This window comes from Chiroxiphia lanceolata, chromosome Z (assembly GCF_009829145.1).
Source record: "Chiroxiphia lanceolata isolate bChiLan1 chromosome Z, bChiLan1.pri, whole genome shotgun sequence".
Lineage (NCBI taxonomy): Eukaryota > Metazoa > Chordata > Aves > Passeriformes > Pipridae > Chiroxiphia > Chiroxiphia lanceolata.
Window position 1 is genome coordinate 45,877,773 of NC_045671.1, and position 144,179 is coordinate 46,021,951.

At 36.4% G+C, this 144,179-nt stretch overlaps 1 protein-coding gene across 2 annotated transcripts; it reads right to left on the bottom strand.

Moving 5' to 3' along the window:
* Positions 1-6,581: 6,581 nt before the first annotated feature.
* On the bottom strand, positions 6,582-116,777 carry MAN2A1 (mannosidase alpha class 2A member 1). 2 transcript variants are annotated; one of them, XM_032675788.1, is made up of 22 exons: positions 116,643-116,777; positions 104,369-104,629; positions 93,806-93,950; positions 84,602-84,773; positions 82,752-82,879; positions 81,077-81,250; positions 80,108-80,294; positions 74,784-74,961; positions 70,533-70,735; positions 66,821-67,006; positions 65,339-65,453; positions 62,607-62,674; positions 45,378-45,543; positions 43,321-43,551; positions 43,081-43,203; positions 35,753-35,867; positions 32,796-32,929; positions 31,571-31,712; positions 28,740-28,873; positions 14,785-14,979; positions 10,435-10,545; positions 6,582-9,562 (listed from the first exon to the last, which is right to left on the bottom strand). In XM_032675788.1, the coding sequence occupies exons 1-22, from the start codon at positions 116,775-116,777 to the stop codon at positions 9,410-9,412; spliced, it is 3,456 nt and encodes a 1,151-aa protein (XP_032531679.1). In that variant the 3' UTR covers positions 6,582-9,409. The 2 variants fall into 2 exon arrangements, with proteins under 2 accessions (XP_032531679.1, XP_032531680.1); XM_032675789.1 differs by lacking the exon at positions 116,643-116,777 and adding an exon at positions 116,249-116,267 and having other exon boundaries at positions 9,410-9,562.
* Between the last annotated feature and the right edge of the window lie 27,402 nt (positions 116,778-144,179).

The window sequence follows — 144,179 nt, forward strand, 5'->3', positions numbered from 1 at the left end:
GTCTGTAGCAGATGCAAAAATATGCATTCACTATAAACTTTTCTTTATATTTGCTGTTTCAATCCTCTTGTACAATTCAAAGTCATAGGTACATTAACAGCAGTGCACTTTGTTGCTCTCCCAGTTAGTTGCTCTTGGCTAAATGCTCAACTGGACACATTATCTGCACGTTTTCCACTGCCAAATTTCCCTTTTCCCCAGTTTAATTCAGTCCGACCTTGACTGAAGTTTTTAGAAGTGCAGAATGTCTAACAATTTAAAACACTGACATAATCTTACAACCTTCCTCTTCCTTTCATGAGCAGTGGAGCCATGCTCTGATCATCTGGTGTTCCTCTCTCCAGTCAAATACGTTACCTTTGACATTCAAGCATTCTCTCAGTGATCAGGAACAATTTATCATGGATTTGATGGTGAAACGCATTTCTAGGATAGATTTCTACCTGTTGATTTTCCAGTTTCATAAATCTACTTAATTGACTCTTTATCTGAAAAAAATCAGCTGCCTTTGAGTGCAAAACACCCTACACCTTTTTTCCATCAGTAGAAATTCAAATATTTATATTTCTTCTAATCATTAGAGCATAGACATAAATCTCATCTTCCAGAGCAAAGCAAATCTTTTTCACAGGAAATATACTGGTTTTTTCCAGAGGGGAAGTTACTCAACAAAGACTGAATTCAAAACAAATACAGCAAAATTTCAGATTTGCTGATTAGCAAGTGTTTACTTGTTCATTAACCAGGGACCCCTGGTGGTCTAGTGGTTAGGATGCAGCACTCTCACCTGCAGCCCAGGTTCGATTCCCGGTCAGGGAAACTCCCCTGGGCAGATGGAGCTCGTCAGCCCTGTAAAGCCATCCATCTAAGAGAAGGTCACTCTAAACAAGCCTACGTCACTCTAAACAAACAAACCTCACTGCCACTGTCCAAGTTTGCTCGGCCCCGGCAGATGAACCTTAGGATTAAAGGGTGGGCTCAGCTCAGCGCACACTGTGTCTAACCTAAAAAAATCCACTGCACAGGCTCGAAGGGTAAAGACCTTTCCCAAATCTTCGTTTGCGAAGACTGGCCATACATACATACATACTTGTTCATTAGATTAGACCAAAGATCTCTGAAGTAACTGCAGACTTTCTCCCATAGTAACAGCAACACAAACAGTAAGGAAAATATCTATGTACTTGATTCTCTCAATAAATTCTTAAAGTAGATTTTAGCTTATTATTATTATTATTTTGTAACATTGACATCAGCTTTGAAAAATTTCCGTGTTCCCAAACCTATGTCCAGTGTGAAAGACAAAATAGGTAGATGACTGTATGAACAGCCACCATAATTTCCTAGCTTTGACCACTGAAATATACATTGCATTTTCTTCTCTAATCCATAAAAGCTTTCTGAAAAACTGGCAAATCCACAAGCAGATGATGTCATAGGAGCAAGGTCCAATAAAACTCCTTTTATCTATGGCTGTCTGGCAAATTATCCAGCTTTGAACCTTCTCACTTCTCTTTCTGCCCATGGAAATTTTTCTTTATCAATTGCATGGTTAAAAGAATTTAATTTTTTTTTTAAATCATTCACATTTCCTCACATTTGTTCATATTGACAACCTGGTGTATTCACAAGTCAGTTGAAACTTTGTTCTTGTTCAGAGACTGCAACACGTACCAAGATACCATCTTTTAGCAAACAAGCAATAGCCTTCAGACATTGTTTGAAGCATTATTTAATACAAGAGAAATCACTTTGTATTATCACAGCTCTGGCATTACCACAAAAAGGTTTTCCCTCTGCTCTTTGGATTACCTTCCATTTGCCAGTACCTACTTTTAAAGCCAAGAGTAGAATATAAAATTAAACCTAACACTGGCACGAAACTACTACGCATCAATTCCAATTGATAAAAATTCTTTTAATCTCAGTCTCCAACTTAGTCCAAATGCAAGGTAGCACTGAACTAGTGAATGCTTTCATTTTTAGAGGAGCTGTAAAGTCCTACTCTGACTACTCACAGTTCCACACCTCCCATCACAACATAACCAGCACCTTTTCAACCCCATTACTCTGTGACCTGCATATCCAAATTGCAGCCTGTCGCCATAGTCACAAGGCTTTGGGCACCTAACGACTTAGGCACTGTCATAGTGAAAACAGTGTGACTAGAAAGCTAAATAAAACCCATGTTTTGATCACAGTTTGCAACATAAAAGAGAACTGGAATTCTATAGACCATTAGACATTTAAAATCAGACAATTATATTGTCTAATTTTAAAAACCATGACATTCTTGGAGTCTGGATGAAATATATGTGTGTTGGGGGTGGAGAGGGAGGCATTTGCTTGGTGTTTTTAATTGAAACACACGAAGATGACAAGGACTTCTATAATATTTCATACAGACTTTGACAAAGCCCTGAGGAGTGAGATGTCAATGCTGCTTCTTTTCTTTGGCTATTGATGTTTACTTAGGCGGTGCCTGCTTCACACTTACACCTCTACTACACTCTTATTAGGTCAGTGAACCATAAACATATATTTTTTTCTTGGATTTAGAAGAATGATCTTGAACCCTAGCTTGGAAGAGTTCTTTTGTTCTCCCTACTTAAATGTATGCCATTACCAATAAATGTTTTTAAGCATCAAGGAGGGAATGCTTTTTGCCTCTTGACTAGCACTTAACTTGATTCACTGTTTCACATTTCATATATAAAAAATAAAATACCCCATGTTTTTGTTGTCAAAAACATTCAGAAAATTAATAGATCCATTGAATAGATCCATTTCTGATCCATGTCTGCATGGCTTTAATGGCTAAAATCTTCCAAACTACAGGTTTTACATTTCAGCTATGCTTCACATATTCTCTCTGGAAAGCTGTGAACCGCTTGCAAATCGTGAGTTTCCCATAGACCATATCTTTAAAAATTAACTTCCACAAACTCAAATTCTAAAGTACCTTTCCTAGCAGCAATTACACATTTATTAGCTATATTAAAACACAGTTCAATGTAATTATTAGCATCTTGGCTTATCTATCAAAAGCCCAATATTTGATAAATGGAAATTCAAAATTCATTTTGTCTATCTGGAGACCAATTAGGTGAATAGGCTGTGGATTCTTGCATTAAAATCATTTGAGTAAGTTTGCCTTACAGTTACATCTGAGCTTTCACAGTTTCTTTCCCATGTCTACTAGCCAAGAAAGTAGATTTCACTTACTAAGATACAAGGAAAAGCAGCAGGACTGATTTTGTCACTGTCAAAACACACAAATCCCTTTTGGTGTGCAAACTTTAATCCTTTATCTGGGTGAAGGACTTCTACTAGCATGCTCCATTAAGAATGTTTGCAGCAGCTGTGTTCAAACTTTTTACACGATCACTGTCTGGCTGAATTGCTTCCATTAAACTCATTTTGTTTAATTTATTTTAGCTTGGAATGGGTTACTCTTTTAAATAATTCAAAACATAGAGAACACAGATAATACTTCCTTTCACTGTCACTATTAAAGTGTTTTGTGAACAAAGGTCATCTGTTTACAGAGCTGTGTGTCTACATTGCTGGCTGCAAGTGATTCAGAGAGCATCTGAATCTATTTTGGGTCTATTTTGTCTCCATCAGGCATTTGAAACTGCAAGAGCAAACTAATCTTTAAACTTGCCAATGTCTGCATTTTTTCCCCCTGGAAATCTTCAGTGCTGCACAGACATCCAGGAACAACACTTCTGGTAAAAAGTTGTACCTTCTCTCAGTTGCCAGCTATCATCATTGGCCTCCCATCTTTAACCATACATGTGAATCTAGTACAAGTTCTTGTTATCTAATGAAACCTTCCTTCCTCTTCACCAGAACAGGCCATGCAGAACCACAGAATGTGGCTGGGGTTGGGAGGACCTCCTAGAGCCAGTTGCCCAGGACCATGTCCAGACAGCTTTTGAGTACTGCAAAGGATGGAGACTGAACAATGACTACGTGCAACCTGTGCCAGTGCTCGGTGACCCTCACAGTGAAAATGTGTTTCCTGAGGTTCAGGAGGAACCTCCTGTGCTTTGGAATGTGCCTGTCACCTCTGCCACTGGACACCACTGAAATGAGCTTGGCCCTGTCTTCTGTACCTCCTCCCTTTGTATATTTACATGCACTAATGAGATCCCCCTGAACCTTCTTTTCTCCAGGCTAAACAGCCCCAGCTTTTCGTTGGCCACTGATGTGAACAGGTTGACCTGAGAGGGACTGCAGTAGCCAAAGCCACAGTAGTGGGCATTCTCAAAAAGCCTTTGATTTCTTATTACCCAATCAAGACAGATAATTATTAACTTCTGGAAGATAGGTTACAGATAAACTTGTGAACTGAAAGGTCCTGAAATGGAGATTGTGTTATATCATGAAACTGAGGAAGAGAAAAACAGAGAATACCATTGAAGCCTGTTCAAGTGGATTTTCAGAGGAACAAATATGTATATTTCTGAAGAGCAAGCTAGTGATGTGAGACAGTTGTGACAAGCAAGCAGGGCATGCGCACCATAAATGCTCATTGATGTGGACTTAAAACATGTAACTCTTAAGAATCCAGCACAACTCAGGCTTTGGCTGGCACTGTAGGTAGCCTGACCCAGAAAGCTCTGTAGAATGCACTGGGCAGGGCTGGAAGGCTGCGTTGTACATATTGGAGCTACAAATGCCTACACAGTTAGCTGGTATGCCAAGAAAGGAGAAAGCGGGACAAAAGAAGTAAGAAAAATAGAAATAAAAATTGACTAGCTATTGACTGGGGAGACCACAAGTTATGCTGCAGGTCATGATTTGAGAGGAACAAAGGCATGTGCTTTTCCTATGTGGTGGATGTGTATGACACATGGGGAGTGGGGGTGGTGGAGATAAAGCTGGGATTAAAGTCTCCGATTTAGTGATACCCAAAACAAGAACGATTTTTATATTGTCAGTCAAAGGTCATCACATTAACAGACACTGCATATCAGGAAAAAAACCTGAAGCTCTGAAATGTACAATCAAAAAATATTCTTGCCTTTACAGTCCAAAGAACACAAGTTTACATACATGGTGGAAATCTTTTTTTTATTTAACTATTTTATTACTCTTACTGCTGTTAAATAATTGACTTAAAGGAAGAGTAATGGAAATAATGCATTACTGAAGCTCCGTAGAAATTCTAGCATACAAAGGTTAGGTGATGCAATATGAATTTTTAATATCTATTAGTTCATAAAATCTGTATATTGAAAGACCAACAGGCCCAAAACTTAATATTATAACTTACAGAGAAATTGCAGACAGAGAAACTTTGTGTCAGTAAGAGCACTGTCTGAAAATCCCAATAGTTCTCCATTGACCATGAGCTTATTCTAGACAGTATATTATTTTGATTTGTTCTCTCTTTTAGAAGACAAAATTAATACCTTTCGCTGATTTTTGAAATTCATAGTATTATGACAGAGTAGTTAACCTAAAACAAAAAGTACAACAAACTGATCTCTGTTTTATATTTTATCACACATATATATATAACTCATCACAAATCAGATAACCCACTAAATCTGAGCAATAGTGTCACTATCAGTAAAGATGTGTACAGAGATCTAGCACCTGTTTTTTCAAAGGCATACATCAGATATAGTTAACATAATTTCAAAAAGTAAAAGAATACATTATTGGTTGCTGAAATTAGCGGAATATGTTCTGTCTCCATGGTCGTGTTGATATCAATCAATTCCAAAGTAGGATGAGCATGAAATGGTGAAGGGATGCTTTAAACTGGACTCATACTCTTTTTTTTTGCCTGTTACAGTTACACGTAACAAGTTACATGTGCAAGTTACACTTGCATCTTGAAACATCAGCTTTAAAATTATAGGGATTTACACAGTCTGTGTACATGTATACTTTCATGTTTATAGTTAAGACTGTCCAGTCCAACATCAAATAGCTTCAGGCACTGACTAAAAGTTATACTTTATTGTCTTTGCAAGTCATCATGCTCAAGCTCCATCGGCACTTTGGGAAGCAAACCTGTGAAGCATCTATGCCTGTTCAACTTGCCATATGTAATTACAGTATATTATATTAGCATTATGTTATTTATTTTAAAGTGTTCAGTCTCATTACAGTTGAACTGTTATTTTGACTTGTTATCCTCTAATGGTGTGTTTGTTAATTTACAAGAATAGCTTCCATTCCATTACTGTCAACTGTTTCAAATATAAATACTAATTCAAGTAAAAAAAGGAAAATTCTAGAATTTTACAGCTTCTACTATTTTCTGGCAAGTCAGTGCAAGATTTCTTTTGCAAAAGAGCTACCCATTTCCTTTACACACTGTGCAGTGTCCCTTGTTTATATCCCTGAAGTTAGCATCTATCTTCTTTTCTTTGGCAGTGGAATAGATCACATCTTTCATCAGGAGTTCATCTCACTATAGATAACTGTAATTCCCAAAAGCTACTGATACATGCGCCTTCTCAAATAAGGTGTTTTCGTTGTTTCTCTCTCTTTTTCTTTTTTTATTTTTTTAAATTTAAATTTGCTACAGCCAAGGCATTAATGACACTGGCCACATCTCACAATAACATTACCTTTTATTAGAGATCTTATTTTACATATCCCCATAAGATATAAAACCTTCCAAGAGAAAACAGCAAAAACCTTCGGCTGAAATCAGTTTGTTTCAGACAATATGAGCAAGTAAACCAAAGACAATTACGATAATGGAATGTAAAAAAAAAAAAAAAAAACGAATACAGGTACAACTCTGGTAGGAAAGTAATTACAAGGTTTTAAACCATTTCTTAAACAGCATTGTCTTTAAAACCATATTGAAAGGTAAGGATGCTTGGCTCTCTTAACCAGTAGTTACAAACCCAGCAGAGATAAAAACCAAAAGAACCCCCAAGATAATAGAATTGAATTAGATGTCCAATTCACAAAAATACACTATAAGAATTCATTAAGACTTGTTGGGGGAAAAAACCCAACCAACCAAAAAAACCTGCAAACCAACAACCCAAACCCCATCCTCAATGACAGACACAATCCGAGCAAACTGAAGCAAAATTTATCATGAGACTTTGACTGGAGTTTTGACTTACTTTAGGATTTCAGGAAAGGATCCTGAATTGAAAGCAGTTGTTACACAAAAAATGCAAAACAAAGGAACAAAGATTAAATCTGCTGGTTAAGGAAGATTCAGGCATCATGATTGCACAGCTAATGAGGAAAAAAAAAGATCGAATTCTATACAAAGGATCTTTTGAAGGAATTCCAAGAGGCAAGATACTTTAAAACTTTATTGCATCAAAATTTTACTTTTCCGCCTAACAAAACTGAAATAGCATTTTGAATATTTTCTTGCACAGAACACATAAAAGTCCCTTTAACATTTTAATTCTGAAGATGCAACAAAATAAATGTTATGAGAAATTCCTGCTGGAAAGTCTACCAAGCTTTGAGTTCCAACAAAAAATAGTATTTTCAAATACTATATCTAAGAAAAGTTACAGTACATGTTTATTGCATGAAAACATCCATTTATTGGATCCATCTGATTCTTCTATTTGTGGTTAGTGTTCTTATATTCTTGATGTAACTTGCACCAGATCCTACTAAGTATTCACATTATTACAAAGCACACAGCAGATTGAATTAAGTAGGAAAATCTATACAATCTCAGAGATCCAACCTGGGACAATGCATGAAATATGACTTTCATTTTCTTTTAAAATAGCCTGTAGCTACATGATATAATTTGATGGACTTTGATATAATTGTGGAACAACAGTGATGAAATGAAATACAGGAGGCAATATTAGAGCTAGCACATCTTTTTACCAATTATGATGACTTTTCATGCATTAGTACTGAAGGTAAGCAACAATGTATGGAAAAGTAAAGCATAACAGAGATACAGAAGAATGAGCTATGAAAATAAATGAAGACTAGAAAATGGGATCATACTCAAGTGACTGTTTATACATATTAACTGTAAACAGCAGCTCTACTTATGGAAATGTTTTTCATACTTGGATGGCTTAAGCACTAAATGTGAATTAATATGAAACAAAGTAAAATTAAGTCTCCATTCTTCAGTAACATGAACACTGGCAATGTAACTGAGGTTGCAAGTTTGCAAGTTTGAAAAATGTTGTTTAAAATATAGGCACATGATTCTGAATTAACAGGTCACCACAGTCTGTGACATGCAAGCACATGTTTTGATAGGTTTGCAAACCATGTCTTGCTTACTATCAACTCTCTGCATCAAGTTGCAATTTCCTTGAAAGTAGCTGAATTTAGCCTCTACAGTAATTCTTTTTTGTCTGTGTTTCAGGTTATGATATAATATTAATACATTCAAATAGTCAAAATGTTCAGAATAAGATAGCACAAACTTGGTGCAGGAGTACATAGATCAGAGTGTGGCCAGCATTGTCAAACAGGAGATGCACAGCTTAAGTATTATATAAACTACTTTTTCCCCAAAAACACTAACACAGACACCAAAATTGTAACAAGACATATCAAAAAATAAGGCACATTTATTTTGATATGGTAATCTTGAAATAGAAAACTCATTTCAGAGAATATCAGTATCTAAATGAGTTTTATAAAAAATTTTGTATTCATGATAACTATGGACATTTCTCATCATGGTAATGGAATAATTGCACATATCCCAGTGTGTCAAGTAACAAAATGGGAGTTTTATTAAACATTTCCATTGCAAAATTACTTCATAGGTTCATGTTTTCCTATTTACATAACTCAGGTGGAATGGTAGAAGTATTAAAATCTACCATCACTTATCACAGGTACTGCAGGCTTTCATTTTACCACAATTAATAATCCCCTTTGTGTTGAATAAATTGAAATTAATTGTGGAATAAATTGAGATTATTGTCATTTATATAAATGATTGCAAATATTTGGACATTAGCTACTACACAAGAACATTTTATCGTATTTTATTTCCAAGCTGCATCAAGACTTTCTAGATTGAGTTATTCATACATAAATTCATCAAGAATCAGCAAAAGAAGGCTGTTTAAAATCCAATCCCCTCTTTATGAAACTTAAAACACCAAAAGCATCATTAGTTAGCATTTAACCTGAGATTTAATCTGTTGAGAGGTTAACATCCTTAGAAATTTCTTCACTTGCTGTATTAACTTATACTGATGTTCCTATTTTATGGGGGGGGAAACCTGAATAAACAAAAAAGTTGCTTGCAACATGGCTTTTCACTGTGTGGTCAAAAAAAATTATAGAATGCATCTTTTTCTCACAGTATCCAGAAGCTGGAGCAATATTAATCTGCTTCTTATTGCACGTGAAACTAAGAGGAGATGTAATTGCAGATCCTTCTTCTCTATCTGAGTATTAAAGCAAGATTTCATTTTAGCCGAATCCGGAATGTATTTATCTCCATAGAACTCATATTTATTTCACTTATATTTCTGCCATCTGGAAGTGAATGCATCAAAGATAAAGATGTGGGTGTAAGACTTTCCACTCTGAATTTGTTAAAGAGCTTATGCACCTTTATCTGGAGGCAAAAGAAAATAAAAAACAAAAAGCAAACAAAGAACTGTATTTAGAAAAGGCAGTATATATCTTAAAATTACACATCTCCTTACAGGTACCAGCACAGCAATTCTCTCACTAAAGACTATGAATATTTTTAAGTACCATAAATCAAATACTATATACTAATTCAGAACTTTTTAAGTAGTATTCACTTGCTACATTTCAAAGGAAGTTAAATGAATACATTAAAAACTACCAGAAATATTAAAAATCTTCTTGTTTCTTATTAAAACAATATTTACTCTTCTCCCTAAAGAAAATCCCAAATATATTTTAACATTTTATTACAAAATTGCTACAGATTAATTACCTTCCATTCCATCTATAACCTTCAGAAAAAAATTATTTATATTTCATAGTTTTACACATCACATCAATTCTATAAAAATCTTAAAATACTTAGATATTTGTATTGGTGTAGGTCATTTAAGAGAGAATGGGCAGAGAAAGAACATGCTATAATAAGCAACAGTCACATAACTTGTGGGTATATTAGTAATATTCAAAAGATACACTTTAGAATATGTAACTTGATTTCTTTTACTTCATAAAGTTCTAAAAGACTATTAAAAATTATCTGAGAAATACTCATTCACAGGAAGTTAATGAGATTAAAACTAGTTTACTTCTTGATGGTTACAGGGTTATTCCCACAAACCAGAAGATTCACAACTTTATCAAATGGAAAGCAGTTTTCAAGGTAAATTCTACCATTATCCTGAAAGTATAACTCTTGAGAAATAAATACCTAGTCTTCACCTACAATATGACTAAAGTATCAGTGTTTCTGCAATACTCGTAAGGTAAGCTGCCCATAAAATATCAGCATACCTTTCCCTGAGTAGTGGAACAGAGCAGACCCATGTCTCTGTTTGAAAATCTACAGTCAAATCCCTTCCTGTGAAGAATCAGAGCAGCTTCATCAGATGGCTCAGTATCTACCTACAAATAAACAAGATAAAATATTACTCACAAAGTAGAAGTAAGAAAGACATTTTAGACCTCATAAAATTTTCATTACCATACAGTGATACAGCCACTTATACCTTAAAAAATGTTCAGCCTAGATTCAACCCTCATGGGTTTTTTTGAAATGTATAAGACTAAACACAGAAAGAACTGAACTGCAAAGAGTTGAGACATTCAATGTACTACAGAATATAAATGTATGTTGTTGAGGTTAAAAGCTCAGTACTTGCACTTATACAGACTTAGAACTGAAGTGTAGTTATCACAGTTGTATTAATTGGCTTTCCACAAAAATTATACGGTAAAACTGAAAACAAAATGGAAATAATGTGAACTACAATAGTCATATTTAAATACTCAATGTGACTTTGTTGAACAAACTTTCATGTTGCAAAGCTGCTCTCTAACACAGCTTAAGGTGTACAGAAAACTGTACACTGAAATACAAATATGAAATAAATGTTATGGTTATCTATAAGATATTCAGTGTTCTTGAGCTTCAACATACGTCAAAGAGTAACTCAATCTCAACGTCCTAGTTTGGATCAAATCACTAAAACCACCACTTAGGGCAAATCACAGAATAGAATGCCTCAAATCAGAATATTGTTTTCATATGTCAAAACAGAGTCACAGCCTAGAATTGGATAGAACTTTTTTCATTTACACTAAAATGTAGAAAACCACTCTTGTACAGCAGGAGTAACAGCAAAAAAGTCTTCACATTTTAGATGAACTTGCATGTAAACCAACTTCACACCATATGAGTGGCACATCACAAGATACCCTTCACAGAATCATAGAAATGATCAGCATGGAAAAGATCCTTAAGAATTCTAAGTCTTAACATTAATGTAGCCACTATCCAAAGCCATGCTAGTTCTTCAGGCTATTATCCTCTTACTTATTTCTGGTTTACTTGCTTTTGCACCGGTGCTTTTTCACTAAAGCTTCTGCCATGAGTTTGGTTCATTTCTGGTACTTCAGAAACTTACACCAGTGAGCACTAGACACTTTGTCAGGCTTTAGTTCTTGAAGGTGTACCAAATGAGAGGTCTTACCCTAATAGACTTTCCATATAGTTTTCTTCTCGTAAAGGAGTTCTTGGATCAGCCTGAACCAGCTTCTTTGAAACCCAGTATGACACAGATTCAAAGTGCGACAAATTTGTAGTATTAAGTACTCATTCAAATAATAAAAAAATGGTAAAAACTGATAAACTTAGTGGTTTTAATTTTCCCATTTAAAATGGTAAAAATTTATTCAGCAGTATTTGGAATTGAAATGAGCTCCTTTTTAGTAAAATACTGATGGTTAAAAACTTGGCATAGTTTACAAATCATGACTAAAACTCAGTTTGGGAAGATTTCATGAACACAAAATAATACTGTCTGCCTAAACATCAGATTAGTGAAACATTAAAATTTAGACTGAAAAAGCCTGACTTCCTATGGGGTAAATTAACGTTAAAAATGACAAGCCAGTAATGGGTATCAACAGTTCCTCTATTATCTTTTACTAATCTGCATAACAAATGCATGTATGAATTTCAAATTATGGCATGAATATTTAATCTCTCAAATTTTTAAAATTAAATATTATCTTAAGATTCAAAAGATTTAAAACATAAAAGTAACACACAATTAATGACAACTTGAGAAAAAGGGTTTACTATATCTATGATATAGTATTCAACCTTTTATCATGCATATAGCAACCATGTGCAAAAAAATAAAGCTATTCTAACTCATTTTCAAAGCAGGTGTAAAACTAAGTCACAGCACTTTAACTTACCTGTTCTTATGTCATCTCTAGGTAGATCAGACTAATTGCATGCAAGCCTAAGGAATGTCTGAGCAAGGGTGAACTTAATTTACATCAAATACACCTTCTAAACACAACCATGCTCATTGCACAAAACTCTGTAACCGATTCCTCAATTTCCAATAAATAACAACATCCTTAACCTTGTAAAACTTCACAGTACTGTTACATGGCAAAAAATCCTCACCACTGCACTATCAAATCTCTGACTAGCTTTCTTGGAAGAAATGCCAAAGTTTGATTTGATTTTGATCTCTGAGAATTGAAATGTAGCCTCTCATTAGCCTTTAGATAGAAAAAACATAAAATTTCTAGGTTTTCTAATAAGCAGTATGCCAGGGCAATGCTGCTAAAATTTTGAATGGAAAGAAAAAAAATTAAACTCTTTTTAAATCCAAAAATTTAAGGCAACATGACAAAATTATGTATTTATGTTTAGTATAAAGTGACAAATGTTCTCAGTTTTAAATCTTGAGGCCCAGTTTATTACACCAGGTAAAATCTGTGTCAAACTTCTTAACTGGAGAGCTCTTAAAAAAATTCTTTAAATTCATAAGAGATTGGACTCTTCCACAACAAGATCAGATATCTTACATAAATAGCAATATTCTTTCTGATTTCTAACTTAAATATTAATAATATTTTAATTTGGTACCCTTTTATGTGAAATTGTAATGGATTATGGAAAATCAACAGCTAAAGCAATGGAGAAGTTCATATTTCTGGAAAAAAAAATTCATTGTGTCAATTAGCCAGAATTATGATACTTATCATTTAAATTCTTGGAAGATAAAGAAAGGAAGCAGAAAGTGAGGAAAGATTTACAAAATTATTTGCAAAGCATTTTCTGCTGTGGGGAAGGACTGTTCTGTGCCTATAATGATGTGCTCCCCTCCTATGACTACTGCAAATGTTCACTTTGCGGTGGACAAAGTGAAGCTGCAGGCTCAAGAGCTGTCAATCAGTAATCAATGAAATACACAGTTGTAGACAAGGAAGAGATCATAGTCTTAAATACCCTTATACCAATTGGGATAGTGGGGCCACTATAGCTCAGATAAAATCATGGAATTCATCTGCAAGTAGCAACACTGAACTAAAAAGCAGACACAGAGCCACCCTTTATTTTCACAGGTTTCACAGCCAGATGATACAAACAAGGGGGGGGAAGTTTAGGCCTCAAAGAGGGAGAGGGAACATGTTCATGAAGGTCTACACCTGAACTTGATACGTTGAAGCAAATCCTCACATGAAAATCCTCACAGTGAAGTGTGAAACATCACTTCATGTGAAGACTTAATTCAATATAAGGTTTTCTCCAAACTTTTCAAAGGTATAAGACCCACAAAGTATAAGTTATTCCACTTTGAAATTCAAAATAAGAATCAGTCACAGCTGAAGGAGTGTATGTGAGATTGAACTACTAACAGACAAAGCATGAGAAAGTAAACAAATTCTTTAAGTTTTAAAATGAGGATTAGGATTTACAACAAAGAACAGATAAAGGGAATATAATCTGACATTAATATAGATGAGTAGTTTTACCTCAGCCACCATGGAGACTCTAAAGGAGAAGGGACAAGTAGTTTGTAACTATCTAAGTATGGTAGAATAAAAAAAGAGATTTCATTGTGGTAACAGCACTTGTGAGTGACAATGCAATGCAGCATAAAGTTAACAGATTCACATTTTAAAAGGTGTTGAAAAACTGAAAAGAATTTATAGAACAGTTGCCAGAAGAAGGATGCAAAACCAGTTCCTTTAGTTTAGGAAACAGATAATTAAATTATGGTAGTTACACGCCTTTCCTGCCTTTGCAAGGAAAAAAATATTGAGTACAGAAAAGGCTTTTTTTATTTGAGGTTTTTTTTATTTTTTCATTTGGTTGGTTTTTTTTTGTATACCTACCAGAGAATAGTTTCACAGGATCCAAGCATTACAAGATGATATTAGAGTAATTAAACAAGGTCTTGTAAATAAGCTTAGAAGTGCTTTAACAATACAAGTTGAGTTTAAAACTATAACCTTTATTAAAAACACACTTAGAACAAAGTCTAATGATCTTAAATTTAATTCTTCTAATACAGAAAAGGCTGAAGTATATGAACTGTTCTCTCTTAAACTTTGGGAACACGTTGAAATGTGTCCCCTCCGGAGACAGAATACTGCACTATGCATATTCATATGTTGTGAAAAAACAACCCCAGCATTTCATATTACTCCGACACAAGCCTTTAGTTCTTGCAGAATTAATAAAGATAGTTATCACATAGCAGTTTACCATATCACATAAAACCTCTCATAAATTACTTCCAAAGAATAAATTATTTGTCTATATTAATAAGCTATATCATATTTTTGCTCACAAAAGCAGTGGTTTGACCTTACCTTTGATTGGATTGTCCTCAGATTGACTATATGCATGTCACAAGGCATGGACAACATGAGTGGAGAAAACGTATTTATCATCTCTGGGACACCTGACTCTGCATTTGTTGTCATTGGAATTACAGGATGATTTAAGAAAAGAGAGGTCATATGGCTAAGAAGTGATGGAAAACTGACTGATGCCTTATCTTCACTCTGCAAAATACAAAAGAATGAATCCAGTTAAGATATCTGAATTTTTAAACTCACTTACTTTATAAATTGTTCCATTCATTGCCTAGAAAATTTTAATTTTTAGACTGCCCATTTAATTACCTTTGGAAACTTTTGATTGTCCATTAGTTTTCTTCTATTACTAGATATACTTTCCTGTACACCATTAGTACATCTTCCAAAATTATGATTACATGACACCTCATTTTACACCATTCCTTACCTTTCTGTGTTAGACTCTGATGTACAAACAAGGTAGTTTAGAGAAAGAAATTAGCAACTACTTTAGCAAGTTGCTCCTATTTATTCAGTAGCTATTTGAATATGGAGAAAAAAAAGCTAGTCTTTTGTAGGCTTCCTTTTCCATATTAATTTTCTGACCTGTATTTCTTACTTTCTTTAACTTGTATCCTAAATCCTTCATTCTATTCTAAATCTTTCTTCTTCAAACTATTTGCTGGAAGAAATAACAACTGGCATCTTTGTCTTGGTCCACATTGCAAAAGATTTCTTTTCAAATTTTTATATCAGTGTCATGCCAGCAGGAAGTGAAGGGACTCTCTTCCAACATTTCACAAATTTTGTACTTTCCCAAGTTTTGTATTTGCAGTGCTTTTACACAGCTGCAGAAGCTGCTTTAAAAATCTGAAATTGCTTAATCCTACATATTCACAACAACTAGCTAAACTCCACAGAAGCCAAGGAAAAAACAAAGGAACTTTAAAAAGGCAATTTCTGTTTTGGAATGTCAGTGAAGAAAAGAGTAGAAATGGGTGAAAACTTCTTTTGCTCTTATTTTTTCTTTTTTCCTTGCGTACTTAGTCAGATAAATCCTTGCTTGTTTAAAGAGGTGACATTTAATGAAAACTTTGCAGAAAGGTTACTGAAAACATAGTATCTTATTAAACGTACATTTTATGACAGGCTGAAAAATTAGAAATAAAAAACAAATGTGTGATACTTTAAGCAAAGGGGAGGATTATTTTCCATCTTATAACAGACAACCATAACAGTAATTTCTGTTTTGGGGTGTGTATACATGTATGCATATTTATTTATACCTCTGGAGCAGCACTAAGTACAGCTGACAGTGTAGCAACTGAACACATGCCAGAGCTGAATCAATGCAAGATGGTAATTTCTGTTTTATTCTTGGTGCTTTTCTTAGTAATGTCTAAGACTGTGCCTCTCTGGTAGCTACTAAGCATTAAGGCTACTACTTTTAAACACCTATTATGACACACAAATTACTTTATAGAACTAATAACAGTTGATCGTTGCAGAGGATTGCTCCTCTGTGTGTCTCACTACATTTATTTACATTGAATTCCATCTGCCATTTTACAGCATCTTTAATCAGTCATGAGTTTTCTATTCCTCAGTTAGCCTTGGGTTTTTTTTTTCATTATCTTAAAAAGTTCAGCATCACTGGTCAACTTCATTGCCATGATTTTCTTATTTTCCAATTACAGTATGAGCAAGCTTGCTCTACATACAACTAAATCTGAAAGCCTGCAGTTCAAATGACTGCATGCATGCTCTACCCACAGGGAAAATCTTTCAAAGCAGAATTCACTTTTTGGCCCCAAGAGGAACACTGTTCACTCTGTTGCCAAGATGTGCTAAAGTCAGTCAAAATATTTTATTGTCATTTCTCTTTTTTATTATTATTATTATTATTATTCCATCTTTTTTCCCCCTGTAAAATGAGTTGATTGCTTATATCTGAGAACATGAAAACAGGTCTCCTAAAATATCTCACAAATCACACATGAATCAGAAAAATAATTTATCCATTCTGTTTAAAACAAAATATGCAGGAAAAGTCCTTGCAAATGGTTCCTCGTTCTAGGCATGTTACCTGAGAATAAGCAGAAGAGACAACTACCATCCAGGAACAAAAGTTATTCAAGATAAGCTTTCCATTTTAAACAATGGGTATCCATACTCATTTGAGATCAGTAAATTTGCCTAAACAGAATTCACGTTCAACCATTTCCTCCTCTACTTTCAACCTCTGCCTAACATACACTGCTAACACGTTCAAGGAAGAAATGCCTGTCCCATACTCAACACAGTTGCCCTCAACTCCAGATTTCTCAGATTTAAGGGATTCCAAGGAGACAGAAAGAGAAAGAAGGGTGAGCCTTCACAGAAATAACATTTCATTTTGTCTTGTCTTTCTTTAAAATGTTTTATTTATGTGCAAATCCTCACAATAAGGCATCCCAAATACTTGGAGAAGGGCCACAATTTGTTATGTGAAGAGTGATTGAAAAATCATTCTATTAAGTGCAACTTTATGCCTGAAAGAAGGTGCTTGCTGAAAACAAACTGAACTCATTTAGATGTCCTCATAATTTCAGTAACAGATGTTCCTCAGAAAACGCCACCAAGGTAATTTTAGATGAAGAGACGTGACATCTTTCTGAAAGCTTCTGCTATATGTACAGAAAACCACTGTGTATGGAAACACAAGTATGCCATCCATGAGTCAAAACTTTGCCCAAATCCCAGAGACCCAAGTGTAAATAAAAATGGGAGGCAAGTTTGCATATTGTCTGACACAAAAGTAAAAGACTGCCTATGGTAAAAGTATCAGATGAATCCTCAGCCTTGTCAAGGAAAGGATAGCACAGGAAAGGTCAATCTTCTAGGCCTGAATCCTTAGCCTTCTCTAAGACTAACAGAAGCAATGAGAATAAAAAAGGTGGATTTAATATAAAGATATACTGCAGTTGAGAATCCAGGAAAGATGGAAGGAATGTCACAGGAAACTTAGAAAAAGAATGTGGTTGAGAGAGAATATGGGCAGTGGGACAAAATTGTCAGATAACCCATAGCAGAACCAGAAAACCCACTCCTCAGTTCCTAGATTCTTGAAATAACTGAGGATTGCTGAGAAACACAGCCTTGAAAGACTCTAGCAAATGCTAGAACCAGAGATGATTCAGCTTGGCTGATTTTTGTTCCCAATACGTCTCCCCATAATAAAACATTATGGGCATTATCCCTCATGCATTATCCCCTTTGAAACTAAGACTTAGGTGGAGATTTTTTCTTGAGTCCTGTATTGCTACATGTGGAACAACAGTCCATTTTGGATGATTGCACTAACAGAAGTGCAGTCATTCACTCAATCTATGCAATAGCAATGAGAATGGAAAGTACAGAAGGTGTCAAAAGCTGCCAGAAAACCGAGGGAAAACCGGATTTGCAAACACTGTGAAGACAATGCTATCACAGAAGACTGAGAAGGGACACTTCGAATCACACTACCCCCTAGGTACATCACAGTCATGAAAGGATTGGAGTACATCTTTCCCCTCTCAATCTACTGAGCCAAAATTTAAACAGGACTCTCGGGAAAGAGAGATGAGAAGGGTTTGTGCATGCAAACAATATATTTGGAAGAATAATTACTCTATACACACCTTCACCATGTGGATGGCTTTCAGTAGTACCCTGCTGATGCTAAGTAGAAGCTATAGTCCCACAGTCTCCATCTAATTAAAGTACTGCTCTCTCAAAAGTGACGTTATTTCCTCAACTTAAATGACAGCATTTATCATTCAAAGCGTGAAATGGAGCTCCTCTGGCACCCTTACAAACATTAAGTACTGGTAACAATCTGATGAATGCCAGATCATGATGTGTCAGCTTAATGAGCTCTAATCGAAGCAAATACTACCTTTTTAACCACCTTACAGTACATTCATATACACTTGGAACGTATACACATATCCAATTGGAAACAGTCTGTGTTGAAATACAATCACTTGAGTGACTTTGCAATACATGTACACAAATAATTTAGGATTTTTCCTCGGCATCAAAAGTAAGGTGAATAATTTTAAACTTTCTGTTTTGAGGAAAAACAAACCATACTACACTATAAAACTATCTTACAATTTGCAACAAGTTCTAAGAATAGCCTCATCTATAAAAAGTGCCTTTATATCAGAAATGAGCTATTTTACTGATAATCACAGAAATAATAGAAAGGATTGGGTTGGAAAGGATGTTCAAGTTCTGACCCCTCTGCCTTTGGCAGGGATGCCACCTACTAGATCAGGTTACTCAGGGCCCTGTCCAAACTTGCCTTGAAGATTTCCAGGTTTGGTGCATCCCTGCCCTGGGCAAAGCATTTCAGTGCCTCCTTATCCTCTGAGTAAAGAGTTTCTTCCTAATATTCAACCTAAATCTCCCTTCTTTTAATTTAAAACCATTCCCCCTTTTCCTATCATCATCTGCCTCTGTAAAAAAGTCACTCTCCCTTCAAGAAAATACTCAGAGTGTTTTCTGGAAAGAGTCTAAATTGAGGAACTAATGCCCTTAATTTTGGGACAAAACCCCTAATCACTCTTGAAAAATCACTTATTAAGTGAATATAAGAAATAAATGGAAAATAATGTAGAGAAGAAAGTAAAGCTGACACAGTTGATAACTGGACATGAACTGAGCTAACAGAAAACCAATGAACTTTTCAACACAGACAAGTAGTCTAAAAATTCCCACATAAAAGGAGAGAAACTGAGGCAGACAGTATATCAAATGCATATCTTGAATATTTGCTCCTCCTCTAGACTTTTCTCTGCTATAAAAAAAGTCACAAAACAAATTTAATTATAACAGTAAATCCCCACTGGCACCTGAACTACCTGATCAAACATGCTGAAATGTGTAAGCTCATTCAAATAAAATCTGGAAACAGAGAGAATTCTGGGCCTGCAAGATCAAGGGATGCAGACTAAAACAGTTTGATATCTAACCACTTAGATTATTCCTGGAAAGAAAAAGTCTCTCATTCTCTCTCATGCTGTGTGAGGAAACAATTTATACCAACTTTCCTCTCACCAACACGCAGCACTCTTCAAAGAAGAATGTTTCCAGACTGGAAAATCTAATCTGTGGAGTGAAAGACTTTTCAGAGCATCTTTAGTCCCAAAACATATGGAGACAATATTTTTAAATATCTCTTAATCATAAACTAGCAACTGAAAACAACCAAGAAGGTAAGTCAAAGAATCCCAAAGACAAGTATGGAAAGAAAAATTTGTTTCTTTCTGTACAATTCAAAGATTGTATGAATCAGGATGTTTGATGAAATGCTGCTTCTGCATGAGAAACTGATCCTGTAATACTGTGCTAGGCTGCTTATAGGTGAGAAACAAACAGCTGACAACATTACTGATGATGTGAACTTCAGTTTTACAGCATGACAAAAGTAAGTGACAAGTAAGGGCAGATACCTGAGCTTTAAAATTGCATACACTTTACCCCAAATGCAAACATCTTGAATCCTTAGCTACAGTGCTCTCCACTTGAGGAAGAAGGAGTATCTAAACAGGAAGAGAGTGAGAGAATTGCACAACATTCTATACACACATTGTCCTAAAACTCCCAATTTAGAAGAGAAATTCAGATTTTATTTTGGACTGACACTAGTCAAGTTCATGCAATTGACATGAAGCAGTAAATGGTTTCAAGGTAGCTACAGGTTTTACATGCAAGACTGCCTGGCTGTTATCTCACCAAGTGAAAATCAGATGCAATTGCTTTAAATTCATTCAAAGTTGCACACTGTAATACAAAAAGAATAATCAAAGTCTGACAAGTTCTCAAAGTCCTCCTGATATGGATGAATCATTCCCTTTCTTCTGAGGTCAATATCTGGAGCTAGATTTTTGTGTAAAAACTCCTTGTGAGTTTGAGAAGGAAAGGAGAAAGATGTTGGACAAAGGACCTTACACCCATGACACAACAAACAGCAATTAGTCACTGATGAAAATTGGATTAATTCTTCTGAGCTGAGTAATTCCTTTTCAGTGTCGCAGAGTGTGATGTTCATGTAAGCATCTGTCAAAGAAAGCACTGATCATCACTTCAGGCAGGTTTGAAAATGGCTAGTGGTTGCAGAGGGAATTTTGTATGGAAATCAAATAAGGTGATAAGATCTTCTCTGAGCAGTGGGATTTAGAACATTTAAGATGTCAAAGCTCTGCAAGATTCTTCAGCAGAGCAATCTTAAGGTAATCTCTAAAAAAAAAAAAAAAGCATGTCCTCTGCAAAAAAATCAGACTTTTAGGAAAGGCTGGATAAGTTGCAACTAGACATAACAGCCACAAACGTGAGTACTGAATAGGCAGCTATCCTGAAATCTTAAAAAGACTATAAACGAGTACTGATGCCAGATTATCTTCTGCTATACCAGAGTATCAGGCTTTCCCAAAATACTGGGGGCAAAACCCCAGATAAATATAAGGTTAGAATTGTTAATCTGTACATTTTCGTCAATAGTGACATATCCATCAGTTTTGGTACATTTTTGCACATCAAAGTATTTTTATTTTTTTTTTGGCCATATGTTTCAAGTACTTTATTGAGAATGATGATCTGGAATGCTGAGGGTCTTTTGATAGCTATTGAAGTGACCAGCAAAGGAGGACTCATCTAAGCAGAGTATCTGATATTATCTCTTTACTTCAGGGAATGTAAAATTTTCTATCAATTCACTTGGAGGGTGTTACACTGGAAATGCATGTCTGCCACACTAGGTGAAAGGAGTTTTTAAAGAAAAAGTGGAAATTCTGAGGCACCATAAAATATCCACAAGATTGCATGTTCATTTGGTGACTAAAATCACAACAGATTTTCTGTACTGCCTGTGCATTCTCAGTTGGCACTAAAACTGCAGATGAGGAAACCTGGGACTCAGATAACCAAATCCAGGGAAATTTGGATCCACAGGAGGAACTCTTCCCAGTCTGTCAGCCAAATATGGTAGTCTTCAACACCAGGGGATTCCTCTCATTCCAGGCTGATAGATGGGACCCTGCTGTGGTTCTGTGCCTCCAACATCAATCAGGAGAAAGGCAGAGCATTATTCCCATTAAGGTATATATGTAAAAACATGGCCAGACATACACATCAGCAGAGAGCAACACCTTTGCCAGAACCCACATAAGCAGAGTACTTGGGTAACACAAGTAGAACAGACAATCCAAATCTGACTGTACCCTCCAGCTGATCAGGTCTGGAGTTCACTGGTTAAAGACCCTCACTTTCTTGATTTGTAAGTTAACTCATCAATCACTGATCCCTCAAAAACCAGGACTTTAAGCCTATTTGAAATGCAGCTCTGGACCTTAGGCCTCCAGATTCATCAGCTCAGACTTCACACTCTTCCAGGTGCCAGCCCCTTACCTGTCAGCTTGCATTTTGCTAGCTATTTACATGCACGCATGGAAAATATAGGTCTGACCAGCAACTGGAAGCCAGTCCAATGGCCTCTCTCCCTCCAAAAACTGTCACACAGACCTCTTAGTCTAGCTGTTTCCTAGTCTACCTGATGTTGGCTAATGGTTCACACAGATTCAGAAAAGGTTGGGCACTTGCAAAGAAAGTAGATTTAATAATACAGAATGAGCTGTGGTGATTAAGCACTGGTCCTAATCAGACCCTTTTATGCTTTTTTACCCCTTATTTTTCACACTCATTACTCCTCAATCCTTTTCTTTCCTCTCCTGTGTCACTGTCACTGAACATTCCATAACAAACCTCTTATTTGAAAAAAAAAAAAAAGTCCCAAAATTCTCTTAGACTAGGGTAATTTCTGCTGATCCATCTTGTTCGGTTTCACACCAGGAACAGTCTCATTTTCTCCCTTTCATGGTCTCAGGAGCAGTTAGTGCTCCACTGCTCCACCTATCACTGTTCCTTTGGTGACTGTCAGTTCCTTGCATTTAATACAGTTAGTCTTTAATCAGATGCCATAACAGAAATCATGTTCTATAAAGAGATCATTTGAAGAACAGGTGCTTGCTGGTCTATGGAAGAGTGCAGATGGTAAAGAAAGTATCTAGTCACTATGACCATAAGTACATCACCATAATTACTGAGTTCAGTTAATATGCAGCCATCAATATAGTTAGATGAAAGCAAAAATACAGCATAACATGCTTTCTTTGATAATAAAAGTAATAATAATAATAATAATAGTAATTTGTACTTCAGTTAGAGACTCTCCAGTTTTATTTCTTCTCCTCTAATTCTTTTTACAGTGCTTATATTGTTAATAATGGCACAGGAGAAGGGACTTAATGCCTAAATAAATAACCCATGCTAGCTCTGTGAAAGGGACATGGTGCTAGATTTTCCCTGATGACTGGGAAGAGCTTATCCTGTTCCCAATGATGGCAGAAAACATGATCAGAAATTTTCTGGAGTTTTGATGAGGAAGTAGTCAATGTGCTTGCAACAAACGTGGGTAGAGCCCTCCCCAAATCTTTGTTCGCGAAGCCTAGCCATGAGTTAAGCAAACTGATGATAAAGATAAAAACTACACAATAATATCTACTAACTTTTGCCCTGCAGAGGGCATTGAAAGTCTGTTCCTCATGTAAAGTTCTTGCTGCTGATGGAAACTGCTTGTTCTGTGTGCAAGAGTTTGTTCCTGGGGAGTTATTTCATTAGAGAATTTAAGAAGAAGGAGTTGCAGACTTTCTCTCTCCTTTAGGGAGGATCAGAATCCTACCACCAGAGCTTGCAGTAGGCATGAGTAGGCCCTCCTCGAAGTGGTGACATACAAAAGTTTTTCAGACCTCAAACTGCACCAGCTTAGATAAACTCACAAAAGACTACAAAGAGGTCTACCCTCTGGCTTTTAGAATTATATGAGCTGAAAGTGGAGGGAACAAGCTTGAACACTATGCATACTACTGAGGTTAAATTCTTTCTAACCAGAACTAGCAGGCAGATACACACAAATGAAGACAGATAAAAACAAACCAAGGAAAGTGATTCACTGTTGAGACGTACATAATTCATGAAAAACAACACAAAAGAGACATAGCTGAAAGCCCACAAAGGAAGGGAAGGCAGTCCTATGTACTACCTACTTGAGCCATGAGCCAGTTACAAATGGCTGGTGCCTTTTTACAGGATGAGAATGTTTATCCCCTACAGCTTTGCACAGTAACACATGAATGGAGCTTGAAGACAAATCAGTCTTTATTTAAAATCTTTCTGCAACACATCTTTGTCACTGTTTCATTAAAAAAAAAAAAAGATTGTTGAAGGGAATTATGCTATAAAGTGCCCTGACATAAAAAAAGGACAGTGCTTGCCTGAAAGCAGATAGTATTTGTAGATAAATAAGAGATGGAAACATTATTCTTGACTAGCAGACACAAAGTTCCTGCATAAGAAATACAGTACAACCTATATAGTAGTAGCAGTAATAATAATTTAGTGTTTTAAGCAAAGCTGTAAAGAAGTAGCACATACCTGAATATGTCTCCAAATGAAGTAAGAAACTAGTGTTCCCTCTTTACTATATATATGTAGTAAGGCTCTAAAGAAGATGCATTGGGTTCTGTGTGACAGCAAGAGGGAAATGCCTTTTTTTTTAATTTCATTCTATATTTTATTTCATTCACCATAAAACCCTAAAACCTTAACATTCAGGATTTTCTATACACTTGATGAGTTCACTGTGGTAATTACAACTAAAAATGATATTGGAATATCTGAGTTTGTCACACATGGGCTTGAAAAAGCTTTTAAATTGTAATAATTAGGCCAATGTCAAGTTTCTGCTTTTTTGAAACATCAAGTAATTATGTTTGTTAAGGTGTAGTTACATATAGCATAGCAATGCACAGTATGTAGTATATAGCTACCATGTGAGGCACGCACATGCATTATAAATATGCACACCAAGGAAGTGGCAAATGCAACAGAATAATCAGGCAGAAGTTGCTGTATCACCAACCACACATTCGCAGAGAAAGTGGATACTGACAGATATTTAATAAGAAAAAGAGAGTAGTTGTATTTAGTGGAAGAAAGGGGGTTTGACTATCTTCCCACATATTTGTGATTTTATTTACGGCCTGTATCACTGTTTTGTTAAACAACCTCCCCCAAACCACAGCAACTATTTAAGCCACTGAATTTTGGCTATGAATCCAGGTAAATCAGTTGAGCAACTGAAGGCAAGGTATGAAATAGGAACCTGAAGAAGAAAGTATATGCCTGGTGTGGCATCTTTTCTCCAGCTACGCCACTGATGAAATAAATGTATACTTATACTCCCTATAAATCCAATTTCTTTCATATTCTTATACTAATACAACATGCTAGAGTTCAGAAAGTAAAAAGGTATTAATGTTTATTTTTCCAAAACTTAAAATAAATATAGAACAGTCTATATTTTCAAAAATAAGCATTTACTATTTTGACAGGCAAGTATTGATAACAGTACTCAGTTTCATTCTCAGCTAAATATTAATCCCTCCAATTTAAAACTGAAATGCATTCAGTTCTTGCTTAACAATCTGAGGAAAAAGAAGGTTTAATATTAGAAGAGAATTCAAAGAGATATTCAGAGCCAAAAAATGCTTGTAAGGGCAAAATGAACATATAAGCAGAATTGGTTACAACTACTAGGATTAAAAGACCTATGTAGAAATTGCATCAAAACACAGCAAAAATATCTGAGCCCTGAGGGTCACAATTATCAATAAATTATGTGAGTATAATGTAAAGTGAAATGAGATTTGTCCAGCTCTTACTACGTACATAGCTTACTTAATGAACAATACTGTCATTCTGAACAAATCTTTAGTAGTATCCAGTTTAGGGGAAAAAGTAACAACATCCAAACACACAGAGAACGAAACCCAAACACCTCCCCCAAACCCTCCCCCCCAAAAATAAACCCAAAAAGACAATTGTCTTCAACCTGAAGACGATATCAGGCAATATCAGAATGAGTATTTATGACTGATTCGATGGGCTAGAATTCGATAGCCAAAACCCAGGTAGCATTAGGATTAGAAGCCTATTAGAATACAGACTGAGTATGGTAGCAATTATTACGAATTATTAAGAATTCTCCTCTATCTACCTGCCAGACAGGTGCGTCTTACACTTGAGGACATTCACGTGGTTTCACTCTGCCATTAAAATTTACTGTTCAGGGTGGGAAAGTATTTGAGAGATATAAATGAAAAGAAACTTTTGGTTGATACTGTCATAAACAAAAACATCCACAGTAATTTCACCAGTGATGTACATTTATTTTAATTAATCTTAAAGAACTGCATATCTTACACTTCATATACTCTCCTTTTATGGGGAAGTTTCTCAAAGAGTAGAAAACGTCCTATTCTTCAGAATTGTTTTTGAGAAAAGATAAAATGAAATATTTTGGAATATACATTAGGAAAAGCTTGTACTGGCAAAGATGTTAAGTGATCAAAAGTTTCTCCTCCAATGGCTTTCATGATTCCTCCAGTCAATAACAAAATAGGGCTTGACAACAAAATCAGGGTCAGTGTATGAGTCACGCTGTAGCCGAATGCATACATAAACTGCATATAATTTCATCATCATTTCTTCTGACATGGCTATTTTTAAGTTATTATAACAACTACCTTCTGAGTAACACTGCACTAAAAAAACATGTTTGCACATTTAACAATAAAAAAAGGAGGCTACTACCCTTCCTTACTTTAACATATCTGAAACAGTAACATGAATCAGAAAATGTTACGGATGTTCAGATAAATTTCAAAAAACAAAATTCTAGAACACTCAATATAGGAAACAGGAATTCCAGATATAACACCAGAAAGAAAATGTTTCCTTGAAACATCTTTCTTGGCTCCTGGGTGTTGTGCACACTGTACCAACTGGGACAACAGCACCTCTTTGGCTGTGCCTCCTCCCTCATAGCTCTGATTCCACTTCTCTTCAAGTCTCCGGAAGAGTGTACAAGAACCAACTGTCCTTAAAGTCCTCAACAGTTCTTTAAAATCACACATGGCATAAAGAGTTATGGGGAAAGGTAGATGCAGAAGCACAGGTATCCAAAACATCCCAGAAATTTTTTATTGTAGCAGGTAATTACAAGCCCTTTCTCCTTTCAAAGATTCTCAATAATTTGCACAGAATCTTTCAAAACTGTAAGAAAGAAACGATTTTAACAAAAAAAGGGAAATATGTTGTTACTCTACTGAGATGATGCCTGCCTGGTACCCCAAACAAACAGGCAAATATATCCAAAGACAAATGTAAATGTTTCGCTAACTCAAAAATACCAGAGTTGTTTAGGCTGCCTTTATTCTAAATTGAGGTAACCTAAAAATATTTTCTGATACAGTGTTTTAGTTTGAAGTAGCAGTGCTTTTCTGAAATTAAACTTACGGCCAACCCCACTTCACCAGGCACTGTTGCAGTTTGCAGAGGAGTGTGTAAGGAACAGCTCTCTATTAGAAGGAAGTAACTAAGAAGGTTCCTTGGAGGTATGGCACCAAACATGCTCTAACCCATCACATCTCCTTTATGGCCTGAAAGGATAACTAATCTTTTATGTCTGTTCTGACACAAAAATAGACCTGCTTTGAGCAGGAACTGAACTGGAAGACTTCCAGAGGTACCTTTTAGTGAGTTATTTTATGGTTCTATGGAAAACACTAAAACTGCACACGGTGTCAACGCACGCACCATTGCACTAACTGATTTGATCGACTTCTGTTGTTTCAAATTATTTGATAATGTAAACATAGATTTCCATGTCCAGTAATTCTTACTTACCAGCTTCACATTCTAATTTAATACAACACGAATTACCCTGGGTACTAAAGAATTTTTTGGTGGCAGTACAGATCTCTCTGCAGGTTTCTTCTTGTAAGGACAGATTAACCTGTGCACTGCTCATTGTTGTCAAAGCTAGACTGCTGCTGAACTCAGGTTAGCATAGATAGTTGCACAGCCCACTGGTAAATGTAGTTAATATGCAGCCTGTGTTATACATGATGAGGAACTAGAAAATCAAAATGACATGTACAACTGTCAATCATTAAGTGGTGAAAATTAGCTTTAAGCTTGATATTATCATCCTCTCATAGTGGTTAATGACATCCATTATAAACCAGAATTAATTCCAATTTATCTGCATATTCATTAGCAGCTCAGTATACAACCTCTCATCTTTAGCTATGCAACGATTTTAAAATATACTCAGTGCTGTCATCACAATTCTACTGCCTCAGCATGAAGATGTACTTCTTGTTTTGTCCTTCTCAAAAATGATAGGAAAAAAACCAAAGTGAGAAAACACAAAGAACTGAAAAAACCCTGAAGTTATTCAAAAGACTAAGACACAAAAAGACAAAGTGAGATGATCTGTGCAAGTATAAAAAACCCCTTAAAACAAAATGGTCTCAATTTTCCTAGAATCGTAATGAACTGATAAGGTTCCTATGTCTGGTATCTAAATATTTCCACTTAATTCTTATTTCCTAAGAATATTAAATTCATAAGAGGTTTTCTCTTTCTACCCATTTAACTGAATTAATTTGTCAACCTTTGTTCAGACACAGTTAACACTGTTAAGAAGCAGAACTCACGCTCATTAGCAAATTTTTAAAGGCATGATAAATAAAAAAGAATTAAAAAAAAAAAAAGCGAGACTTCCACAACCAAAATTCATACATTGAAGTGTGAGTGAGAAAGTAGATGCTGCAGGATTTGAGTGAGGAATAGAAAAGACGAAGTCTTTACGAAGAGCATATGCAAGCAAGAGGACAAAACTTGGACTTGGAAGATATGTTTCCTTAGTTCTACAGCTCAGGGAATAATTTCTTTACTGAGTTCATTGCTGCTGCAACAGAAATAAATATTGACATGTTAATTAGCAAAAAAACCAAAAAAATCCAGACAGTGAATCCTACCACATCTGTCCCATGTCTTCTTTCCAACAGAAGTCGGAAGACATTAGCTGTAATCTTGTTATCTTGAACACCTTGTCCAAGGCCGCGGTTGTCATCCTGCATAAGTCGGCGATCCATGATCACTTCCAGCTGACCTAAAAGAGCAATACAAAGATTATACTAGTAACAAGAATATGTAAAGTTCCATTAAACATAAAAAAACTTCTCTGAAACATCACTTATTAAAAAAATCATAGTATTTCTTAAGTATGGAAGAGGAAGAACGGATCAGTATTGTTAGAACTGATTATCAGAACAGTTAATACCATTAGACCTCCCAAATACATTTTTTCCTTTCTTTGCTTTTGTTTCACAGTTGAAGGCAGAAGGTAAAACAGATATTCAATAGGACTATATAAACACACACAATCCCTTCTTGTAAGGTTAATTTCACTTGTGGGAATAGGAAAGAACTTTGCACTAGATAAGCACTGAGTATAAAGTTCAGCATTTATATGAACTGCAGCATTGCCATACAGAATAGCTCTTTAAGCATGATGTTAAATCATGAATAGTCTTATGGACAATGAAGTTCACCTCTTTTCAAGTATGTATCTCCAAAAGGAAACCAGCTCAGGGCATGTAATTAGACTGTTAAGGTTTTTGTACACTGAATCTTCAAACAAGCATACTGGTTTCCTAAATAAAAGTGGACTACTGAAATACTTGTATCATGAATAAGAAACGCAAAATGTAACCTTCTAGAAAAGGCTCTGCTTAGTAAGGTAGGTTTTTTTATACTTCAATGTTCTACAAACATTTATCTGATTTTCTTAAATACTTGTTCTTCCCTTCCCTCAAGTAAAATCAGATTTTGTTTACCCAGGACAGAGGTCAGCTGGCAATGAGTAAGAAAAAAACTGCTATTTTGAATTAAGGTACTGTTCATATCAATCTGAGATGGTGGGTTATGCACACTGTGTCAGTCACAGATACAGAGCTACTGAGGGTGCTTGCCTAAATTGTAATGTTTTTGAATTTTCTTCCATGATCCCTTTGAGTTCCTGAAGGGCCTTCAGAAGAAAATATATAAAGCATATGATATTCAGCAACCACTGAAGCTTCAGCTGCATTTTTTTTCTTTTTTAAAGAATCCAACATGTCCTTAGGGCAACGGTAGTAAACTCAGTAATTTAGTGAAATATTATTTAATGATAACAAGTTAGATGAACACTTTTTTTTTTGGTAGGGAGAGAGTAAATATTTGATGCTGGTATATCTTATCCTCGAGTGACATAACAGAGTTTGTCAAAGAGTGACATGGTTAGGAAATAAATGCCATAACCAGGTATGGGACACATCTGCTGCTCTTTTATTTAACTGGAGTGGGCAAAAAGCCTCTAATGTCCTCTGACAGATTTGAAACAAGTGCTCACAGAAAGTCAGTTTCTTCCTGATGCTTAACTGCAAAATGTCAAGCAGTGGTAGCCTTCCTTAATTTTATGACAGAAAGAGGGAGTCTGCGAATTTAGATGGTGCGTTATTCTGTGATGCAGAGACTAAGACTGTTAAAGAGCAAATACAGACACTATTACAAGATAACAGAGCCTCTGCACACTAATTTAGTCCCCAATACCTATGTAACGAGTGCATACCAACATTTGGTAGTGTCAAGTTTATTGGCAAGATCAGGCCAATAGGAATTTGGTTTCCAACAAGGGGAGGCAGGAAAAAATGTGGTTTGGGCCTTCTATCCAGTGGTCTTGGTACAAAAGGCTGGTATTTTCCACGGTGGTTTTATTAAAGCATTAGTCAGTGTTAAGTCCTTGCCCTAAAATACATTAGGTTTGCTAATACCGCCACCAATACAGCATAGTATTCACCTTTTGTCAGAACAGAGTATCTATGATATTTTTCTTAAAAGGAAGTGGGAAGTAGGTTTTTTGCACAGTTTCTGACAGACTTTTTTCTCATGAGTATTCATTGCATTGTTTTTCAAAACTATATAAATTTAAACTGGCAATATCTATTGCAGTAAGGAATTAAATATCTTAAGTTATGAATTATATACCTTATTTTACCCACTACTTCTAGCTTTATTTGAATACCTCCCAATTCTGACAGCACTATAGACTCAATAACTGGTCTCTGCTTCCAACTCTTCCAGCCATTCATCGTACCCTTCTCTGCTCTGAGGGACAAGACTGTGTCGCTTTTGGAATTCCTAATATGAATTGATTTTTCTTGTCAACATATTCATCAGCTCTTTCAAAGTGCGCCATTAAATTTGTGAGGTATGCTTGTTGACTCTTACCCAGGGTCATATTTATGCTTTATTTCACTAACACTAATCTTTAAAAAAAAGCTGCTCTTGTTTTTCCCAGAAAGAGAGTTAGGCTATACTGTATATAACTTAAGACTAGTGCTGTTTATTCTAAAGCAAAAAAACTGAACAAAAAATATGATCAGCATCATTCGTAAGTCCTCTGTACTGTACCAGGGCAGTACAAAAAGGAACAAACCCTTTAGTTTTGCTGTTTCATCCTTGAGTTCCATCAGAGTTCTTGGGTGAAAAATACCTGGTTTTGAGAATTTATTGCTCCTTTTGTCTTTTTCACAATCTTTTTCCTCTGCCCCTAGTTTCAGAGAGGTCTTTCATTGAAGTTGACAGGATCTCATTTAGGAACAAGCTCTTCCTCCTCTTTTACAGACATATTCTAAAACCTGTCAGAGTCGGAGAAACTTATTTCCTTTCTTCCAATGCTTGTAGGTAGGTTTGGTAATCTCTGAATTAACTATTTCAGAAAAACATGAAGGATAAGGCTTTATCATATCTATCATTTTATATTTACCATTTTTCAAGCTTGCAACACCTAGAGACTGAGCTGAATGGAGTGTCAAACGAACACCAACATCTTGAATATAAGCCATTGTAGTCATAGGATAGATATTTGCTTGAAGAGGCAACTTGCTCATCATCAGTCTAGGCTGGATCTGCAATATGGACACAAACTTCAATAAAGTACATTCTTTTTGTGCATGTAAACGTCAAAGACATTTTTGAACATTTATTCCATGTGCCTTGGAAGAACAATCACCATGAAAGCACTCATTCAACTGTATTATTTAGCTTTTTGGAAATTTGTGGCTAAAATTACCACTTTGGAAATGTAACTTTGGTGTACTTTTAGATCAAAGAATATTTTAAAAAATGTGAAAGATCCATCAAGGGAATCTATGAAAAGGATTATCACAGTTATAGAATGAGAGAAAATTTCTTCTCCTCTAGAGAGCAAGCAGTGAATAGATTCAAGCAGAAAAGGAATTGTTGATTTATAATGTGAACTTATTAAAGTGCTAGTCAAATTCTTAAATGGTACATGACAAATGAGTAGTAGTATTAAAATTACATTTAAATATTCACTGTCTCCAGCAAAATGCAGTACTACACCATAACTGGAAAAACAGTAGTCTCTTATTCAGCAGGCAAGGCTTTCAATGTATTTGGAAAACTATTCTTAGCAAGGAAGGAAGGTAAGGCAAAACAACATTTTTTTTCCTTTCTTTTGTATGTGCTGCAGGGTTGAAATTAAGACAATAGCCACACTATATTTCGTTAGATGCATTACCAATAAAACATAACACATCTGAAAATACTTTGCTTATTTACAACTCAGCTGCAAGGAGCTGTTCTCTAAGTCTGAGTCGCTGGTCCTTATACACATCTGTTATTGTGCTATCCAAAGGGCTCTAATTAAATAGAACAAGTAGAGGAAAAGAAGGCATGGAGATATACAAACAACTACATGGTGGCTTGTCATAACTTGCCTTTCTATAATTCTTAAGTTAAAAAGGATATAAAGGAATATTCAACAAACTCCTTAAAAGCAGTTACTTCTTCATCTGGTCTACATCAAATTTTATACAGATGCATATTAAAAAGCACTTCTCCTCTTAAATGATTAGTGCAGTTTAACATGAGAGTTTGATTAATCTAACTCGAGCTTTACATTCAGAAGGATTTAACTAGTCAAAACCTGACACCCTAGGCTTTTATAATTAATAGATGACAATTACCTGATATCCATTAAGATCAGTATAGAATCTATTTCGACTATTAATGTCGGATGAAATTCTCATTGCAAGTTCACGATTATATTCTCCTCTAATGTCCACAATATTGGAAACTTCAAGAGACTGTCCTTCCAAACCTACATGAAAAAAGATGCATTTAAAATCTCTCAATTTTTAAAAGTGATTGCCACGTACGAAAGAATGACTGTGTTCCCAGAAGACAATGACCTAGTTTTGCACTGCTAGTTTTTGTTTTTCTGTTGTACCTAACCAGATATTGGAGGCCAGTTCAGTGCTGTTTTTAAAAGCAGCTAATATCCTGGAGCAAGACCTGGTCATTCACAGACAAGAATGAAGTTACCTGCTTCTTGATAGAACTGTTTGTCTGAGCATGAAACTGTGAGCAACTGTTTTAACCATGAGAGGGAGAATCTTTCTTTAGGACAGTGAATTAAGAAACTGTGCTGATATGACCACAACCAGGACACAAAACTTTGTTGACAGGGAAAAGATTCCTATTCATTAAAAGAAGGATTAGGTATCTGAAAATGCCAAAAAATTGTTCAGTGGGATTACTTTTTTCTACAGTGCCTAGTACTGAAAATTAAACACCTTTAATAATAGCCTGACCTTTTCAAACAGTTCAAGACAAAGTTTGGAGCGGAATCGTACCATCATTCAGCGTGATCACTTCCATCTTTTCTGTAATCTAATGGGACTAACAACTGTGAAAAGAATTCCACCAAGCAGAACAGAGATATGTATTTTTTATCTCATCTGCTTTAAAATCTGAATGCCACCTGCAGCAGTACCAGTAACTGTTAAATTGTTAACATTTACCAATGGCTATTATAATATAGTGCTAAATGAAAAACATTCAGTTCAGGTAATTACTTCTATTTTCCCAAACCTAGTCTGGAAGAAGTATATTTATAGGCTCCACTTCTATGTTCTTAGTCATAGATTTTCCAACTATTTAAAGCAGGACTATAAAAGTATGAGGACACTGCACAAGCATAAAGTAGTTTAGCTTAGAATTTTTAAATTACCAGATTCTAAATTACTTTCAGTCATTTACTACTACATAATTTGAATTAATACAAAACTACAACTATGAAGATAATAAAACATAAACTTCTGATTAAAAGAAACAACAAAATCATGCTGATATCAAAACTAGATGCCAATGGCAGCAGAAATTAAAAATCACTCAATTGTCAATTACTGAACAGAGTTGTCATTGCAGAGTATTTTCTGCTCAAAATAACAGATTTCTAAAGCCAAAAGTGGTAAAAGCAGTGTTTTACCAAAATTGCTGAAGAAGCTGTAGGACTCAGAAGCATTGCCTAACAGTTGGATTAGCCACACAATCAGGCTTGCTCCCCCATGGCAAGCAGGATAGGTTACAACAGGACATCAGGTCTTTATTTAAAAATAAAATGTATGTTTATGCATATACAGCTATTGATTTCTTTCCACATATTTTGTTATTGTACCTACTTAGTGAGGCTTCAAAATATCTCATTTTAATTGAAATAATGCTATATAAATAACTTTCCTTACAAAGCCCAGGAAACAGACTCCAGCAAAACAATGATGCAAAGTTATCATATTTTAAATTTTGCAAAAGAAAACTTCGCATGAAGAAATTAATGAAAACATGCCAAAAAGTGAACAGAAAATACATAAAATACATTTTGCATCATTTTTCCTTTTAAAAGCTGTACGCATGGTACAGGACTTCACCGTGATGACTGAATATCTAATTGTGTAAGTATTAAAACATTGTGATGAATTAGAATTTGTCAGGGAAAAAAAAACCAAGAAAAAACTAGAGAGTACACTCACAAAGAAAGATAAAGAGATCATCATCAACAGATGATGTCAATACCATTTTTGAAATCTAAAAGAAAGAAGGAAAAGAGCAAGGAAGGCTTTCAAAGTACTTATAGCATCATTATTTGGTCTTGAAGGTGTTTAGGAAAAATAATTAAATACTATAAATAAGATTTTAAAAACCACAAAGACAGTTTTGACACCTATGGTAAAAGTAATGCTAATACAAAACATTTGTAAGTTCCTTCCAGTGTTGAAAACATTCACCAGTGCTTCCTTATTCCAGTAAATACAAATAGATGAACAATGGAAAATGCATGTTTCTTAATTACAGAAAGATACACTTAAGCATGTTAACTTAACATTCTACAGGAAAATAAATGTATTCAATTGCACTATGATTTCCTCCCTCTTTTATATTTTTAACTGGCCAATTTAATCAAGTTTGGAAGGGTACAGACTTTCCAAAATTACTCTTTACCTAGAATGTTCTTGGAAATCAGCACCTGAACAGTAGAGAAACAAAAAACCAAAAGCCTTACTGAAGAAAAAGCAAGTAAAACTGATACAATGTTATGTCCTAAGAGCAAATAAGTTGATATTTGGTGCTGGTGCCTCTCAGCAGACACAGTCAACTCTGTCATAAGTTCCTCCAGACAGATGAAGGACATAACAGAGGAAGCTCACAGATAACTAAAGCCTACAGTTGTGAAATAAACTAGACTTCTCTACTAATGCCAGTAATATTCACCCTTATAGTCTTTGCAGCTTTAGAGAAGATACTGTTGTACCTCAGTCAGGAAGCTTGAAACTATGAAAGAAACCACATCATCTCCAAGATATTTCCATTTTTTTTCCTCATTGTCAAAATTTACAGTTACAGCATTCAGATGACTCAGTAAAGTTTGGAGAGGTACCTCCAACAAATCTGTTGAGTTTAAGTATACCATGACTTAATGACTACCATGATACTCAGAGAGGAATCATGATGCACTTGACCCATAAAGAGTTCAGTTTGATGAATTTTACACTAGTTCAGAAGTGCACTTAAAGATTAAAAAGGTATCCGAGACTGCAGTGATGAAAAATAACTGCCAAGAGAGACAGAATTTCACAACTCTTACCCTGGACTTTATACAGGCGCATGGTATGCGTCACATGGTGAAAAAAGCAAACAACTTCTGAGAAAATCCTTCCATGAGCAACTCTTATGATAGGTGGATCTGTAAAAATGTAAGGCTACAAAAAGAAAAGTCAGAGTAAGTATTTTGGAAGTTTTGCATAAATGTAGTGTCAATAAATCAAAGTATTTAATAAATATTAAATAGTATTTTATTTTTTACACATTTTTTTATTTTTTACTGTTCTATGTCTAAGTCTAGTCTAAAAGATTAAAATCAAAGGATTACTCCCAATTTCAAATTCAGCATTTTCTCCTTAGAGTCTCACTTTTTCTTTAGCTGAAATTAGGCTGTCTCATTACATATTTCACAGGTATTTTATGAGGATTAATGGATAAAAGGTCTACAGACAAACACACTAAGGTATTAATATTGCATACATCTGGGTTGAGCTTTTTGGCTATCAAAATCTTAATTGCTAACCAGTAATCAATTACTATACTTCCATAATGGCTAACAGTTTACTCTATGAGTGGTACACCCTGCACAAGGAAAGCTGCCTCTACCTTGTCTTATGGATCAATTTGCATATCCTTTTGAAAGAGAAAGCTTTTTCTTTGTCAGAAGCAGCTACAGGTGCCAGTGGAGCTCCTTGGAATGCAGGGTAGGGCTGGGAATCATTAAGAAATGTCAATGAGGACTGTGGCTTATTACTAATGCCTCTCAAAGAATAGGACAAATTTTGCATATAGTCAAATCAAAGAGATGAAGAAAATTGTTTTTCCATGTAATCAGGATATTCTGGGTCTTGACTAGGCAAATGATGATGTTTTTTAAAAACAGTTGATTCCAACTAAACCGTATATACCAGTGAGAAACAGATGGGTGGCTGCAAAGGTAAAAAAAGAGTTAAATATTGAGTGTATATAATGCCAAAACTGAAAACACAACACATGCAACTACTACTATAAGGAAACAGCTATAAATAAAGACTTCACTCAAAAAAACCCCATCCCAAATACTCGAAAAGCATGTTATGCAGAGAGATCTAAGCAGAAAGCTCTCAGAGGGTGACTGCCTCCCTTCTGTATGTACCAATGTCATAAGGACAGATCACAGTCTTTCTTCAAGCAACAAAATCAAAGATCAAATGTATCTTGAGGAAAGGTGGAAATCAAGCTTACATATATACAGACACATGTTAGAGAAGAACAAGTACAGGTAAATATCATCCAATATTCTTTGAGCATATAACTGTATGTATATTTACAGAGAAGATTTCAGGATGTATTGTATAAAAGAAGAAATGAAAGAGACTTTCAGAGACTAAAAGCTTGCCTTTTCTATTCACGTACATACTCTTAGATCTTCAGACAGACTACTGTTTAATAAAAGCTTTGCCAGTGCTCCAAGAAACAACTCTGCAACTATGAACTACAGGAATACTTTGTTCAGGAGTTTGAAAGAGGAATTATAGTTGCTTACAGTTTGACAAGATGGTTTGGTTTAGGGAGAGATGCTTTTTTTCTACTGACCACCTTACCCAGTTCATCAATACAAACCCCAAAAGAGTGTTTTGGAGTTCTTGACAGTCTACATGAAAAAATTATTAAATACTTCCATGGGGTCTCATCTTGTTAACAAGACAGACAAATGTTATCTATTATGAAAAATCAATTTGCTAGCTGAGAAACACAGGAGGAGTATGGTATTCAGAGGGCACATAAGCCAGATGAACTAATATGTTGAGATAAAGGGAATTTGAAGACCAGATCTTAGGTTAGAATTTGAGCTGGCTTTTGGGTTCTCTTATTTCCATGACAAACTGTCAAGATCCGTAACTGTAGACTGAATTTTCCCCTTTTGGCAGAAGAGGTGCTACCTCCTTTTCTATCACACATAGGTAGAGAAGACAAACTCATTTAATCTGTGACTACATGCTCCTGGAAGTTAAAAATCCCACAGAGGAATGGGATTACTGACCAGAAGTTGGAATAATCAAACCCTTCAAAATCCTACCTGCAACACGAAGATACTCAAGTTAGCAATGACGGACTGAAACATCAACTAAAGGAACTCCCAGACAATGAACTGAGAAAGCTGAGGTCTTCAGGACAAGCAAATACTCTCAGCAATTTACCTAGGAGAATGTTACTTACTCAAACATCTTATGGTATTATTTCTGTTGTTTGCACGAACATTTCTCACTAGGACTCTCACTGGAGCCAACCAGCAAAATGGAGAGGTGCTAGACGAGTAACAAAGGAATATAAAAGGCTGTGCACTTAGTAGAAAAAATTACCTGAAGTAATTTCCAAAAGCAAACATTGAAAAAACCAAACCAAACAAACCAAAAACCAAACGAAAATAAACAAAAAAACCCCACTCCACAAAACAAAATGCAAACATCACTTAAAGGAACTCTTTTCCACTGAGTCTTTTAGTACAAAACATGATGGTGAAATTGACAACAGCTATCAAAATACAAAGAAAGCTGAAATTAGATGGATTTAACAGCTCTTGGATTCTGGGCTATTGCCACAAACACTAAGTTCACACAAAAGAGTCTCAAGACTGCACAGGTAGCCAAATCAGTTTCTCTTCTGAAGATAACGTAACCACTCACACCATTCTGAACTATACAGAAAGATGAGTTGATAGAAGAGGAATTGAAATTTTGCAGATACTGCCTGAAACTAATGATTTTTTAAAAATAATAATTCATAACTTCACTAGCACATGCATTGAGAGAAATGTATCAAAACCAGTTTGCAAGCCCCTACTTCAGACACAGTGCTAGGAAAAGGCACAAAGGAGGAAGATGATTTACAGATAAGTTCTTACTGAAACAGAGAGTGGCAATATGATGTATGCTCAAGTTCTGAAGGATGACTGATGTTTCCTGATTGTTGGGCGAACAGGAAAAATGAAGGAAAAATATGGTACTGACAGAACAGGAAACTCTCCTAATTCATATTTAGTGGTTAGAAAAGCACTAATCCTGGAAAGTGATTTGTTGATAGTCACTAGGAGACATACTATAAAGAGATAACTGCCCAGGTTTGCCTCACCAAAAACACTTCAATGAATCAGGCTTTTAAGCAGGAAAACATCTTTATGCATTGAATGTGCAATTATTCTCATATCATTGTAAAGATCCTTGGAGAGATGCACAGGCCTGTGAAATGATCCTCGTCCTAGACCTGAACCACAAAGGTACTTTTGACATGAAAATGTGACTGAGAGGCCATGTGGAAAGAACAAACAACAACACTTATTTGCAAAACCAACTTGACAAAGCCCCAGTCTGAATTCAGTTTTAAGTCTGCTTTGAAAATGATCTTGGACTAACAGACCTTCCAGTATGAAGGAATCGCAATTAGTCACACTTTAAATTAGGAATAAAAATATTTTGGTCTCATATCCAGTGGCTGGTCTCAAGACTTCACATTCTACAGAGTTAAAATAAATAATTGTTACAAAATCTGTTCCACTCAGCTCCACTGGAATGAAATTCATTGTACAAGATTCAGCAACCTGCTGAAGTAGGTTTTGTTGTGTCTGGAAAGCAGTATTTTTCAGAAACAGGATAACAGAAATATGGGTCAAAGGGTCCAGAAACCATTTTTCTGTACTCATATTCAAGAAAAATACAACCACCTTCCTTTGAAAGAAAGTGGGCAGGAGGGCTGGGGAGTAGGAAGCTAGAAATTTTAACACACAATACTTAGAGTAAAATAATACCCCATGGTCTCCTAGGATGTCTTAAAATAATCAAAGCGGGTTCTAGAGGGTGGAGATAACTGGAGAGATACCTTCATCTAAAGATTTACTGACTTGTACAGAAGATAGCATGGGCAGTAAGTCTTTCTCCTTGTAGTCAAGTAAAGCACTACTAACCTCTTAGTGTGGCCAGGAAATTTCTGTTCATGTGGATGTCAAATTATGCCCAGGGGAAAGTTTTCCAACACAGGTGAATTGCTCTCGATAGGTCTGAGATTTTAAAAAAGAACTCAAGACAAAGCCTTCCAGAACAGTTGTTTCTCAATAGCAGATTACCTTTCATTTGGCAGGATTTGAGATTAGATTGGGCTAATCACATGTATTTTAACTCTAGCACACTAGAAATCCTGCAGGGAAAAAAAAGATCTCTTTTCATATATAATCTGTTAGTGTACATAAGTACCTATGGGAGCTAGCACATATGCAGAATCATACACCTAGCTGCCTGAGGGATAATCAAAATTTCCTGTGTCTACAAAAAAACCATCACTTTGATACTGAAAAAATTATTTGTGAAACAAAAAAAATCAACTACTCACATGGATCCCACAAGCATTTAGCATCTGACTATTTGGAAAAAAATCTGCTTTTCTCTATTCCCTACGGATATTAAAAGGGCTTGTAAAAAGTCATCACATATTGTCTTGACTACATAGAAGAAAATCTAGACATTTAACTGTTTCAAAGTTTATTGAATACTGTTTTCTTTTCCCCCCCAGATCTAAAGATATACAAAATCACAAGAAATAAAAACATGTTTTTCCTTCATAGACGGGATGCTTTTGTTTGTATTTGTTGTGAGGTCCAAGCAAATCCATTTCTTCCAAACCTCGATAACACTGTTAATGAGTAAAGCAGCACTGACAGTTAAAAAAACTAAGATGCTGCCTTTTCCCCTGGTGTTTTCCTTTTGCTCTATTTTGCAGAAAATACAAAGGCACAGTAGGAGGACTGTCCTACCTCTAGAGCTGCAGCATGGAGTCCCTGCTCTGTATCAGTGTTCCGGACTTTGCACTGGTGTCTTGGTCTGAGAGTGCTACTGAACTGGTTTCACAGTTTCACTCTTTGGAGACAGTAGGGTCAGAATATCCCATTACAAGACCCTGTGCCACAATCCCAATGGCAATGTTTTCCATGGTGTCATATACCCTGAAGTCCAGCAATTCTTTCAAGAGCAGCGACAAAAACATACCACTGCTCTGTGTAGCTTCTATTTAATACTCTGCAAATCACTGTCACTAACCCAGGTCTCTGCTGACGTCCAGGACAGCGCTTATACCAGAGGCCTAACCACTTCTTAGCCAGAATGCACTCGTTACAGCACACCAGGCCAGTTTTAGGTCAGCCACGAGGATGATAAATCCAATGAAACTCATGAAAGGTTTAGATCCATGGACATTACACTACACAGACCATCATCTGCAGAAAACATCTACTTATAACAGCCTACTGATGACCAGAAATGCATTGTATCTGTCTGTTGTTCTAAACTGCAAACCTAGCATATTACAACTCCGAGCTTCCAAAATTAAACCGGCGGAAGAACCCAACAGCACAATGTCACTATAAGTACTATGGTTAGACAGATGATTAAACTAAATGAAGAAAAAAAATTCCTGATCATTGCAGAACTAAAAGTAAAGTAAACCAAAAGACTTATCAGATGACAAATTAACCAATTAACAAAGGCAAAGACAGGATATAACTGTACTCATATGAAAGGAAAATAATCCAACATAAATAACAATAATTCTTTGCAAATTTTGCAGTAATACATAGCGTAAGTGGGATAGGAAAAAAAGAAAAACAAAACACCTAGCCAAAAATCAAGAAAGCTGCCTGTAATCTACCCTATTGCCAATTCAAAGAAGGATTGAGAAAATGTTAGTCAATCTATATCACACTGAGAACCCTGAACAGATGGTGTTTCTTTTCAGACAGAAAGTGTTAGTTTAAACTGTTTTAGAAACTACTATAGAATTATGTTGTTACTCCCAGTGGGACAACTTAATTAGTGTTATTAAAATGCAAGCCAAATGAGCCTTATGGTGAGGCATAATATTAATGAAGCAGAATTTTCAGGAGCATCATGATTTCATTTTTATTGCATAAAATGTTACAAAAGCTGAACACTACCCTTTTTAATGTTAACTAAAAATGCACTTTAATTTTTCTTTTTTAACTCTGCTTGCAGACATGTGACAGACCTTTTCTGTTTAAACCACAGCATTTTGCTACCTAGATTTTGTCAGACTATTTTTATAAAGCAAATAGCTTAATAGTGTAGTTAAAACTATATAACTGCTAGATTTAATGATTATTGCTTTTACAAGAAAAAAGATGAATTATCATATATAATGAAAGTAGTTAGTGTGACCATGCAGCAGGTGAAAGGTAAAAATTAAAAACCATAACCAATATTTTTCAGGTATTCACAGATCAAAAACACTGACATATAAAATTAAGAATAAGTAAACCCTGTTTAACATATCTGAAGTAAACAATTATGAAACTGAAGAAACAATTATGAAATAGTTTAAAACTCTCAACTCACAGACCTCAAAATGTGTGCTTCTAGGAGAGACTGCTAAAAGAAAAGGAAACTGTTCTGTCCTTTGCAGACTGCTTTACAGATATAACAGGAAAAAAAAAAAAGGAAGCCTAACACCTTTCCCTGCTCAAAAAACCCTAGAATGATTACTCTTGCCTATTTCCTGAAGCAGTAAACACAGAACTCCCAGTTTGCCTTATGCATGCAACTTAGGTTTTCACAGAAGAAACTTAGCAGAAGAAATATGCCACAAACTAGCTAGTTTCATAAATGTTCATTATTTTATCATTTGCTTTCTGAAATATCACCTTTCTAGTTCCAAAAGGGGTATAGTAGATTCCATATGGTAATTAAGCTAGTGTAAAAACACTGCCATTTCTGAATTTCCAGTTTCAAAAGTAAGAGGACTAGCTGTTACTCTTCAGTAATTATACAGCTAAAAATACAGATAATCCCAGGCAACTAAATCAGAACAGTTGCTTCCTACTCTGTCTTTACATTCACCAATTGGCACTCAGTTTCTTAATTACTGTACTAAACTAAATATGCTAATATCAGCTTGAAAAGTACTGTGCTCTGAACCAGAAGCTCCTCATTCATAATAAAAAATATTAAAAATCAGAAAAATAAAGAAGCAGGAATTACTCAGTATGAATTTCACCATGAAAAGTGACTTCTTTTATGGTTGATGACTTCTTTTATGGTATGAATAACGGTCACATCTCACTGGATTACTTGCAAGGGTAACATCTTAACTTTTTTGGTATATCAGAAATATTCTCCATATTTTTGCATTTCCAGATTTCTACTGTATTTTTACTCTGATCTAGGGTTATAAAGTATGGACTCTTGCCAATCATTTCAATAACTGATGTCATTATGTCTATCCACACAATTTTTATTTCAGTTTTGAGAAAAAACAGCTCTTCCAATCTGTATTTGCAGAATGCTTCAAGTTACTTCAAGATTACAATCTCTTTGCAAACAGAAGGTTTACCTTGGCATCTCCATCTGGTAAGAAGAGATAAGCTCCACTTTTATCTCGGTTACTTGTAGTTCCATACCAAGCAAACTCCACCTTCATTTGATGGTTTTTACCATCTTCTTTGGTATTTATTTTCTAAAAGGACAGAGATTCATGTTTGAAATAGTTGACACACATTTAATTTCCCACAAATAAGCACGGAAATTCTCAAAAAAAGTAAAACATAGGGTTTTGAAACAAAATGCAACACACCTCCAGTAATCCAGACATTCCTGAAAACCACAGTTTCATGTATGCATTTTCTAAGATTATATTATCTGCAGAATTCTCCATCTCTTTTATCTTGAAAATTCTGTCTGCCTTCTCCTGCCTACTATTCCTTATGTATATATTATAGTCAGCTAAGATTGCTTCTGAACTCTCATCCGCTGAAAGCTGGTAAACTCCAATCCCAAGAGGTGGTAGATGTGCCACAAAAGAGATCTGTTGGGAGCAAATAAGAAGCCATTACTAAAAATAGCAAAATAACAACTGTTTACACTGAATTTATGCTCAGGGTAATTCTTTTTTTTCCTGAATAATTTTAGGATGGCTGCATTTTTCCCATAGTACACAAATGACTATGAAATTACACATGACATTCCAAAATTAATAGCTGAATGCTAAGAAGAATTAACAAACAAAAATATCTGCATCACTAATTTGCCCAGCATCAAGATCACCATTATATTAATGTAATAATAATTTTGAATCTTGTTAAGAAAAAATGTTAGCTCTAATGTGCGGTTCTGAGCATCTTTGCTGTTTATTGGAGATGCATGTGTACTGGATCAAGTGCACACAGGTCTTACTTACATTTAAAAATACAAAAAATTTAAATAACTAAATACAAGGCAAGTGCCTCATTTTCAGTCTCTGGTTATTTAAGAGCTATAATCTGCAGAGAAGAGTAATATGCCAGGTACATCTCCAAAGCAATTTGCTTAGAATTTGAAGTCCAGATAAGTAATTTTATTTCTTCTTCCTCAAACAATGACTGTTAATTATTGTGCTGGTTTTGACTGGGATAGACTTAAATTTCTTCATAGTAGGATATATAGTGCCTGGTTTTAGTATTAACCACACTGATAATACAGGGATGTTTTAGCTACTGCTGAGCAGTGCTTATGCAGCATCAGCCCTTTCTGCTTCTCATGCTGCTCAGGCTGAGGGTGCACAAGGAGCTTGGAGGGGACACAAACAGGATAGCTGACCCTATCTGACCAAAGGGATACCCCAGGCCATGTGGTACCACACTCAGCAATAAAAACTGTGGGAAGAAAGAGGAAAAGAGGGATGTTCAGAATGATGACCCTTCCCAAATCACCACTACGTGTGATGGAGCCCTGGTTTTCTGGGGATGGCTGCCCACAGGACACAGTGAATGAATTCCCTGCTTTACTTTCTTGTGTGCACAGCTTTTGCTTTACCAGTTGAATCATCTTCACCTCAGTCCACGAGTTTTCTCACCATTACCCATCCAATTCTCTCCCTCATCCCACTGGACCAGTGAGCAAGTGGCTGTGTGGGGTCAAGTTACTTAATTGGGTTTACCTCCAATAATTATTCCTTTGGGACACAACTGAGAGACACTTATGGAATTATCTCTGCAGGAATGTTATCCTGAAAGAAGTTCTTATGTCAAAAGGAACCAGAATGTAAGTCTGAAAGTAATAAAGTACTATTACAATAATACACCACTACTGTATCACTAGGAATTTAATGAAATAAATTTCTGATGTGGACAATCTTCTATAATGACATATAATTCAAAAATTCTCAGAATCTTTGCTTCAAAAAAAATCCAAGAGGTGGACTCAAAGACATATGTCTAGGTCAAGTATCTGGAAGAGAGAAAAAAAATCTGAATCTAAATGCTTAAGTCACTGCCCTTACAAGACCTTCCAGCTGGAGTGCTTGAGAACATACAGATTGTGTGACTGTGTGTATAGACCATCACTTGAAGAAAGAATCAGCTTTAGAGAGTTAAGGGAAAAGACATACATTAAGTACTTTCTGTTCATGCAGCTGAAACTCATTCTTTAAATGTAATACATCATATCACAAAAGTTTACTAACTTATCATTTTAAGAAACATTAATGCTAAATCCTTGTATGTTTTCTAATTTATTTTTTTTTGCTTAAAACAACTGAATGGTCTACAGAAGATAGAATTGCCAATACATAAAGTATGGTTTTCATTTTCTTCAACTATGAAGTTACAATATCTGTCAAAAATACTTTAATGTTTTTTACTTGAAGTACTGTACCTGATATGCTTCATGTGATACTGTAGTTGCTCCATCCCACACAGCACTAATCTGGACAGTAACAGGTTTTCCCAGTGGAGACAATAATTTAACTTTGGGTGAATTCACATGGACTGAAACCACTGAAAATCGCTCTTGTTCCGTGGGATTATATATCAAAAGGTATCTGAAAAAACATATTTACTAAATTATCTCTTGGCAATCAAGTTTCATCCTTCAGGTTTAGTATTACTGCACATATATTTTACATACAGAGCATTAAAACAACATTAGAACAACAGGTACATACCACAACAAATAAATATACAAAACATAGCCAGGAAACAATGGATATTCAACATCAATTCTCTGCAGGTCTTCTTTTCTTAATGCTAGTACTTCCACAAGAAATTTTGAATATACCTTACTAAAAAATACATTAATTTATCCTGTTAATTACTAAAGAATTTCTATTACAGTTGCAAGCACAATCGAGATATTTAAGGGCATTTTAAATTTATTTTTCAGGCTGAACTATTCAATTCTCATCCACAACTGCCTCCCCTTTAACACAGTTTAGAAAAGATGAAGTAATGAACAAAACCTGCTGTATATAATGTACAAAACCTGCTGTGACATATATTCATTAAAGGAGGTAGTTTGTCTCTGCTCTAAAGGAAAGTACAAAACTATTTAAATTATAATTTCCCAGCATTCATTATGGCAACTGTTTGCATATCTTCACAGGTGTATATGGAATAACTATTTTTTAATGTAATCTTATGCATTTTCTTCCATTTGAATGCAGATTTTATTATTAACTAAAAGAATCAGTCCTGAGCTGAACAGAGTGACTTTATTTGCCTATATTTTTTTTAATCATTATTACAGGTTCATAAATTGTAAGTATAGAAAAATGAAATTATACCAGAACATTTGTGCCTGCCGCACATGTAGGACTATCATTGTACTTCATGTCTTTTCATTGACAAGCTCAAAGGATGCACTATTTACAACCGTTCCCTGAAGTTTCCCTCTATTCATGTCATCCTTTAAACAAAGAACAAAAATTCTATCTTCTATCTTCTTGATCCTCCCCACTGTAAAGCACAATTTACTCCTCCATGAGTATCTTTCAACAGTTTCCATGCTACCCATTTCTTATTTATCAAATCACTCCTTTAACATTTCTTCTGAGTAGATTCTCCTCAGCACTCTCTGCTCCATTTCCTACGCAGACACCTCAGAGTTCAGTCTGTGGTTTTCTTTCCCTTCAAATTCAATTACCTCCTTCCCAGATCAAACCACTTCACCTAGCATTGTCTCTTTCCACCCAAACTACAAATTTGTCACTCAGGTCTTTGACCTAAAGATCACCTGTACCTTGAACTTCTTCCCATTATCTCACATTCTGACTGTAACTCTTCCAGGTTCCTTACCTGAATATTTAGTTGCTCTGTGCTCCATTATTCACTGGCACTACAGCACAACTAAAGTCCTGTGAACAAGTTACTTAAATAGCTTTTCTCTTTTCCAACATTAGCTCTGTAGAGATTGAGGGTAGCGCTCTTTCTACACACATGCCAGAGGACAGTAAGTTCTTCCTGGCACCATAAACTTTGGCAAGCAGTGGACAAAACTGCCGAGATGACACTTTGGAACTAAGGAAATAATAAAACTTCAGGGCTGAGAGACAGCAGCAAACTGCTTCGAGGTAATAAGGAAACACACATCTAACTCCTCCTTTACTCTGAGACTGAGGACTTCTACACAGTTCTGCTGTAACATCAGACTTAAGTTAATCTGCCACTATACCAAGAATCTAATACAGACAAACAAGGAAAATCCTTCCTTTTTCTCCGTAGTGCTGAAAATTCTCAACTACTCTTTTTTCATCCTGTTCTTTGATTTTTTTTTTTGCAACACTACTCTAATTTTAACACATGCAGTTTTGCTCTACAGATATGCAGAATCCTAAGCAGGCTATTGTTTTCCCCTTATCTTTTCACTGGCTTCCTCTTTTTTTCCACTGTCAGACTTTGGCTGGTAAATTCCACAGCACTTCACTGCTACCCTATTACCTCATAATCAGCAGGAAATGAAAGGTCAACTCCAATTTCTCATTAGCTGAATCAACAAAAATCAGAGGCTATATTACCTTTCTGTATCAAGAACCTTTGGATTACCTGCCACACACAGAATGAGTTTCCCCACAAAAATTATTTTCCTTTCAACTCTTTAGATACCTGTGCTGAAGTATTGTTAAATCATGACTTCTATGCATAACAACAAATTTCCATGTATATTTGTGGTCACAACAAAGAAATGCTTTGCGGTGCCCTCTTTTACCCTGTTTCATGTTGAAGACTCCTACATTACCAGACAATGTAACAGTTAACCATATTCTTGGTCAGCTTTTGGAGTCTTTAAGAACTTGTCCAAGACTTTCTGAAAGCCTCTCCAAGACTTGGTTAGGTCATTTTACACTTCTCCTTAACTGGGGTTAACATTCTTTTGGGATAAGATTTCAAATTAAATGTTTTGGTTAATGATTTTTTTGTTTGGTTTGTTTTGTTTTTTAAACAACATTTGTTGAATCAAAACCTAACTAAACCAACACTGGTCTCAGTCTCACCCATTAGAAAGTAGTAACAGAAAAAAATAGAATTAATAAAATACTTCTTAAGAATTTTTCATATTCCTTCAAAGAATAAGGTAAGAACTCTGTCAGGAACAATACAGATTAAGAGATTATCCAATCCCGAGGTTCAAAACAAATCCTAATTCTCACCTATCAGCAGAACATTACAAAAATATTTTATTTATTCAATTTGTTTATACAATGGAATTCCTCAATTCTTATGCCTCCAAGTAAAATGTGAGCCTATGCATATAATAAATTTTCAGTAATGCTACATATCCTCATTAAATTTAAATTATCTGCCAAGCAAAAACATATTAGTGCAAAAATATTTCCAGGAACTTTGTTCACCTTCCCACAGATATAAACATGTTTCACAACTTTAATTAGTCGCATGACAAATTTACTCATGACAAAAGACCTTAGGAACTGCCATATTATTATTATATTTCACCAGACTATTTTTTTTTTTTAATTTGGATAAAACAAAGCTCTTGTTATATCAAGATACATACATTTTATACCTTCTTGAATCAATGCATTATGTGTGTAGAGAATAATAAGGCAGTGAGATGAAGCTACTAATGACAGGGCAGATTTTCATCAGTTGAAATGCAAACATTTTGCCTAGATGCTAGTATTTTGTTTTGAGATATTATTCCAGCATAACTGAAGTATTTACACTAAGTAAGATGTAATTACTGTGCATATACAAAAGCACTGTCTAATGTAATTAAAACACTTTTCTTCCGAAGCACCATTCAACTCTCACCCTTAAATAACATTCCATTATAAAATTTTAAATTTTATATGAAACAAAAGAGCTACACTTCACGCAAACTGTATCACTGCAAACAATGTCATACAAAAATGTTGAGCAAAACTGCTTAATGCATTACAGTTACATTACACACAGAAGTATTACTGATAATAATTAAAGATTTTCTATCCCATATTTTAAGGCAAAACCATTAATATTACTGTCTTTCAGAAGCAGCAAGCAAATATTTTCCTTTCATTACTCAGATCACTGGTCTTTGGCAATAGCACTAAGAAAACTATTAAAGTTCACATCTTTCATCCAGTTAAAGAGTGACAGGGTTTTAATGCTTATTGGTAGAGTTCATATAAAAAAATTTCATCTGAAATACTTTACTTTAGAAGCACCACTATGGCCGAGTGTCAGCCATAATTTCTTTCACTAATTCAAGTTATCTAAGAATTCTGAAACTATTTTAATATAAAAAGTACTGAAACAAAAGGAACTCATATAACTTTCCACAGATAACACCATGACCAATTCACTCACAAAGACCACATATTTCATCTGTGCACAGGGAGCACAAGTTAACTGCTCTCAGCCCATCAAAAAATGAGAAATGGGTGCAGATTTCAGCTCTTAATCCTAAATCGGATTCATTGTAAATATTTGCAATTTCAGAGAAGCAAATCCTAACACCTGTTTTTCAGACACTTTTAGAAAGATATGTTTTGAATTTTTTTACCCCATACTTTTTTGGGTGTCTCAAACGCAGAAGAGGTGTCTCTTAGTCATACAAGCATGACCACTTTCCCTAGATAAAACCTACCATATACCATTAATAAACCCTATTAAATGCACACATTCAAGCATCAAAGAATATTTTTGACTATTCTTTCCTGCAATACAAGATTTAACTTGCTGTGGAACATTTTCAGCCAGAGCAAGAAACAGTCACTCCCCATTCTTATTTCAAATACTTTCATTATTAAAATATCAAGAAAACATGTAAACCGGTGTACCTTTATTTACAGGTAAAAATACTAATAAAGATGATTCAGATCTCTAACAACTTTAATCTTTGTCTCCTAAAAGAATATTTTTTCTTAAACTGAAAAGTTCACTATTTTAAAAGATTGTTGTTTTCTGTTTCACTGATGTGCATCAATATATGGACACATATATTGACATAAACATTTACCAGTAACACTACAATTACCATTTTTTTTTAAGTTCATTCAATGCTGCCTTCACAGGGGAGGCATTCAACTAATGCAAGAAAATACAACTCACTATTAGTAAAAGTCAGAGGGTCACCAGTGACAAAGGCTTATTCAGACCACCTCTTCCATACACTTGGATTCACTACAGCTTAAGACAACAGCTTTCATTGCTCAGCAGAGGATCTTTATTCAAATAAGCTTTGAAAACCAATTCAAAGCTCAGACTGACCAGGTTTACTAAAATTTCTCTGACAAACCCTCTAAGACAGATTGGAACATTTCACATTATAGTTTCATTAGAATCAGTTCCCTACACCCACATGCACAATTTTAATGCAAAAAGTTACAAGAACAAGATCTACAAAGCTAGTTTCTTACACTCTTCTCCTATAGAGGCTAAGTTAAAACACATTAAGTGGTGAAAAAAAAAAAATGCAACAAGTACACCCAAAACTGAGAAAAGGTACAAGCCATGAAGCCAAATGATATAGTATATCAAAGGCCTTCTACTGAAGAATGAAAGAAAACTAACAAATGCACATAAATTCTGAAATATCAAGAGGAGCAGTAATGAAAACACATTAAAATGCTTTAAGCTATAGAGAAAAGGAATTAAGTAACTACATATGTTAAAGGTCACCAGAATAACTGGTGGGTTAGAAATCAGAATTCAGCTAAAAATGTATTCTGAGATCTTGGCAGTAGATGGACTTTGATAGACTAAGACTTTAGAACTCTAAGTAAAACTGAGATTCTCTAAAAAAAATCATCTCACTAGAATGATAAAGAGAAAATCAAAACTGTTTCATATCTTAAAATTGCAAGAAAAATTACTTTGAAAGATGTGAGAAGAGTTAATAAGTAGTAACATTTAATCACCAAACAATGATGTGTATAAGGTAGAAAGAAACTAGGGCTTAGTATTTAAACTGCATAAAGCACTGCTTGCCATGATAGCTTCCAAAAATACCATTAAAAAATTTGAATTATGTGACTTCTGATGTATGTTTTGAAGCTTAAAAAAAAAAAACAACAAAAAAGTCCAAGAAATACAGAATTCTAAAAAAATGCTATGAATTGACACACACAAGCCCTGGGTGGTCCATGTCTTTGGGGATGGAGGCATATGGAACGAAAAGAACAATCACCCACTTAAACCAGATATTTACCTATGCATTGCAAATATGTACAACTTCCCCTGAAGACTTTCATGATTCTTGCACTGAAGCCCAAGACAACATGTACATACTTATTTTCCTCATTTATTTAATACAGAATAAAACTAAAAATAACTTGACCACAAAAATTCCTCTCCTATTATTTAAAAAGTTCTTTCCTTGCTTTAGAGGTCCATGGGGAAAAACTTTGAATCAAACCTAACCATAACAATTCTGGAAAACTGAATATTTTCCCAATATACTCAAAATACTAGGTAAAAAAAAAGTTATGTCAAGCTACCTATCTCTGTTAAAAGCACTTACGGTTCTTCACATAAGACTCAAGGCTTCCTCAGTCAAAAGCATGATTAACATGACTTTTTAAGTACAAGTCCACTCATTCATTTTGTGTACCTTTCTGCTACGAACTACTAAAGATTGACAAAGCCTATAAAACAATTTTTCTGAAAATAAATGCCATATATACAACTTTAATGATTTTTTTTTCTTTTTAATAAGGGGTTCAGGATATTATCTGTTCATACTGACTTTCTGGTTTAACAAAAATCAGATATTTTCCAACATCTCAATCCATATTCTGTTCTTAATACTCTTTTAGGAACAAGACTCATCAAAAGCCAACTGTGCAGGCTCGTGATTGTGACACTCTTCTGGACAGCAGATTAATGCTTTTTTCCTAAAACTCTTCTGTCAGTTACTAAATTGAGCTTCAGAAACTGTATGTTTTACAGCATTTCAAGACACTTCTGATTCCTATTCCAAATCCAATTAGTAAGAAAGTTACGTAACAGAGAAAGTTTTGGACAAAGTCATTCAAAACCTCATGCATGCAAATCATGTGACCAATCCACTTTCCAAACATACTGAAGTCTGATTATTGCTTGTTTTAAAGAAAATTTGGCTCTGACAGTATTTAAACTATTTCCCTCTCTGTTAACATGAATATTTATTTCTGAAATGCAAACAAGTTCTCATGATTTCATCCAAATTATACTTTTCTTATAATGTATTTTTTATTATATTTTATTATGCTATTCAAAACACTGAACTCTATTTCTCTGTGTACCTTGCACTATTATCAGTGACATCAGGCCCACAACCTTCTTTTAATAGAGGTAAACCCTACGAAAAAGAAGGAAACAAAAAGCATCTAAATCAATGTGTCAGTTAATTTTGCCATAAAAAGTCCACAATACCCTGAGGAATGATTTAATGTATTTTTGAAGAGATACGCATGGATACTTTTCCAATAGCAGAGAAATTATTTTCTTCCTAGTTCTTACTCTGAAAGGGAACAAAATCGGTAATACCCATTAGATGGAATCATTCTGCATCAGAGGTTTTTGTGGGGTTTTTTTCCAAAAAGGGAAATACACTTCCATGTCAAGCCATACCAACTAATTTACAGAAAAAGAACTACTGGGAGACAGGGAGATGGAGGAGTGTGGAGAGGTAGAGGGAAACTTATGGATTTTCCAGTATTATGAAATTTCTTGACCCTTTGCATTCCTATAGAGAATTGATCTGTTTCTGTTATCTACATAGTTATTACACTACTCCATAATCCTCACATCATCAGAAATCTACCTTCCCACAGTAGTGAAAATAAAACCTACAAACAAGAAACCCCTCCACAAAACCCCACAAGCATTACTATATAATAGTAGGTGTGCCAAGTGACAAAATAACATTTGTCACTTGGAAAAATGGAAAAAAACAAGAGGGAAAAAACCTTTTTAACCTAAACAGGAAATTCCATTGGCCTGTATGACAAACAGAGTATAAGTTGTTGTGCTTGTGCATTAGGGACAGCAACTTGAAGCAGAGATGTTCTCTTATTAGAGCAATGAGTTTTCATATAAACATCAGGCAACACTTCAGATCACAGGAAGGTCTTGCCTGCCTTAAACCAATCCACTTTTCTCTTTTATTCCACTTGGTCAAACAGAAGTCTGTGTACCAAACAGAACTAGTCTATAATCTTAGGTCATGCTAGGTACAACAAAGTATCCTATTTGGCTATCACTCTCAAGACTAAATTGAAGAAAGGAGTTAAAATCTGGATATTAACAAAAAACCCACTGGACCAAAAGGTTGCTGTAGCTTGACCTCAACCAAAATGAGAATTCAGTAGGATAAACTTTGACAAATGCTGCAATCACTCTTCTTGAAAATATCCAAAAGTGATTATAATGTTTTGCAGCTCAAGAACCAGTTTTCCTAATATACAATTATATTTTTAGTTACTTTAAACAACATTTTCTCCAAGTATGTCTTCATTTTTTCCATTGCAAGTATAATACAACTCTTTGTAACAAACCTGTATGTATTTATCTTCTTCATTATCAGTCTTTTCAAACTGAACAGATTATGCTTTTTCAACATCTCTTTGGTTGCTTTCTTTGAATTAGTACTCATTTCCTGTTCACCTTTCAAGTCTCATCTCTCAAAGTATGTTTTCAAAAGCTAGATACTATATTTTTTTCACTCTTCATCACTCTTGAGTATAGCACACTATTTCAGCTGTATTTTACACAGAATATTTCCATTTCAATCACCCCAAAGCAAAATTGCTTTTGATACCATACAAGTAACACTCTCAATCTGAACTTCTGTAATGCCTAGTCTTCTTCTGCATCACTACTGTCTATCTGATTAGGCAACACATTATTCTTCCACTTGCCTGCTTCATTTCATCCTCTGACTACAAAATAATGTCTCCAGTTTACTAAGATAGTTTTAAATACTAATCCTATATAGAGTGTTCCCAGTATGACTTCAAATTTATAATCTATTTATGATCTACTCTATTAGCATGACTGACAGAAAAGGAAACAACTTGTGACTTTATTATCTGACCTAAAGAATTCCTTGCTTGTATTTGGTCTCACTTTGCACAAAAAAAATTCCTCCCTACTCAGATACCAAAATATATAATTTGAATAATATGTGATATCCAACATTTATCAATGAAAATTTGAAAAACAGCTAGGCAACCAGTTGTTGAGATACAGTGGATACTGAAAACATTACAATTCATAACTATACAATCCAAGACATTTTATCAAATAAAGAAGTCTTTTATGGGGGAAAACTTATGAGTCAAGAGCTACACTCTCAGATATAGTGTCAGATGTAAACACGAAATTTGGGGGAATAGGAGTATGTGTGGTTTAATAAAAATCAAATTAAGCTAAGAGTTCTCTATTTAGTCTCTATCTAGAGTAAAGCAGGCTATCCCCAAAAGAAGATTCCAATAGCTTCCCAAGAGGTTTTTCATTAACCGGATAAAGTTTAAAGAGATTTATCAGCTTACCTAACCGGATAAAATAAATAATGCTAATATGTTCCTCTGCATCACATTCAGATAAGTTCTTTCATTCACTAATACTGTCACAGTTGTAGCAAGAAAAAAAAGTCAATTTACATCTAAGGAGCAAATTGTAATCCAATTTAAATGTTCATTATAGAGTAGAATATTAATCTTGAATACATATAATCAAATATTATCAAATATGAAGAATACTAAAATCTTTTTCATCTTCCTAATAAGACATCTTTTGCAGTTTATGAAAAATATCATGCAGAAGAATTAGTAGGAAGGTAATCTCAACCTGAAACTACAGGCAGACAATATAAATTTGTGCTGCTTTCATAAGGTAGAAAACAGTGGAAACAGAATCTATTATCCACAGATCAGCTCTTCATTTCAATATCCAACTGGTGACATCAAGAAATAAAAAAGAGATACTATTAATAAATAAGTAAATTCACAAGAATTCAGTAGCGACTAACACAATGTAAAATAATGCTATGATTATAACAGTATTTGAAGAGCAAGTGTGTAGTTTAGAAATAGAGTTATGGTAAAATTAAATATTCTTTCTAAGAACAGTTGTGGCTGACAGTTTGGATTAAGATACAAATAAATAAAAGCATGATCCTATGCTTAAAAAAAGTTCCATTATCTTAGTTTGACATTTCAGAATCACTCCAGGATTACTCTTCTTAGTGACAAACCCAAAGCTGAATTTTAGGCTCATTAATGAAGGGGAGAGAACTCACACACATGCATTCCTATGAATTCTCTTTTTTATAACTCTACAGATAAATCTTTATAATATCCATTGCTCATGCAAAAGGCACAGAATTAGGCAGACAACAGACACATAATCCAACCCTCCACTCTCACAGGAAACAGGAACTTTGTGTGTCATTCTCAAGAACAAACCATGGAACACCCTCAAGAAGACAGCATTCACAATAAACAGACAACAGCACAGCAAGAACTACAAATTTTGAGAACACAAAAATATCAACATCAACCTAAGACAAGACTTTTAAACATTATGTACCTATTACATATGCCAGATACATATACTTCCTATATGATTTAGATGGATTGTAGTGGCACACATATCCTAATGTGGAGCACATAACTACTCTCCAGTTAAGGATAAAAGGATTAAGCCCAAAGGCACTATTTTAAATTTGTCTTTTACCACAAAGTTGTGAGGTGTTCTGAGGTCCAAGATGGGCTTGAAGCCCCCTGACTTTTTCAGGATCAGGAAGTACCTTCACTAAAATCCTTTCCTTGTTCCTCTTGTAGTGCAGGCTTTATAAATCTGCATTTAGAAGGGAAAAAAAATCTGGTTCAGAAGAGCAGAAGACTTTTAAGTATTCCATATCACTTCAGTCTGTGCCTTGAGAGTCTTGGACTAACTACAATATTGCCTCAAAGTAACTCCAGTAAAAAGGCTGAAGGGGTCAGTGTCTGGAAAAAAAAAATACACAAATGTACTAATATACGGAAAATGTGTATATTCTACTTCCAAAACTGCTTCAACAAGTACATGCATATAATGCAGATCTTTCAGTTCTATTCAATCATTCACTAGTATATTCCCTCATAATGATCGCTTTGTTTTCTGAAAACAGGGGTTTTTTCCTTCCCCTAAAGTATGTATAGTTTATCTATTTCTTCTGTGTTTCATATGACACTTTCATTACAGTGTTCTCAGAGAAAACCAGAAATTTCTTTTAAGACCTAATTGTTGTATTTCATTTTACTGTTATAATTTTTATAGAAACTGAAACATCAAACACCTTCACAATCTGACTGCACGGGTACTGCAAACTCCAACAAAAAAATGCTGATATTCTGTGCACTGAAATGAAAATCAAAAAGTTGTGCAGTTTTGAAGAACTTAAAAGATTCTACAAATCCTACAAACTATGAACTTATTTAGTGGTTTAATTTTGCAATGGCAAAGATAGTTCGTAAACAAAAATATTTAGAACAGACTGTCATTGGTTCATCAACAATAAGACAGACCAAAAACTGAAAAAAGCTTGATTTATAAGAATTTTTATCCACTGAAGAAGTAAAGATTAAAAGTTTGAAATGTAACAACTTTCGGAATAACTTGAATTTAGAAGCATAACATTCAAAAATTCATTCCACAAAAAACTCTGGAGTACAATTAATTGCAAATTAAAGCTACTTTTTTCTTTTTCTTAATTAAAATTTATATAACTCAAAAAATGTACCACAGTTCAGTTTTAAAGAGTTATCCCTCACATCAAAACAGGCGTTCATCTCCTAGCTTATTTGTTGTTTCGTTTTTAGGGTTCACAGATAAGCTTTCAGAGAGACGTCAAATACCAGTGCCTGGAGTCAGTTCTGAGATAAGCCTGCAGGTAGTATAGTTAACACAAAAAGTAGAAAACTCGCCCAGTACATAAGGAAACCTCTGAAAAAACTGTTGTGACCTTACAGAAAAAAGAGTGGGAATAAAGAGATCAGCGTGCTGTGAACTCTTCCATACCCCTCACTTCCTGTCCAATTAGACACTGTCAATGGAGAGTGCGCCAGTTTTGGTCATAAAGACAGTTGCACAGCTAACTTCCACCTATAAAACAGAATGAATGTATCATGTATCATGGTTTTGGTTTTGTTCATTTTGAAGTCACCCCTTTTACCAGAATGGTTTTTACTGAAATATTTATTTCAAGTTCACATTAACTGATGTTTCTAGAGTCAGACACAGTCTGGATTATCCTGTGTTAGCCAAGCATTTAACTGCCTTTGCAACAGCTCTTCCTTAACAAAAATCAAGGAGAATGCTTTTTAAATACTCATCCGATTCAGTTAAAATGACCTTGAGTTCACCACAAACAGAACATGTTCATGGCAGTAACAGGTCACCTGAAATCTAGAAAATTGATCAGGCAGTTGAACATCAAGAGTAACACTTCAAAGTAATTTAAAAAAAAATCATTACGCTGTATTTAATCTAAGCAGCCAGAATACTGGAAACTAAAAGTGAAGGTTCTTCACATATAATTTTCAAAGTGTTTTCTAATTTTTTAACTTCTTGCACATTTGTATTAAATGTGTGTTTAATACAAGTGCTTAATTAAGCACAACAGAAGCAGAGAGTGTTAAGGCTTGACTGAATGAATATTCATCCTGTCCATCTTCCTTAAAAATATGAATACAGACATTTCACTTTAACGAAAACATAATAAGGTTGTGCATATTGCCATGCCTATTTCACCCAATAAAAACTAGAAATATTTGTTAGGTTAGGGTTCATTTGCTGGCTTATTTTTTTTCCTTCTAGGGAACAAGTGTGCATATTAAAAATGTACAAGTTGCCACAAATATTTCTGAATTCAAATGTTACTGTATTCTTCCCTGTTTTCTCTAAACTTTTTTTTTCCCTCACTGACAATTCAACTCTTTTTTTTTTCCAGCTGTTTCAGAATATAGCTGGGAATACATATGCTACAGAAATCATGCAAGCATAAAAGGTAATTAAAATGTACCTTATTAAACTGCCAAATGCTGTTGGAGGGTCCTTTCCTTGTAACTTAAGTTTAGACTGATTATACTAACAAGGGCAACGCAGGTCAAAAAACCAGAAAACCAAAAAAAAACCCCACCACCAAACTTAAAGTTGCCAAATGAGAGTATTACCCCAGTCCAGTCACTTTCTAAGCTCAGAAAGACACAGTTATGGTATATCACACCAACAAAGCTTCCTTCTCAGAAAAGTTATTCTTGCTGTCATTATCCAACCAAATACAGCAACATACACAGTGCTCTGTCAAGAATTTTTGTGCATTATTCTTTATCACACATTAAGCTTAATAACATAGCTTTAATTTCTATATTATAGTGCTGTGTTGAGAAAGCAGTGGGTACCCCACTTCTTCCAAGTGAATTTTTGAAAAGATAAGCAACTTGAAAAATCTTGGAGGTAAATCAGGATTTTCTTTCTCAAAAAAAGATCACAAATTTTGGACCTAAGAGGTTAGAAACAACTTGTGCCAAAACTTTATTAACTACAATCTTATGCCAAAACCTGCTCACAGATACTGAAGTAAGGATAATAGCCTAGCTGATTTTGTATCCTCTATCTGAAAACAAGAAACTTTCTTTTGTAAGGTGAATATCAATAAACTGCTTGGTGCTTTAATAGATCTTTGAAGAAATAATTGATTACAGCGCATCCTCCTCATAAATAACCCCCTAGGTAACCTAAATATTTCAACTAGTGGAAATTGTGTCTGCTAAGCTATTAAAGTAGCTTGAATAGAAAGATATATCATAATGTTTCTCTAAGATTAGCTGATAGAAGTTATTTGTGGGAAAATTATTAGAATTGTTGGTTTAGTGCTAAAAATAATCCTGGATCAATGATTTTTAGAAATCTTTCAATATCACAGTATCTTCAGTTTGGTTAGGATGCCTTAAACCATGCCTGTAGAGCACAGTGGAGCTCAGTACTGAAACTTCCCGGCCAGGTACACAAAGGTTCAGAAGTTAAAAGAAAACGAGGAGGAAAAAAAAATAAAAAGCATGATTGTTCTTGTTAGGTTTTCTCACTCCCAGGTTCACCATGTTGTGCCAAATGATACTACTAGAAAATCCAAGCTGGTCCAAACAGTCAGTTCAGTAATTTGGGTGTGTATCACACTCCCTTGCAATGTTGCCTCCAGGAAACAATGTAGACAGAACTAAAAAGAAAAGCTAAAAAATCCTCCCATTCACACTGTCAACACATCCTTCATCTGCTACTAACAGCCCAAATGTGACAACAAGACATTCAAACACACCCCACCCTGCCAAGTCCAGTGAGTGCAAGTCTTTTGCCATTTGGGAAGTATGACCTCTGGCAGACTACTTCTAGAAAACCATAATTATATTAAAGGACTGGGCACTCACAGAAGGATGAACCAGCAACCAATTTATCAGCTCACTCGTGGGCTTTTTCTCCAAGACGTGCAGTAATTTCAGATTTCAAAACAAGACAGAAGTAGTTCCACATCTAGTTAGACGTGGAAAGCTTCGTTTTTCAGATGGAAGTAACAATTTTTTAAAAAGCATGCAACTTCATTTAGCAGTTGAAAGGGATGTAGTGTAATTGAAGACTCCATAATTTCAGTATTCAAAAGCCATATCAGAAGACCACTTAGTTGTTCTAAGGTGATAGAGTCACAGTAAGATTTAAAATACTCTGCATACCTATTTAATTGAAATTAACACATTACTTTTTAAATAAAACTATGGATTCATAAAAATAAGGCAACAAAGCACTACAGAGAAGAGATGCCCAGGTGAGGGCAGAAACAATAGCAAATATATTACAAATGGCACCTACTTAGAAATAGTTTCAAAGAAACTTCTCAGCTTCACAACAATATGGAGATACCTAACACTAGAACAATAAATACTGAAAGATAGGTCTTTTCCTGTTTTCTTTTTTTCCATGTAATCAAGTTTTACTAGGTCTCCTGTACAGCCTGTCAGATCGGTTTTCACTACTGACTACAACTTTCATGAGCGGTGAAGAGAACACTTAAATAAAAAACACCAAAAAGGAAGGTTTGATGAAAGACACAAAAACGTACTACCAACTACTTTCTCAGAGAAAAGCAGGTTATATTTGCAACTAGTAAAATAATAAGAAAAAAAAAACGATAGAGTAATTAATCAGATTTTAAAATTATAGGCGATATGAACCAAACTCTTATAAGAATAACCAATTTACAATACAGCTATTTTCAAAAGTCTTGAGATAGAAATGCAAAAGTACCAAAAGCTAAATAGCCAACTAAAGAAAAGTAACATCTTGACAGTTACATTGACTTGATTTCTATCCCATATAATGATATATTAGAATACACTAACAGACAGAAATCTAGAGATTTGATTATAGAGACATGAACAATAAAGACTACTACGAACAGAAGATAAGCAAATAATAAAGTCTTGATGAAAATCAGTATTTTCAATCTGCTAATGCTTCAAAACTTTAAATGAAAAATCGGTTTCTCTCTTACAAGCCTCAGACTTTGAAGTTTAAGTGTCGTAATCCTTAATTATAGATTTATTGAGTTGATTTTATGTTTCTACTGAAATTAACATTTCACACAAAATTCTACTAAAAATCTCAGATGCACTGTCATAATAATCACACACTAGATTTAACCAAATGGTACTGTGCCAGCTTACATACAACTTTTCGCAATGGTAACAATGTCAGTGGAGATTCAGACTACAACCAGAGATAAAGTTAGAAGCCTAAAAAGACTAAGTTCATTTTTATAAACGAAAACAGTTTAACAAACAACATATTCAAATGAAAATTTCAACAACAAAGAAAGCATGAAGTAGTGTACACTTAAGCATTATTTTTGAAGTGTTTCCAAAATGGAAATCACAACAAAAAGAAACAGGGTTTTAGTCGGCAATATCAATATTCTCTTACAATATTTCTCTGCCCCTTCTCCCTCACTTATTTACTCTCTTTATTCTATCTCCCATATTTCTGACTGCACAGTCCTTGGAACATCAACCACATCTTATAAGACTATATGGTACCTTCACATTACCAGACAAGGTAAAATTAGCAATTTTCTATCATTGTTATCTTCTCAGTAAGTTAGGACCAGTTTATAGAACAATAGCAAAAGGTTGCTACAGTAATATTAATTTTAATGTCATGAATATCTATTTAATGCACAACTAAGAGTTTAAAAAAAAAGAAAAAAAAGAAAAAGCAAATGCTTGAAATGAATAAACACCAAAAAGGGAAAAACTTACTCAGCATATTATGCAGAGAAGTAAGTGGAACAGTGGATGCCAACAAAAGGCATATCAGGGGGTGAAAGGGGCACATGGAATATTTCAACAGCTAACCTAGGCAAGGAGAGCAAAAGCAATAAAGCTATCCTCAAACGGCAAAGAAAGTCTAAATTATAACATCCCTCCAGACAAGTGTTTATATACTATATATACAATCCTCTTACAGTGAAGAAACATGAGGGGATAATTTTGAAAATGTTGAAATATTTTAGTTAAATAAACATCTAAGCACCTGAGTCCTTGGTCGTTTTGGATAACATTAAGACAATTTATTAGCATCTATCTAGCACTCCAATAAGAGAGTAAAAGTTCCTACTTAAATAATAGTATGCTCTAGAGAAAAGCTTATATTAAAACACATTATGTACATTTAGTGTCGGAGGACTGAAGACAGCTTTGCCCAAAAGCTCATAAGGACTAAACTTCACTCACTTTTCAATGACTTGATTAGAACTTTTTAACAGTAGTAGTTATTCTGCTGAATAGTCAGATACCTTCATGAATTAGGCAAGTTTTATTAGCTTGCCACTTGCTAGAATTAGAGAAATTAAATACCAACATCAGCAAAAATAGCATTCACTGCTTTTTAAATGAATCTTAAATCTTCCATTCAATGAGCAAAACCCATGTATTACTTGATTTACACACAGTAGCTCTCATACCCATAGGTCTTATTCACTTCATTAGGATTAGTCAACTTTTAATGGATGTGTAAGTTATTTCAGGTAGGATACTGAGTGTTCATGGGAACAGCTGAATGTCAGTTTCAACCGAACACTCTACAACTACATATAAATTAAAAAGAAAGCCTTCTTAATACAGTGGAAAGTTGGAGTTAAGAGAAGACATTGTCCTAGTTTACCTTTTACTTGAATTCTTAAGACAATACAGTATTTAGAAATTGTGTTTTTGAGGCCTTATATAAAAAAGGTTTTGCTCACAATGCTAATTGCAGCACCTGAAATTCTGTTTAATTAGAATTCTCTACTGCTTCTCTCTAGCATAATTTATTTAGTATTACAATGTTCTAAAATCACACAGAAGCAGAATATTTGCTTCAGATGTGGTATGTGAGAAATGCCTATATTTTAACATGCTGTGTCCTCTTTCAATTAGAAATAACAGTATTAGCATAATATCCCAGACTATTTTTTTTTAACTTCTAGCTCTACTTTGAGTGAAAATTGAAAGAAAAAAAAAAAGAAATGGTATAAAAAGCTACTTACTAGGTAATGAAATCACATACATTGCTAAAAGAACCTCAGACACTAAGTAATATGTAAATTATTTACCTTGGTTGCAATGTCAGCTTCATAACTGTCTTGTGTGGCAAAGAATCTTGGGAGGCCTGAACATCATCCTACAAGAGAACATCTTTGAATTTGCTTTTGAATACACTTAAATGGATAATATAGGAACTTTCTCTACTTCATGAATTTTGTGAAGTAGAAAACCATGTTAACAATACCATTAACCAAAGCCTATTTTAGCACGTTACTCAGGATGACAGACCCCTACACTTCATAAAATAAGTATTTCAGATTGACAAAAGAAAGAGGTTCAATTTGGCCCATTCATTGAGAAACACCTGTTTTCATTAAATGCCTTATTAGATGCCAGTATCAAATTTTTACCCATGGTTTTCATTTTTGCATACAAGACTTCATAATCACCAACTTCTTTCAAATTTTGCAAATAATTATCATATATTTTTATTAACTTTCTCTTGCTATAAATTGACCCTGAAACACCACACTGCTGTGTATTTATCACCAGGATTCACTGTCTAGTCTTCTATCAGCTCTTGTTGTTGCCTTATATTGTACCCAGAGAAAAATTTCAAAAAAACCCATAACTTGAGGTGTGGTAAGATTTTATGTGATATAAATTATGTGAAGAATTATTTCACAATACTGAGATCTTACTTTTCACTGGCTTCTCTCTTTTCTTAAATGCAACATGACCCAGGGCTCATTTCCACCAAGAAAAGGTAGAGACAAGACATTGCTGACACTGTTGCATTAGTCTAAGAGAACAGCCAAGCTGTTGATGAACAAAGCATTCCTTTTAGTTCATACAACGCTGACCACTACAGACTTTGAAACTGAAGTGCAAAGTTCGCAGTTTCTCAAAACATCCTCAAAATCATGTTTTTCAAATCCAACTATTGTCACTTACATGAAAATTTTCTTCCTGTACTTAAAGAAATAAGACTAATGTACAGGAATGGTGCAATAGTTGCACAGCTTTACTTGTACAGTTTAGATCTCATCCTATTGGTTGGGTAGTTCTGGAATCTCTTTTTCAGTGTATTGCCTTCCAAACCATCTAGTTTTCATTTTTTTACTAATGTAGAGTCTGTAAAACTTAACACATGAAGTAAAAAGTACTAAGTCATCAACTAAGAAAACTGTGACATGCTTTTGCATGTAACTAACAATTAAGAATAGTAGGAAAAGTGCTAGTTCATTCCAGAGTCCTTTCATCATATCTTATTTACAGCTTCCTTTTTTCTGGGCTTCAAGAAGGGAAACTTTCTTCTGGTTGTACCTACTACCTGCTGGAATGCTGCTGCTACAGTCCTGCGCTCTGTTCCTCTATGTTTTTTTTCCTTCTTCACCCCTCAAAAACAACATCCATTTTCAATCTCGAAGTCTTCATCATTTGTCTTTCTCAGTTCTCTTCACATTCATTCTGAATGCACATCTGTGAGCAATTCTTGATGTCAGCTTCCATCGGCCACCAAATACCATGATTCTGTACTCTAAAACAAGTGCCTTTGAACTTTCTACTTGCTCAAGGTTTGCAAAGGCTCTTGTAAATATACCGAAGTTAGAAGTCTACAAATCCCACATTAAAAAGCTTTAGTTGTGATATCTGATGTCCTGCAGAGATATTAGATTTATGATATGTTGCAGATACTGTTTGTCATACAGTTAAATCATAATCTACTTCTGTAATCTCCTTATTTTTTATATTTTATATATATATATAAAAAATTCATTGAAATAAGAAGTTTTATTTTAATTTCTGCTTTCACAGTGGTAATGATAGGTTTGACTTAGTATGCTCCTAGGCAATACACAATTGAAACAGCAATTAGTACTTCTACAATGCAGTGGTATTAATCCAGACTCATAAAGAACAGGAACAAAGAAAGTTTAGTAAAATGTAACATCAAGACATCATCCAATATAATTCAGAGCAGAAGTAAAAACTTCATTCCATGAATGACTTCAAAATATTTTTACTTTCTGAAGGTCCACATTCAATTTTGTAGCCTTTCCAAACAGGAGAAAAATGATGTATTTCTGGCACACACATGCAGCATGCATATATATATACATATATATTTGTATAAAACTCATAAAAAGTATAAAGAATTATATTAGCAATTTTTTAACATATACATATGACTGGAAGAGTAATTGAAGAACATGTTTTGTCAAGGTGCTCTTCACTGTAAAACAGGTCTCAAAATGAGAAATGGGGTAACGTTGCTGACTTTATCATTCATTTCATTGAACATTCCTGTTTCCCTGTTTCAAATAATTTCAGCTAAGGCAAAAAAAAAAAAAAAAAAAAGGTTTTGTCTCGCAAATTCAGCTTAGACTTCTGTTTGGGATGGAAATTTTCTTCTTCCCATATTTTTTAAGTTACAAGTCAAATTACAGGACTGTCTACCATTGTATATTAAACTGAAATATGCATATCACCTAAGTCATCAACAAATTTATGCCCATAAGAAAATTAGAACACCTAGTTTTACTATCTAATTCACAAAGTGGAACAAACTAAGACCCTTTGCTTTAGATGTGTGGGCTTTTTTTCAGCAGTAACTGCTGAAATGTTTGCTTTTTACTTTCTAATACCTTCAATTAATACGAACAGTGATAAGAAGATTTTTGAGAAGGGATTAGCCGCAAATTTAGTTCTGACTTTTCCAGGTCACTCAAACTGACTGTATTGAAAAGACAGAGATCACTTTTAATTTTGAGAAAAAAAATCAAGAAAGACAGCTCACCATCTTCAGGAATGGGGTTGATGCATCATAAGTATAAGCACTTTTATCCTTTAGGACAAGAATATGAGCAGAGTCAATTATCACTTTCTTCAGGTTCATTATTGAATGAAAAAGCCTGTTAAAACATTTAAAGTTTTAATTAGTTTTGAGTTGCTTTTATTCAATGTGGTAACATCAAAATTTAAAAATATTAAAGAACTCAACAATATGAGTTGTAGAAAAGCAAATGTAATTTTTAGTATCAATATAGCATGAAATAAGAATAGCTAGTTGCAATGAGTGACCAGACTAAAAAAAGTAGAAACATTCTGAATTTCAGTACATTCCTGCCTTGCATAGTGAAAGTGAAGTAGATCTAACGGTTGTTATACTATAAAAGGTATACCCTTAGAATACTTTTTCAAGTACGTTTTCAAAATGCTAATCTTATGAAAGTTTGTGATTATGTTTGATTTCCAGTTTCTGTAGTGGAGACAAGCCTGAGATGCTGGTCACAAAGTCAAAATTGCATTTATGTAGGATTTAAAAAACAATCAGAAACACAAAATTTAAATTTTTACTATGTTTTCCATTGCTTCAATTCACGCAATGCTTACTAATTCTTAAATACAGAGGGCTGGGCAGTTTTATTTGTAAAGTGAAAAAAGCCTTTATTTTACTGTCTCATAACCAAGTTCATTGCACATGCTGGCCCTTTGATTACACCTATGCTTCAATAGATTAAAAATTTATGAAATTTAAAAACACTTGTCACGAAATAGATTAAAATAAGAAGGAGTATTTTAGATGTATTTAAAACAATGATTTAATTAATGAACATGCTGTACTATCAACTGTCTGTCCTCATCTACCTCAATCAATCAAATTTCCTAGTTATTAACATTCCAATACGTAACAATTTTCTGAACAAACCCATAAATAAAGCATGTACATACACACAAACCCATATATAATACAATCTTCTTCAAAAAATTCTATGAAGCAGTTAACAGAATAATTTGTCAGTCCTGAGAAAGCAACTACCCACTAGCTACAACAACAGTAAACAAAAACAGATACGTTAAGTAGAAAATTGTCAACATCAAAAAGATTTCCCATATTGAAGGAAGGTAAATTAGAGGGTGTGGGATTTTCCAAGGAATATATGCTTAAATTAGCTTATCTCTTGATCATTGTTTAAGAAAGACAAAAATAATCTCCTATATAACAGTTACTGCAAAAAATAACAGTTGTTATTAAAGAAATCTCAGTATCGCATCTACCTAGCTTCTTGTGAAACCTCTAAAAATTTGGATATCGAATTCCTACTTAGAGAATTAAAATAAATGAAGAGCATGGGGAATCAGATCCACTTCTCATGCAGAGCACCACTACACTCTCAGTACTGAGTATGTTACTATATCAAATCTGTATCTCTGACATAAACACTTCTGTTCCAAAAAAGTAAACGGAAATTAAGTTTATATATTTATAATAAATTACCTAGTGCCATAATCCACAACTACCCAATCTTTGGCTGTTCCTGTAATAGCGTCATGATGTTGAAAGAGTCCAAGGTTCCTCCTGGCTTCTGCCAGTAATTTATAGTTATTCACTGAAGGAAACACACTCATCTTCTCAGATTTACTGGACTGTACCAAAGCCAAGGAGTAGAGAATTTCAGCTGCCCTGGAATTGTAGAGAATAATCAAGTATTTATATAGCATTAAAAAGTAAAAAGCAACACACATTTTACCCAAAGAATAAACTGATGTTTCACATCTTTCTTCATGCATAGTTCCAAGAGCTCTTTAAATCTTGATCTTGCACATTTTAGCCTGTTTCTAGCTTCATACAGTAGCTTCCTGCAAGGCTTCTGTGATGGAAAACAGAGCTTTAAAATAAAAATCTGACAGTACAAACTAACATACCATTTTCACAAATGTGTGAGGTATAAAGATTTGGCCTTAAAATATCACAGTATGGATAGTCTGCCTTAGAGAAAACATACAATTTCCATTTTAAAAGCAACTTATTAATCAAATAAAATTGTCTTAAATAAATATATTAATCTGTACAGTAGCTAATATCTATTCTGCCATTTGCACTTTAAGCAAACTAAATTATTCTAAGGACTTAAGCACTTCAGGTACCTGCTCACTATACATTCACCCGAATGGTGATAACACTGGATTCAAAAACCCTTAGACTGCATAGAATTCAGAGCCCTTCTCTTCTACATCTGATGCAAAAGTCTAGCATTAAAATAATACCACAGAATTCTCACTTGCTTTATGAGAATCTAAATTTATTTTACAAAAAATATCCCCATAATTTCCAGTCATTATGAAAATTTCACTAACAAAAATGGCTGCAGAAATTCTAGGAAAAGTCTGTTAACTTTTTTCCTATCTTCTTTTCCTCAAATGTTGCAGTTCTATTTTTGTACATCTGATATGTGTCAGATTCCTTTTCAAAATTTATTTAAGATTAATTAAGGTTTCTCAAGCATTTGAAGAAACAAATACGATACAAGTTGATATTATAAAAAGCAAATAAAGAAAAATAACATATGTTTTTGAAATGCTAACTTCTAAGCATGTTAATAAAATAAAAAATAAAAAAGGAAAATACATTAACTTTTACATTTACCCAAGCTGCCAGCAAGTACATGTGTTCAGTTTTAAACTACGTACAACAACAAATTTAACAAACATACTCAACTGTTTTTCAGACTATGTATTGATATGAATAGTTAACATGAAAAATACCTTTGGATTCAGTTTAGTCTCTTTGTCTTTATGCAACACATAGGTGACAATTATGTAAAAACTGCAACTAGCACATACCCAACTAAACTGTAAATGTAACACCCTAATCCATTTCCATATTGTCAATATTTGAGGAATAGGATGAGATTTTGCTCTTACAGGTTAGGTAATTGCTCAGACACTACACACAAAATCAAGGTGATAGAAAGCTATAATTCCTTTTTTTAAATTACTAGCACACTTGAGTTTAATCATGGTAATTTAACTGTTGCTTAGTGTAAATTCCTACATCTATGCATCCCTCCTACTTTGTTCTACTGCAGCTTAACTTGAAAGGAAAATGAAAATATTTTAGTTGAAAAAAAAAAAAAAAGGCATCAGATGCACACTTATCCAGCGAATAGATCCTGTCTGAAAGCATTTTACCTTTTTTTAAAAAAATCTGAGTTAGCCCCTAAACCTGACCTAACTGTAGCTGTAAAGAGGAGAACACAAATCAAAATGCAGGTTAGATTTCCCTCTCCACCACCCACATGGATTCAATTTTACTTTCTATTAATGAGAAGACTCTCAGATGCAGAGTTTTCCTTTCAGATCTTAATATTATTCTAAACATTACAATGGTCAAAGATGGCAGACAGTTAGAAATATGACACTGTATAAGCAAACACTTCAACTTAAAGGTAAGCATCTCTGGAATACCTTTCCATAAAAGCTGTATTAGGCCTAGGTTTTCTCACCTCTATTTCAAACTACTGCAGACCACCTAAAATAGTTTCCACAAGTTTTCCACTTTGCTGTAATTTTTCACTATCTCTTTCTGACAGGACACTGCAAATAAACCAAAATCTGCATCACTAGTTGCTCAAAGCCTACACTAGATTACCTTTAGGCCCAGTTTACATCTAACCTAAATAAATAATTTTTCCAAGAATTCCTGAACTTTAAGATGTAGCATTTTCTATCCATCTGTACAGTTAGAAGTATCACGGCAGCATTTGTTCTGCTTCTGAATTACTTTAACAATCGTTTTTTCTGCAGAATTACTGTAATTTTCCCCTGCTTACATCAGTAAAGAATAAAAACACAGAATGTGTTCCTAACTTGTCCCCAGCTATGCTGTTGTTCTTCCTATCTCTCCATTACTTTAAACAAACGTTTGGTCATCGACTTTATCACCCTTTAAAATACTTCATCCATCTCTTATTTAAGATTAAAAAATCAATTATATCTCACATCAGCAATGATGTCAATCTCCATTACAAATTACTTAAGCTTACATGTACTTCTTTAATACATAAACCTGAAACTTTTTTATAAACAGGAAAAACCTAAAAAACCAACTCTTTTGTTGCTTAAATGGGTAGTTATCATATTAGGCTCTGAGTCTGAACACTATTTTTTGGCTATTAAGTAGCAGTGAAATACTACTTAATTCTGACATTGCTGGAACTCAAAAGCATTTTTTCTTGGTAAAGAATACACACACGTGAACCTGTTCATGGTTCATTCCCCCACAAATATATACATATACTCAAAATAGCCAAGAAATACCATGGAAAAATTAATCACAAGGTTGGAATCAGGACTTGCTGATCACTTCAGTAGTATTTGAGAACAACTTATTTGTTTGGAAGGAAAAAATACCATTCCATTTCTGTGAATTTACTAATAAAACAGATATACCAACAAATCTTTGTACCAAGACCTGCATTTGGGGCCCATTTAGGCTATCCTTACTGTAAGTAAACTTAAACAGTGCATTTCAAAATCACTTCTCCATCTGCCCAACAGATTTAGAGTATGGTGCTGGTTTTGCCTGGGGCAGAGTTAATTTTCTTCCCAATGCCTGGTGTGGGGGTTGTGTTTTGCATTTGTGCTGAACACAGGGTTGATAATACAGAGATATTTTTGTTATTGTTGAGCAGGACTTACACAGAGCCAAGGCCTTATCTGCTTCTCATACTGCCACACTGGCATGAGAATTTGGGAAGAGACACAGCTGGGACAGGTGATCCCAAAAGACCAGAGGGATATTCCAGACCATATGGCACCATGCTCAGTATATAAAGTGGGGAGGAGGAAGTGGAGGACATTTGGAGTGATGGTGTTTGTCTTCTCAAGTCACTTTTACACATGATGGGGCCCTGCTCTCCTGCCCTGCTGAACACCTGCCCTAACAGAGGAAGCAGCGAATTAATTCCTTGTTTTGCTTTGCTTCTCTGCGTGGCTTTTGCTTTACCTACTAAACTGTCTGTATCTCAACCTAGGAGTTTTCCAGCTTTTACCCTTCCAATTCTCTCTCCAGTCCCGCTGGTGGGAGAGTGAGAGTGGTTGCTGGGGTTTGGTTGCTGGCTGGGGTTAAACCACGACAAGTAGTCACAAATTCATCTCTCCTGTGTGTCAAGAAGTATGTTACAAATGTACTGGACAGCAGCATTTACCGTATGTAGGATTCCATAACTCTATCCAGGCGTTTATAGAAGGGTCGTGATGTAAAGTATCCACTCCAGTAATGATGATCTCTGTCTGCATAGGTGAAGAAGTCTCCACTTAAAACAGGAAAAAATGAACTGCTGCTCTTTTCATCCAAATTGCTTTCTTTACGCAGAGCTTCGAAGTAATCTGATAAAGTTCCAAACTGGGCCTGAATGAAAATTAAAATTACTGTAACAAGGTTCCATTTTCTTTATTTAGAAATACAAAGAGAATGCATATGCTTGGTTTTATATACATTTCAGAAATATGCCACTCTTCCAGCAGAATTATAGCAGAAATCCTATCCTAAAGATCTTTAAAGTTCCCCTGCACACTCTGCAGACAAGCTGGATAGCTCTTCCAAAAGCATTTCAACGCAGTACATGAAAGAGATGGACTCATTGAAGCAGGTCCAGAAAGAGTCACAAAAATAATTCCCTATGAGGAAAAGCTGAGAGAGTTCGGGTTGTTCAGCCTGGAGAGGACAAGGCTCTGGGGAGACCTTACTGCAGCCTTTCAGTACAGAAAGAGGGCTTTTAAGAAAGATAGGGGCAGGCCTATCTTTTAAGAAAGATAGTAGGGCCTTTTGTGCTAAGACAAGAGGTACTGGTTTTAAATTAGAAGAGGATAGATTCAGACTAGATATAAAGACACTCAAGGTGCCCAGAGAGGTTACGGATGCTCCACCTTGGAAACATTAAAGGTTGGATGGGATGCGACTCTCAGAAATCTGGCATAATTGAAGATATCCCTACTCATTGCAGGGCAGTTGAACTAGACAGCCTTTAAAGGTCACCACGAACCAAAACTATTCTGTGATTCACGAAACAGGAATTTTTTTTTTTTTTTTAAGGATAAAGAGGTATCTAAAATACCAGCTAACTGTCAAGAAATAAGTAAAGCATTCTTTCTTGTCTTTGACGTAAGTATCTTTGCAAGTATCTAATACTCAATATTACCTAAGTAGCTGTCTGGACTAAGAAACTTAAGGTAATGCAATAAGAGTATAGTTGTTCTAATCCTGTGTTTTTGAAATTAACTCTCTTATGCTCCAGACCTTGCTTAACCCAAAATGAGTGTTGATCAAAAAAAATTAGCATTTGCTTTCAGAAGCTTGTTTGTTTTGTTTTGTTTTTTTTTTAACTATGTAAAAAGAAATTGTGTTTAGAGATGTAACATGTGAGAATACAAAAAAAATTCACTGTCTTCGGCTCATTTTTTAAAATACTCAGACAATGTAATAGCAGATCTTTGCAGGGCAGGTCAAAAGATGGTACCCTCAAGTTTGAGGAGAACAAAAGAAAAAAAAAAAAAGGGAAAGGGATTGATGTCAGTGTTGCTAGTATTGAAAGATAGCGTTATAGAAGGCATAGATGGCAAACTGGATTTTGAATGAAAGCGAAAAAAACAATAAAAGCTGGAACAGCACAGAAGATCACGTTACTGGAAGTATCCTCATAACAAACTATAATGATAATACCTCAAATTTATATCAAGTAATTTTTTTTCCTATCATTATTTTTTTTAACAAGGATACAATGTAGCATGCTACAATTTACAACTCCCAAAACCAAGCTTTTGGGAAAAATCTTTTAAAAGTGACTTGGAATATAAGGACTATCACTGTGACAATAAAAGACATACTTACTCATCATGTAGAAAAACCAGTTTTACTTCAAAATCATTCAGAACATTCAACTATCTGTTAGATGGGTACGACATGAGAACTTGACACTTAAAATGGCAGTAAAGCAGAGAAAGATAAATACTGGCCCAGAAATCTCATCATTAGTACACCTTGCCTTAACAGGCACTTCTATGACACTAGGTCTTTTCCATCACTATCATAGGCACCTACAAGTAGAATTCAGAAGAAAATGAGAAACAAAATCAATGCATCAAGAGAAGTCAGACACAGGTGATCTCAATTCTGTAGGCTGCGTTACATCAGAGGAATAAAACCTCACCAGTGAAGCATCAAAGTCAGGTGAATGGAAACAGTGAAATAAGCTGGTAGATTCCTCTACCGGCATACAAAAAGACTCAACTTAATTTACGTATAATAGATGTAAAGGAGATCTCAGAATGGGAGATTGAACTCCTCAAGATCAAAATAGGTGTCTTTCACAGCAGTGCACTACATACTTTTAGAACTATAGAATAGCTGCTGGCAGAAGAATCTCAATGCTAACAGACATATCGACTAGATAAACACCTTAAAGAGCTGTCGGAAACAGTAAATCTCTAAGATCAGAAAGGCAGAGTAGGCAGTCCCTTGTGTAAGTAATAATATCCTAGACATCTCAGCACTTAAGGAAGAAACATGAACTCTTCTTCTATATAATCTCAGTTCTTACGACGCTGAGCATGATCTGTTACTTGCCTGTGGAGTTACATTCCACTAGGGAAAGTGCAGAAGAGTATGAAAGTTCTCCATTTAAACTCATATCTTCAAGGATAAATTACATCAGTTTAGAACAAAACAAGTAAACAAACAAAAACATGCAAACATAAAAACCCAACCCACACACAACACACAAGACAGAAAAAAGCAGACAATGAAACTCACAAAAACACCCCAAAAAAACAGAGAGATAAGAAAACCCTAACTAATTGAATAAAATGAAAAGGAGAAATATTCCAATACTAACAGTACTCCAGCTGATCAAAGTACTCTAGGTATGAAGTGGCAGACCCAGGGAATGTCATATCTTTTTGTCTGGATATTAAGGACCAGAAAAAGGGTTGGGAACTTCTATGAGGGTCACAAGGGCTAATGTGATTCCCAAGACATTCATCCACATGGGCACACCGAGGCTAATGAAGCAGACTGCTAGAGTCCTTGAAAATGGGCTGAGCAGAACCTGTACAATAAGAAACTTTCAGATGTATCAGGAGAGGAGCGGTCTTTAAAAGAATGACTTCAGACCTAGAGCCTTCAGTTTTTGCCCAGAGACAAAATCATCCAGCCCAGATTAGTAGGAACTACAGAAAGCATGTTGCTGCTAGTATCCAAAGAGTGACTACCTGCACAGTACATCCATCTTTGACAGGAGTAAAGCTAGCAGTAGCAGCAAGCTCTAGTTTTAAAAGACGGGCTTTAGATTTAAAAAATTTGAAGAGTATAGTCCAGGTCTATCTCCCTCCACTAAGACACAGTAGTCATTCACATACATCATGTCACCCACATCCCATAGGTAACATGCAAAATCCAGCTTTCAAATAAGGTATAATCCCAAGAAATCATCTTTCATATGCAGAACACAAGTCCAGAAGTCAACAGAAAGAACTAACGTACTTCAGGCACTGCTCAAACACACAGTTAGAAGAATCAGGGGAGATCTCAGAAAAGATGAGGGAAAACAGAAGCATGCACAAACCAGATGAATGATACCAGACCTGGGTTTAAAAAGCCTAAATGTGAAACCAGTAATAGTGCACTCTAACATGATACTCAAACCCCCAAGGTTGTGGTCTCCTATTTCTTATTGCCATGCTGAAAGATGAAGAAGGGCTGTCTGAGTACATCTGTAGAATAAGGAGTCTCTAGAGCAATCAGCTTACACATTAGAATATATGAATGTGTGTATTAACACTCAAACATAATTAATGATTTAAGGTGATATCTCATCTGATAATTGTGTTAGTATACTCAGTCCTTCTGTAGCCAGGTCAGTCTTGGATATTATTGTATTCAAAAACATGAGCCAGAAATGGTGTCTCTTAGGATTTTTTTGTTTGTTTGCTTTGGGCCATAAAACCAAGACGACCCAAATAAAGCAGCAAAATTCACTTGAAATTCTAAAAAGAAAATACAACAGTTTTAAGTAACAAAGCCTGATACCCTTAGATAACAATGTCTGAAGCCTGTGAAAAAAACAAAGAGTGCTAAGAAAACAAACCTAATAGCTCTCTTCTCCAAATTAATCTAGTTTGGGAATTATTTCTAGTTTTCAAGCAGATATTACTAATAGAAAAGTTTTTGTTTTGGGGGCAGAGAAGGTCATCATGGCTAGGCTTCGCGAACAAAGATTTGGGGACAGAGAAGGTACTAAAGGTAAAAAATGTAATCTAAAAAGGCAAATTAATCTGCTGTTAAAATGTCATAGTTGAAAAAAAAAAACCCAAATCCAACTACAACTTTTTTTTCCATAAAGAATCTCAGAATACTGGGAAATACTATTTTCTCCACCAACCAGAAAATGTGCTGTGCTTACCTTAACATGCCACTCAGGATGAGAATTCATGTAATCAAACAGCTTTTGATAATTTTGGTACTGCTGATCCCATTCTGAGCTCTCAGTATAGCGGAAATCATCCCCCAGTGGAGCCAACAGAACTTTAGTACGGAAAAGCTTTGACTTCTTTCTGTATTGATCTAAAATAATCCAAGCCCTTGAGAAGGAAAAAAAGAAAAGAGCAATTCAGAAACCAGAAGAAGAAAATTCAGCATTTGGCAAAACAATTCTTAGATATCAAGTTGTGCATTAGGGTGACTCGTTAAACAAGACATACAAAAGTCTCTTTTGGTAATAAAAAGCTGGATGCAATCCTCCCCACTGGGAGAATATTCAACCTACTATTGTTGCAAACACTCTGCTAATTAAATCCTTCAATAAGCTTATCAAGCTCCATCTCAAACAGTAGGGCAGTTTGGATCAACTTGTTCCCATGCTAAAACTAACTTACAGTTCAAATTATGTTTACCTGCTTTATATTTAGATAACAATCCTAATCCTCTCCAGCCCTTATTTACAATAATAAGCAAGCTCTTCTCATCCCCTCTGATAATTTGCTTTGATACTTTTCTTCATATCTTCATGCCCTTGACAGAAAAACTGCCCACAAATTAATCTCTGAGGTACACCTATTGGATGGGTAAACTATCAGTTCTGTCATTAAGCAGCAATATATTAAAAGTCACAAGTCTGATATCTATTTCCCCTCCTCATCCTCCAAGTTACAATTATTATCAACATCTTCAGATGCTGATCCCTTCTAATTAAAATTATGTAACTAATTTTCTGAGGAAATACAAACTTTAGTAATATATTTAAGAAAACAGCAATACAAATTACAGTGTTTTAAAGAGAAAAGAGTAAAATCCAGATTCCAGTGAGTTTTTTGTTTCTACAGGTATTTTTTATAGATGCTCCAGGAAAATCAACTTTCAATATTCTTGAAGATTTACTATATTATGCAGATATTATGCAGAAATTCTACTCCAATATATTTGAAACTCATATTTCTTTTAACAGCATGTCAAGGTGTACTTATTTATCAGAATACAGAAATACTGAATAAATACAAAGTTTGACTGTATTCTGGAAGGAGAAAAGGGCCACAACATTAACTTTAGTTAAGAATCTACAGAGTTCTACTGAGACTAGAATTTATGCAAAAAGTGGCTTCCCCCCATTCCTCATCTATTATTTGGCTTATAGTTCGGATTACTAAGTATTTATTCTTGAATCGATACTTTCCATGACTTTGAACACGTTGTAAATCTAAACACAAAAACCTCCTAACTGCACAGCTACCAGAACAATTGGCACAACACAAGATTCTACAATGCTTTCTTCTAGACCAGTCTAACTCAAATTTTCCACGTGCAGTCTATGGTTAAAATACTTTATTTTTGAGCCTCTGGAAAAATACAAGTCACAGTTAATAGGACATTTGACTTTGACATCTCTCTTCCAAATCCTGCTCTAGTTTATTTCCAAATCTACTGCAAAAATTCATCAGTATTGCTGTTCTCCCTTTCTACTCATAACTGTGCGTTATCTTATTAGAAATTTTTAAGGGGGCAGCATGATCTTCTTTCAATTGCAAACCAATTTCAATTGCGAAAACACCGAAGAAAAATTAGATGTCTCCTATATCCTGTTAAGTTTCTCTTAAATAACTTCCTAAATTGTTACTTCAGAAAAGAGTGAGAAAGAGTCAGAAGAAAGCCCCAGAGAGAATTTGGTGAAGACGAAAAATACTTCCAGGAAAAAAAATATTCCACTGAGTCCCATGAATTTTTTACCCTTACTATTCCCCCATGAAATAGCATTAGATACATTTTGATACATGTTTATCCTGCCTACATGAGTGAAAATCTAAAAACAAAGGAGATCAGAGATGATAAACTTCTTGTTTTAAAGCTTTCAGATTATCACTGAATGATTGACACCTTCCACAAATAAAGAAAACCCCTTTGTATCACAAGTGTGTTCTTTTAATGCAAAAAATTCAAGTGTTTAGCTAAATACATATGAAAACAATATGGCTGGTTTTGCCTCTTCCTGTGTCAAAGGAGGAGGAGCAATAGTCACCCAGAGTCTGTGGGAATCACAAGAAATTTTGCAGCAGCTATAGGAAGTCCTATGTGACATGTTTGTCAGTGTTTATGGCCTCATTAGGGACTCACTCTTTGACAATTAGAAAATTTGCAACTAGAAAAATTCTTTCCTATTTCCACACATGGAAGAGAGAGACATACACCAAAACAAACTCTGCTTCCACTGGGGGAAAGAAAAAAAAAAGCAGGCAAAACCCAACGGCTATTTTTTATTCCTAGGGTGAAAAGCTTCAGCATTTAAACATATGGACAAGAATAGAGCTGCAAATCAGGGCAAGTGCAATGCTGTTACAAAGTGTAATTAAACAAGTACAAGCTTTTCATTAGGTTGCTGCTTCATTCCTTCTTACTAAGTCACAACTTAAGTGGCAAGGCAATGAAAAATCCAACAATTACTAGCCTGAAGTTTTCAATTCAACATCTCTTGAATGTATATGTAAGGTCATAATAGCATTGAAATCAAATGCAACAGTCCCAGCTGAGTATTCAAGATCTGGGTTTTATTAATTTTATTTTATCTTTAACATTGAAGAAAAGTCAGTGATCTAAACCTGGTCTCTAAATTAATGAACATTTTTCAAATCCATGTCATCTAGATCTCCTGTATTTTTCCAGTCTTAAGCAATCAGAGATGAGGGACAGATTAATTAGTGTTCTATAAACCTTTAACCTTGGAAAGCTTATGATGTAGAGACAGATTTTCCAATTACTTCTCACACCTCTCCTCATCACAACAACTGTAAAATGTGTTATTACAGAGGTCAGATCAATGAGGTTTTTGGCTGTTTACAATATTCCAACATTTTCATAAAATACAAGTGATGTTTTAGCATTCTCCACCAAAACATTACTTCCTGTGTTTTAGTGGCTTTGTTTGAAAACAGACACTAAAAGTGCAGTTTCAGTGTGCCAAATGTAAATACTCCAGTGTAAATACTCCAGGTTTCCAACTCAAAGACCATGTGTAAGTCTTACTTTTCCCTTAGGCATCATCTAGCATACTGCTGTTTCAATTCTGTTAGACACCAAAACTGTTCTTATCTACCAAAAGCTGATGCAAAAGATTAAGTTTCAGAGACCATATTGAGATGATAACCTCTTCAACTTGATCATATGTTCACTACATACCTGCCTCATTTATCTTATTCTTCGATATCCTTTGACACGTGAAAGAACCATTTCTTTTACAAGATCTAATTTAGATTGTTATACAAAGGTTGCATCTAGGAAGTGCAAGGATAAAATAAGATCTAATTAAAAAATAAGACCATTAAAAAACCTATTCCAAGCAGACACTCTACATTTTATTTATAGCCTCTACATTTCAGGTATTTTTTTTAAAGAAGTTGTTACTCTTCTGAAAATATTTGTCCCAGTTAATTGAGATACATACTCATGATTTTTCTTTCTACAAATTCGATTTAAAGACATATGAGCTTTCCTTCACATTTTATAAGTATTGAGTGTGTCATAATGATTCTTCTACTTTTCTGTACTTTTCTTTTTTTTTTAAATTACTTTTTCCTACTATCACTCCAATTTCTACTTTAAAATATGACAATTGTAATGTATTCTGGTTTATTTTGGTTTTATCTTCAATAACATTTTGTAATTGAATTTTAATGATAAAGTGAAGTTTTCATAATGCTTTTCAGAATTTATCCTCATAAAAAAGGAGATGCATACTTGACATGTAGACAACCAATGCATCATCACTTTATCATCACTTTAAAACTTCAGCATCAAGAGCCAAAAAGTCACCCTGCTACCCTTAAATACATTTGTTATATTCAGCAATATGTACTAATTGTAAACACCTAAATAAATTTCTAACTCTGAAAATTTGGGATATTTTGAAGGCCTGAAGATAGTAACAGGACCATAGAATACAAGTATTTACTGGAAAAACTTTTGGCAGTTCTAGTTTTCCTTTCTTTTCTTTTGTTTTTTTTATTTTCCCCTGCCTCCTCCCAAAACTGAAAAGTAGTTTTGTGAAGATATAAACTTGATTCTTGACTGTGGCAAAACAACACAGTGTTTCTATTTGAAAACTAAAACTGAGGCTAATAGGATTTCCCATCATAAGACACGTAAGACATAGGACTCAGATTCATTTAAGGGGTGCACTTCAGAAAACCTAGGTGACAGATTACCACGTTTTTCAAAGATATACCATTTAGGAAATATGCCACTGTTTGTAGTTACAGCATACTATACCATGCTGCTCCTGTATGAAGTGTTCCACTTGCAGGGGACAAATCACTGCTCATAAAATTCACAAAAACTACAGTAAACCAGTAACATGACTACAACCAGATGACTGTTCTACTAAACAGATGACAGTGTTCTGTCATTCAGAGATTGACTCATGTATCATGAATAGAAAAGAAAAAAAAATTCATCCTTCTTAACTACAACCTTCCTTCAAATTTCACTGACAATTATGTTCTGAACTAAGGAGCAAACACTACACTAAGTAATAGGTAATATTTACCTATTACAAGCTTATTTTAAGAACTTGTACTGGTTTTGACTGGGGTAGAGTTAATTTATTTCACAGTAGCTGGTATGGGTCTGTGATTTCGATCTGCACTGATATTTTAGATGTTTTAGTTATTGCTAGGCAGGGCTTGCACTGAGCCAAGTCCTTTTCTGCTTCTCACCCCACCCCACCAATAAGCAGGCTCGGGGTGCACAAGGAGTGGGAAGGGGACACAGTGAGGACAACTGACCTCAATGGACCAAAGGGATATTTAATAACTTTTGATGTCATCCTCAATATATAAAGCCCAGGGAAGAAGGAGGAAGTAGGAGACGTTTGGAGTGATGTGTTTGTCTTTCCAAGTCACATGGGATGGAGCCCTATTCTCCCACGGATGGTTGAACACCTGCCTGCCCATGGGAAGCAGTGAATTAGTTGCTTGGTTTGCTTTGCTTTGCGTGTATTTGCAGCTTTTCCTTTACCTATTAAATTGCCTTTATCTCAACTGATGAGTTTTCTCACTTTTACCCTTCTGGTTCTCTCCCTCAAACCCACCATGGGGCCAGTGAGTGAGCAGTTGTGTGGAGCTGAGCTGTTAAAGCACAACAGAACTATATAAATTCACCAAGCTATGCTACATATCATCTTTAACCAGCATAATTCTGGGGTTTTTTAAATTTATTCCCTTGGGGAATACATTAAAACTGTACCTGTGTTGAACATTTCCAGCATGAATGGCTTCTGGTGGAACTCTCCAAGGACAACTTACTCTTCCTCCAGGAAGTCGTTTGAAATCAAACTGGCAGCAGATTTTCGGGTCCGGACCACACGTATGAGGAACATCATAGCTATAGAAAGGCATCATATGACAAAGAATATCTGTACTGGATCCCAAATCTGGAATTAAATACACAGAGTACACCTTTAAAATAAACCTTATCAGATTTGCCAAAACTAAATTAATTCCATGATCTTAATCTAAGAGTTGCACTAAAAACACCAGATCAAGACAATTTCTATTTTGAATATCTATATCTTCTACCTCTGTATGTACCTTATATGTAGAGATGATAAAACCAGATTCAACCAAGATTGGGATATTATAATGATTTTCAGAATTTTGGAGGTAACCAAGCATATCTTTTATACTTTGAGTGAATCAAAACAACTGAAAAATAAAATCCAACAAAACAAAGCAAAGAAAAAATCAAACCAAAAGCCAATCACCTCATTAGCACAACATCTGAATTACTTGAAATGTTCCTTCTCGTACACTTTATTTCCATATAGAAGGAAATAAAGGAGTAGGAGGTAGGAAAAAAAATGAAAGTAGAGAAAGAATTTTCCACCCCTTATATTTTTTTTTTTATGTATACTTGCAAGGCACATGAGAGAATGAAAATAAGAGAAAGTAAAAGCACAAATGAAAATGAAGAAAAAAAAATTGGAGGAACAATAGCAATAACACAGGTTTTTAACACCTTTCCTACCTCGCAGCTATTCTCATTCCCTTTCTGTTATTCAAAAAAAGGGGAAAAAAAAAAAAGGAAAAGAGGAAAAAGTTAAGCTAGATGAAAAACTTTGGATTTTTTTTTAATCAGAACAGCAAGTTCAAATTCTCGTTGCATTTTACCCAGGTAAATTAACAAAATAAATTGATATAAAGGAAAAACATATACCCCAGTTCTGTCTCCAAAAAAATTCTAGTGTCTTTTGTATCGCAAAATGTTTTTTAACTGAATAATGAACTCTCTGTATAAGCATATTGGAAAATCCTGTGCGTTTCAGAAGGTAAGCCATTGTTGGTGAATGCCCAAAAGGATCAACTGCCCAGCCAGACTTCGGTTTTACTCCTGTTGACAAAAAAAAAAAGCAAAAGAAGAGAAAGTTTTACTTTTGACTCAAAGAAAGCTATTCCAATAATTCAAATCAGACCACTAAAGATAATATTTCCAAGAAGATATACAGTTAACTATTCAGCCTCCTGCAGAACACCCCCAGTAATTAACAAGACAGAACTAAACAGATAAACAGTTAAACAAAAAAATAAACAAATCAAATATCTTATAAGCAAGACATTCTAATTAAATAAAAATATTCAGGATTAGTAGTCCTTGTTGCTACATTATTTCAATTGTGCACTGAACATCTTTACTTGGAATCATAATGAAACTTTTCAGTTTAAGTAGCTTAGAGATGTTACAACTGAAAAAGAAAGCTGAAGGAAAATGAACAGATGTAGATGGATTGACACTGTAGCTTGTTGAAATTTAACTGCTATTTAAATAACACTAATCCTTTTTGGTTTCAGAACTAACTTTTCTTTTGATTTATTAGTTTGATGATCAATAGAATGACATTAATGAACACTCTCTTTTCTCTGAACTTCATATAGTAAATAAGGAACCTACATCTAACTCTTCGTTCTTCAGCATAGTTCCACTGGCACTTTTTACCATCTTTCCAAAAGAAAACAAAACAGTAAGGAATGCAATACCCTTTTATTAGGTCTTTCCTCCCCCATCCAATTATGTCAAGCTGTGGTTTTGGAAATTGCAATCTAAGAAAAATGGTGGAACAGCTTTCCAAAATAATTTCAGTTAATTGCATGAAATAATGTTATTATTAAAATCACTGTACAAATATTTTCTATATATAAAGAGTTATCTCTACGTATGGAACTAAACAAAAAATCCATCCCAAAGCCAGCAAAACAGTTCAGCCAATGTAACTGCTGTCAGTAATTCCTCAAAGTTGCAACAGCAGCATTTTTATTTTTCAATTATAAACAATTCTAACATTACAATCAGTTTAGGGTTTATAACTACTACTACTACCACTGCTACATCTAAATTTCATATTTACTTTTTTTGAAAGCTTTACATAAGAGAACCTAATGAATAAGAAAGCCTGCAGAACAGATCCAAACACATGAAAGAAATGTAAATTTTTCATTCATTTTAAGACCTTTGTCATGATTTTCAAAACACTGATGTTGCAGCTGGAAACTGCTAGTGATACCAGAAATGGTATCTAAAACTCAGCATGCTCTAGTCTTAATATTTTGTTATGCCAATATTCCATGCATATCTTACATTGATCAAGACAAAATGTTATGACATAAAATTGTTCGAATTCCCTTTGCCCAGGAACTTCTATCTGCAATCACAAATTGCAAATACTGGACTCCTGCAAGTGGTCTGATTTATTCTTTCAGGAAAGCAAAGTAAAGGGAGCCTCCTAAACAACTCAAAAAAAACCCCCAAAACAAACAAACAAACAAACAAACAAACAAACAAACACACCCCAGACTTCCTGTATTAACATAGTTAAATTTTAGATCAATATACATACCAAGGTTCTTTTCTAGCCACTGATGTCCTTCTATTAGTTGGTCAATTAAAGCAAAATAATGAGCAGAGGCTTCATCAGACATGACCCATCCTCCTGTTACTATTTCAAATTGTCCATCTTTTATTAACCTGAAAAATATGTTAATTTTGTTCAGAATCTTCCATATGAAAACACATTCTTAAAAATCAATTTCTGTATACCCAGTAGGTATTTACCAGTGAGGCGATGCCAAAATCTAAATTACTCGTGCAACTTCCATAATTGGACTACATTTCTTTAATCAAATTGGGAATAACAAATAGTGGGGATGTCGAACAGTGACATTTTAATGCCTCTGTGCAATGAAAACCAGCTCTACTGCATGTGCCATATTAGATACCTTTTTTTTTAAAATCAGGAAGAACACTGTTTCCTGTACAGATTACAAAAATAAAAATGTGCCGCAGTACTGAAGGCCAATTGAGCAAGATGCCCAGATATTGCACATTCCAAGCACTACTAATATCTCCCCATCTTTGATCTAACATTCATTTTAGAGTTTTAGAAAGTTTATTTAGAAAGTTTTAGAAGTTTATTGTCTCTATAAAGGCTTCACATTATCACACTCATTAAAATGCCTTCTTGAAACAGATCACAAAATAATCCAGTCTCTCTATTGTCAGTGAACATAATGACCACATTTCCAACATCAGGTTGTCCTTACAGTTTCAGCATTTACATTGTACACCAGCATATAAATCTTTAATGAACTCAAGAAAGAAATACAGTGAACTTATCAAAACTTAGTCACATCATAGATAATACCCATAAGAGTAATGAAAAACATAGCAAAAAAATAATCTCCAGGGCACTTCTCTGAGTTAGAGCAGCTTAATCAATACCCGACTCCTCTGAAGAGAGGACATAGTTACCTAGTGATTATCATTTACTGTTTATTGTGTTAAAAGAGACCTTTTTAATGTCAAAAAACAACAGCTGTGCTATAATACTCCTGCATTGTACATAAATTTTTAGTGACTAGTTTTCTACGTAATTCCCCAGATTTCCAGCATTACCTAACCTTTACAGCTGTGAAGATCTAGCAGACTTACTATATACTGCAACACATGCATCTTGAAGCAGAGCATGAGAAGGAGGGCATCACAAAGAGGAGCCAAGAACTGTTAGTTCCTATCTTAAAGCAAAGTCAAAAAAAAAACCAAAACAAAAAAACAATCACCACTTCCTGAAAACTCCAGACTAGATCCTTACTTCAAGTTTATCCAAGAAGCCTGCTTTCTTGTCTCAATATCTAGGCAAATCTTTTACTTCTACATTACCTTTTGACTTGTGATTTTAAAAATAACTAAGACGAGTAAGAGTTTAGAATACATACTACTTTACCATTAAAGCAGCTGAATGTTTATAAAAAACTCCACATACTTCAAAACAAACAAAAAAAACCTCATTTCATAATTATTAACATAATTGCTATAACTGAAGGAAAAAATACATAAATAGCTATTACAAAAGATTATATTTATTCCACGGTCAATACTTTAATGTGACTGTAAATAAAGTTTGTAATCACAATTTCATTACAACTTGAATGATATCTTCATGGCTGTACATGGGAACATTCAGTAAAATTTTTAAGCAACTCAGTAATTTTTCTTCAATTTTCTGAACAGATTTCTATTTTGTAAGTGGGAAAAAACCAAACCAAGTCCAAAAAGTCAGAACTGAAGCAGACGACTGTTCTAGCAATTCTGCATCACAGTAAGTTGAAATCTCAAGTTTACAGTGTAGTCAAAATACATAAATTTTGGAGCATGATACATGGAAGATAAGACATAGTTCAGCGTTCAAACCTTTTAACAGCATCCTTTTTTTGGCTATCTATTCCGTCCCACCATTTTGAAAAGTAGGAAATCTCGGACCATATAAACTTCCTTCGATTGTCTTCTTGCAGTTTTATAACCATGTTATTTAAAATATGCTGTGTCTGATCTCTAAAGTAATCATCAAAAGTCTTCAGCCAACCTAAGAAAAAGAACAAATGAAATTGAAGTTGCTTTCAACAGCCTTAGGGAACTGCCTTCTTTCCGCTCCCCACAAAAACTTAAGTGAAGGCTTTTCTTAGAAAACCAAACTTTATGTGCTGTAAACAGCTTTAAGCACTAAACTTCTCAGGAGTTTGATTTTACCAAGTTTAGATGTTTTATTTCTTAAATTTATAAATGTATACTGGATTATTAGGCTTTCTACTTTGTAAAATAGAAAGTTTGATCAATGGAATACATGGAATACGTGGCCATCAGCAATCGTGGATTTTCTTTTTTTTTATTATTTTTAATTTAAGGAAAAATTAAATAATTGAAAAGGAAAAAGTACATATCAGCAAATTGATCTTCCTTGAGAAGTTCCATTAGGTTTCCTCATCTCTCAGATCAAGAGGACTGTAGCATCTACTGACAGATTATCTTCCCAGTCCACACTCTATTCCCAAAACACACAGAGATACTGAGAAATAAGCCAGGAATAAAACTCTAATTTCCTTAATTCAGCATGTCAAGAAAAACTTGTGGGCTACCCATTTCCTACATTTTGGTGGGTCAGACAACAGTCTCAACAATCTGTGTTCCAAACATGTTAAAAAAACTAAGAAGCCATCTAAAAAGCTTATCCAGATATCTCGAAAGCATATCCATCCAGCATACCTGGTCAACAGAAAACAACCCTGGAACTCCATGGTATATTAACAGCATCAAACCTTTATGCCTAATTTTTCTTTTATCTTAACACTGCAGTTAACTTCATAGGGCTACACAGATTTACACCAGAGAAATGGAGACTATCTTAAATAGTAAAAAATGGTTAATGTGAGTGCTAGTAAGGCAAAGTTACTGATGTTACCAATAATTAATGAAATGTCAAAAAGTAGTATTTAGTCCTGAGAGGTGCCGATACACTTTCCCATGGGTGGAGAGGCAAGAGAAAAATCTACTTTAGTCACTTTCAATAACATTTAAGTGCTGCTTTATACTAGGTCTATAACCACCACATTGAGCAATAAAATACTCTAATCTGGTACACATATATTACAAAGCTCACAAATCTCAATTCTTAAATTATTTAATGAGAAGTCATTACCAAAATCATCACTGCTAACAGAGCAATAGATGCTAGAGGTGTCTTTCAACCCCTTGGGTCATAGCTGAACATCATCTTTCAAATCCAGCTGTGCTGGTTGACAATTTCACTGTCCCTGAGCAGAGTTCTCCTCTCTGTATTTTAGCTGCCTAATCCACTTCAGGCAGTCACAAGAAACTGCTGTTGAACCATGTGACAGCTGACATAAGGGCTTTGCCAGTATAGCAGGTTGTATGCTCGCTCCTTAATCTGCTCCAGAAAGAAATGCCACTTATTTGATGGCCCTAGTCTCACACAACAAGTGGTTTGAGATTAACCTGCACTGGGTGAGTCCCCCCCAGATCAGACATTCTACTGAGGTGCTCAAATCTTCCTCAGCTGCCAGCAACTAAAAGACAATTATGCCACCACTGATCGAGAGTGTGAAGGGGACCCATTCTACAAAAGTCTGAAGGGAACCCGTTCTCAATGCTTATTTCCCAGTTATGGGTAAACACACTAGCTACTGAAGGGAGAAGCGTAGACCCCAACTTTCTAGGTCATGGTTAAATTCATACGGAAGCAGTTAACCCAGATTGAGCAGAATTTAGTGTTTCAGAGCATCAGCACATTCAGTCATCCCCCCCCAAAAAAGAACATGGAACCTAGACCCACCACCTTCCCTATGGATTCTGTTTCTTAGATACATAGAATGGTTTGGATTGGAAAGGACCACCTAGTTCCTACCTACCCCCCTCCAATGAACAGGGATGCCACTCGCTAAGATTGTTTCAAGGCAGTTTCTTTGCCTTTGAGCTGCATATTCTCACTAGCGTAATTGGTTACATGAGAAGTTAAAGTAACCTCAGATGAGAAAACATAAAATGTAATGATAATTTAAAGCCTCTGCAGCTAATATCTTTACTGATCCCATTTCTTGGTAAATATCTTTTACATACATTGTTACACTATAGGTTCATGATGCCTTAAGCTTTTTTTTTCCAGAATGCATTTCCTTTGCACGATGCTTTTTTAATTCTCTGGGAAAGGAATAATATAACCATTAGCTATACAAGAGATTTCAGATGTTTGTTACAGATAATTTTTCCCTCTTTCAAGTGCAGTTTCATACTCTAGACAATTGCACAGTAATGTCCTTAACAAAAGCAGTATCAAGTCAGGAGATTTCTACGATAACATTCTTTGCAAAAATAAACAATAACCAGTCTCACACGATCACCTTTGGTGAAGGAACATTTACATTTACCAGGATTATCTCTCAGTTTAAGTCTACTAGGTATCAACTGAGAAGCCTAAACATACTGAGAGATATTTAGATTGTATGTATGAGGAGATGCAGACTTCTTGCTTTTAGTTGCTGCTAGTGAAAGGACAGACACAATTTTATAGTAAAGGTATGAAGAATTTACATATTAAGAAGGAAGACTTAGGAACAAAAACCAGACAACAGTAAGGAAGTCAGTTCTTAAAGGTGACTGACAACAGCATTAAGACTTCAGGCAATCCCTTGTGAACAACATACGCCAGAAAAAAGCTGCAACAGAAAGATGGGAGACAGCACTCGTAACTTCAAAGAATTCTTCAAACCCTATTATTGAAGGGACAGTCATGAGGAGGACTTCTCTCAGAGATGAAAGAATAAGTATCTTACTATAGATTTAACTCATTACTCCCTCCAAGACAGATGTATGAATACTTGTAAAAATACAACTCTTAAGCTATGTTCACTATGGCCTGTGTTTGGAAGAGGGTCAAAGCAATGCTGGAAAGGGAAAAACAGATTAAGCTTCCTTAGATGGAGCTCTCAGGTGCACCAAGAGGCATCACTTATATGTAAAAATTAAGAAATAGACGGACACATTACTTACCTACTTCCTAGGTAAAGAGGAAATTCCTACTGGGAAAGTACAGAAAATTCCATGACTGATAACACAAAAAGTGGAAAAGGTGTTGGTGAGGCTACCTCTCGTCATGAATGAGTATTTATGCTTTATCTGTCTCAGAAATTTAATAATCTTGGTGACTCACAAAGTTTTATAAAGTGAGTGGGAGGATGGGTGGTTTTGGTTGACTTTTTTTTCAGTGGGATTTTTTGGTTGGTATTTTTGGTGCTGTGACTGTTGGTTGGTTTGTTCTGCGAGGGTGTTTGGGTTTTTTTACTGGTTTGCTTGGGGACTTTGAGGTGGGGGTTTTTTGTTGTTTGTTTTTTTTTTTTTTTGTTTGGTTAGGCTTTTTAAACACAGACAACCCAAACCTGATAGAGAGGAACGGCGTGGAGAAGGTCTCTGGACCTGGAGAAAACCCTCTGACCTTCCAAAAGATAGTATAATATTTCAGGAATCATGGCAAATATATAGTGAAGCTCAAGGCATTTCTCACTGAGTGAGCTTAGTAACTTTCATCCTATTTTGGAGGCTAATGTGTCCATGTTCTCAGCAATTCTGCTATTTTGAGAACTGTTTTCATAGAAGCAACACAGAGCTGTTCAGTCTCCTAGTCTCAAAAGACACAAAGCTAAAAATCTGGAGACTCTGATGAAGTCTCCTCCAGCACAACTTGATATTAAGAGTCTTTGCTATTGGCCAGCTGAGCTAACAACAGCCTCCAGATCGTATGCCCTGCTTGGCACACGGTAAGGAGGACTGTAATTTGTAGTGAGAGATGGCAGTATCTACCAAAATAATCGCAGAATCATTTGGGTTGGAAAACACCTCCAAGAAAATCAAGTCCAATCATTAAACCACCACCGTGTTCACCACTAAACCATGTCCCTCAGTGACATATCCACATGCTTTTATGAACACTTCCAGGGGTTGGAATTTCACCATTTCTCTGGGCAACCTGTTCCAATGTTCAACAACCCTTTCAGTGAAGAATTTTTTGCTACTATCTAATCTAAACCTGCCCTGGCACAACTTGAGGCCATCTACTCCTGTAAATCACTTGTTACCTGGAAGAAGAGACTGCTCCCCACCTGGCTACACCCTCTTCTCAGGTAGTTGTAGTAAGTGATCGTAAGGAGTAAGTAAGTTGTAGTAAGGTCCCCCTGGGCCTCCTTTTCTCCAGGCTAAACACTCCCAGCTCCCTCAGTTGCTCCTCATCAGACTTGTGCTCCAGACTCTTACTCAGCTCTGTTGCCCTTCTTTGGACTCACTCCAGCACCTCAATGTCTTTCTTGTAGTGAAGGCCCCAAAAGTGATCACAGGATTAGAGTTGTGGCCTCACCAGCACCCAGTACAGGGTCCCTGCCCTGGTCATGCTGGCCACACTATTACTGATCCAAGCCAGGATGCCCTTGGCCTTCTTGGCCACCAGGCACACTCCTGGTTTGTGTTCAGCCACTGTCAAACAGCAGACCCAGGTCCTTTTCCCTGAGCAGCTTTTCAGCCACTCTTCCCTCAGCCTATATCACTGCAGGGGGTTGTCAAGACTCAACAGCAGGACCCAGATCTTCACCTTGTTGAACCTCAATACAACCGGCCTTGGTCCATCAATCTAGCCTGTCCAGCAATAATCCTGATGTGAGAAGATGTTCAGTAAACTCAAATTTCTCAGATTCCTCAGAATCAACGTTCAGTGGGTCACTTTTGGGAAACAGAACTGGTGCTACAGGATGAACTGCTAAGGTACCCAGTGCTAAATCTGCAAAAGGTGTTGGCTGTGAAAACCTACCACAGCTGATTGTAGGAGGTATGACTCAAAGCTAGATGTGAAGTAGAAAGCAAAAGGCTAGAGGTCAGAAAGCCAACGGTTAGCTCCAAAGAGTCCTTCCATAATGGCAACAGAAACTGGTAAATTCCATATGGGTAGACACAGGCACCATAGAGGAAACCAGCCCAATGTTTGAAAGACAGTTACTGAAGGTGTATAAATCCAATAAAAATTCAATAAGTTTTAAAACAATTTAAATTACTAGAATCTGTAGAAAAAGTGTCAGTAGAAATAAAACATAAAAAATAAAAAAAATCAGTACCAGGACACTGAGCCCCTACTGAATCTCATGACCTGCATAGAGACTCGGAAAGTTTTCTGTTTTCCTCAGGACATTCCCATGCAGCTCCCAAGCCGCGTGCTCTTGAAAAATTGCCTCAGCCTACATTGTGCACTGAGTCTTTGTTCAATTCAGCCAAAGTTATTCCAGAAGGACAGATGTAACACCAGACCAGGCAACTGGTCTCTAGCAGGATGCCGACAGCCTGTTGTTAGGATATGATCCTACTAACTTCAGCAGAAATGACACAGGTAAACTCCAAAGCCCTTTCTAAGGAGAACCAAGAGAATGAGAAGTTTTGTATAGTCCTTTGGGATAGCTTTGGATTTATTAAGTGTCTGTGCAGAGTTTCTTCTTTCCTAGAAAGTTTTTAGAACTACAACAAGAGAGAAAATAGACACAGGTTTCAAGACATTTCTACAGATAGGCAGTTCAAAGTTAATAATGTGATTATTTTCTTTTTACTATATCCATACTTTGTTAATTTAGCTGGACAATACTGTATTGAAGGGGTTAATAGCGGGTCTATTAGCTCCCAGGATGAAGATATTGACTGGGCAAACTTTCGGGTGTATCCTTGATCATAAGAAAGTCAGTATGCAGCCCCAATGAAGAAACAAAGACAGACTGTAAAGTCAGTAGGTCTAGGATCTGGGAACTGCAATAAGCTCTTGAGCTTTGCCAAATGTATCACGAATAGATCCTAGCCAATGAAAATGCTGTTGTTTGCTTACTTAAAATAAGGTGACTGCTTGATGCTATCAAGGAGTATAAAAAAACAGATGAGAAAATAAAGTGGGACTTCAGACATCTTTTCTGCACGTAACTGACTCCTTGTATCTTTATCAGCTGTCACGACTCTACACCGACATATGGTGACCCCGACGTGATACTGCAGTACCGACCGTCGGGCGACAGATGGTGGTGAAGGAGCTTGGCGTAGCTGAGAGCAGTGGGGAGACTGCCTGGGTCCGGACCTGAGAACTACTGAGAACTACTGACACCTGGAAAAGGTGAACCGTCAAGAACAAAGACTGTGATAATGGGGAATCAGATTCTAAAGAGGAAAAGTTGGTGCTATCCACTTGGAAGCACTTCCTAAAGTGTAAAGGTGTAACTGTTGAAGATTATGACTTGTAACATTTGCTGCTTTGGTGTCGAAAGCAAGGCTTTGAAGCTAACACATTGGTTGCTTTTAGAGACTTGGGAGAAGGTGGAGAATAAACTGTGGAAAGAGGTCTATAAGGGTACTAAGAGTGCTAAGGAAGTAGAAGGTTTGCCTACCACCTGGCATATATTGGTTGAGACTTTAAAAGACTGGCTTAATGAACAAGTTTCGGAAGGTATTCAGTTGCCTGAAACAGAGCCTCTGTCAGATACAGGAGGACATGCAGGGGAAGAGGGAACTTCAGCTGCTGTGGCATCTCCACTTGCTACCTCCTCCTCTGATGATAAATTGGGTGCTTTAGCAGATCAAAAAGAAACAGTGTGGCGTCCAGATATACATATTAAAAAATCTACCAAGGGTCTGGCTACAAGAACCCCGAAAGGCTCAAAAGTTCACTATCCTGCACCCCACGAGCTAGTTAAAACTCCTTGTAAATACAAGTCCCCTACTGCAATAGTCCCTTACCATTATAAGACATCTGTGGAACTTGTAGAAGGATTTAAAGCAAAGCAAAAGTTTGCATCCTCTGTTCCTCTGCCAGAGGAGGAGGACGAGGACACTGATGAAAACAATGAGGATGATATACCTAATAAAGGCTTGTATCAGTTGGCGTCAGCTCCCCCCCAATAGATGATGCAGACATGGAGAAGCTGAAAATGCCTCTGTCCATAGTTGAGCCTTATAACCTATACACGGGGGGTCCCAGTGCCGAAAGACACAAACACTGACTGATCCATGGACTTTGCCACCAGTAACTGTTACAGTGATGCCACGTCATCCTACAAAGTTTTGGGAGACGGTGCACATGCAAGCCACAGAAAGGGGGGAATGGGAGTTGTTAGACAAGATTGGGCACCCCTCACAAGCTGTGAATGATGCTGCATTTGCTCCAGGAATAGAGCCAGGAGTAGAAGCTTATCCTGTGTTAAAAGCTGTTCCTAATTCTGGCAAGCAAGATGAATATTATGTATCTGCTTGGAAGGCTATTCAGGATTTGCAAATGTATGTAACAAAATATGGTGTAAATTCTCATGAAGTTATGTGTATGATTCGTGCAATTAATGTTGATTTGCTAGCTTCTTATGATATTGACCATCTAGCTCAAGTTTTATTTGAACCTGTACAACACCAAGTGTTTAAATCTAACTGGTAGAAACAAGCAGAAAGAATATCTATGGAGAATATGAGACTTCCTGCAGGGGATCCGAGACTGGGTGTAGGAGTGGAAGCTTTAATGGGAAAAAATTGTTTTAGCAATCCTGACTTACAAGCCCAGTGCGATCCTGTTGTGTTACAACAATGTCAGCAGGTGGGAATGTTAGCTCTGACTAAAAATATGGAACTTGCTTCCCCTCGTCCTAGATATACAACAGTGAAATAGGGACCGAGGGAACCTTTTTTACAGTTTGTTGAATGTATTGCAGTTTCATTAGAAAAGCAGGTAGATGACGAAATTCTGCGTCAGGCACTCCTAAAGCAGTTAGCAAAAGATAATGCGAACCAAGATTGTTAGAAAATTATAGATACATTGCCAGGAGACCCATCTGTGGCTGATACGGTATCTGCATGTTCCAAAGTGGGTAATATAGATCACAAAACGACTGCCCTTGCTGCAATACTGCGTCTTACCCCTCGATGCCATAATTGTGATGAAGAAGGACACCTTAAGGCTAACTGCCCTGATAAAAGCAAAGGGGAAAAGCCAAAGTTCTTACCTAATCCTCCTGGAATTCATTGTAATCATTGTGGAGCGCCAGGGCATTTTGCTAAACAATGTTGCTCTAAATATCACGCTAACGGTCAGGCTCTTCAGGGAAACGGGAAAGCGAGCGCGAGCGCGGCTGCCAGGAGGCGCACTCAGACACAAGTACCTTCACTGTAGCAGCACAACCTGTATGCAGCCCCCCTGATGTTCCCCTCCAAATTTCAGTGCTCTTTTTCTTTGAAAATGCTAGATATGTGCAGATAAAAGCCACTTACATTCAAACTACCATATCTTTACTCAGATCCACTTCAAACAACAAATTAAATTGTTAGAGATACACAGTAGTAAAATGTAATATCACTGAAGTTGTGGCTTTCTGCAATAACAACCATCAGCTTCTCATGTTCAGTGTACATGTATCAGAACTATACTGTAGCAGCATAATTCACTGCTTTGTGGTAAATTTTACAGCAATTTCAAAATAAAGGAACATTTCTCCATTTTAATTATTACAGTTAACATCCACTTGGGCAGAATAAGTGAAATTAGGTAGGCATACCTAGTTTTCTGTCTAAATCTAGACTTTATGTTACCCCACTGGAGGTTGGGGGTGTGCGCAAAACAGTAAAGGCAGTGTTACAGCCAAAAACTTCAGATTTACCATTGTCACATCTTCCAAAAGCATACTTCTTTAGTGCAGACTAAGGGTTATATATCTGTGACAGTCCAAAAGTCAAAATAAGAATAGCAAATAACGCAGCAATGAATAAACTGAATGGGTTACCAGAAGAATGAACACAGAAAATTCATATTACATTCCAATTTCAACACTGAAGTTCTACTCTGGTTAATAAATAAGTAGATGTACAATTTATATCATAACAGTTGTCATTTGAAATCAATGGCACCTAAATTATACATCTGTTTAAGATGTATAGACTTAAATCTAACATATTAAATAATATACTTCATAAAACCCCAAATCTTGACAGAAATAGCAATATATTTCCTAATTCAAAAGCCTCTAAGTAGTCAAATCAACACAATTAAAATATTACCTGGGTCGTTATGGGAGTGAGGCACAACAAAAACTTGAAGTGGTTCATTGTCCCATTCATTTTCATTGTATGTGATATCAAATCCTTGTTTCCAAACGCCACCATCTGGATTATCAAAAGGAAGAATGTCGTAGACATCCAGCATCTAAAAAAAAAAAATCACAGCATATAAAACATGAATTCAGAAAACCAGTTCTGCTACTAAAAATCAAAGCCATTTTCAATGAAAATGGACAAGCTTGTTCATTACAGAGGGAGAGATAACGTGCCAAATGCATAGAAAACTGACAAATGAGAGCAACTTTGAAGTTATACAAGGACACCCAAGACACAGCTGGCAGGAAGGGGAGCATTTGGCAGGCTCTATTCCGAGGAAACTGAAATTGATTAGACAAACAGTAGGATTAAGAGCCTTAAAACACAAAAATTATGGCGGCTTACAATGGCGTTGGGCAGGAAGGTATGAAAAGGACTATACAGAAAAGCACAGTACAATAAACAGGAATGCAGAAAATGAAGAAAACAAGCAATAAGCAAGCAGTAAGAAGGAATAACAGCATAAGAGAGATCGAGACAAAAGTCAAGCTCACAAAAGGGAACTGAAAGAAACTACCAATAAAAAAACATTCATAACGATACCCGACTGCTATAACAAAGTTCCTTGCATGTTTACTCTTGCCCAGTACAATAACTGTACAGGAGAGGACATATTTCACTTTTCAATGCAAATAAGAATGTTACACGTAAATAAAACAACTCTAGAATGACTTTAGCAAGTTCTTATGAAATTTTGGGAACACCACACAGCTCCAAAGAGAGTCTACTAATATGAGTTTTCTGGCTGGTTTTGGTTGTTTGGTTTTTTTTATGCTCTGGTCTGCTTTTAAGAAAGAAGACAAGATACAAGCATGAACTGTCATTGGTCAAGCCTTTTTCTGACATTCTAGTTAAAAAACTAAATTTTACTTAGTTCTAACTCTGTGTTAGAATACAATGAGTCACCTGACAAACTTTTTGGAACAAACAATTTCTCTCCACAAAAAAAGCCTGTATGAGTCATTTACTACTTTAACATCACAAGAGTTAAAATTTTTCAGTGGCAAGCTGGTTTCTGTCCTGCTAGGAAACTTTAAAAAACCGCACACATCTGAAACAAACATCTAACTAAAGAAGTTAAGGCCTTGTGATGGATTTCGGCCCCCATCCAGCTGCTCTCTCACTCTTCCTCACCAACAGAACAGGGGGAGAAATAAGATTAAAATATAATGTGTGAAGATAAAAACAGGGAGATCACTTACCAATTATCATCACAGAAAAAACAGACCTGACTTGGGGAACGGTAAATTAATTTATTGATAATTCAAATAGAATTGGATAGTGAGAGGTTAGTCCCTCCTGTTTCCTCTCAGTCATTCCTTCTTTCTCACATTTTTTGCCTGCTCCAGCACGGGGTCCCTTCCACAAGCTACAGTACTTCAGGAACTCCTCCTGTATGGGTCCTCTATGGGCTCCGGTTCCTCATGGAAATATCTACCTGCTCTGGCATGGGGTCCTCCAGAGATTTCAAGGAAATACTTACTCCACTGTGGTCTCCCCCACCTGCTCCAGGGACTAGAATACCTTCTCTGCTTCCTTCATCAAAGACCTTGTTGTTCACAGGGTTGTTTCTCTCCCTTGTTTAACCTTATGCGACATTGACATGCAACATTTTCCGCTTTCTTAAAACACGCTGTCCCAGAAGCAGCACCAACCTTTGCTGATGGAGGGTTTGGCTGTATCCAGCATTGGGTCTGTTTGGGAGCTGCCTACAACAGCTGTGCCTGGCACAGGATAGCACTGGTCTCTCCTCATACACACCACCCCTGGAGCCCCTCACTGCCAACACCTGGACATCTGCACCCAGTACATTCCACCATCACATCCATGAAACACTTAAGAAAAGTCTATAAAATATACATTCATCACATGCTCTTCAAAAACTCCACTTATATTTACAAAAAACATTTCTAACACTAAAATCAAAATGACATAAGAACACTGAAAAAGTGGAAATTTTTACATATACACATATATAAGATAAAACTCCACTCCTTGTTCTTTTACTTCACACCAACAACAAAAGATCTTTGGACAATATTAATTAATGGAAAAAATAGGTGCAATACTTGCATATCCGGGCATTTTGTACTGTCAGCCTGAAGGGCCCAAATAAGGGTTATGTTGAAATTAACCTAATGGAATATTTTCTAAATGTGCTATTTTAGACTAATTTATATTTTATATAAGTAATATATATCACATAATAGATTATATATATTATATATATAGTTACATATACAATATATATAATTATATACTACTATTATATATTTTCTCAATATGGTATTTTCTAAAATCTCAGTTTGAGGAGGAAGCATATCTTTTCTCTGCAATGCAACGTTCTGAAAAAAAATGTAAGTGCATATTCTGTAAATTTGCCAGTTAACAATGAATGACGTTGTTATAGGTTATAAATTCCATAGGGGAATTTTTCTTCCCCTGCTCCACTCTAAGAAAAATTGGAGTGACTGTGGGGAAGGGAGTCAATTAGCTTTACAAAAGATCTGGCCGAATTCCTAGCTAATGGCCCATCAGAGAGGCTGGGGAGAGAGGAGCGAGAAGTTTTGGGAGGAGGGAGGCAGACTGGGGAATTCGCTCTCGGGGACAGAGACGGGGATCTGCGTGTGGGCATTTGGAGAGAAGGCCTGGAAGTTTTTTTCTTTCTGGCTTTCCGTCCTGGTGAGGCCGGACCACCGGACTCGGTCGGCTCACACACTGCCTCATGACTCCAGCCGGGACCTACTGGGCTTTCATCGGAGAGGTCTGTGCTTGCTGGGAGAGAAGGGAAGAGCCTTGGAACACCGTGATCTGGGAACAACAAGAACTGCAGGCCCTACACCTTCAGTGATCCAACAGCACCCCCTGCAGGCCACGATTAGGACTATGCTAAAGGACAGAGAAGTATTCATTCAGATCTTTTTTTTTTTTTTTTAGGACTACTGTCTAGTTTTTTTGTGTTCTGTTACTGTTTTTGGCAATATATATATATATCTTTCAATAAAGGGTTGTTATTTCTTCTGTTTTTTCCACACTTCCTCGATTAAAGCCCCTTAATTTTGAATTTACAATTGCTGAGAGAGAGGAGTTTGGTCTATCTCATAATTCATCCTCTTTAGCAAACATTCCAGTCTCCTCAGATGGAGACAGGTGTTAAGACTGATAAACTCTTTGGACATTTCAACCATGAAAATGTATTTGTTTAAAAAGCAGTAACTGATGGAATTCCACACATTCCTGGTTTTTTCTCATGGATGGAGCCTGAATTTAACAATGAACTTTCTGCAGTCTGCAAGATACCAATTTTTACAGTCCATAACATAGATTATTTTTTCCCTAAAATCTACAACCTTACAGTTATCTCAAACCATGCTTATATTACTATGAGCTCAAGAGATGGAAACCGCAATTCAGAAAATAGGTCTTGGAATCTTAATCAACAAGTTGTCTGAAATAACTGCTTCAATGACCTGACTTGGCCCATCATCTAGAGGTTTTTGCTGCCTGCCAGGGGCCTGGATCCTGTATATTGTAGTGGAACTGTTGAAGATTGTCCAACTCAGTGACTACTAGCCCTTGTTATTCTTTCATGTGGGTATCAATGATACTGCCAGAGGCAACCCAGACTGCATCAAAAGTGACTGCAGAGTTCTGTGGGTAGTAGTCAAGGCCCAGGTGGTGTCCTCTGCTATCCCACCAGTGAGGGGTAGGGGTGTGAGAGGAGGATACTGATAGTATAGATCAATAATTGGCCTCAGAGCTGCTGTTTGAAACAGATTTGAGGATTCAATGACCATGGGACCCTATTTGCAGATCTGTGTCTGCTTAGGAGAGATGAGATCCAACTCACTAAATGTACAGAGGTACCTTTGCCAGAAGGATGGTTGACCTATTAAAGACAGTTTGTGGCTAAGAATAAAGGGGGACAGAGCAAGATACCAGCAGTCCTGCAGAGGAGCAATGCTCGGGAAAATGTGACATGAAAGGATTTTAAAAATGTATAATAATTTAAGAAATCAACAAAACAGGGCTTAAACAGGATCACCTCTAACATTTGTAGGTGAGCAAGGAAGTGCCTACAAGGCACAACTACAGAGAAATCCCCAAAAGCCTTTCTGGGAAAACAGCATGCTGGGGTGGCTCACTGAAGTACACTAAAGGGAATAAACATGATGAGTGAGAGAGAGTTGTGTGCAGCTGCAAGTCTATGATCTTATGATAATGGTGACATGGTGGGATGACTCTAGTGACTGTAAAGCTGCAATGGAGGGACACAAGATTTTGAGGAAAGATAGGCCAGAAAGACAAGGAGGGAGCATTGGCTTTTATGTGAGAGAACAGCTGGTGTGCATGGAGCTCCGCCTGTCGGTTTGAAGTTGGAAAGGGATAAAACCACGTTTGCTAGAGATAAGCCTGCACACAGCACTCCAAAGTTTGAGGGTCAGTCTGCTAGCTAGGTCCTTCAGTCTGCCATCTAATTGGAGTGGAGGATGGAGATCCATGTGACGCCCATGTGTCAATCCAAAGACACAAGGGTAGAAACTACAGAAGTACCTAAGAATGGTCACATAGCAACTAGGGCTTCTCCCCCAAAAAATCTGGAAGGAACAACAGCCCAACTGAAATGCATCTACACCAATGCATACAATATGGGAAACAAACTGGAGAAGCTGGAAGCCATTGCGCAGCAGGAAAACTATGACACAGCTGCTGTCACAGAAACATGGTGGGATGACTCACCCAATGGGAATGCTGCAACAGATGGCTATTACCTCTTAAGAAGGGATAGGTAAGGAAGGAGAGGCAGTGGGGTAGACCTGTATGTGAGTGAGTGTTTTGACTGTCTAGAGCTTTATGACGATGACAACACCACTGAGTGTTTATGGGCAAGAATCAGTGAGAAGGCCAAGAAGACCTACCTACCACGGTGACAGTCTGTTATAGACTACACAGGCAGGATGAAGAGGTAGATAAAATATTCTCCAAGTAGAAGTCTCACAACTGCTAGTCACTGTTCTCATGGGGGACTCATGGAGTTACCAGATGTGTGCTAGAAACACAACACAATGGAGACAAATCAATTTAGGAGGTTCCCGGAGCAAGTGGAAGATAACTTCCTGACACAGCTGGTGAGAGAGCCAGCTAGGGGATGGACCCACTGGACTTGTTGTTCGTGAACAGGTGTTGTGGTGGTCAGAAGCCATCTTGGCCTCAGTGATCAACCTAGGAGAGTTTTCAACTACTGGAGAAGCAAAGAGCAGGGCCAGCAGAACTGCTGCCACCATGGGCTTCTGGAGGGGCAGCTTTGACCTGTGTAGAAGCCTGGTTGACAGAATCCCTCAGGAGGCAGTCCTGAAGGGCAAAAGGGTCCAGGAAGGTTGGACATTATTCACAAAGGAAATCCTAAAGGAGCAGGAGCAGTTTGTTCACATGTGCCAGAAAACGAGCCATCACGGACGACAAGCCTGGCTGAACAAGCTTGTTGAACTCAGGGCTGGAACACAGGAAAAAAGGAGAATTTATCAGCTTTGGAAGAAGAGGAAAGTCACTCCAGAGGACTACAAGGATGTGAGGTTATGCAGAAAAGGAACAAGGCCAACTAGAAGGAACAAAGGCCAACTAGAACTTAATCTGGCTACTGCAGTGAAAGACAAAAAAATGTTTCTACAGATACATTAGCAACAACGGGAGGGCTAAGGAGACTCTCTATCCTTTATTAGATGTGGTGTGAAATGTAGTGACAAAGGACGAGGAAAAGGTTAAGGTACTAAATGTTTTCTTTGCCTCAGTCTTGAACAGTAAGACCACTTACTCTTCCAGTACTTAGTGCCCTAAGCTGGAAGACAGAGATGGGGTGCAGAATCAAGGCCCCATAACCTCAGAGCAAATGGTCAATCACCTGCTGCATCACTTAGACACAAAAAAGTTAGGTGGGGACTAGGAAAGTGCTACAGAGAAATTTGGACAGGTTGGATCCATGGGATTAGGGCAATTGTATGGGGTTCAACAGGGACAAGTGCTAGGTCCTGCCCTTGGATTACAACAACCCCCTGCAGTGCTACAGGTTGGGGGGAAATGGGCTGGAAAACTGCCTAGAAGAAAAGGACCTGAGGATCAGCACACAGCAGTGTGCCCACATGGGAAGAAGGCAAGTGGCATCCTGGCCTGTATCAGAAACAGTGTGGCCAGCAAGTAAGTGATTGTCCCCTGTACTGGGCACTGATGAGGCATCTCAAATCCTGAGTCCAGTTCTGGTTCCCTCACTACAAGAAGGACATTGAGGTGTTGGAGTGTGTTCAGAGAAGAGTAATGGACTTCAGGAGATTAGAGTCTGAACACTTTGCTGGGCAAAGTCCCACAGGATAAGGCCCTGGGAAGAAAAAGGGTCCCAAGAAAACTGGTTAATATTCAAGGATAACCGCCTTCAAGCTGAAGACAACTCCATACCAGGAAGTCAGGCAAAAATGCCAGGAGGTCTGCATGGATGAAAAAGGAGCTCCTGGCAAAATGTGAACACAAAAAGGAAGCCTACAGAAGGTGAAAGCAGAGCCAGATGGGAGTGTGGTGGATTGACCTTGGCTGGATGTCAGGTGCTTACCAAAGCCACTCTATCACTTCCCTCTGTCATTGGACATGGAAGAAAAAAAATGTAACAAAAGGCATGTGAGTTAAGAGCAGGGAGAGATCACTCACTGATTACCATCACAGGCAAAGCAGACTTAACTTAGGAAAATTAGTTGAATTTATTACTAATCAAAATCAGAGTCAGATTATGACAAATAAAACAAGTCTTAAAAACACCTTCCCTGGAGTACTGTGTCCACTTCCAAGTTTACCACTACAAGTGACATGGGCACACTGGAAAGAGACCTGCAAAGGGTTACTAAGATGATGAAGGAACTGAAGCAGCTCTCAAAGGAGAAATACAGAGAGATGAAACAGTTTAACCTAGAGAAGGCTTGGGAGGATCTTATCAATGTGTAGCAATACCAGAAGAGACAGTGCACAGCAGGTGGAGCCAGGTTCTTTCCAGTGATGCACAGTGATAGGACCAGAGGCAATGGGCACACACTGAAACACAGAAGGTTCCTCCTGAAAGGCTACAGGTAACCCTGCTTGAGCTGAGAGTTGGACCAGATGACCTCCAGAAGTCCCTCCCAACCTCAAAAAAATCAGTCAGTTTGTGATTAGAATGTTAACCAGAAGCAGTAACAAAAAAATCCTAGGAAAAAAAAATAAAATACTTCCACTGTAATAAACTAAAGCCAGATCAGGCTGAAATCACTACCTATGCCAAGACATCCAAAAGACAGAAGTCATTTTTGTCTTTCATACAACACCATCATCAGTAAGAATTGTGCAAAGGATAAATTGCAAACTACATCATCACTCGAACAAGTTACATGACTGTAAGTAAAGAATAAGTTCCAAATTCCTAGTCAGTAAAAGCAAAAAAGGTTAAAGAAAGTATTTCATGGACATATTTTAGTTTCATGTCTAAGTATAAAATACTGATATAGAAAGAAAGGATTTTGTTAAAACAGTAGACAGATAGAAATTGAAAAAGAATGCTGCCTGTCTTCATTATGGTTCCTTCAGAAGACAGTCATGTTGTTACAAGCTTTTCATTAAAACATCTGAAAATTTATTGGTTGTCTTTTTTTCCCTATATGGGCCTAATCTTTTTCTACGCTGAGGGACTCAAGCTGCTCAAGTAATGCAAATCTTGTGAAAAAATCACAACATTTCTCCAGTGAATACTAAACTATTGCACAGAAGAAATAAATGCATAGTTTGTGCCTCTTCAGATTACCTTTTTAAAGAGTGATTCATGTCTCATTTTTAAAAGAAGTAACGTTGCTAAGCCCAATGTTAGATGCTTCAGAAGTTGAGAAGGACAAGGCAGGAGACACCTCACTGTATTATTTAAAAGGCCTTCCAGCTCAGCACAATGGCTGTCAAGAATTCCATCTTCTCTGAGCACAAATGCCAAATATTTCTTGAACTACTGAACTAAAAAAATCATCAAGTTGTATCCATATTTAATCCAGTGTTTTTCATTTTGTTGGTTTTATTACCTGTCTCCATTATTCATCCTTTGGAAAAAAAGTGCACACTAATCTTTCATTTGAATTGAATTACAGCATTCTCAAGTCAGCGTTGTTTTCAGTTTCCAGCTCTATGACAATTTCCTACCTACTTACAAACATCACAAGTAGCAAGTATACATTTTCTTGATTTATAATTCCCCCATGAAAAAGAATCTTTTGGCTGTCTCATCCAAGTATCTTTTGGTCTCATGTTTTATGAAGATACATCTCTTTGAGAAGCAAATCCCAGTAATATTTCTCACTGAAATATCAAAGGTTTTTAATCCCTATTAGAATGTCTTCTCACAATGTTTCCCCCTTGTGGGAGACTATAATGAATTTCCACAACTTATTCAGTGAAGACTCTTTTGCCTTCATTTTCTAATGTTGTTTTTTATCCAAACACTATGTCTCACCTATATTAGCACTTACTACTTTTTTGTCTCTCATACATCCTCTTAAGAGGCAAACATGGGAAAAGTCTGTGGGTTTAAGTTAACATTTACGAATGTTAACTTAACACTTACAAGCTGTTTTAGAATTCAAAATATATTTTTTTGTTAAAATGCTCCAAATAATTATCCAAAGTGTCTCAGATAAATTAATTGAGCTTACAGAATCCATCAGGGATGGCAAAGTATTAAACAGTAAAACTGTATTCAAATACAGTAATAATATAGTAATTTAGATCAGCTTGTTAATATGGTGTGATAGGAATTCTGCTAAAGTCAAGGTCTTGGATTCCATAACTGAAATGTGGGTCACACTCACAGGATGAGAAACTGTACACAGAAGCAATATTAAAGTGACTTAGTGATGACAGTGGATCACCTGCTGAGTACAAGGTACTAATGGAATGACACAAAGAACATTAGAGTTCTTTTTTCCTGTGCAAGGAAGAAAGTGTGAGTATGGAAACAATATGTTTTCTTCTTGAGCACATGCAAATAACCTTAAAAGTAGAGAACATTATCCAAAAGCAGTTTAGCTACTACAGCTTCCCATTAGCTAGGTAGTAGGCATATTAGCTGATAGTAGGTGCATGTTCTGACATTCTGCAAATGTGAAGCAAAACATGAGAACAGTTTAAGAAAAGATCTTTTTGCTTTCTGTTCATAACAGGTTAACATGCCTAAGAATTTAAGACAACAGATTTTTACCTCAAAATTCATGATTCTCATTTACTAGAACTTATTTTTAATGCATATTAAAAAAGCACATCATTTAATATGGTAATAGACTGCATGATGAATAACCTGTTAACAATCCACTAACTTGAACACACATAATTGTAAGTCCACATGCTTCACTTCCCTGCACAGAAGTCTGAATGTATATTAGAAACATGATCAGATATTCAGATATTGCCTTTAAAAAGCCTATTTTCTCTGTAAAAGACATATTAAGGTGGTGCCTATCCTTGAAAACTTTAAAGGCATTAAGCATGATACATCAGAGGTTACAACTGTTCTAATAGACTGTGGACTTCAGAAGAATAAGTACAGCTTTCTCCTGTAATAGAAATACTTTAAATTCTAAAATAAGAAAGCTGGACTTCAAAATTTAATCTTTGCTTTGGAGTACTATGAATATTTATAGTACTCCCACAAGGCTCACAAAAAAAGTACAGATCACAAACTTCACAGAGTATTCTCAGTGCTCCTGAATCACTCCATTAAAAGTGAATATATAAGAGTCCATGAACTCACAAGCATCACCAGAAAGAAAAATAAATTCAACTTGAAGTGTCTGACTTTAAAAACTTCAACCTCCCCAGTTCATTGCCAACCAGTCAACATGGTAAATGTTCCTTCTTTCTGACCAAAGTGCCTACACAAACCAGAGACCCACAGGAAGGCTGAAATACAGAAATGACATTCAAAAGGGAACACAGGACCCAAGATTTTCTCGAAATTATTAATTCTTGAACATTCTTTACCTCCTCATCAAGACTCTACTTATATATTCCTAAAAAGTAAATTCTATTTAAATCAAGACTATCCACTATTTCTAGTTTATTTTTCATCAGTTTTAGAACAATTTGGAGAAACTAAGACTCTCAAATAAATTATTTCCAAAGAACTGAGCGGACAATAATCTGAGTATAATCATTTTGTTTTAATTTCTTTAAGAATTTTAAGCTTTCTCAACTGTTGGCTCTTAATAATCACTAATCAATTTCTAGACAGTTTTTTAAAAAGGTGAAAAAGGAACAGTTTCATAACATCTGGTAAATACAACAGTTACTTGAACAACTCTATTATGTCTTAGATTAGGAGCTTAGTACCAAGCTTTTAGCTGTAATTTGACATTTTCAGAATTAAAAGGTAATGACAGCTGGGACTCCAGTAGAATAAGACAAAGATGTACTGCTTACCTGTACACCTGAACCATGACTTCCCCTTTTAGAAGCAAACAAACAATCCTCAGAATCAATGGCAAACAAAACTGAAGCAGAAGGAAAGAGCTCAGAAACAGATCCTTGACTGAAGTTTATGGCCTCTGGATTTTTTTGACCATCTTTTACTGATTCACTCAGATTGATCACAGAATCTCGTATGTTTGAAATAATCTCATTATTTTCTGCCAACAGGCGTTCTAAATGATCTATTTTTTCTTGCAATATTGAAAGCTGGCCCTAGGGGGGGGAAAGAAAAAGGAAAGTTTAATTATTTCTCAGACAAATTCTTGACAGAATTAAAAAAAATTTCAATTCCACAATAGCATGTGATCACACAAAAAATTACAAAATATATTTATTTTATATAAAGACAAACTAATAAGGAATTGACCCAACATATGAAACTTTCCCTTTTCAGTATAAGGTAAAAGAGCAAAAGATACATTTTCCTTTATGAACTTGAATTCACAGCACAAGATTTAATCAGTGATATGAAGATACTCTTTAAAGTCACACTGTTTCAAGAAGCAATTACACCTACTTCAACTTCTTTCACATCTGTCATAGATTCACAAAAATCTGATCTTTTCACTTATCAGAACATCAAACAGAAAGCCAGTTTTTACAATCAGTCACATTGTGATGGGATTAACAGGATGTGAACATTTCAGGGTTTTCCTGTACATGTAAAACAGTATTTCAATAAATACCAAGTTTCTTACTTTCAGTGAAAGTTAGAGAGAAATAAACAAAAGCACTTAATGGGAGTAAAAGATCCCTTAACAGCCTATCAGAGGAATAATCTGTAAATTGGACCATTACAAACATCAAGAAAATCCTGTAAAAGAGAGATCAAGCTAAGAGCATTTTTAGTCACAAGGTCATCTGACTAAGCAAAAGGATTTTGTAGATGATTCCAGTGTGCACCCCCATAGAAAGGCTGCAGAACAACATCAGTGAGAACTGAAAGTCAGCACATTTCCAAAAGCAACTTAGAAGGAGAGACAGATTCTACACAGCAATTTAACAGCATCTAATCACTGTATTGTTGGAATATAGAAGGGAGCATAGCCAAACAAGGTACCTCCAAATGCTACTGCCCTCTCATGTAATAGCCACTCCTTCCAAATTATTTGAAGTACGCCTTTGTTCAGGCATGAATGGGTTAGCTTTTACAGAATTACAAAAGGCCAAATTATTTAACATAATTTAACATGATTTTCATCTTAACAGTAATTTCTTTATTTCCTCAGAATGACTTTAACATAACAATAATAAGAAATTATAAGAGATAAAAAAAAAACCAGTCACTTCCTATTATTAAAATTGTGGTCACCCCCGAAAATATACAATGTACAATTAGATATTTTTGCAAGCAGCTGTTGTTAAAATAAAACCTTCAACAGATTCAGGCATCTACATTTTACCATTACATTCAGTACAAACAACATTGATTCAGTAGACAGCTACTCTGTCACTTATGATTTTAATAACTTTTTCCTAGCACCAATGCCTTATTTTCTTAGGACTATAGTATAATATTAGAAACAACATCTGTACATGACACTTTTTTCCCTTTTAACCATAATTCACTTGAAGTATTTGCATTTTCCTTTTCAGCCACTGTGGTTTGCAAAGCATTAAGCCTCCTTTCTAAATAGACGTGTACCTTCTTTTAAATTCTGTTCACTTTGAGAAGCCTGCTGGAATAAAAAAAACACCCCTTATCAAGGGATACCAATCAGTCTTTTGGATTCCCAACTGTCAGTGCTATAATTCTACCATTAGAATAATTCTACCTTTAATTCATCCTTTTATGAAAGCTCTTTGTAATTTTGCAGACAATAAATTTTAGTATTTTTTTTAACATATTGGTAAGCTGGTCCCCTCATTTTTTGGGCTGTGTGAAGTGCTGGCCCACTGCTTTGTTGCTGCTTGTTTATTTGTTTCTTAGATTGATACATCCTGAAAACAAACAAAGATTTTAGAATGCAACACAGTCAGACAGCTATTCCTTTCCCAAAAGAGCAAAATATATTTTGACAACAGAACCAGATTAAGCTAATTGAGATGTAGGGCCAACATCCTAGAATCCCAATAGTTTAAAGATAAATGCTACAAACTTAGAAAACGGATGAGCTGAAAACAAGAAGAAATTCATATGCAGATGATGGAATACTGGAAAGAAAAATAAATAAAAATTCAAAACGAACAGACTGTAGTCTCATGCCCCCTGGTGGTACAAAAGAAACAACCAGATGGAAATCTCAAATGCTACATCAAAGATACTGTGTGCACATTTCTGTCTAAAATCAGTGTTTTCCCTTGCAATGATGTTTAGGATTTATGAAAGGTTTCTCTACACAGAAAACTAACAGCCTATTATGCCCCTCACTCTAAAAATAACACATATAAAACAATACCTGATAGGGGTTTTACAGGTTGCCCAACATAGGCTCTGATCTTCAAATTCCTAGGAAGCTACAGTACAGCTGCCACCTATACAAAGTATTACCTGCTTCACTGCCCATGACTACAGTTCAAACTTACAAAGTGTGCAGCTCAAATGCTGTTCACACCTATCCCACCACCATATACACTGCAAATACAACTATGAAATCAGACACCTGATTAAAAGTTATATTCTTATTCATGTATGTTTTAGAAATATTTTACCTTTCTTAAACAAAAAGATATTTATATTGCTTAGCAATAGCTTTTCAACTACCTGGTCATATATTACACCATCAATCTTACTTATATCATCTAAACAATTATAGTCTCTCCAGCACAATAACAGACCAAGGGGGGAAACAAAAAATATTTTAAAACCTCACCAAATATGTGTTTATATTGATCCTCTCATTGTCATAAACTGCCAACCCCTAGGAGACAGATACGAACTTCTGATTTGGAGGCCATGTCATATTTCCTATCTTTAGACAGACCTTTCATTTAACTTATTATACTTTAAACCTTCAAATATCTGTAACAGGTTCTACCAGCTTCTTTGTAAAACAGGTTCCCTGTTTAAAAATAGTAATTTGTTCCCAGATGACCTTCAAACAACAACTTCATACAACAACTTCAAACAACAACTTCATACATCCAGCAATAATCTATAGCTGCAGGGTTCAAGCCTACCTAGCACACTGATTTTCAGGAGTCTGTTAAAGTATATTATTCTAACTTTCGAGGTAGATCTATTTGGAGAAAGAAATCCTTACAAAGAGCTCTCAATGAGGAATTTAACACAGGACATTAATACAGAAAATCCTGCTTTCTTTTCTGAAGACTATGAGATACATCATGTCTGTCTTTGAAAGCATTTAAACATGCCAAGTACTAACTCAACTTGAATGCTAAACATGCAATAAACAGCTATAGTTAAGAACACATAACTGAGACCTCATGCACTACCCAAGTTAAAACAGACAGGCAACCAAATTTTTGAAAGCATCAAAATATTTTCAGTTTTGTTCTGAAATGTCACATCCATGAGAATTTACTTTAAGAAACAACAGTGTCACAGACTTGAAATGGATCCCAGCCTTCATTCAGCATGAAAATAATTAACATCAAGAACCCATTCTCAAGGTTAAAATTTCACATGCATTCAAATTATGCAAAAGCTAGGTCTATTTTCATTGCACAGTAACCTTTTCACCTTACTCATGTTAAATAGATATCACCTATTCAACAGTAAAAGGATTTTAAAATATGACCTAAACATGGAAAATGCTGCAACTCTTCAAAACAATACATTTAACACATGAAAATAAATTCAGTTTCAACAGTTTTAGATGAAGGCAACTGACTTACTTCAAATGTCAAGGCCAAACAGTACCAAACAGTAGCAAAGTTACTACTAAAGCTCTTTCATCTTATTAATTATTAGTAACAGATGTTGACTTACTAGTAAAACAGATTAGAAGCATGTTACAGGGGACACTATATACGTCTAATTAAAATATAAAACACACAGATCCTCTCCATTACTAAAATCATATTCCAGTGTTTTGTTTGAAATTAAGCTTTCAATTTTTCCATGGTTTTCTTTTTCCTTTTACCTGAGCAGAAGTATACCAATTTTAACTTAAACAGTACTATCTGAAATTTTGTTTTCTACGTGGCTTCGTAGATAATGGATAGCAAAAGTTGAGCTAGCTGCACAAATCACAAACGTTAGCAGACCTACTCCTGACTTTACAGCATCAAGTCTTCTCATAAAAGAAGCAATCCTGATCCAAAACTTTGAGAAATGCCTAACTGCAAGGAAAATTGGAGGTATGCCATCTGAGTAAGTGTGTCCTAGTCCAAATGAACAACATTAAAGGATGCTCTGTTAATCTACACACTTGTTTTAATACAAGGAAAATAAATATAAAGTTATGAGAATCACTTGGCCTACACAACCAGTTAATAAGTTTATAACAACTTTGGTGTAAGGTTCTTTCATTTCTCTCTATCTTTTAACATTGATGAGTGTGCCAATAAAGATTTTATTAAAAAGCAAGACAGGCAATCCTCCTGTTACTTCACAGCAAAGGAAGTATTTCGACAAGAAGTGCAAAGTACCAACAAATCCAATAGCGCTGAAAGTAGCTACAGCTACTGCCATACAGAATGGCATCATGTGAGCCAACACACTGTGGTTACACAGGATTGGACTTAATCAACAAAATCCTTCCATGTAAGGGCAGCACAGATCAGCATGCCCTCCTCCCACTTGGAACAAAAACTGTCCATACCTGTTGGCTGCACTGAGAAACCTGCCATTACCACCACATGAACCAGCTACATAAACAGTTCCTTATGCTTCAGTCAGACTGAACCCTTCAGTGGTTTTCATGCCCCAAATACTCCAAAGCAGTCTGCTTTCCCACTGCCCTGTGCTTGCCCTTCTCTGTTTGCTTCTGATGCCAGTCTGACCTGCAGCAAGGACTCTCCAGAAAGGAGCATGCTGCCACCCAGCACAAGGAGGGAAGCCCAGCAGCACAAGGAGAGATCAAGATGTTTTATTCTGGGGAAGTGGAGAGTGGACAGTTTCTCCCATGTAAACATTGTACATTGTAGAAAAGACATTAGTTGCAACTTTCGTTTCCTGAGTGAATGCTCACTCTTTCCCTAAATGCAGTAACTTCCAACAGGCCACAGTGATGATCATTTCCTCAAGAAAAACACAGCTAGCTCAAATAACTGAAGAGAGAGTATGACAGGCTCACAGATGAAATCATCTCAAAGAAACAGGCTGGCAGAGGAGAAATCTGCTTTAGAGACTTCTTATGTTACATCAGCTGGAATTTGGTTATTTGTATCCAGAATCAGCCAGCAATCACCCAGTGTTTGGTTCAAAACCAGAAAGAGCCCATTTTCTTTCTCCGGTACATGAACAAGCAGGAGACAAAGGAACTGGCAGTGTCCTATATAAGACTGGTGCACTACTGAAGTGTGGTGAAGAAAGCGGAGTACCACAATGAATGGAGCTCTTCAAAGGATGTGGAATTCAAGATCTTTGCCTATACACATTTATTACAGCAAGCAGTGAGAAAACTGGACTCTGGTTGCACTGAATGGTAGTCATCTTAATGGTTTTCTGCACCAGTCTTTGTCAATTACTATATCCAGGTACATCTTTGAAAATCATGTACTAACTTTGCTAAAATCTTGATATAAACCTCTGAAGAGGTGCCAGCATATCAAGATAGCAACACAAGGAAGCATTCACTATCAGAGCACTGTACAGTGAAAAGAACATACTAAATATAGAATTAAATGGTCACCGCCTGCACAGAAAAAACAAGCAGGTAAAAGTCAAAAATGCAACCTGGTGTAGCATCAAAGCTTAATACTTGAACACACTGTTTCAGCATGTATTCACTTTGCAAGGTAGGACATAGAACAAAAAACAAGCATACAGTGCACCAGTTAAAAGGACAATTCAAGGTCTGAAGACTTTATTGATCTGGGCAGAAGGCATAAGTGCATTCATGACAATGAAAAGTACATAAGTAATCCTCTTAGTAATTTCCTACCTTTAAAGTATTATTCAAATAAACTCACTTTTTATAAAGACACTGTAATTCTTCTGAATTAAATAACTACAAAACAGAAGTCTGTTCTCTTAAAAAAATTTAGGAAAGTTCTGATTCAAATCTGCCTGACAGACAGATTTTAAGAAGTTGATGGACTTCCACATTTTGCTTTACCAGAGGCAGCAATAACAGGAATGCTTAATGTACTATTGTACTAGATTTAAGTTTCATGTAATTTACAGAGACAAATATAAGGCATGCTGTTAGGGATTAGTTTTGACACAAGCATCAGTGATCTGAAGGCAAGGAGAAAAGAAAGGGAGATGGAGAGAAATCTAAAAATACTCAAAGTCAATTAAACTGAAAAATGTCCACTGTGACTGATACATTTCAGTTGCATTTCCTTTTCGATTTCCCTTCCTACCCTAAGTCAAATCCTTATTTAAATGGCTAGCAATACAAGACTGAAGCACAGCTTATATGCCATTAGGAGTATGAGCTTTTTAATAACAGTTATTTTCATTTGAACAAAGTCAAAACTTAACATGTTAGAAAAATAAAAGCTCAAAGTAAGAATAAACTAGAAAACCTCTCTCCATTTAGTTTATACAGTTATAGTTTATACAGTTAAGTTAGGCATTGACTCCAGGTAGCAGAAGGAACTGCTCAATTATAGCTAGTGCTACTACTCTGTAAAATACATTTTGCTCAACATTTTGCACCAGATTCAAAGCCTATAATTGAGGGAGGCTATTAGCTTCTGCTTGACTGCTGCTTAGCCAGAACTTTACAAAAAACTAGCAAGCAATGAAAACGCTCTGTGAACATTAGGAAAACAAAGAATTGTTACTGACCTGTAATTATGTTCACAAAGAGGGCTGCTCCTCCTTTGCAATGTACTACAAGCTGAGAAGTAATCCTAAATTTCAATTATTTTGCACTCAAGATATTTCCATGACATTCAAAGGCTTTTGGATTGTGAACTTACTAAGGGTTTTGTTTGTTTGTTTTTAAAATCAGTCAACATGTTTCAAATCCAGGAAAATTATGATTTTGGGATTTTTTCACTCAACATTCAGTCTCCTCAGATGTGAAACTTGTAAGAATGCTAGTAAAAGTCACTGCACCCATAATTTCTCAGTGCCCAGAAGTCAAAAAGTGACAATTCAAAATGATGGATAACCTTAATGATCACTATTCACATTTTAGAGTAAAACAAACATTTCCTAAATGCCTGCTCACACTGCTTCCAATATTTCTGCAAACACAAGTCCTGTTATGTGTGACACAACATCGACTGGAAAGCTCCCAAACAAGCTCATGAAAACACACCAACTACTCCGAACATGCAACTTAAAAACGTGTCCATGTAAGCCACTAATTTCAGTTACTTCACTATGGCAAGGCACATAGCCAAACTCTGTGTGGAAAAGGTGTTTACAGGGTATTTGTGGGGCAAGGTACCTACCGAGCATCAGCTGATACACTGCAGCTACAGAGGACTGACTGAAGGCAGAGCTTCTTACAGTAGGGGAAGTGCTATCTCCGCAGCACTCCAGAATAAAGTTCACAAGGTGCCTTTGTTCAACACACAAATCAAAGAACTGCTGGTGTTTCTGCCATGTGTTTAGTCCTTATTTCCTGCTATTACTGCTCCACTCTTCCATGATTCATATTTTGGCCAAGTGGTACTACTGTCAAATTATTGGCAAGTTCAGATGAAATAACACCCTGCACTGCAACAATCACCACTTGTGCAATTTATGCTGAAGTATTTGATACCTTGTGTAGATGCCTTGAAAGTATGATTCCAGCAAAGAAGCTTTATCAGTACCACCAAGAGCCAGGATACCTAATGCTTTGCTGGAAGGACATTGGAAACAAACAAAAGCAAAAAAAAGACAAAACAAAAACAACAAAAACATACACCAAGCCAGCTGGTTTTAGACGAACTGTACTCAATCACCTTAGTTCGATGTAGTGCAATTAGTGAGTCTATAAAACCGTAAAAGCAGTTAGCACACATGAGATCGGAGTAAGCTTCAAATAACAGTATTCGAAGAGGGAGGTGGTGAAGAAAACACAGAGGGGGCAAAGAGAGGGATCTTCAAATAACAATTGCTTAGGAAAAAGAAAATAGTAAGCATGGAAGTTGCAGTATGTTTGTGCTTCAACTTTTAACAAACTTTAAAAAAAAGAACAAAGATAAATTAAATCAATCATTTGGTATCAATCCAGTTATCTACCAGAATAACGGGAGACTTGACTATCAAAAATGTATTTCCAGAAACAATCTTGCACACAGGGGGAAGATATGTCCCATAAAAGTTAAACCAAGCCAAGTGAAAGTAGTTACAGGAAAAAGTTCAAGTTCAAAGCATTACCTATCATATACTGACAGAGGATGCCACAATGTGTTGCTGTTTCGCCTTACTCAACCATAAAATTAACTCAAAGTTAACTTCTATGTTAAAAAGACCATACATTTCTGAAGTAAGACACTCTTACAAATCCTCCACTTAATTTTGTTTTTTCAGTTGGACTTTTAAAGTGTGTCACGCATGCTAAGGTGCAAATGTAGAATCAAAAGAAATATTTCACAGCCTTCTGTAAATGAACAGCTTTCATGGATCTCAATAGCCTTCATGGATCTGTTCTAAGTCAAGGTAAAGTTAGTTGAGAAAACAAGCCATTATGCTAATGATTTTTTTTTTCTATTTGAGTCCAAAATCCACAGTAGATCAATATGGGCCTATCAGTATTTCGTATTCCTCTGTATACCATTACACAGGTTCTTCAACATAAGCTGCTTATGGACTTACTCCACTAGAGACTTGATTCGAATGTAGTTTTCACTTAGCACTTACCAATTTGGCCCACAAATCACTTGTAGCTGACACTTGCTGCACAAGAGATATCACTGGACTAAGCACCACTTTGAACCTTGCTCCACTCTACAGTCACACAAGATTTCTCAGAAAATTCTGTGTTGTTGCAGACAAAACCAATACACTTAACCACTTTTTCTACTATATTCCACTAGAAGAATCTTACACAGTGATCTACTGACAATGGGTACAATAAACTAAAAATGCACCTAAGACCATTCCTGCACCTTGAGCTCATCCCTGTGTAATGTTGTAACGTGGTACCCAGCCTGAGATACGACACTGGGACACATCATATTCTGAGACATGTCCTGAGACAAGAGCAACCTATGGCTAGGAACAGGCTCAGAAAGACAGAGTTTGTGATATGGCCATCCTAAGAATAATACATGTCAGACAAACAGGCAGGATTCATGAAGATACTGACCTCTCCTTTGTAATTCCTGCATGTAAGTCTATAAGTACCTATTCTTCCTGGAATTAATAGGGACTTCCATTGTATGGCAACAGAGAGATCTTCTGATATTATGATTTCAATGCACCACCAGTGATGACAAGGCTATAAATCACCTTACCTCAAGTTCTATTAGAGCTGCCCCTATTGCCACCTTAGCATGGAGAGGTGTGAAAAAACCTCACTGTAAAACTGACTACTGATGCCAGCTTTTGCAATCCAAACACTGAGAAAGACACAATATCACCGCTGTGTCCCAAGCCTGACCACAGGTTCTGTTTAGCACAGCAGTGAAAATCATTTAAGTATTTGGTTAGAGAGCACATAAAGCCATCTGCCTATGTATTTGGTTAGAGAGCACATAAAGCCATCTGCCTATGGATATTCACCCATCTTGGGAGATCCTGCCCAAAAATTATTTCTGCAATACATTTCTGTTGGTATCCTTGAACAACCACCCAAACTTTTAAAGTGTTATGCAAGTTCTGTAAGGGCAGCTCTTAACTCACTGGCCTACGCTGACAAGCCTGAAAGAACACAGGTTCACAAGACTGAGTCTGATGCAAACTACCTTGAGACCAAGGCACCTTGTCTGAAAGAAAACATGGCACTGAAAACGAAGTAGCAATTCTAATAATTAATTTTACTACTGGCACTAGGTACCATGACACTTGAGGTGAATGCAGACTAGCAGGCACTACCAGCTGAAAAATCAGCACATTGCCAGCACAGAAAGAGGTATGAAGTAAATTAAACCAGTAATATCTGAGGAAAAAGAAAAAAAAAAGGCTTGCTTCCTCTTTCTAAGCCAAAAAATACTGACCTTTGTTATCAGAAAACAGAATGCCTTCTTAAATCTACAAACTGCTGCCATAGTTTTTCACAAACAAAAACAGCCTGAAGGTTTTACATCTGTGGCTAGTTTCACTTACAGTACTCTGAGCTTTGGCAACACTGCACTGACACAAACAGTCATATGAGGTAGCAGTATTGAAGCTATTTCTTTCAAATATTTCTGGAGGTTTCTGTTCCACTTTTCATGGTTTGAATTTATTTTAAACTGATATTATAAGGCTACGAAAGCATTTGCCAGATGTCAGAGGTTTCATAGGTACAACAAAGTGAAAAATTTCTATCACAAGTAGCAAAAGCAAATGACAAAATCACGTCAATTTCACCTTTAACTTTCTCAAAGGATAAAGCAATAAGAAAGGAAAAGGTAACTGTTCACCCAAAGGAAGGACTAGTGATAGGCAGATGATTCTCCAATAAGAATAAGAAGCCTCAAAGAAATTTAGACATGGAAAAAACAAAAAGAGCAAACACTGACAGACTGTTCTAGAAGACTGAGAGAAAGGAGGAGGATGGAAGGAGAAACGTTGGTATCTGACTAGATCACATAGAAGGAAGAGGCCTAAAAACAAATTAAGTTCCCAAACGCTTCCTCACAAGAAAAAAGACCATGTTACACCTCAGACCCTTGTAGAATACAGACAGAAACTTCAGCTGCAAGACAGTGACAACAGAAGACAAAACACGTCTAATAAGTGTTCCTTATTCACTCAGGTATTTCAAAGCAAAATCGAACATTAAAAAAAAAAAACAACAAAACACCAATGGATGAGCTTTCCAGTTCTATACTTCACCTGGTTTAAACTCAGCTAGTGAAATAATGACACAGTAAGTGATTTTTTTACAGAAGTTACCGACCATATCACCAAAGCAGCACTTGTACCTAGTTGTTACAAGTGTAACACGTGGCATTACTGGCCTGCTGGAGTTACATTTTGAACAGACACAGCTGCTGTAGCCAGTCTTGTCTTTCATTCTTCCATCTCCTAAGCTTCTTCTTTCCTTTCTCCTCATTCCTGCAAAAACTAGTGGCTGACCTTTGAACTGTAACTTGAAGGAAAAAGGGTAGAACAGATCTGCTCCCTTTCTTTACATTTAAGTAAAGGTTTTTATCTTTACCATTAACAAAATGGTATCAGTAATTACTTTTGCATTAAATGAAACAATAGCGGTTCTAACAGAGAGATAACTCTTATTTTTTATACAATCTTTTGGAGTTCTATTCACTTGAAGTGAATTCACTGCGGTACTAGAATAAATTTTCATTTGTTTCCAATAAAAATAAGTACCGTGCAAGCATAAATAGGTTATAACTTCATTTTCTGGGTTGGGGGTTTTTTTGTCCACTACTATAAAAACACACAGCTGTTTACACCCAGCAGCATTCTGCTATTCTGCACAGCATACCATGCCCTCTGTGAAATACATGTTTCTTGTCACGGCCAAACATTCCTTATCACAACCGCCACGCAGAGTTTTTGAATTTCTCCCTCACACAGACAACGGAGGAAAGTGAAGAGCTGCATCTTTCAACCACGCGGCGCAGTCGGGTCAGCCGGTTACGTCTCCCAAGTAAGGCACAGCGGAACGGAAAGCAGCAGCGAAGTCAGCATTTCCCTAAACCTACCTGTTGTTGACACGGCTGAGATTCTACTCTCGGATTCCCAGCTCTCCGTGTCAGCTCCTGTTTCCAGCACCGCTTCCCACAGCCCAGAGTGAGCCCCGCACCCCTGCTCTGCTGCCCGCCCGAGGAGCCCCCGGGGCCGCGGGAGCCGCATCGCAGCCTCCAGCTCGTCCCGCCGGGGCGAAGTGGGCTTGTCCCCCTACCAGGCCGGCCAGGTGGGCTGTTTCCCGCACCCCGCTCCCCGCACAGCCCCGGGCCGGGCCGAGCCGCGGCAGCGCCGCCCGGAAGCTGCTCCGCTCGCTCCCCGCAGCCCGAGAATCTCGGCGGGGAGAGAAAGGAGCCCCGCTGGCGGCACCGCCACCTCCCCCTCTCCGCCCCCGGCCACCGCCCCGCTCACCTTGGGGAAGGTGCCCTCCCGCCGGGGGCTCTTCGGGTGGTCGAAGTGGCCGCGGTCTAGCATCAGGTACAGGGAGAAGATCACGACGCAGAAGACCGCGCTGCCGAACACCGTGAACTGCCGGCTCAGCTTCATCTCCGCGGCCGCCGGGCCGACTCCGCCGCACTCCTCCCGCCGCGGCCGGCGCGCCCGGGCCCCGCTCGGCCGCCCCGCGCTCGGGGCCGAAAGTTGTTCCGCCGCGGCGGGGACCGCGGGCGCCGCCGCTCCCGGAGAGAGGCGGCACGGACCCTCCTCCGGAGAAGTGCGAGAAGTTGCCCCCCGGACCCCCCTCCCCCGCCCGCTGCGCCGGGGCGAGGAGCCGTGTCGAGATCACCCCGCCGGCGCGGCAAGAGGCGACACGAGAGTTTCCGGGAGCGGATTGAGTTCCCCGGCAGGAGAGCGCTCGGCGGGGAAGTGGCGGCAGCGGCGGCGCGGGGCCGACCAAGCGACGCTGCTCCCCGCTCCCTGCTCCTCCTCCCCCTCCTCCTCCTCCGGCCGCCTCCGCGGCCGCCCCGCTGCTCCTCGCTGCCCGCACGCGGCGCAGGAGTCCGGCACCTCCTCCTGCGGCCAGAGCGGTACCGGTGCCACAGCCGGAGCTCCCGGGGCCGCCGCGCACACGCTCAGCGCCGAGCGAGTCCCCGCCCGGCCCCGCCGCCGCCGGAGCCGCCACGTCACGGCCGCGGCCCCACCCCCGCCGGCCCCGCCGCTCCAGAAGCTGGGGAGAGTCGCAGCCGCCGCCCCTCCCGCTCCCCCTGGGGAAGTAGGGGAGCCCTGCTCCTGCTCCCCACCTCTGTCTCGGCGCGGCGGGGCCGGCCCGAAGCTGCCTCCTCCACCCCGGCGGCGCGGCCGCTCGGAGGCGCCACTCAACGATGGCGCCGCTCACCGATGGCGCCGGTCCTGCCGCCGCCCCGTCGGCCGTCGTTGTGTGGCAGCCTCGGCCGCAGAAAGCGGGGAGGCTGGGGGAGGAAGCGGGAGGGATGCCGTGGGACTCCGCCGTGCTGCCCGGGCCTTGCGGCGGCGAGGGGGAGAAGGAAGAGAGGGACAGAACGATCCCCCGCATCCGCGTTGTTTAGCAAAGCCCCCGACGCACCTTTCCATAGCATACCGGTTGCCCATGGAACAACGGGCACGTTTGTGAGCCGCTGCCAAGGTCCGGCTTGGGTCAGGCTTTTCTACGTATGAATAAGTAGCTTCTTGGAAAGCACCGCTTGTTCCTGCAGGAATGGGTCACAGCTGGAACGAGCCAGTTCAGGGCTGGCCGTTCAGGTAGTGCCACTTCTCTGTTTTGTAGCTTTTAGCTTCTAGTTCTTACAGATTTAATCTGCTCGGTTTGAAAAACGTCCATGCCGGGTGTCTGCTGCTGGCTAATATTTCGAGGAAGTACAGGCACATCCTGGAAACACGTTCTACCACTGTGTGTGCTTCTTTTTTAATGACTGTCATTGAGACATACCCCTATGACTTAAAGTCAAGATGTACGTGTTAGCGTCACTACTTTATTTTCTTTTTCCATTAAAATCATCCTTGTTCCACCCCCCACTGCCCCCCCTCCCCCCCCAAAAAAAAAAAAAGCTGGTAAAACTAATAGTACACGAATATTTGACCAATAAATTTCAACAGAGCTTTGCAGGAGCCAAGAGGCTTATATCATTCCTAAGTTTTTCCATGTTTGGAGCTTCTTCCAATATCTTACAGAATATACTTGAGCATTTAATTATTCATAACTTCTCCTTCTGTCTCTCCCACTGGATAAAATGTTGAAGTGTTGGATTCTGCCTTTGAAGGGCCGTACAAGACTGCTGCAGTGACTGGGTATGGGCATTAAGAACTACTGTGGTTGCCAAGGGCAGGGGAACCTCAGGCTATCCAAGTCATACCAGTTTGATGCCAGAGCCAGTAAGAGATGCCCAGGGCCTGGAGAGAGATCACAGGTCAGCAGGAGAACACCTGAAGGGCAGCACAAAGGAATTCCAGCCACTCCAGCCAGTACTTTGGGTTTGCAACTCAAATGCCTCTATGCAAACAAATGTCCTGTTGGAGTGCATGGATGGATGAGGATGGAGGTGAATGAGGAGCTGACCAAAAGCTTATGGGTCAGGATTAAAGGGAGGGAAGGGACAGGTGACATTACAGTGAGGATCTGCTACAGGCCTCCCATCCAGGAAGACCAAGCAGATGAATCCCTCCACAGACAGACAGGAGCAGACTCACATTCACAAGCCTTGGTCCTCATGGGACCCAACATCTCTTGGAAGAACAAGAAGTTCTTGGAATGCTTTGATGAATCCTTCTCTCTCCAAGTGATAGAGGAGCCTACAAGGAGAGATGCTGTGCTGGACCTTGTTCTCACCAACAAGGAGGGGCTAGAGGGGAATGTGAAGCTCAAGGTCAGCCTGGGATGTAGTGATCATGAAATGGTGTAGTTCAAGATCCCTGGGGCAATGAGGGGGAAGCACAGCAAGTTTACTGAAATGAACTGCGGGAGCTGACTTGGCCTCTTCAGGGATCTGCTTCATAAAGCACCATGGGATAAAACCCTGGAGGGAAGAGGAGCACAAGAAAGCTGGTTAATAGTCAAGGATCACCTCTTCCAAGCTCATAAGTGATACATTTCAACAAAGAGGAGCTCAGGCAAAACCACAGGAGGCCTGCATGGATGAATTTCTGGATAAGAAGCAAGGAGGTTCTGAACAAACACAAAAATGAAGCCTACAAATGGTGGAAGCAAGGACAGGTGTTCTGGGAGGAATACAGAGAACTTGTCTGAGTAGCCAGGGATCAGGTTAAGAAAGCTAAAGTACTGTGAGTATTAAACTTAGACAGAGACTTCAAGGGCTAAAAGAAAAGCTTCTACGGGTATGCCACTGGTAAAAGGAAGCGTAGGGAAAGTGTGGCCCCTCTTCAGACGAAAATAGGAGACCTGGGACATGGAAGAGGCTGAGATACTTAAAGACCTTTTTACCTCAGCCTTTACTGGTGAGTGCTCCAGCCACACTGCCAAAGTCACAAAGGGCAAAGTCAGGCATAGGTAGAGTGAAGAACCACCCATTGCAAGAGAACATCAGGTTCAGTAACACCTAAGGAAACTGAAGGTCCACTACTCCATGGGACCTGATGAGGTGCATCCACAGGTCCTAAGGGAACTGGCTGAAGAAATGCCTAAGCCACTACCCATCATATTTGAAAAGTCATGGTGATCTAATGAAGTTCCCACTGACTGGAAAAGGATAAACATAAACTTCATTTTTAAAAGGGGAAATGAGGAAGACCCAGAGCACTACAGGCTGGTCTCACTTCAGTGCTCAACAAGACTATGGGGCAGATCCTCCTTAAAAGTATGCTCAGGCACATGGAAAACAAGGAGATGACTGGTGACAGCCACCATGTCTTCACTTAGGCCAATTTGTGCCTGAAAAATTAGTTGGCCTTCTACAATGGGTTTACAGCATTGGTGAATAAGGGAAGAGCAAATTACATAATTCACCTGGACTTGTGTAAAACTTTGGATTCTGTCCCACATGACATCCTAAACTGGATTATATGAGTGGACCACTTGGTGAATAAGGAATTGCCTGGATGGTCACACTCAAAGAGTTGTAGTCAATATCCAAGTGGAGACCTGGTGGTGTTCATCAGGGGTTGGTGAAGAGCCTGGAGAAGAGAAGGCTCCAGGGAAACCTTACAGAAGCCTTCCAGTACCTACAAGAGCCCCTTCCAGGGGCTACAAGAGAGCTGGAGATGGACTTCTCACAAGGGCATGTAGTGATAAGACAAGGGGGAATGGCTTTAGACAGAGAGAGAGTACCACAGAGGGACATTAGTTATCAGGTGGCTAAGAGAACAAATGTCATAGAAAATGAGACCGTGTTCTCCTCTCTATTAGAGGATTTCTGGGTGATGGTAAGTCATATGAACTGAAAAACCTGCAGACAGCTGGTAAGGATTCTTTGTTTTCTGGTTCTTTTTCAAGATATATGTGATCTAAATTGCAGAAACACACATAACTTGCATTTGCACCTGAGGCTAATGAAAACAATGAGTTTATCCATTTTCTTACAAGGATCTTTTACAGATAAAACTGTAATGTTTTATTAAACTATGATTTTTTTTAGACTGCAAGGAAGTTACCAATTCTATTGTCACATCACTGTTTCGGTGATGTATATGGAGTAATATGAGAGGTTAAAACTTATGATTACAGTTAAACCATATTTCAAATCAAAATAGTTTCAGTGAGAGCAGTCTGAATAAACCAGGGGTCACGTGGAAAGTACTACCTGGTCTCATACTTTAAAACTGTGTCATAATGTATATTTGCCTGAGGGGGCAAATCCAGGTTGTTTTACAGGTGTGTCACAATGCACAAATTGACCTGTTAGTGTTGGTTTCTTTGTGTTTGATTTTGCAGCTCTTCCTGTTCTTATGGTTGGAGAATTTCTTTTGGTGACCCTTAAGATTAGATATTGCTACCTGTTTAGATACATGCTCTGTGCTGTTGTGTGAGATACACTGCAGAATTGTAATGTTTAATACCTGATACATAAGAATGTATCCTCTGTAGAATGAGGGACTCATCTTAAGTGGTCTAAGACTGACACTTTTAGTCTATCAACAATAAATCTTGTTTTGGTATTATAAGTGTATCACATATATAGATGTGTGTGTATATATATATATATATATGGATAGTACACTTTGATGTACAGATACAAGTGCATAAGTGAGAAGAATATACCTTTATCATCATCCTTCACCGAATCATAGATTTGCTGAGGTTAAAGAACACCATCTAAGACCATCGAGTCCAACACCACTGCATTCACCACTAAACCGTGTCCCCAAGTGCTACATTCACAGGCCTTTTGAACACTTCCAGGGGTGGTGATTACACCACCTCTCTGGGCAGCCTGTTCCAATGCTTGACTGCCCTTTCAGTGAAGAAATTATCCTTCATATCCAATCTGAACCTCCTCTGGCACAACTTGAGGCTGTTTTCTCTTGTCATGACACTGGTTACCTGGGAAAAAGAAACTGACCCGCACCTACCTACAACCTCCTCTCAGGTAGTTGCAGAGAGCGACAAGATCACCCCCGAGCCCTCTTTTCTCCAGGCTTAGCACCCCGATCTCCCTCAGGGACTCCTCACAAGACTTGTCCTCCAGAGTCTTCATCAGCTTCATGAACTTCTGCATAATCCTTTCTGCCCTACTTCGCTTTTTCCACTAATGCTAAGCATATGCATTCTTAGGAATGAGATTCCATACAACTGGTCACAGCGAGGAACAATTCTTAGTTTCATTTTCTTAAGAAATTTAGCTCATCTGAGCATACACTCCTTCTTTTTGTTTTCTGCTTCATTAGTTTTTCAAGTTCTGGATGCAATAACCTACATTTGATAAAGATGTAATAATAAAACCACTTAATTTTGATGTTTCTGCAATGTCAGATCAATCACTTCTATTTAAATACAAATGAAAAATCAACGAGGAAATGGTTTAGCAGTGCCTTATTGCCTACTATTAAAATCATGCTGCAGTACTTGCCGGTCTTTGCATTTATTGAAGGTGTAAGGCTCCAGACTGCAAAAATCAATCCACTTTCCAAACAGTCAGGTTATTCTTCTCTAAAATATTAGTAACTAGTGAAGGAGAATAAGACATTACTTTCACCTCCATTGAATTTATTTGATTGTTTTTTGTATATAACTTAATGTTAAATGCTCACAGCTTAAAAGTTAGACTGCATTGATTTGGTATAGATCTTAAAACTATAACAGAGTGGAGTACCAGGCAATTAGCAATGTCTCTCTCATTTTTAGAGCTGAATTGCTGTAGAAATTTGATTTTTATAAGGTACTTGTATATACATATATATATATATATGTATGTATGTATGTATACTCTCTTACATACAGAACTTTCCCCCAGCTGCTTCTGGAGTGCATTGTTTTAAATATATGTTTACAGTTTATGTCTTTATTTAACAATACATCATTTAGAGAGGGAAAGTGGTGTGATGCTTCTCTTAAAATCCAAATGTTGAAACTGTGCGTATGCAGAAAGCTAACATGGAAGCTGGCAATCGATTACGTCTGTTCTGTCATCCTGATAGGCAAAGTAACTCAATCATTACATTAACCTATTATAGGTTTCCACTAACCTGCAAAACCATAGAATAAAACGGTGCAGAATGCATGTCCATTAGGATTCATAAATCTCTCTTTTGAACCCACAGAAGACCTTTTGTTTGTCTGAAAACGACAGTGCTACAGTCAATTAGAACAGTATGATCCCTCTCACAAAGTGCTGTCTGACACCCTTTTCCAAGCTTTTTCATTAACCATATGTCTTAAACCTGTATATAGGATGTTTTCCTCAAGCACTGAATTAATTTTTGCTAATGGAATGGCCAGTTTGCCCACTAACTTTTCTGCTGAAGGACTTTGAACTCAACAGTCCTGCATAAATCCTAGATGGGCTGAGTCAAAACAGCTGGATTCTAAGGGGAAGAGATCTTCCCAACAAATGTTAATTTAATGAGTATGGCATGACAAACACCAAAAAGATCTTAGAAGTAAGCTGTGCCAAGCCTCATGTTGTTAAGTCTGGCTGAATGTGTGTTATCAAAGCTTCTTGAAGTTATTACAGACTAATAATATGCCATTCTATAACAAGGAATGCTCAAATCAAAATGTTAAATACCAAAGAGCAAAAAAATTTTTATTGGACAAGGCTGCTCATTCACGATGAATCTAGTCATTATGCAATACATCAATGTATTTTTACAAAGGAAAAGAATGCTTGCTTTCTTTGCTAAACACTACTGGGTATGTGGGTTTTATTTGTATACTCAGTCATGTCTCTAATATGTGGTCATCCCCTAAAAAAATTAGAATAAATGCACAAGAGAAAAATGAACAATGTATCTGCCATACATGTATTTTATTCTCAAAATAAAAGCTGATTCAGCACAAAGCACAGATAAAGCAAAGACAGAGAAGTTTCTACTGTAAACAGTGAAGCACTGGCTTTAAAAGTAATGCATAGTCTGATCTCAGGAAAGAGAATCTGAACATTGTAGAACAGAACTTCTGGGGCCCTCTTCCAGAGTCATTCAATTCTCAAGAAATACAGTGATCAGAACTATTTTGTAATACTAGGGTTACATCTCCTAAATGTGTACAGTCAGTTTTCTGCATCTCCAAGTATCCCAAATGGACTAAGTTCCCTCACTAAAAAGCATAACAGCAAGGAAGTATTTAATTATAGATAAAGAATATAACATTATTCGGATTATTCTCAGAATTATCAACAACTGTGAAACCATTCTGGGAATCGCAAATATTTAATACTGTTATATATTGGAAAACAGAAAGAATGTTCATCACCTCATCAAGTACTTTGGAACTTCCTCCCAACAGCCCATTTTTAAGTTTAAACTGATTTGTCATGTATCCAGCTCTGTCAGCAGGAAGATAGATGGCCTGCTAAGGGCTGCTGGGCAGCAATACCCCTGGGCAAGGACTCTTGTAGGATGCTGAAGTGTTACCTTAACAAGAAGCAAAAAACCAAAACCAACAACTTCTTTACAAGTTGGAACATGTTGCAACAACCTTATATGACCATTGAAGTACATGACCTATATTGTAGGGAGGCATAATACTTGGTTGCATTACTCCACTACTTCATGTCACTATTTAGAAAAAGAAAAAAAAAAAAAAAAAGAAAAAAAATTCTAGCCTTACTTATACAGTTCTGGTGGAAATGGCCCCAAAATTCTTGTGGGAGATGCACAAAGAAAGAATTTGGTAATATGGTGTCCCACAGTTAAAATATTTTAGAGTTTTAGTCTGCAAGCAAAAAGGGAAAGGTAGGAGGAAAAAAAGCAGCTGTTCTGTTGACAGCAGAACAAGTAAGGCTGAGTTTCCAATCATTTTGGTCCGTCTTTGATTTGCAGTAATTTAATAAAGGACAGGCGCCATTTTTCACAGAGACGGCATTTATTAGCCTATTTTTCCTATAGGTTATTAAAGCTATAGGTTTAAATAAACAAACTAATAATATTAAGTTAACTGCGAAACTTCACCATTAGAAGGGCATTAATCAGATGTCTATCTTCTACTCGACTGCCCATTTTTATTAATTCTGCAAGACTGCAATCTGCTAGTGATTTTGAAAGTTGCAGAAGAGAGAGGACACATGAGCACTCTTATTACTGAATTTTGTTTTTCCTCATTAAATAAAGAACAGTGCTGAGATTTTTGAGAAAATATTGTGCTTTGTCATGAAAAGACTTAATAAGTCTAGTGTCCTTCACCACCACAGCAGAGAAGATTAGAAGCAAATACTGCAACTATCCTCAACTCAGGTGGTCCTCAGACTCTTATCAAATGGCATTAATCAGGAATCACTAAGTAGTTATGATAACAACCTGACACTGTATCTATGTTTTTCTGTTGGTGATGTTACCTTTCTTCAGTTAATGACTAACTAGCTCCTTAGCCCTTTCATCCCTTTCTTTCTGCTGTGAGGAAAAATATGTGAATGATGAGGAGGAAATTATCTCCAATTCTCCTCTCTGCTGGAGGCAACAAGGAGTTCTATAGCTTTTTTCATCACCAGCAATCACATGCTTGTCAACATGACCATGTCTGCTCCATGACCACATTGCCAGTGTCAGCAAGACACAAGATTCTATTGGCACTCTTTGTGGTGATGAAAAGTAACACAGGTATCTGATCTGTTTACAGAAATTCACATTGTATCGTTTTAGTCTTTGCATTTGTAAGAAATTGATATAATTTGCCTGCTCATGCTTGTCATCACAGAACGAAACCATTCAATTCTCTTCATTGAAGTCAGATGCTGGAGGTATGAATCTTTGGCTTTGTAATTATTAGGACCAAGATCTGCCTTTCAGAAGGGAAATCTTTTTGAGGACTTTGTGCTGATTTTGTGTTTCATAGCTTTCTTTGTTTTATTGCTAGAAGACCCTAGCAAGGCTTGCTTAAGAGACAGAGAAAATGGAGATGACAAAGCTTGTCCTTTAGAGTGGTGCAACAACTGAAAAGGAGCAGATGAGCATGAATATATAGATCAGGTATACCAGGACCTCAAAAATAGATGGGACCACTCAATGGCAGAAATTTAAAATGATCAAGCATGGACTTAGAACTTTTCCATGAAGGAAAGTAAATTAAGACATTTTTATGAAGACCTTTTTAGTGTTTTAATGACAGTATGCTCATTGCTGTACAGCACGTCTTGCTGTACTTACAGGAAAGCTTAAAATCCCTTGCTGCCCTTCAGAGGAAGCTTTATTTTGATGTGTATCAACTGGATAAGGAATAATTTAAACTATATACCAATAGTGAATGTACCTTCAACAAGTTTTACAATATTTGCAAGCTTGAATGAGAATTGGAAAGTATTGGTGGTTTGTGATAGAATTGCAGTTTAAGATAATATTCACACTCATGCATTTGAACTGCACAGCAAAAACACTGAGACTGAATTATGGAGTTCTATGGAGTATTTCTGTGCTTCCAGTTACAACAAAATTGTGCATATAAACTGTGGCTGTTGCTTTGTATTTGATATGCAACTTATTGATGTCCTACAAACTAAAAATTCCCATCTCTTTGCCATTGATGATATTCTTTGATGCCAAGTAAGTGAGCACATAATTTGGTGAAAGTATATGTAATGTAATTTTCTAAATAATAATGACAATATAAATCATTAATGTATTTTTTCTCTTTTCAGTGTGTTTTATTAGATATACACTACACAGCAGACTATTCACTTATTAAAGTGAGTATTTTGTAGTACACAGAATGGGAGATAATTCTAGAATTTAACTTCAGGTTTAAATCAAGATCCTTATTAGGATTTAAAGTAGATTTAAACTGTTACTTCAGTTACACAAACACTAAACTAGAAGGAAAACATTTGAAAATTGCTCTGTACTTAGTAATTTGAGTGACATTAGTTTCTGGTTTTAGAAACCATAAGTGATCTGTTACTATAATTTACTTAATTGAATAGCATTATGCTTACAGGGAGGAAGAGGGCAATTGTGACACTTTCTGAATACTTTTTAAATTTACAATAAAGGAGAGTGGTAAGTCTGGAGTGAGAACGAATTAGTGGTTTTCAAGTTCTTATCATCTAGCAGGAAGAGCAACTCTTTTTATTGTCATCACAAAAGAGTTGTTAGGGATACTGCCTCGAAAAAGTCTCCTAGATGAGAAAGTATAGCTTTATTCCAGAACTGTTTTCTCTGTTAAGCTGAGACGTAAATCTTTGGCTAGATAATATGTTTCTCAACAGAAAATTCTCATTCCCTTTATTTCAGGACAAGCTGTTTTCTTTTTGTGTGTTTTATTTCTACCAGTGCTAATGCTAATCAATATGTGAACTGATATTCAAGGGCTAGCCTATCCACCTTTACATAATTTCAAAAGAGTGATAACTAACATTTACAGCTCACAGAGGGTGGGAATTCAGGCCCTTAATTATACAGTTTATCTTATTTGTCACTAATTCTATCAGAGTCAGTCTTACTGTTTGCTCTACTCCTGAATTCACATCACAGGTCTTGCACTGCAGCATTGGAGATCATGATGGTGCATGGTCAGTGCAATCAGGCAGCCAATGCAGCTGATACCTAAGGAAACAAAAAATAATTTGTTTCAAGCCAGCTGGGTTCCTGAATCCAACTGTCCCTTTGATTGCAGAAATAGTTGTTCTGGCAGAAGCAAGAGAACATAGGTTTATATTGTTTCAAGATGAATGTTAAAACAACACCTTTGTTGTAAAGCAGCTTAACTGGCACATAAAGGTACATTTACTCACAGTTTTAACCCAGGGATGCAGTGATCTGAGTTTCAGGTATGACTGGATTGTGTACAACCATCAAACACGCAATACTTAAATTCATTACTGGGGCTTGGATTGTTTTGGTCACTAGTGACTAATAGAAAACTGCCAATAATTCTGGTTTTTGAATGTATCCTGCTTCTGCAGAGCTAAGACACTCTTGAGGCAGCTTAAACCTTTTGGGACAACTTCTTCAGGACCAAAGAAGAGAACATTGTGAATTTTGAATTCAAACTGTCATAATGGATAAACATGGCATTATTTTTTCTGGATTTGTACTATTTTTTTGAAAGAAATACAATACATTGGAAAGCATGCAGAATAAATTGAAGGAAGTTGAGTATCATATTGGACAACAGAATTGTTCTGATCGTTCAGGATTGTTTCACTCATGCAGTTTATAAATCATCTGTCTAACTATCCAAGAAGTATAAAAATTAGTGAAACTGAACTAAATTAGATAATCTATCTTAAAACAACTTGAGTTCTGTAATGGAAATAATAAGTCAAAACACATTTGAAAACCACAAAATTCAGACAAAAGAAATAGAAACAGATTATTTCTCTTTTAAAATAGATGATGAAAGGGCAGTTCCAAAGCTTGACCCTAGGACAAACATCTGAAAAGATATGAACAGTATTTGCCCTGAAACTATTCAGCTTGCAATACAGGGAGACAAGTTTGATAAATCTTAGTAAAACTTTTCCTTTTCCACTGTTCTTAATGATCTCTCTGAGTAAAGGGCCAAAATTCTGGAATTGTATTACTGCTACCTGTTGTCAGGTACTACATAAAACCTTAACAGAATTAGGTGCATGGAGCAGTCACCTTTAATTTTTTTAATGAAATAAGCAAGTTGAAAAACAAAGTCTAAATAGACAAGTAGATTATCAACAGCTTTTTTAAAATAATTATTTTATTGTTACTATGTGGGGCTTTTTCCTGCACCACAGTTAGTCTAGACATGTCTATTTTCAGTCACAATTATGTTACATTTCTGCAGTGAATTGTTTTAAATATGAAATCTCACAGCTTGTCTATGATTAAAACAAAGCAAAACCAACTATTTACTCATCATGGTTGGCATACTTGCTCAAAGCCTCAGCAGAATTAAAGATTATGGAATCCAAATGATATTTCCTAGTGTTTAGCATTGGCCTGGTCATTACTACAAAGATTTATCAGTTGCACTTAGCTTCTTTTATCACAGTCTGTCTGTATGCATAAAGTTGTGTACATAATTCTCATGCATTTACCAGTGAATATAAACTTGTTCCTCAAACAAAATAAGAGATCTGTTGTTATATTTGTGTTTATGCAGTGCCTAAGCAGACAAAGAATGATACCACAGTTTAAACAGTTCTCCCAAAACAAGCCAACAATGCAGCTATTCCAGCAGAAGAAATTTTACTCTTTCCAATATTTTAATTCTTCTTCATGGAGCAAAGCATGGTGGAGAGCCTGGCTGTCAAATCCAAGCACATTTTTCTGATAATCATGCGTAGTCTGCCTCACTTTTATGCTGTTACATGCTGTAGGAAAAAAATCTTCTATTTCCTTAAAACATTTATATACAGGTCTTGTGTCAACAATAATGTGGATGTTTTTGTTGGAGGCAGGGAAGCCCAGAAGTACAGCAGGACAGAGTGTATGCCAAATAAAGAGAAATTAAATGTACCAGATTTATCAAGATTACAGAGCATAAATATAAGCCTGAATATTCCTATTCAGATATGATTTTTTTTTCTTATTCATCACTAACATGTTAAACTGGAAACCTGATGCCTTTCTAATAGCAACAACGGATAGCAATTGGATCTGAACTGAGAGAAGCCCTACAAATGGTGCCTGAGGGAGAAAATGTTAAAGCTGTAAATGCAAATGATGTTGAGAGAAAAAACTAAATGCTTGAAAATGTGTCTGGATATGGTAAGAGAAACAATTTGAGTAGATGTGATGCAGAAGTGGCTGCTTCATAAATATAGACAGCCTATTTTCTCCAAAATCCTTTCCCCACCTTCTTCTCAAAATGATAGCTGCATGTACTTTTTTGTTTGAACCTGGACATTTATTTTCATGATAATATGGTGCTTGATAGCAGTCAAAAATGAGACAAATTTTGCAGAGATGTTTGCTAAGTAGTTATGCTATGTTACACTGTAAAACTGATTGGGAAAGACTGATCTTTAGTACCCAAGAGATCTTGCATCTTTCATTGCAAAAGACTTAAGTGTCAAGAGTGCACTATTGATCAAAATATCAGCAGGTTTGCAGCACAAGCCTCTTGACAATACAGAAAAAAAATTATTCCTGTCCATGTAATGTAAATCTCTTTGTCGGGTTTTCAGTCTTCCTAGTAGTAGACCTATAATCTCACTCTGGCAGAAAATAATAAGAACTTCTATGAATAAACTTACTGTCAGTTGCAATTATGCTCTGCGTGGATTATTGAATATCAGACAGCATTCTGGCAGAAGCCAATCTCCTGCATCTTGATAACCTGACCAAACTGTGTGAGAAATAAAGCCTGGCCTTTAAGCCTAAATGACTGATAGGTATCCATGCTGTTTCCACTGCTGCTGTATTACTCAGTGCACTGCCTTTACACCAGAAGCATAAATGCAGCAGGCCCTGTCCTGGGGCCCTGTTTGGGCTCCCAGCTGACCAGTCATGACAACTGTACTCATCAGCCTGCAGTTGTACTCATATCTGCCCCACAAGCTCTCTCAGGACCTGCCTTGCAGTGCAGAACTGCTAGGATTACTGACAGCTGAACTGTGTGCTGGGCATGCCCCTACCTTGCCTTTGATTCGGCTTTTGCTTCTTGATCTTGGTCTTTTTATTACAGTCCTTAATTCCAGTCTTTGCATTAGCTTAGTCAGAGCAATTCCTGTGGCAGTCCACTTTTTAAGTAATATTTTCTAGACAATTTTAGTTAAAAAAAAAAAAAAGTATCTTTGTATTGAGACACACAGCCATGCCGAAATTTTCCAAAGCAACTATTCCTTTTCCAGCTGCATGATTTCATGTTCTGTCAAACCGCCCTTTTAAATCTTACTGTGGCCACTTAGCAAAATATTGGCAAATCTCAGATTGCTTGAAGTCAGCAGACAAATTGAACATCTTACATCAGCCTCAGAGCTAGAATGTCTCACAAACGTCACGAAATGCAATCATGCCACAATAGCATGACAGATATTTTCTGTAATAATGACTGTTCTAGGTGTAAGACATTTTTAGCCTTCCTTCTGTCTTCCAAAGCTGCTTGCCACAACCTGCACTGAGTCAGGTGATAGTTAACTCTGAAAATGCTGATTGCCTTTATGGTGCTGTCATTCTGCAAGTGGAAAAGTAGCTCTCACCACCTCAATATATATGCGATAGTTCCACTGATTAATTCAGCATTCATGTTACTAGCAGCAAGACATGTTAAGAAATAAAAATGACACTAAAAAGAAAACAAAAAAAAAAACCAAGAAAAAAAACCCACAACAGACAGATTTCTTAGAATTTTGCTGAAGTGCTCTGGCAGATTTTGTGGTACAAAATAGCAAGCCTAAACCACAGAGAAAAGACAATCTCCAGGATACCACATCACATGGTCTCCTACAAGATACAAGGATGGTTTCACCCAAAGCCATATGTTTTTTGCTGTAGTCTTTTTCTACCAGGACTTGATTAATCTGGGAAAAGCAGCCAGCTCTGATTACACCTTATCAGAACACCTGTACTGGCTTCACTGTGTCTGTTGATAAAACGTCCTAGACAGGAAACAAGCATTTCTTAGACTGAAGTAGATGAAGTATATGATCCAAGCAGCACGGGAAAGTGAACCTCTCCAGGAAAAAGAATATGATTCTTCTATATTCTTTCCCCTTTCCGACAGCATTAAAAATCAATTGAGAGAAAAGATGAGATTGATAGATTATTGATAATTTTCCTTGGGAGCAAGACAGTTAAATCACATCATCTGATGAATCTAAACAGTTGGTGAGTTTGCCTTGATAAAAATCCTTCTGTTACCAGCAAACTTATTTATCTATTTACTCAATGTCTAAGGAAGCTTCTAAAGAGGTATGCATTAGCATAACAGTCTTTCTAAAAGGTTATTGTTTACAATCAGCAAAAGTGCCATTTGAGGAAATGAATAAGAAAGAATGAACTATCATTTAAGGTTTGAAGAGTCTGTAGAAACAAACGACTTTATCACATTTGCGTTGAGACAAACCACAATCTTGTACCTGCGCTGCAGCAGAATAATTCAGTATTGATATTAAACTCTTATACTTCTGAATTCTGAAAACTAAACTCTGCTTCAGAAAGTCAGCAGAAAGGCACCGTCTTGTAATTCAGACTTTGGGATCTTATCCAGATGCACTAACTTTATAACATGATAAACAGTATCACCTTACTCCATTGACCTGTGTTACTTTTGTACATTTTCTAGTTTGTGTTTGATGAATTTACTTTATCTTGATCGTCTTTTTTCCTTCTTGGTTCAGTCATCAAGTACTATTCACCAAGAGAGTGTATAATAATGAAAGGCCCATTCAGTACTGTTGAAGTAAGCTGGACTTCCACAAATAGATGTGAAAGAGAGATGTAACCCTCCATCAGATCTCATAACTCTGAACTAAATAATACAGATATTTGAGTAGCTGATCCCCTCATATAGAGATTTGCTACTTACCTCCTCTTTTGATCTTGTTAACTGAATAATGAAATTAAAACAAAGAAAGATTTAGCTGCAGTTTTCTTTAAACTACACTCTTGCTAGCAGTAGTTGTAGTAGTGCTTATAATGAATACATTTTTGTCACACTGAATTTATTATGGGTAATATAAAAAATTGATAGAGATTATTAATTTAACTATTGATTTAAAATTGTGATGAAGTAATTTTTTGTTTGTTTTTATGAATGGTATTGTCCTCATTTCATCTAATATCTCATACATTCATAGAATAAATTATTTAATTTTTTAAAATGTATGATATAACTAATTAAATCTAAACACTCAGGATTTAGAAAAAAACAGTAACATCAAACTGTATCCTAAAGGTATGAATTTCTTTAATTTTACCAGAGTAAACCTCTTGTATATACCATCACTGACAATGCTGGCTGTAGTAATTTGGCCAGTTTGAGTCACTCAGACTATTTGTAGGGTCCTTTCCAACAGCAATCCTAGAAGGAAGTTATTAGCAACTCACTCGTGCAGGTTTCCTACAGAAATTAACATAACAAAGGACAGCATAAAATGTTCTGAATTGTTTTCGCCTCCTAGAAGTCAGTTCTGTCAATCACAGCTTCATCACCACATGTTTTTTTCCAGAGTCTGATTCAAATCCAAAGAAAAGCATGGGAATTTTTCAGAGGAATGTTTTGAGACATTTATTCAATTTGTTGCCTAATTCTCTTCTCTCTTTAGTTGTGCCCTACTTTAGCACTAAACAAGCTATGAGTTATGTAGGCCAAGTCAGACATCTATCATGTATATAATAAGAGTTTCAGTTCTGGTTAGGCTTATTCTTTCCTAGTAGAAAAGAGGACTGTTTAAAGCCAGTGGAAGAATGATGGAACAGTGCTTATTGAACAACATGAGATACATACAATTAGATAGATCCAATTAGGACTACATAAATGCTGATGCTTAACACTTTCTTTTCCCTATCAGCAGCCTAACCTAGTTTCTGCAGACTATAGCTAAAGCAATAGTTGTTGTGCCTGTAGTTGTCATAAATGTTACAATCTATGAAATGTGTTGAGGACTGCAAAACACAATTAAATGTTTTTTAAATGCTAACCTTACCCAAACACCAGTATGCCCTAGAAATTATTAAAAATTGATTAGGCTTATGATCCAACTCTCTCAGGTATAAGACTTCAGCTGAGGTTAAAAGGGTCTGCAGGAGGGAAGTTTCCTTGGACAGGCTGACTTCCTTCTCTTCTCTGGAGGTCAGGTGCCTCTTCATCCAGAATGCCATGCTCAGATTTAGCCTTTATTTTATTTATGTTTTGTGTTTGGGGTTTTCCCCCTTTTACATACAGTTCTCATTCTAAAACTGTGAGTTTCAGATTATTTTAGACTATCCTTAGTTAATCCACTCTGTATTTTCATAAATGCAATTGCAATATAAATGCTGACATAACATTTTGTTCTGAGGCTCTTATAATAGTATTCATAGAGTTCTTTTATATTCCTTGGTACCATTCAGTATCAAGTTGGGTTTATCTTACTTTTCCCTTGACATATCCAGTATTTTTAGGAACATTTCCCAGAATCCGGATGCTGTAGTCTATGGTAATAAACTCCTATTATTTTTTTGGCACAGGTTTAGCATATTTCTATTGGCATATTTTACTCTCTAAATAATTCACTGGCATAATTCAGAAATTTCCAGGGAATGTTTCCTTTCAGTATTCCAGATGAGACCATACCATTTTGGCATTTTTGATCTACATTGTCTTCTGTTGCTCATTTTCCTTGTATGATTTCACACTACACAGGCTATGCTTTATAAACACAGCTTGATGTTTATAGTCCACTGCAAAGCAGTCACTTTCTCAAAGACAGAAAGCTGCCAGAAGGTGTAGACCACACAAGGGCATGGGAAGATAGGTCTTTTTTATGCCTGAGAAGCTAGACTATCAGCTCTGTCTAATTCCACCTGTTTGCTGGGAAGTTTCCAGGTAAGGCGAAGTCGTGGATTTTCAGAGCATGCATACACATACTAAAGAAACTCAAGATGGCTTATATCGAGGTCCAGGGTCCGGGCTGTACATCCGTACTTATGCTGAGTATGTGCATAAGTATCTGCACTAAGCTGTGTTAAACTGGATCTTCAAAGGGAAGTACTGCAGAGTCTCCCAGATGATGAGTAAGGCCTGGAAATCAAAATATTGCAGCTTAGGAGCTTCTTCTCCTACTCCCAAGGTACCATCCTCCAGTGAGATCAAAATGGCAATGGATGGAGGAACTGCTGCTGCCATCATTGGCAGCACCATCAGACTCAGTGGTAAATTCCAGTCCAAGGGGTTTCCCAATCAAAGAAAACCGGGTCTTCAGAAGTGGTATCCTGAGACATCTTCTTCTCATTGCTTCCCACAGCAACTGGAGGAGCCAAATGCATCAGCTTCTAAATGCTGGGCTGCAGCTAGACCACCCTGCAGGGTCCTGACACCACATCTCACCTGGCACAATTAAACATAGCCAGGCATACTTGTGTGTGCACACACACAAAGTGATCCAGTCCTTCTCTGCTCTGGCCCCTCACAACAGAGGACATGGTAGCACTCTTGGAAAGTGACACTGGATACTCCATCCATAGCACAAGGTTCTCTTGCATACATTCCTGAAAGCAGAGGATACAGAGCTGACAGGTAAAAAAAAAAACAAAAGAAAAATTTAAAAAATTGATCTGTTTTATATGGCATGTAGAGATATATCCAGTGTAGCAGTTTTCTCTCTCTGTAACCCCTTTTTAACTATTCAGGTAACTTTTTTTAGCTCAGGCTCGAGGCCAAAAAACAGCACCTTTCTCCACCTTCCAGTCTTCACCCAAAAGCTGCTTCCCACACCTCCAGCATATGCCCTATATTCCAGACAGCCCTATCAGGTGGACTGAATGATATAAAATGCAGCTAGTAAGCCAGCGTACCTATATTATTTCCTGAAAATCATGTTCCACTTCACAGCCATCCTCTGGCACCCTTTAGATGTTTGAGTCTAAACAGGTGCAGCAAACTGTGGGAGAATAGGAAGCCTCCCACGGCTCCAGCCATCCTTTCCCTACTGCCTTTCTTCCTGCAGCCCTGGCATCAAGCACATGTCAATCAAAAAGCACAGCCCAGAATAGTTTCTGTGCTAGGAATTACTCAGATAGTCTTGGATCATCCCATCCTTAAAGCGACCTTACAGGGTGAGTGCTGCAGCGTGTTCCTGAGGTGTGTGATACAACTGGCTCTCTGCCATCACGTGTAAGAAGACCAGAATTAGTGTGCAGCAGCTGCTGGATATTCAGTTTTGAAGTTTTTTCATTTAAAATTTGACTTCTGTATAAATTTGATGCTGCTTTCCTTTTTTTCCTGATTTAAATTACCATATCTTTTGTCTGACAATTTATTTATGAAATAAAACAAAATGAACACATCAAATATTTATTTAAATACTATTTGTTTCAATGTTTAACATGTTAATCTTAATTTATTTCATAAACAAATGTTCAAACAAAATAAAATGCAATAAAAATGTTAAATATTTATTTAAAATTTTATGGTAAAAACAAAAATAAATTTTATGGTAAAAAATAAGTATAAAAATGAAAATTAGTTAAATGAGTCACGACAAAATGAAAATCCACTTGTATTAAATTTTCTGTTACACTGGACTGATATATTACTGTTGTTCAAATTCAAGAAGAATATGTGCTGATTTTTTTTATTTATTGTTATTTTATTATTATTTGAGAGAAAATGGCACCTAACATTCAATTTGAATTTTACCAATTTTATACCGAACCTTACACTATCTTGGAAAAGTATGTAATTTTTTTTTTAATTTAAAAATATTTTTAATTTCAAAATTCATCTTTGATCTGTTCCCTTTTTTTAATGTTTCTAATGAATCTGTAAAGGTACTTTCTCAGCATTGTTCTCCCCATTTCCTTGAAAATAATAGAGCTGCCAATACATTAAGGTCCAACATTCATATCTCTATACATTTTTTACTGGACACCCTTGAAGATCCATTCTATACATGTTTGCCTATTCATTTTATTTTCATAGACAATTCATCAGGACCACACAGAGATATCCAAAACTTCTGATAGGTCACCATCTAACAAGTCTGGATGTTTTAGTTAAATAGTGCATTTAGGCAAAATCTTGTGGTATAAAAGAAGACTCCACCTGGATTTACATGACTTTGAACACCTGACACAACAAATCTGTGTTCTGGACTTCTGTGTTCATCTAATAAATATTAGCGTGCATGGTAACACTAATCAAGCTGAAATGTATCCTGAAAAATGCAGTCAGATGAAAAACCCTTCTGCAAAACCTCACCCTTTTGCCTCTCTCTTATTGGTACTTTCTCTTTATGTCTGTCACTACTGCAAGTTCTTCCATTGTCTCCACATAACACTTGCTCTCCATGGGCTGGGGGACGGTCTCCCCAGGGCAGGCCCAGCTCAGGGGATCAGACACCTCCCTGGGTGCAGAGTTTCACACAGTTGCAGACATTCCAATTGGGCTATAAATGTTACTTTTTGTTCTGAGGTTGAAAAGCAATTTTTCTGAATTTTCTGCATGAAGCAGCAGAGTTAAAAGCTTTGTGTTTTCCTTCCTTTGGATTCACAGCCAATTCCCTTAGAGCAGGTGTGCTGGATCAGTTACATTCCAGGGTCAGGGCAGAGAATGTACTGGCACTGTACACATTCACCAAAAGCTGCTCACCTCAGTTTGCTGTCCAGCATCAGAAAACTAGTGGATAAAATGGGACAGGTGCTTTCTTACCCACCTTTATCACCCACATTTGAAGCAGACCAATACATAAATTAAATCTCTGGGACAATTTGAATGTGTTTCAGCTGTAGTGTGAGTTAGAAAATGCAACTTTACTGGACTTTATATAAAGTATTTTTAAGCCTTTTTAAAGATTTATGTTGTCAATACTATTCCTTATATTTTACAGCAGGGAGGGAGCAACAGCTGGAAATAAAGTATTTTGATGTTGGCCAGACAAATGGAAATCCCCATGGAAAACAGCATGAAGGATGGAGCAGTCTGACCACACAACCACAAAGATACACATAGAAAACTCAAAGATAACAAAGAAAATTTGGATTTTTTTTTTTTCCTTTTAGAAGAGATTCATTTGGTTTTGCTCCTATATTTCTCCAAAGAATCATTCATTTTCTTCCTAGACTATTTCTAACACATTTCACCGTCTTTAAAGAAACCAAAATATTCTAGAATATCTTCCATTAACGCCAGAAGCAAATAAAAAGTCTCAATTTTTTTTATTCAATTAATTGAAAAAGAACTAATAACAAGTAATATTTTGAGCTTTGGTCTGGTAATAAACTAATAGCAAAACAACTTGAAAGCATTATTTTATTGAAACTAAGCTTATATTTCTATTTGTTTAAACCCATACTACTCTTCCAATTAAATTAAGTAGTACTGATTGACACAGAATGTTTTTCTCTTATTTAACAATATCCAAGTTACAATATTAAAACATCATGATGTGTTGCTAGGAGATATGAAGTGTAGACTAAGCCTTTCTTTTATAGGTGAAAAGGAATGGGTCAAATCTTTTGCTTTGCTTGACAATTTAAATATGACTTGTGAACAGCCCAGCAGGAACACTAATATTTGACTCCTTTCTTCTAGAGTCCTTTCTTCCTATCTGGGGGGAAGTGCAATGTTGCCATGTATTCTCTGATGTTGTGCAATGCCATTTTATTTGGTGCACAGACTCTTGCAAGAGCAAGAGGAGACAGAGGAAGCAGAAGAATTCTTTTAGCTATCTTGATTTCACCGTGGGAGATGGATACACTGAAAGACAGCTGCATTTCTTCATGTTTGCTAAACAAATGGGTTATCTAGGCCTTCTTTGTCATTGAAATTTATATTTATAAATCAAATATTCTTTAATAGGTCATCTGTGGTTGATGCAGGTGCTTATCTTGTGAAGCAAAGTTAGACTTGGTTCGTGCCTCAGATTCCTAAGAGTTAAGATATAAACATTAACAACTGCAAGGCACGGTGGATTTCACGGCCAAACATACAGCCTGTAGAAACAAGAGTGGCACGGAAATTCTGATGAGGAAATTAGAAATTTTCCTTCCTTTTGCTAGATCAGGCTATTTAATCATCTTTGAGAGATCAAGCTCTTTATGATGGTTTGAGAGCAAACCAATCTCTTGGTGCTGCTGGAAAAGATTGCACAGTTTCAAATGAATCTGGAAATTGCTTTATTTGGTAATAGAAAACAAAATGGGTAACTCAGATCTTACATCTGATGTTTTCTGTTCATATATTATTTTCAGTCTCATTTGTAAGAGATGATTTTGACTCATGTTCCTCATTTGTTTTCAGAATAACCAAAGACTTGAATGTAAGCATGTAAAATTGCAAAGGTACGGTCTTAATTACCATCAATTGTCTGTTTGTTCCAAATTCTGAAACTTGTATGATTTTAGCCCAAAGAAACTATGATTGTTTCTGGTGGCCCATTTCATTATCTTACACTTCTTCATGCTAAACTGAATGAGCTTCTTTATCAGCCTCCAAGCCTTATCCAAACCGATCATTTTCAAACACTTGCCTCCTTCCTCTATTTACCAATCCAGACCAATTTAGCATTATCAGAAAATTTATGTACGTTTGAAATTGCACAGTCCCTCCAAGGTCATTTATGTCCACAAAGAAACCTGCAATAAAAGAATATTAATGAGTTAGAATAAAAGCAATTAAATTAACTTGCAACCGAAATGTACCTTGTACATTCTGTGAAACAGAAGTACAATACAATACTTGATAAAGCTGCTCAGGTGGCACCTGTGGTGATTAATTAAAAAAGGCATATGGTACATTTCAGTCTTGTTTGTGATTTTCTTTCCTTTTATTGCTTTCCTTCACAACCTTTAACCTAGCCTTAGCAATGCCATAATAATCTAAAATCGTTCCCTGGGTGATTCTGAAGCAAGAACACCTCTGGAATGCCACCTTTTCCTGACAGCATGCCTTTGGGAGAACCTGATTATATAAAAAATTACAATATTCACTTCCTTAATGCAGTTATTTTCTTTTTCCTGAACAGTTGATCTGAAAGGGAAAAGGAGTGGAAATTGACCAAGCTGTAGGAAGAAATGGCCAATAAGAAAAGACATTCAGGGAGATAAATGTTAATAAAGATGGATATCTTTACCTACTCCATGGTGTGCCACCATGTGCAGGGAGCATCTTGAATAACGGACCCCAAACTGAGCCATGTTTCTACGGAAAAATAAGGTTTCTGTGCAGTGGACAGAAGTCCAGAGAAACAGTTGTAACACTGCATTACTGAAATGACTGGCCTGTTTGGGCCGTAGATGTCTTGTTCATTGTAAGTTACTTAGGGAAAAATAAGTGGTTACATTTTGAAAAATTCTTCACTGAGAATAAACTTTACACCTAAATGTCTTCTCTTTTAGGTAACTTTTACAGAATTTCTCTTAGGGGGAAAAAAAAAAAACCAACCAAAACAAACTCACCATGAATTCAACTGTCAACCTTTTAATTCTTTGAATTTTTAATCTGTTTTTGAACATGAACTTCTAAACATAGTGCTTCATACCTAGGGCATCTATATATAACTCCATTCCCTCTCTGTCCTGTCTGTGCAGGAGCATGGAGAGTGCCTCTCTCCTACACCTGGCTGTGGCACAGAGCCTAGGAAGGAAAATCTCAAACAATCAGACCTCTGCTGATTTTTCTTGAATATGATGCTGTACTGAAGCGTGGAATCAAATGTTTTTATGAAATAGTGATAGACTTTTTTTCACTAAATCAGCAAGTTAAAGAATTCAAGCACAACAGTGAGACACCTTCTCTTTTTTCCCTTCAGGAATTAATAATGAATGCGGATCAATAAATTACCATGCTACAAAACTTTGTAATTATTTGTGTTTTATTTTCCCTGAAGTTAAAATCACAGTGCACACAAATGCCTTGCAGTTGCCTCCACAGAAAAATAGAAAAGTGAGGATGATGATTTGACTTGATTTTCCCTACTCTCAGGAGGCTGCAAAAAAGAGAGGATATAAGCCTTTAAGTTCAGGACACCCTGAATTAGCTGAACAAGAGCACAAAAATAATAAATAAAATTATTTAAGTCAGTTAGTGTGTTCATAGCCTATAGCACTCCTTCCTAAGTGGCTCTTAGCTAATCCTAAAGAATATAGATTCTTTAGGAATATATAACAGAAGCAGTCATTTGGCAACTTGTAGTTTGAACTCATGTAGTACTTTAAAATGGCAAAATGTTTTTCTTATACTTTTTCTAAAATCCAAAACAATCTTAAATAATTTTCCTAAGCATTATAGCTACCTTTTCAGGAAATAAAGACAATATTTTAATTATTATTTTTATATTTTCCATATATTTTTTAAAATGGGTCTCATTCTGGGTTTTTTTTCCATTCTGCAGTTGAATCCTAAAATATATTAAAAATTCAATTGTTTTATTATAAATAAATAAACAAATGCAATAATTGTAAAAATAATTTTTTTTTTACATCTTTGCTACTAAAATGATGTTAGTACTTGCATGGAGTTCAGTAACTTTTAAATTCAAATTACCTTACATCACAGGACATTTTTAAGTTTTTAATTCCAATATTTCACTTACTGGATGAAGAAGCAGCATGAAAAGTAGTAAGGGACTTAAATTTTCCAGATGTTCCTCTGCCAAAATATAATCCAAATATTTGCACTTCTAGCACAGTTCTCAGTATTTGAAAACTATCTGCCTCTGTTCCTTACACTTTCTCCTGCCATGCACTTAAAAATATCTCATATTTATATTTTAATTGCTTCAAGATAGTCACTAAACAGATGTGCAATAAACATTAACCTATGCAACATTTTTCTTCTGTACTTTCCAGTTACTCAAATTATTCATATTGATTTTTTAAATTATTCAGCTTTTTCTTATATGCAGTAATTTGTTGAATCAATTTAGGTCTAATTTTCTATTAGAGTCCCATAAATCTTCTATGTGCTGCTATGCCCTAGTGATATTGACTGTGCAAACAATTCAGGGGCTTCAGATATTTTTTAACATTCATCACATTAAACATGTTTAAAGTTTTAGATCCTTATTTTCAAGACCTGAAATATCAACAATAATCTATTTATGACTCAAAATATTTCTTTCATTTCAAATATTGGTGCAACTGATTCAAGCTCCTCGAAAAAGTGAAAGAAAAGTAAACTTGTTCTCAGCGTACCACATGCCATGATTCTCTTATTTTTGCATACTCGATTTCCTCCCTCTTCCTGGAAAGAGAGAGGAAGCCATTTTTAAAAATCCTCCTAATTGAACAGTTGAATATTGTTAATCTTTCATCTTAATGGATTACAAAAAGAATGAAAAGAATATTTTGATCCCCAAATAAAATCTGTTCCCTGATCACTTTAAATTTCAGGTAGTTTGCTCTTCCCTGGGAAGTCCACACATTTCTACATTGATTGGATGATGCTGCCCTGTGCAGAGTTTTGTGAGGACAGAAGTAGCATCCTTCACAGGCTGACAGACTCCTAGGAGCTGCAAGGATCAAATTTGTGTACTTTGTTGATAGCTGTAGTCTACAGGTGCTGACTACACTTTTGCGTAAGAAGAAAGGTATTTCCATGCATTCTTGTTACAGGTAGAAATAGAAAAAATATGATCATTTGCGAAGTTGAATGCTACTTCTAAGTTCACAGACAGGCAAGAATATAATCAGCAGTTTTGATGGCTCAAGGAAGATAAGACTTCTTCCTAATTATATCTTGAGTTTGACTGCAATGTAAAGACAAGCATTGATTGAAACCTATAAAAAGTTCATAAATTTATTGAGAAAAAGGCAATTATAAGCTTCCCTTTTCATTCTTCTTTTTCTAATTGAGCATTTAAAATTCTCTAAATGCTGTATAAACAGTAGGCAAGTCATCTTCATATACTGCACTTCCCTGAATTGTATAGCCCCAATTTATGGCTATAGAAACTCAGAAGTCCTATTCATGTGAAGATAAGGATTTTTGAGAAAGCATTTTGGGTTTTTTTTCATTTACATTTCTAAAACCAAGAAATATTTAGATCAAACGACAAGTACATCTAAGTGTTACAGATCTTTCTAATGACTTTTGAACTTTGTATTGTATTACACTGTTCGAGAACTAACCACATTCTTTTAAAATTCATAAGGACCTCATAATGACTGACTACAGAAAAAAAAAAAGGCTGAAAATAAGACTAAATTAAAAATATTGACTGATGTAAAATAAATATGAAATAGTTTCTCTAACTCAGTTTAATTTTAATATGATTCCTTTTTTTTGCACTAAAATACAGCTACATAGAACCTGGAATGAGAGTTTAGTCTAGGTCCCTATATCTGCTATATTTTGAACTGTGAACAAAGCTCAGTAATAGCAATATCTAATTGACAATATCCATAAAATACACAGCTTTCATTGCTAGGTACAGATACCTATATAGATAAAAACAGAGATATGGATATAGAAAAAGACACAGATGGGGACACAGATATAGATACAGAAATAGGTAACATAAAGAATAAAATCTAGTATTTTTATTTCTTAAAAATTTACCTACCATCAACTACAACTAGTATTACTAATTAGTTACCACAGCCATAGGTACAATCCCTGTACACAGACGAATACCTCAAATCAATTCTAAAGAAGGTAAATTGGTCAAGGAACTAAGCAATATGACTTGTATCAGTACTTTGACTCAGGACACCATACTTTTTTCCTGCTGGGGTAACACGTACGATCTTGGTTTTTTCTAAATTGTGTGGTAGCTGGAACATGTTTTATAGCTGATTTTTAACTAGAGACACAAAAATTTGGTTTCTTAGTAAACAGCCTTTACTTTCTTTTGAATGACAGTACATGAATAATTTTCATTATAAAATTGCTTTTACTTCTTTTTAGGCATTCTTTATATGGATATTATGTTGAAGTATTCACATCTTTTTAATTTTATAAATTAAAATCAAAGCATTTGTGAGTAGAACTGTTTACTATATATAAAAAAGGAACTATAATATAAAATATAGATTAAAAATAAATTTCCATTCAAAACTTGAGACAAAACTGTTGAACTGCATCAACTCCACTCAAAATCTGTTATCTTTAATGTGGTAAATTGCTCCAGAAAACTGAAAAAGGGTAAGCAAATAAAATCCAACATAAGCCTAAGATAAACATAGTATTTGTGTACTTCTTGTCTTATCCAGTGTCTTTACACAAAGAATATAGTTGTTGTATTTTTTTTTCTGAATACAGATAAGTGTTACATTTCAATATAAAGCAATCATCTAATTTTCAGGTTTTATTTTTAATGTATTACATTATTGAAATTTAGAACAGAAATAATTTAGTAATCCTGTGAAAGCATGTTTCTGTCATACTTTATATAGGATACAACAGTTTATTATTTCTTTGTAAAAAGTAAAATCATATATATATATTTTTTGTAGAATGTTCTGTAATCCCTATTGCTATATTTCTCAACTGCAAGTATATTTCATAAAATTAAAGCACTTTTTCTTCAGCTTACCCACCTAACTATCCATTCTGCATTTAAACATTAATTTAAAGTAATTATATGGATAACTGGACTTGTGTCAGTATGATTTAAGATCTGCCTGTATTGCTGTCTCAGAATAATGTGCTTCCTAAAAGTTTTTTGTGTTGTACTGAGGGTCCATTGCACTCAATGGCAACACAATCGAATGTTTAACATATTGACAGTGATTATCCACAGCTAAGAGTATCGTATAACTAAAACTTCTTGAGACACTGAAGGGATATGACACAGTGGAGAATTAAGTATA

What these genes read in the sequence shown, in the direction of transcription:
- MAN2A1 (XM_032675788.1), bottom strand. Translation starts at nt 116,777, where the DNA reads ATGAAGCTGAGCCGGCAGTTCACGGTGTTCGGCAGCGCGGTCTTCTGC. An exon ending in CTGATCTTAATGGATATCAG is followed by an intron (nt 31,713 to 32,795) that starts GTAATTGTCATC and finishes TCCATATTGCAG; the next exon opens with ATCCAGCCTAGACTGATGAT. An exon ending in TGAGGACAATCCAATCAAAG is followed by an intron (nt 10,546 to 14,784) that starts GTAAGGTCAAAC and finishes GTTTATTTGTAG; the next exon opens with GTAGATACTGAGCCATCTGA.